The sequence below is a fragment of the Symphodus melops genome (genome assembly GCF_947650265.1).
Source record: "Symphodus melops genome assembly, chromosome: 13".
NCBI lineage: Eukaryota > Metazoa > Chordata > Actinopteri > Labriformes > Labridae > Symphodus > Symphodus melops.
Window position 1 is genome coordinate 18427921 of NC_136703.1, and position 127501 is coordinate 18555421.

Below are 127501 nucleotides of genomic sequence, written 5' to 3' on the forward strand. Positions count from 1 at the left end.
ATGTTTTGGTTCATTGTAAGTCGTAATTTGTTCATTTCTTATTTATGAGCCAGAACCTGTTTTTTGTGTAAATCCATAGAGTCTAAGGAATAGGTGATGACTTTGCAGAAATGTCAGAAAGAAAAACATGATACTATCATGTCAGAAAAAAACGCAGCAGCCTTATCAGAGGAGGCGAGAGAGGGAAACACAAACAGTGAGAAGGAGGGAGGTGGAATGTAGAAGAATGTTTTGTGATGTACAGATTCCTGAGATCACATGTAGCTGTAAGCAGCGGCTGCATGTGTGAAAGAGCTCTTTGTCTGCAGCCCAGGTTCTTGGGTTCAGCTAATCAAATGGATTAGAAACGGCTTTGAAAGTCCACCCTTCGGAATTGGCCATCCGCACAAAAAACAAACACACTGTGGTAGCTGGGGCAGTCAACTTTCACTTAAAGGAGCCTGTTTGTGTTTGTGCATGTGTGTGACTGCATACCAGTGCACTGGACTGGAAGGTTTTTTTTTACATTATTGCCTGTGTGTAAAAGCTTTAACTCTTTATCGGGCAAGTGACTATTTTTGGTAATTTCCGTGCACATTACATATGGCCACCCTTCTGCACCTCAGTAAGGTCGAGAAGCATGTGATCCTCACTCAGCCAATCAGAAGAGATCCCCCAACGTCACTGATCCTGCTATTGTGGCATTTGAACCAAATATGGTCACTTCGTCAATGCTTATATTTCTAAATGAAACAAAAAAACATTTAAAAAAATGTTTCAACAGAAATAATGTTCTGTTATGTCACCCAATAACACTCTGAGGTTGATTTTTTGAATTTCAAAGTATTTCAATGAGTGCCCTATAAAGGGTTAAACCGATTGTTTCTTATTCACTCATGAGATTGTTATCTAAATACTTATGAGAAACTATTTGCGTCACTTTTATTATGAAGACAACTTTGTAGCTTGATAATCAAATTGCACATTTCCCTTGCACTTCATCTGTACTACAGTCCAATGTGTTTTCTGTTTCTAACTATTGCCGTGTAATAAGACCCAGATCTAATCTGTTTGTCACGAAATGTCAAACCTAATCAGCGGCTATTTTGCACAGATTAATCATATGAATCGAAATGTTTCCTGATGTTCTACACAACTCCCCACCTTGATAAATCTATATTTTAGAGGAACACCACGAGTTTGTTCCAAATCTAACAACATAGCACATTCAAAGCCAATATAGGTTCAATCTCACAATTACTGTTTGAGACCAGTGGTTTTAGAAAAGACTGGGATTTCTGACACTGTTTGTGAACCAGGAGGTCCAAGCACTGGAGGAGAAAGGCTCTAGCTTATCTGTGGGGATGCAGACGTCTAACTCTGACTCTGATCCTGAGGCTTGATTACACAGCCTCCCACACTGGGACACACTTTCCACTTGATACTATACGTGCGTTCATGTGTGTTTGTGTTTTCTTTCCACTGTATTGAAGACTTTCCACTGGGTGTTTGCTTAAGAGAATAAAAGGTCAAATCGCCAGGACTCAACTTACCCTCTTGTTTCGGTCCTGGAACAGATGTCTTTGTGTCTCTTCTGCTTGCATTCAACTCTGCTGGGTTTTTACTTGCTGCACACCCACACAAAGTGCGTGTATACAAGCTTGCAAACACACAAACCGCTCAACACCACGGAGCTCCCAGGTGGCCAGCTTACTGTCTGGAAGTGATAAAGTTGGGAGGCCCCTGGAGAAACTGAGAAGAAGAAAAACAAGCTTTTTCATTGCAGAGATGGACTGATACAACACCAAATCATTATGGCCTCAAATGAGATCACTCACACACTAACAGATTGCCTCTATGGGAGGTTACAAGTATGGCTCTGTTTACAAACACAACTCTCAAGAGGAAAGAGTTGATAAGATAAAGACCAATGCATGGACCTGCGTATGTGTTTATGTGGTTGATGCAAAGATAAGACGAGTATATTCACAAGTTTGAGATACCACCAATAAAACCTGTGAAATTCTGTCTTTACGGTGTATCATTTTATTTGAAATTGTAATTGACTACTGTATCTGTGTCTCATCAACCACAGTGTTGATATTCAACTTAGTGCAGTGGAATGATTTATGTAAGATCACAAGCCAGTGTTTTTTGTTGCCTTGTTTATTTCCCGTACATGATGCAAGATTTTAATAATGAAACCCTGGAGGCACCACAGGCTAAAAGTTTCACATGTTTTTATTTTCACTTTCTGTCTGCCCTCCTATTATTGCATTAGGAAATGTAAACGTGTCACCCTGCCTTTCTCCCTGATATTTATGCTGTGTTTACTCGTATGTATTTCTGGTTCACAGATGTGAATGTTTGTTGGTAGGGATTCATTGCCACAGATTTCTGTCAGAGAGCAGAGGCAGGGCTAACCAGATTACTGGAATGATAAACTGTTGTCTTGATTTTGTATCCTTCTGTGACCACACTGACCTTTCCGCAGAATAACCCTCTGGATGAATGCTGCAATGAATTTTGGTTATGTAAAGTTTTGTTTCAAGGGGAGGAGAGAGGACTTCAACTATGATAATAGGCAGAGAGAGTAAATCAATCATCAAAGGTCCACTAATTTGGAAAATGCATCCCACTCCTTCCAGATGTCTCTGAAGAATAAAAATTTGACAACTCTTGTTTCGTGGATGAGCTAAGTCCTCTTCGCGACAGTGTGGCTGATGTTTTAAGCTCCTGTTCTCGGCCTAAATGGACAATTAGGCATCAAAAGAGCGCTGAAAATTATTGAGACACACATTTAGTAATGATTAAGGCGCATGTGACCATATTTTATTTGACGGAGATGAAAGAGAGCCATTTGAAACAACGAAACAGCAATCATTAAATCTGACAAACAGATTTTGGTACACATGGATACAAGTGCCGAGCACTAATGTAAAAAAACACAGCACCCGAACACAAGTGCACTCAATGACAGACAGTCAGCACTTGGCTTTGGGGGCCCTCAGAGGCGCCAGATGGGACAATCTGCTGTAATTGAGGTCATCTGTAAAGTCGCCCAGTGATACTGATGCATCAAACTGGGTTGGAATCCAAAGCAAAAGCAGTAAAATATCATAAAAGCTGTCACTATTTGGCCTATTGGGCCTGTTTTCTCCATAGATTCCATTTGACTTCATATCCTTTTCTAATTAATCTCATGCTGAATTGTCTAGCTTACTTCAATACATGGAAATGGTGCCAGCTTATTCAGTAATAACTGACTGTATCTTCAGTTCTCGCAATCAAAGAGGTCCCTAATCCCCTGGATTCTCCAAACTTTGCCTCTGCTGCTTCAAAATCTACCAGGAAATCTGTTCAAAGGCTCCCTGGCTTGCGTCCCTGTGGTCCCAGTGGCTCCAAAGGCCTCACTGTGTTCAGCTGGCATGGCTTTGTAAAAAGGGACAGCTGAGATAATGACGACCAGGATGACAGCAATCCAATCACCAACATCAACAGCCCATCTAGACAACAAGTTTTCTACTTCCAACCCTTTAGGATTGTCTCCAAATTTCCAGTCATTACACAAATTGTTGTTTATTTTTTGGACAAAAAACAGAACTTTTATCAAATCCTTGACTCTCCATAACTACTCGCTCCAGTAAGTGAGTGGTTTGAATGTATCAGTGATTTAAATGTTAAACCTGATGTCCTCCTTGATATCAAGTAATTGAATGTTTAGACTGGGAGCATGTTTCGAATCCTTAATGTGTATCCTTTGTGGATATGGTCCTCTCAAAGTGCACTGAGATCACAGCGTGGATTGGGATCTGAGAGTCATTCACAGGAAAGGATTTTAAAATGAAACAGCATTTTAAATATTGGAAGCAGGCAGCATAAACAACAAATTTTTCTACAATGATGCTATCCAAAACTTTGTGCTGGACTGTAGAACTTCCTAATTAACAAGCTTTGTATGAGTACGCTTGTTAAAAAAGTTAGTATAGCTGTTTCACAACATTGTTCACTTGATTCCTATGAGTAATTCGTTTTAGACCGAAACACATTTATTGTATCTGTTACAGATATATCAGTTGTTACACAATAAGCTGTGATATAATGACATTATTAAGCTCTACTCAAATCACTTCAGGCCCACATACACTATAAGACATGTAAACTTTTAAAACAGACAATGCTCTTTTACACCAAAAAACTTTTAAGCCTCATATTTTAGGATTCTGGAAAACCAAGATTATTTTGCATGATCACTGAAATAACACAACAAGATTCCTGTTGAGATGATTTCATTCACATCACGTGGTGTACCACAAGGTTCAGTTTTAGGTCCCATTTTATTTTCTGTCTATCTTCTTATTATAGGGTCACAACTTTTCTTTTCATTTCTATGCAGATGATCCATACCATTTATCAGACCAAGTTAACCTAAAAGCTTATGCTGTCATAAATCATATTGTATTGTACAGTATTGTCAACTTCTTGATGGGACAGACATTTCTCCAGCTTACTTACTTACTTCCTTTTTGCTTATGTGAAGCCAGATACCAGAAATGGGGGACAAGGCTTAAGGCAGTTGTACACGAAAACCCAAAGGTGACATACAAAATGTATTTTACAGTGTTTTTCTGTGATAGTGAGTAATTTGCATCATTGATTTATTCAGTTATCCATTTATTTATTTGTTTTTCATGAATTATTTTGGGCTTTTTGCCTTTATTGGAGAGACAGAGAGAAAGTGGATAGTGTCGGAAATCGGGGAGTGAATGGAGTAACTCTTTATATTACATTCAGTACATTCACGTTTCATGAGAATGAGAACAGTAGATGGATAATGTTCCCATCATGTATGCCATTGTTACTGCTGAAGTCTTTTTGTACATACGTTCCTGTTGGTGGTAGCACATGGGCAAAAGGGTATAGATGAGCTGACCCCGGGCCCCTGTTTGTATGAGCAAGGGCCTCCCTGTGCAGACAAGTAGACTCCTGCCTTTGATGTATGCTGGCCTGTGAGAAAGCCTGACATTGGGGGTCTGAATGTTGACCCTACACGCTAACAGCAAACAACAGCAGAATGCCAAACAAACAAAAGCAAATAACCTGTAATGTGCCACTTTCTTTCTATTTATTTTTTAATCCATCTCCTCATGTCTCCTGGAAAGACTGTGTAAAGTGTGCTAATTTAACATCCGAACATGGAGTGAGAGGCCAGCAATAGCAGCTAACAAAAGTTCACTCAAATGTCTAATAGAAATCTGACATAGATTTGTTTGCATTTTCATTCAGGATCTTTTGACTAAACACCATTACATTTTCTCTGCCATGTTTGGTTTTGTTCATTCTTTTCCCTGTGAGTGCTCTGGGAATGATACGAACTTGAATCAATGTCTAAATCTTTTTGCCTGTTCAACCCTCTCATTTGCAAAGCACACACTTACACATGGTGATGAATGTGTGGTTCCACAAGCTAGGGCGCAGCTGCTATGGTGTTTAACTATCCATGACTTTGCCTTTTACCCTTGCTCTCTTTTTCACTCTCTGTCACACACACCCACACACACACACCCCCACACACACACACACCCCCACACACACACACACACAATTATCCAATGCCAAGGTAACCAAGTCAAATCCGGCCTTTGAGGTAGTCTGTGGCAGGCTTCCATTTGTTTTGGCCCAAATGATGCCACTGTGTTCCAGCCTTGACCAAACAACATCGGATCACTGACCTTTGGATCAGTTAGCAGACTAATGCCTTCTGGATTTGCAGTGATTGACAAGAGTAACCATACTCTCTCTACATTCCAGTGTTCATCTGTAACTGACGCTAATCCTGTAAGCCTTAATAGATATTATCACTTTACTGTGAAAACCACAAGCTATTTAATTGGTCCCGGCTGCTCTGATCCTGCAGCCAAGTAATGGTTTGTTCAAGAATTTGGGTTTTTGGATTTCTTATTTAACATTGTGTAGTTAATTACCAGCACAGACACATTTACAGTTGGCAACTCTTAATTTTTAATAATAAACCCTTTGTTGCTCTTTTTTCTTGTTCTGTCTCACTTCTTGTTGTTGCCCATTCATAACTTTTAACTGGCTACTCCATGTCTTCCTCCCAATGTTTTTCTTCTGATGACTACGCCTGCTGTTTGAGTGCTCTGCTTTTCATTGGCTTTATGAGACCAACTGTAAATTCCTGAGTGTGTTGTGTCTCACAGTGGATGATACCCAGTTTTTCCTACACCCCACTAAATGCTGCCTCATTTTTACTTGATTGCCTTACAACTTTCCCTGGCACACCTTTTATATTTTTCCATTTGGCCCTTGAAAACCTGGACCTCTAATTATGAGGTGATAATTACTGAGCACAGCTGATGAAGGGTGTGCTGGTTGTGGTGAAGGAAGCAGTGTTCCCTTGCTCTCAATTTGTTCTTAAAAAGGGTGTACAGCCTAATGAGCTCAGAAATACTCCATATCTTTCACAGACAAAAAAAGCACAACACCCTTAATGAATTTTAGTTGATTACTGTATTATATTTGAGAAATATGTTTTTATATTGTCACAATGTTGAAATAAGGCATTGATGTTCCTCTAAAAGTTGTACTTAACGATAAATATAAAGAGTGCTTATATGAGGAGATTGTTGACAGATAACACGAGAGAAGGGATTTTGTATTTATATTTTGTGGAATGTCATTAATCTCAATACACAGTTTCTGCATATAATAGCAAAACATATAAAAGGGACAGGATTTTTAGCTGTTAAAATCAACGAGCACACAGAAAAATATTTTGACTAAATGACCCTAACCAACACTGGCTACACTGGAGCCCTAAATTATGAAGAGAAGAAAGAGACAACTGATGGGTTCCACCAATAGCTGTTGATCTTGGTTTTGTTAAAATGGGACAAGTCTTAAAATATGTGAGGATGTGTTGATAAGTTTTCCTCTGTTCTTTAAAAAAAAAAGCTGTTTGTGACCTAAGTGCATCAGCATGGCAGCAGCTGATATAAACATGAGGAAATGCAAAGGAAAATAACCAGAAATGAGGACTATATAGTTGGAATAATAATAAACAGTGAGAAAGAGCTAGAGTGTCTGTGATATGCTGGCCAAAGCAGGCTGTTTAGACATCTGTTAATAATTTTGCAGATGTGTTTTGGGGACAGAGAGGGGTGAGTTTCACTGTAACAACAGAAGCTGCATTGTGCTTTGTCTAAATTAGTTGCATTATACTCTTTTTTTTGTTACCCAGGAGCTCCAAGTGTTGGCTTGCAGTGCTTACTGAATGGTTACCATCACTCAGGGTAAAATGCAATGTGCTCATATCAGCATTCGAGGCAGTGTGCATGTGTGCACATTCAAGATTTTTTGCATGAGCACACATATTAACACAAACAAAACAAAAGCCCTTATATAGGGGTAATGCCAGTAATGCTTTAGGTATTTCCTGTAGCCCTTTGAACTTGCTTCCACAGCTTTTGTCTATCAGAAGGTGGTCAAGGGTTTGTGCTGAAGTCTCTTAGCAAGATGATTTGACATTTGAACTCAAAGATTTATTTTGAAGTCACTGTGGCTGCAGACAGTGTGTATACTGCGACTTGAAAAGAAGTTTGACCTTTGCTAAATCTGGGCAAAATTACAGCAAAGCTATGCATCTTAGACTGGGTTTAAGCATGAAAACGATGCCATACTTAACCTTGAAAATAGAGGAAGAGGCTTTGAATGGCATTCCACTATCAATGAACTAGAGTCAGCCCTTTCTCTCTCCTGCGTGATGAGGAGGAGGAAGGGAATGCATAAATGAAAGAGGTATAGAAATAGAGGCACAGAAAGAATGTCATAGACAGAGATGGTTGTGGGAGGGTACGAGAGGCGTCAGAGACTGAAAGAACTCAGCATTTGAAGGGTTGCCAGGTTTAGGTCTGATGGCTCGTTGTGCATCACTGATCTCGTCCACTCTGAGGCCATACACACTTGTCCCCCTTTTCCAACTCTGGCATTTAGACATACTTTCCCACTGAGAAGGTCAAAGACCCACTAAGAGAGCACTTTGCTGCTATTTTGTGATGTTGGGGGGGAGACTCACTGGAAGACCATGTAGTGTGTTGAAAGAAATACTTACCTTCTGCAGCCCCTCTCACTACAAATTCAGTTTGCACTTTGGCTTTCAATGCGCCTACTAATCAGGATTCTATATTTTTTTTGGACAGAGCCAGTTGGTGAGTCCATGTGGAAAGTGAGTTCTCTATTTTAGGGCCATTCTAAAACATGTAAATAACTATGCTAAAAGGCGCAGTGTTAAATATAAATAAACAATGTTAGAATCCCTAATTGGGGTTTTTAATTTTAGTATGAAAAATGTCTTTGTTGTTTTTTGTAGAACGTTATTCAGGATAGTATTGACTAAGCTGACTTTGGTGTGTGCAGGGGGGAAAACGTCCATATAGAGGGCAAAAAGCAGGCTTATAGCATTCACCAGCTCCCAAAAATGTCAACTAGCGAATAATCTGCTTGCTGTGCCATTCAGGATTTTACATGTAGGTCAACCAACTTCCTCAAAGGCATATGCAATTATCAACCACACAATTTTATTGAACAAATTAGCATTTTAAAAATTGATTGATTTTTCTATTAGGGACAACAATGATAAAGCTTACAGTTTTACTTGACCATCTTTCACGGAAGCATAAATTCATGCCAGATGATAGCCAAGAAAGGTGCTTCTAACTCTAGCCCTGAACTGCAGTGTCTTTTCAGAGACTCAAACCATCACCTTTATCGTCAATTATCAACAATCCAATACTTGATGTCTTCTTTTAATCATGTATCCATGTTATGTTTGAAAGAAAGTTAGCCATATGCTGAGCTCTAATGTCTTTGTTTGTCTTTAACAAGAAATCAGAGGTGGTGTTCCAAAACTTTCTGCCATCACAAGGCTTTGTTACTCATGTGGCACAAAGCAGCTTTAGCATGTCTGGCACAGGTATTGGGAATTCATTTAGTTTTTACAAATTTCGTTTTGCATCTTGATAGGGAAATTGACTGGAAGTGTTGTCAGAAGATAGACAGCTCACTCAGACTATAAATGGCTTTAAAGTAATGCGTCCCTTTCAATTGATTTGTTATGTATTAAAAAAATCTTAGCAAAAACATTGCAATTTTCAGTCTTTTAAAAAAGCTGCCAAAAATGCATCTGGGGCTGCAACAATCACAGAAAATGCTAGCTCAATCCAGCAGGCACTTGTAAATGTTCAAACATATAGGTATGTGCACTGATGTTATGCCTCGATGTTTATTGGCACAGGTGCTTGTGGAGTGTAGTCCAAGGCTTTGAAGGTGCCAGATCAGGAAGTCAGAAGACGTAGGAGGGGTTCTGATGAAAGGGAAGTGGAGGACCAGTGAAAGGTGTATGAGAATGTTTTACTTACACCAGATGGAACATACAAGTGCTTTTAAGTATCCACGGTTGAACCTCGATCGGACCTATTCTATCATTTAACATCAGCATACGACATCAGCAGACATTTTTTATGTATGGTTAACAGATCCTCTAACCTGATTCTGATTCTGTCTACAGTCATTAGTGTGAATAATAGTATTTTTGTTCGGATGGTAGCTCTGCTGTTTGAACCCCATGCTGTGAAACCTTCTAATTGCAGTTATATTGTGACGGAAAACAGATGCAGCAATTACACTCCCATTGGGTTTAGATGGAAGAAGTTCTGCAGAATATTTGGAGCCAGAGTGGGAATGTCTTTTCTGACTGCTTTAAAGTCCCCTAAGAAAGAGAAGAAAGTGAGCAGACGTGTAATCAAAATGTCATGTGTATTTGATCCAGTTTTACTTTTAGAATGCCAATATTTGTATTTTGCAAACTTTTGTTTTTATAATTCTAAAATGTGGCCTGAGTCCTCTGTTACAGCCGCTGGAAACAGCAATTGATGGGGCAGAACAGAGAGGAAGTTCTATATTAGTTGTGGTTTAGGCTTTCCAAACAAAACATCAGACATACACCCACACCCAAGGACCATGCTGCAGGAAATGCAACACAATGACATGAACATGCCATTCTTAAGAAATGTCAGCAGGATGTGTTGTATGAATTCTAACAATTCTAACAAGGCCTATAATTAAGTTTGTTAATCTGGCAGCAGTGATATTCATGCTTCTTCTGAATGTTTATGTTTATTAATTGTGTATTTCTGCCTGTAATAGCACCCAAACTGTTTGTATGAAAGTTTAGATCCAAGCTGATCATCTTTAGATTTTGAAAAATAAGGACTTTGATTGCATCAACACTTGTTCACTTGTTCGTTATGGTGGACATAATCAAGAATTTTGTTTTCTAAACCACACCACTCAATGAAAAACAGTGACATCATTCATTTCCTAAACCCAATAAGTTGGTTTTTCAGCCCTTTTACACTCTCGTTGGCTCTCTGCTTCAGTCTCTGGGTCATGGTTGCTCTGTGGTAAAACTTAACATAGCAATGACTGCTGGCACCAGCCAGTGCGGCCTCTGCAGGGTTTCCTGCTTTTCTTTTTTACCTAATTGCTCACCACATATGTGACAAATGACGCCAGATGCCACAATGGAGAGAAATCCAGCTCTCATAGATTTATGGGCTCAAGAGAAACAGTTGGCCTTATTTATAGAGGCCTTTTTACTAGACTTGGCCCCAGGGAGCGGAGAGAGACTGACCAAGTGCCAATTCAGACTGCGGCACGTGTGAGCCATTAAATAGTTGGATTATCCAGTCAGGTGTGTGCAGCAGCAGGTTGTGATTGTGTATATTACAAGTGTGGAAAATGGGAGAGGGGAACCAAATCCTTACATTTCCAAATCAAAACAGTTTAAATCAAAACGCTCTATGGCTTAAAAAAAAAAAAAAAAAGTATTTGTCACAGAGCCTATTTTCCCCTTTTCCTTGCTGACTGCTAAGCAAATTGTCCTCAAAAAGGGATAAGAAAAATAACCCTGTCCCATGACCCTGTATTTAATTTCCTGATTTTGCTTCATTTTTGGTTGATTCCAATTTTATTTGACACTTGATAATCCAATATAGGTGTGTATTGTATTTTGCTTGTAGTAATTTGCTGAATATTTCAATGGTGGGTGCAGGTGAGAGGATTATAAAGGCTTTTGAATACCACAAACTGGTTGGCCTGTTTTCTCCAATTTCCTAAAAAATCCTCATCATTCACCTTTTCATAAACACTCAAATACAACATTGTGGATTGTTTGTAGCAAAAATAAAGCTTAAATACAAGTTAAGGCATCAGTATGCAAACAAAAGTGTTTGTGTATTGCCGGAGCGCCTGTGCCTGCCCTACAGCTGGTCCCGACATGTAAAAGAAATGGCAGCTTCTTGGACTGAGGAGTTGCAAGTCGTTTTTTTGCCTAAATTTGAGGTAACAGTGTCTGAGTGTTAAACAGCTTTGCTAATCAATGCTGTTGTTAGTTTGCTTCTCCTGGTACACATATGACACATTATGACTAAAGACAAACACAAATACTCAACAATAAACCAACACATATACATGCTGGAACTCAATAGCCTTTGAACCCATGACATTGTCAGTTGTAGATGTTCTTGGAATTTTCCATCGTTAACTGAGTGCATTAGTTGCATTATTACAGCAAACTTCTTGATAGCTTAATACTCCATATATTTATTAGTCACTGTACAGATATACAACACGTACAAAAGATAAGACCAAAGCAGCTGTTTCTACATCAAAGGCTGGTAAGGCGTCTCTGTCTTGTGCATTGTTTCATCTGTCGGGCGGCTTGTTTGATGCTTCTCCCTTGTCTCCCCTATCCTGTCTCAGCTCCTCTTGGTATGCAGGCCAGGGGTTCTTGGCATCCATAGCTAGAGACTGCAGTCCAGATGAGCCCTTCTTTGCTCCATGTCTGCCTTGCTCCGCTAACAGGAAATTATGGGGCCAAAAAAACTGGGGCTTAACCTCAGAGACACGATTTGGACATTTTTAAGTTCACTTTCTATGATCTCAGTTAATGGCGTTGACGGTAACGTCTACAAATATTAAACTCATTCTACACTCCAAGATGAGTCCACTGTTATTATGACATGTGGAACTGAAAATAAACACGTGTGTAATTTTTGCTTTAACTGCTCAGAGAGTCATTTATGAAACTTGAAAATGTCACTGATGTATCTCTTTTTTCTATTTCCAAAATGCTCGCATATGTTTGAATGTGTGTGTTCTGTGAGTGCTATGTTGGCAGTGAAGGTCAAGAAAGAAAAACAGATCGCAAGCAGTGATAAAAGCCTTCATCGCGAGGCCAGATCACAGCACGGTAAATCGTCCCCTCTTGGCCTATAGCTCCTGCCAAATGCTCCTCTTTTCTTCTTCTCTCTTCACTGACAATGGTGTTTGTAAATCATATACTCACCACACAGGCAGAGAAGCAGGACTGCTGCACTCCATGTACACTTGCGTATGTATCCACTGGGACACATACTGAGAAAGTGGATGACACAATTGAATGACTGGTGGTCCTATTCATGGTATTGAGTCAAATTCCTCCATTTTTCTTTATTAGGCCTTCTTTTATGATTTTCCTTTTTTTCAGGATCTAAAGGGAGGGGAGGTGATTCATGTATTCATTGGTTTACAATGTGATTGGTGTTAACGCTGTAAGACTGTGGCTTTGATTTGAGGCTGTGCATAAACCTGGCATGAAGCGGCAATGGATTGGGAAGATTGCTCAAAAAACATTTTCAGTATTTCCTTCACAGCATTTGATGGTCTTTGTGGCTTTTGGGTGGTATTTCTTTCCACGTCTTTTTATTGTATATGCTTGATTTATATTTAGCAACTTAAATGGCATGGTTCCAGGGATGGTAATGTTGTTCTGTTTGTCAGAAACCATGACATATAGTTCAACAACCGTTGGTCTGATTCCAAGGGAAACTTGAAACCGATATTCTTGGTTCCAAGAGGATGTGACCACGTCACTTGAGATCCGATGGCTTATCTTAAACACGATCAGGGTTAGTCGGTTTCAGTGAAATGGACTGATCACCATGTTTGGCACATGTGTTCCCTTAATAGTTATAGAATCATGCAACATGCAAGAAATACAAAGTATGTGGCATAAAACCCTTAACCCATAAACACAACAAATACACATTAAGTTATTTTTCCAAACTGTCCAAACGGAGTGTTTTTATCCATAAAATATATGTTTTTTTCTATGTCTGACTTCCTGGCCTGAGCCTTCCTGGCTTGATCTGCTCTGTAGTAAATTGATGCATTGTGCTCTGGTATCCTGCAAAAATAGAAGCTTTGTGTATTTGCTGCAGAAGGCTCTGGACTGCTGGAGCCCGAACGGAGCTGAGACGCAGTGCAGCAGAGCCATTAAAAGCACACACATTGAATAAAGTGAAAACCTACCAGCTCCGCTGCTGTGACGGTGTGGAGATGGACCGAACGCACATCTAATGGAATTTAGCGTTGACAGGGATAGTATCTCGCTTCCAGATGCACATTTGAACAGCCAGGTTCAAGAGAATATCTGGACACACACATTGACAAAAGTAAATACCGCTGCCGTGAAAGAGCGATGATGGACCAAACACGCATCTGCAATTTACCCTTCAAACATAGACATCCCGGCTTCAACTTTGATGGAAAATGTAGATCGTTACTCTTTCACCAGCTTGTGTAAAATGTAGTTGAACCACTGATGTTGCTATTTGTAATGTTGTGACTGGTCCACACTTAATATAGCAATGGCGATATGTCTGGTATAGTAGCTGTTCACCAAGCATTACTGCCACCAGTTTTAGAACTTGTATCTCTTACTATTGCATTGAGAGACCACTAACAATTAAAGTGGGACTCCTTCAGTGTTTAGGAACTTAAAGTAAATAGCTGGGTGTCTGAGTTTTGTTGTTTTTGACATTTTGTTGTTTTTGACATTACAAAGAGCTTTTCGACTGAAGGCTTTTAATACTGAAGTGCATGGAGGAACCAGTTGGCACCAGTCGTTGCTGCGATGGAAAACGTAAAAGCTAATTGTAATTCCCGGAGCTTGGTCTCATTGTAAAGAGTTGTTTTGGACTATGTCTGAGTGTTTCAGAGGGTGGTGACACCGGCACCAATCACAGTTAACGCAGTACAGAATCAGCTTAAAGCAAAAGCCAAGCTTGCGGCTGGTTAACTCCGCTGTTTGGCCTTAAGAATTTAATTCCTCCATTATGATGGAGCGATGAAGGAGAAAGGGACGGGGGAGGGAATAAGGAGAGCGATTACTGTCAGTGTTGCACCGTGTGCATTTGTAAACAGAAGAAAAGAAGTGGCGAAAGAATGAGACCAAACAGGTTTTTCAGCCGATGAGTGATATTTAAGGATATTTGCAGGGAAAGGCAATGATGGCTTTAGTATTGTGAGTTTATGACCCTTTTAAGTGTTGACCTCACATGAACCATTAACAATCCCCTGGTGAGTGTGGGAAAAACACACACGCATTTCAACTTGCACAAAATGGGGCACACACAAACACAAACCTTTACACACACACACACACACACACATACCACACAACGTTGTAAGAGTGATTGGCTGATTCCTGTTGTTTTCCCCACAAGCCAGAGGAAACAGAACAAACACAAGAACACAAGGCTCCTATTGTACAATGCAGGCTCCACTAAAGATAACGTGAGCAGATATCACAGGAAAATAACTAAAACCTGCTTAACATTTATTTTCTTTTAGTCCAATAACCTAATCTAAAGTGATATGCGAGTTCATCGAAGAGAAGCAGTGCTCAGTTTTTCCTACTTCTCATTCCATCCCAAACTATAAAAATATAGAGAGAAAAAAAATGATGACCAAGAGTTCTTCCAGCCCATCACCCACTTAAACCATAGCACACTAAACCCATTGACCCTAAGGGGGCCAAACGCTGTGGAAGCCTGTTTCAAGTCTGTCCAAATAGAATTAATCCTTCCTTTTCATTTGTGTCTGTTTTGCTTTTGTAAATGTTTCAAAGACTGAAAAAAGGTTTAAGACCATGTCTCACATAGATGGAGAAAGTTATGCCCATCCACACACCCTGCAGTGCTATCATAAGTGATATCAGTCTGAGTAGTCAAAGCCTGTTCAGTACATACCAGTGCTGTGGATAACAGAGGACTGAGCACCAATAATATTTAACCACACACTCAAGAATCAAAAATGTGCTTTTCTTGTAACATTTATCTTTATTTAACATGTTCTTGTTTAGAGAGAGGGATTAGATATGAGGCCCAGCTCTCATAAATTAATGTTTTGCTAACATTAAAACCTGTGAATCATTTCATCAGGGATAATAAATAAACTTGTATAAAGTAAGCGGTAAGACCTCCCTTATCAAAAGCCCCTTTCTCACTATTCTACTCTCATATTAGGGACACATCATTGTGTCCTTTTAAGCCATGTTTTAAAAGAGGAAACACACGCAGTTTTCAAATTTCAGGACAGAATAAAATGAAAGAAAAATATGAACAGTGAAGCCTTTCCGGAAACATTGTAGAGGAAATGGGAAAGAAGTCTGTCTTGGTAAGCGTAATCCTTTACTGTTTTCTTTTTTATTTATATACTAAAGAGATTTAACAGGTAGAAGTTGGCTTCACTGTAAGAATGACTCCAGCTGGGCATGTTTGTATTTTGCTCCATAAATCAAATATTAACTCTGGGGTTTGTGCCAATGAACCTATGTTAAATAACCACTAATGACTGTGACTTTGTTGCTGTCAATCATGTTGATGTATTGTCATTGTAAAGGCGCTAAAGAAAAAAGCCTGATACAGTGCATGCCTTGTGCAGCAATAACATAGCATGTTTACCTTCTGCCAACACTGGCTAAGCCTAAATAAAGTGTGTATGTACGGGTCCACGTGTCTTTTTGCCCCCCCCCCTCTGTATGCATGTGCACATGTGCCTGTGATTCTGTTCACCGGCGTGTATGCATGCCCATCACTCAGCCATCAGCGAGGCAAACTTGGAGGATTGCGTCACAGGCAGAGAAAAAGAGCAGCCCTGGCCAGTAAACTAGTCTTTAATTGCTTTGCAACTGAGAACACATTGCTGAGGAAACAAGGGGCTCATTGTGAGTGCGTGTTCATCTTAACGCACCTCATATTTTTCTGCAGACCGCTGACCCCCACCAGCTCCAGCACCAGCATTTACAATAAAACACAAAGCAGACAATTAAAGTACTAAGTGTTTGCATGCATGTTCCCATGTAGATACTGCTAACATGTGTGTCTACACTTCTAGTATATGCTGATGTCACCTAACAGCAGGTCAGGATGCTGTCTGTTTAAGCACTGAGGATTAATGTGAAGTCAGTTTGGTTGCTGGAGGATGAAGTACATTGTGCTGCTGTGTTTCACTCATGATGAGGTATTAAAAATGAGTGAGATTGAAATGTGTGCACATATATGTGTGTATCTCATGATAGATATGGTTTGGGTGGTGGTGGTGGTGGTCTGGTTATAATGTAAACCAGATGTGGAATGGATGCAAAGTTTCGTACCCACTGCAGGGAGAATATGGCCTGTGCGTGCAAGTGTGTATATTGGTGCATGCAGAGCGCCAGCATTGATTACAGATCCAATGTAAGTTTGCGTCGCACCAACCACATTTGGCAGAGCTTGGATACTGTGCTGGCCTGGAATGAGCTCATGCTTCATAGGATTGAAACATAAATCATATAGACTGCTCTCAGAGCTCAGCAATTGGAAAATACTGATATTACTACAGTCATTTAAACGCTGTGTTAAATCAGCTTTGGAATACATGGGGGTTCTGTTTAACCTCTAACCTCCAGGCCCTCATGCTGCTTGTTTCAATTGATGTAGAGGTTTTGATGAAGAAGTAAGCTTGAGATTTATTTCAAAACCACTTTCCCAGAAAGGAAAAAAACATCTGAAATACTCAACTTATGTAATGAATGACCTGAAATTGTTTGCAGAACTTCTGAATTAGTAAAATCTAATCAATCCATCGCTAAGGGCAGGGTACACTGAGTTCATCTCGGTAGCACAGTCACCAGTGGATACCATGATGTAAACACAAGAAGATCTGCTTGCAACCTTTGAAAAAGATGCATACTCTTTTATCTATAAAAGAAAATACTGTTGGAGGACAAAAAAATTGACTCATCTGAGTCAGATACCTCTAACTCCTGAGGACAAAAATAGCATGAATGGATCTGATAAGAAGATGACTTCAGTAAGACAACTCTATTTATATCAAAAATGCAGTCTCTATTAAATGTGGAGTCTGTTCTCTGACCTCATTACCTCCACAAAGCCAGTTCTGTGTGGCCTGAGCATAAGTTGCTGTGTGGCCAATCTTATAGCATCTCCTAAGGAAATGAAATGTATACAGAATTAAAAAGGATTTATTTAAACACAGCAACACGTAAAGCCATGTAGAAACACATTTCAGAGCATTATATTATTAACTCACATTCTCTTCTTATTAAGTCTTAGGTTGGATTGATAACAAATATCTAAATGGATATGTGTCCAAGGGTTGAGTCAGTCGAACCCGCTATGAGAGGTAATACTTTCTGTTTCCACCTAGCGGTTCAGTTTGGTTGGTCTTGGTACGTCACCCAAATTACCAACCTGTACCATCCTACTTTTTGGGACCCTTCTTTTGGGGTGCCAAGTATGTCGATCCAACCCTAAAAGGTGGAGTTACAGTCCGTTGACTGGTCCTGTACATTAGCGGCATAAAAAGACAAACACAACTCTGTCGTGTTTAAATACAGTCAATGGTTTTTTCGCCTGTATTTCTCCTCGTGGCACACAGTCTTCTCTGAAACAAAGCTTGATTACATTTTGTAACAAATAGCTACATGCCAATGCACAGTTCCTCACTCAGAGGTGTGTTAATTGTCCTGATATCAAGCGTCCGTACTGCAAAATACTATGAAGTTATTGATTCTCTCCTTTCGTTTCATTGTTCCGCTCTCATAAAATTAAAAATAAAAAGTCAGTAGCAGTGGTCACAATGCATAGCTAATCAGGAGTGTATTTTTCTCAGGTAGGAAGCTCCTGTCTAGAAAAATGAAGTCAATGTGCAGAGCAAAATCCTGCAGTTCAGTACAGTACAGCCTGGTACAAAAAAATAGGTCTGATTAGTTATTTTCCTCATGGGCACACACTGTACAGGGGGTGAATTTCTCGAAACTGCTGTTTTCACTTTATGAATGATAATTACCACTCATGCAAATCCTTTCACTGCAAATGTCATTGAAAGTGCATGTATGTCAGACAAAGCAAAAGCAAAATGGACACGTTCGAAAAATGGATTCACTCGCGGACACTTTATGACAAACAAATGGTTCTTATCATCAAATTAAGTAGAAAGAAGCAGAGGGTAGGGCGGATGCTCATTTTCTTTCTACCAAAGAATCTGCAGCAGCACATGAAGCAACAATGTTTTTCATTACACGTTGCAGAAGCAGCAGTGGCAGGGCAACCAGTACAAACAATCCGCTTAAGCAACTGGCTCTAATACCAAAGGCTCAGTTTTAACTGAAAGGCATTCTTGTATGCAAGTTATGCAATAATTTAACTATTTGCTTTACTTTAACCACAATTAATTTCTCACATTCCAGGAGAGTATTGCTAAAAAGCTGTAAACAACATGCTGAATCAGTAAAACACATAAAATTATTTTGTCCAGAATGCTGCTGTGACAACTCATGAAGAATGAAATAGAGAATTAGAAAAAAAAACAAACAAGCAAAAGTAAATAAAAGAACGTACCTGTGTCCAGTTTATGTGCTGAAAGCAGAATATCCTTTAAAGAGGAACAAAGATAATGAATGGAAATTTGGATTAATTCAGGATGACCTGAAGAAGCCTTTTGGAGGAGAGGAGACACGTCTTTAGGATCTTTAACCAAGTCCAGTTACTTTTGGATCAAGCTTCAGGTTTACCATGACCTGGATGACGAAGAACCTCCACAGACCAGTTTGGATAAAGTTTGTTTTGCTCCTCATCACACACAGCATTTCTTTTTTTGACAATACAATGTTTTGATGCCATTTATTTTATTGTCAGGACTGCTTTTTTTTAAGTTCTCTTCTCATAGCTGAACCCCAATCAAGAGATAAAGTCACTAAAACACTGCTATTGACCTTACAGTATTGAATTATGCCTTTCACAAAATTATGTGCAAGAATTATAAATGATCAAGTAGCACAATTAGTTCCAGAGTTGGAATCGTGAATCAAGCAATTCAAACAAAGAACCACAGATACAGACAACAACCAGCTTTCTCTTCCTTCCAGGATGAAGCAGGAAGTGTGCAAGTCAAATCTTACACTGAGCCTCTGTTTCAACCGCATTACATCACATTCTCACAGTCAAGATGCTGCTGCAGAAAGTGACTCAAATGGCTCTTCCTCACTCTGTGTACATACTGAAAGGTCTTTCCATTCTGTGGTTGGTGGTGTTACTTTCTAATGAAACGACATGTGCGTCGTCCTTCTAGCTGGGAGATGTAAACATATGAAAATGACAAATGCACAAATGTTTATGTGGACGAACGAGGAGGTGGAGTTGATACTCCAAATAACCCACAGCTTGAACAAAAAAAGAGTCAATTTCAAGAAAATGTCATTTGGCATGATTCCAAGTCGACACAAATAAAAACGAGAAATCCACCATTGTTGTTAGTCCACTTACTCCCGCATGGCTTTTGACTGTAACATTAATGTGCATGTGTCTATGGTCTTTGTTTTCAGTGAAACAACATTTTCCAGTTTACACTGTGACAGAAATGGTGCAGTTTTCAAAAGATACTTTGCATGTAAAATGACCAGAATTGGCCAACAATAATTACGAGTTTGTGTAGTAGTCCATCATGTAACATTGACACAATTAGAAAACACATCTTTCATTGCTTGTACAAAACTATATTCCTCAAGTATGTTCTTGAAAGCCTCTTTCATTTACAGACCACATTTTCTGTGCTCTCCATATGAAATCTAATCATCCCCGAGAACATACAGAATATTCCCTTCTCCCTTTGGTCAGAAACCACCTGTGGGTCTTTAATGCCCGCAGAGTGGAGAGGGAGTGTAATTTATCGCCATCCGTGATGAATTGTTGTGGATGGAGGTCTGATTTTACTGCTGGTGTCACATGTTAACGAGCAGAGTTTATGACATAAGTGATGGAGGGTCACACCACTTGAGAGATTAACATGCCAAGTGGCCTAAATGGAAATTCATTTACTTTCATATGGGTTTGTTTCGGGGTGGTTTGAAATTCAACTTGCAAGATGCGTAAGGAAAATGTTGGTCATAGGAACATCTTATTGTTTTTCTTAGCTTTTCATAGATAGTTGTAATTATTTAGTTTACAAAACAAAAGGGACAAAACTTTCTCTGTCTCACCCTGGGAAATTGGAAATAAATGTCAGCTATTCTCCCTGGCTTTATATCTTCATGTCTTCTGAAGTTTGGGTCACTTCGCAGGTCACTACTGTAAAAAAGCATTGAGTTTCTTTCTCACTGCTAAATAGCTGATTTCACTAAACTGGAATCCATCCAGTTTTTCACTCCTTCTCCCCACTCTGTATGTGTCCTGCTGTTGAAATCTGATAGAAGTGTGTCCTGTGAAATCCCAGGAGGACTCTGATATATACGACAGGTTTAGTTCACACAGAGGTTAGTCCAACTAAACTTATGGACCGGTGTCTTGTTTTGCCAAAGTGTTTTCATTAACTTCTGCAGAACTTGCTGCAGCGACTTGACAGATTGATAGTTCCTATCAGGAGGGAAAAAATGGACAAAGATAGTTTCTCAATTGGAAAAGTGTATAATTTTATAGTTTAAAACCATATTAAGTTAAGGAGATTGCACATTATGTGCTTTATTTTTATGTCTCTCTCACTGTCTTGTATTCAGTATGAAGTTCAAGCACTTAACAGACTCCAGACTTTCAAAGCTGACTTTCAAATCAGATATTGAAAGATCAGAATATGGAATCAGTCAGGAGCAGATAGAGATATATCTGAAACTACTATCAGATGTTAACAGACAGAGTTTTATATTGGCAAGTTTGGCCATTTATACATAAAACACAACGAAACGGAAATAGAACCATTACATATGCACGAGCCAACAAAAACTATTATGGTTAACTAATTGCAAAAATAATTCAAACAAATTGCAATTTTTGGCTTACTTCAAATATTCCATTATAACTGAAAGTTGATTTTTTTTTTCTATTTAATGTTTTGGTTGGATTTTTCCCATCTCCACAAGGCCAGTGTTATTCTGTCTAATGCTCTAAATTATCATAAACTAGCAGAAAGAGATTCCGAGATATCTTTCATTTCTCCATAAACATCTGGACAGTGTGTCTGGGTGGACTTCTTTGAAAGCTCTGCCAGTCATTTCTGTGAAAAATGGTATAGAAGTTCAGCGCTGACTTCCAGAAAAGACAAAGACTTGGAAATGGTTTTCGTTTCACTGTCTCTCTGCTTTTTTGTTTTGTTAATGGAGCAACGGGGTTGGTCTTCAGCAGGAGGTTGAACACTTCAGCAGCTTCACTCATAGATCACAGTAGATTTTGTTAAGATGCAGACCATAGACTCAGACAAAAGTATCTTAAGAACCCTAATCCAGTAATGTTTTGCAGGTTCTTCCAGAGGTTATGCCCTCAAAAAAAGGTATGATTGATTTCCCTGACAGTATCTCTGGGGCTGAGCTAAACATATTTCAATTAAGAGAGACTTAAGAGTTCACAATTCTTTATTTGTACATTTTAGAAAAGATAAATATGCAATGTCTTCAGCGGTTAGACTCATTCATGGTGATTTCCCTCACTCAGAGGGGTAGTGAGGCAGACAGTAGGATACCCTCCTGATGGAGGCTAGACTGGTGGTGAAAGAACAATGCAGGATGGCGATGAGGAGTGGGTTTCTAAGGCTGTATCTGAACTCTGCTGATCTGGAATGGAGGTGACTGGGGCAAAGGAGGAGGGTCACAGCGATCACTTTGACAGCGGCAGGGTAATTGGTTGAGAGAGGTTGTGGCAGAATCCGGTTGGATTATAGACTGGAATAGTAATTATGTATTTTTGTAGGCAAACTCGGAAGTAGTTTAGCCATAGGTTTGAACAAGAATTCGCCTATGGGATTTTTGCATTTGATTTTGGATCATTGCAGGAAGCTACTTTAACTTTAAAATTCACAAGTGGGGGTCTTAGCTAACATAGCTTATCTCGTCTAACATAACGTCAACATCTCTTAAACTTACACACCTTATTTCAGACGTCTAGCCAAAATTCATTCAAAATCCCAATTGACTTTTGGAATTTAGAACCCATGGCGCTAAAATGCTAACTCATTTCCGGGTTTTAAGACTCATTCCTGTGCCAGTCTATTACAGCCTGTGCCTGTAAACACCCGGACGTGTGTCTCTTTGTTTACCTTGAAGTTGTTTTTCTTTCACGCTCACCTGTAAATGAAGGGTAAATACACCAGGGTAAATGGTACGTAATACACACACAGGTGAGAAGGACACAGTAAACCAACTGACCAAACAAAGAGGCCAATTCAGATAGTGGACTCTTCTTTTAAGCCTTTCTCGTAAGATTTTAAAATATCAACCACGATCACAGATGTGTCTTTGTCCAATTGCTGATAACATGAGGACAAGAACTGGAAACATATTGATCCAGCCTGTAACTACTTGGCTAGTGGCTTAATCTGTCAAGAAATTAAACCAGCAAAAAATAGATAAACGAACACAGAGATCATTGCTTGTTGTTGCAGAGGAAGGAATGCTTGTCGTTTTCACCCAAGGACCTGTTTTGGTTTCCATCGCTACAAACAAACTAGCCATAACAGATGTTGGTTTTGCCCAACAGTAAAATAGTAGCAACAACATCAACTGGCTCCCAGAAATAACTACTTCTGGCAAAAAAAAGGATGATGCAATGAAGAAAAAAAATTAATACAACTTCAACACCTGACAAACAATCTCTTCTCTCTAGAGAGGGTTTATTCAGGGTTCAATAAACATGAATTTACACACTGTTCAAAGACTGGGGCTCTCTGGTTATTTAAAGAAACAATTCTGCCTACTTCCCAGTTGAAACTGTCTAAAAACAGAAGAAAGAAACTATGCATGAATTCAACAACTACATGGAAGTGCAGCAGAGATAAGCAGGGGGTCTGGGTGTGGATCGCCACTGAAGCTGTGGCTGGGATTTTTAATGAGTGACCGCGTTGTGGCAAGGAGGAGGTCCATTGTGTCCCAAGCTGCAGCGTCTTAGCTGGCAGCGACCGCAGCCACACACTGGTGTGGCTGCACTTTGATGTACAGCTGCTGCATGAGCAGATGGAGGAAGGAAAAGAGAGAATAGAGAAATAAAAGTGTTGAGGGATTAGAGGGAGAAAAAACTTAGATGGTTGGAGATTTAAGAGAAGGGGAACAACAAGGAGACAACAAACTGAGGCAAAGCAGAAACTACTATTTTATACTTTTTAGTTCTTCAATTATGATTTAAAAACGTTGGTTCTTTTGTTTTATGTCATATTGTTGAGTGTTTTAGAAATAGAGTCAAAAGGAAAAGACCAAACCATGTTAACCTTCACTCCCCCCACTTGTGCAGAGTTGGGGTGGGATATGCAAATCCAGGCCGTCTGTCTGCCTGCCCCTTCAGAGGCAGTAGAGCAGCACGCTGCTGCTTGTACACACCCTCTCAAGCAGAGTGCAGAGGACTCAGATGGTTGAGCGTATACAGTCTGCAGGTCTCACACACACTCTTGCGTGTGTACGTGTGTGTGTGTGTATGGATCTCAAACTTTCCTAGAGACACACTCTTCCCTCCTTCTTTGTCCCCTTCCTCCTTTCCCCTCCTCCTGCACACCTTTGTGTTGTTTTGCTTGCCCCCCTCTTCTTCCTCTCCCCTCCCTCTTCAGACTCACTAGTTCTCCCTCTGCTCTGTCCTGTGTGCTCAGACTGTGGTGAGTGTGTGAACCGGAGGCGTGCAGGGCGAGATGCTGCTGATGCTACAGCTGTTTGGGTTCTATGTCTCCTTCAGGGCCCACTGAGGAAGTCAAGACTGCACGTGAGCAGGGAAGTTTGACGCAACACTCTGAGAAACCTGCAACGACCGCTTTCGAGACTTTTTTCCCCCAAAAAAGTGCAATTTTTAAGACTTTGGATTTAACTGAGCTTTTGAAAAAATAGAGAAAAAAGAAAACATGAGGACCAAGCTGTGGCAACTCTTTGCGTTAGCCTTTCTCTTGGGAATGTTGCTCTCTGTGGTGGACAGTAAAGGAACTTTCTATGGAGGGCCTGTCAACCCTTTCTATGGAAACAGATACAACCTGTATAAGGCTGGACTCAACCCTCACCACTCACCAAACAAGCCCATGACCCGTCACAAGTAAGTGCTTTGATTTTTGGACTTGTCACAGGCACTAATGCACGTTTTATTTCCCCTTCCCATCCTGCAGGGGATTGATCCAAAAAGCATTCCAAGGAGGGCCCACCTCATACTGTATTTCCCCCGAGAAACACATGTCACTTGCAAGTTGCAGAGAAATATGGTTTCAGTTAGGGGCATAGGGTCGGAAACTGATCCCTGAATTGACTTTCTGTTTCTGTCTTACTCACCATCCACTCTTTTCTGCGGTTCACACCTAAAACCATCTGTAGCTGGAGATAAACACTATAGGGCAACAATGACATGCTGCTTTATGAAAACAAAGCTTTCATTATGGTCTTTGTGGTGCTGTAAGGGGAGGTGCTGAGTTGATGACAACAGTATTGATCCCTCACAGGCGCTGGAAGTAAGTGTGTGTGTTTGCATATGTGTGTTTGGGAGGAGTGCTCAATTAGTGGCAGGGCTGACAGCACAGCTGGGGACCTGCTGCCAGAAGGGAGTGGTACAACTAATCTCTGATCAATGTAACACAAATAACAAAGAGGTCTCAAGTGGTTTTGCTTATTGAGAGCTTTTATTTTACAACCAAACTCTCCATGTATCAAAATTCTTGTCAAATGTTGCTGATATTGTTCGGGGAGTCAAACCATAATTGCACAGAGAAATAATGGTCATAAGCTTATATGCATTCTCATTCAAATCCATGAAGCTGTGACATGAAACAGAGACTTGCAGATTTTGCCTGGAAAGAGGTGGCTCAGTGTTTTGCCTGCAGGACTGTTTCCTTTTTTCCCCTCCCTTTCCCCCCATCTTTTTTTGCTCGGCTTCCCCTGAGAGCTGTTATGTCTTTGGACAGCTCCCCAGCTACCTGCTGCTTCGCTCAAACTGCCACAGTGCACCGCTGATCGCCCAGCCCTGCTCAGTCTGCCATGCACCCTCATCTCCAGGGAACAGTCTCTTCAGCACCGCTCGCAGTCAGTCTCCCGCTTTGACCATCCTCCATCCTTTCCCTTTAACGTTATGATCACATGCGTACGCTTCCCAAAAAGTCTTCTAGGATCAAGTCAAAACACGTTTCTTGAAACACGTTCAAATTTGGGGAAATTATCGTACAACGTCTTAACTCATCAACTTCTAAAAAAGTGTTTCATTACTCTTTATTAAACATTTGTCACACACCCCTGCTCCATAAATGTATTCTTAAATAGATAAGCCATCACAACTCACATTTTTTTCATACTTGATATTGACTGACCAACAGCTGCGTAACTTTACCACTCCAAAAGTCATTTTTTAAGGGTTAACAAGCCCTTTAGCATGCCAACTAAACTGAATGTGGCCCATGAGATTACATGTAGGCTTATCAAGCTAAATATACCCACAACAAGCAAACTATGAACAACTTTGGAGTTACTAAGATTTCACTTTAAAACTCTTGCAGTAAACGTGCATCGTTCTTATGTATAATCCCTTCATCCCACATTGCACTACTTTGTTGCCTTTTGTTATGTGCTCTATAATAAACACTTTGCTTTGCCTTGTGATAGAAAGGTGCTGTAAAAATAGACACAACTTTGAAGCATCCTTCCATCTGATTCTTTGCGGTTCTCGTCTCCATGTGGTAGTGGCACATGATAGTAGCATCATCTTACTGCCTATCAGTGATGCCAAAGAGGTTTATTTCTATCCATCCAGGCCATTTAATGCCACACACATCAAGCCTGTATCCAGAGATTAATAGATTAAGCAGATTCTATTCTATTCCAATCTAAGTGATTAGCAGTGACAGATGCTCTTGGTGGTTGCTGCTTGTTTCCCCCCAACAATGTGTCAATGTCCAACTATAGTGTTTATACAAGCACTGCTGACCCGCCTTGGACCCAGTGGGCCCCCAGGCTGTGTCAGTGTCAGAACACCACCACAGATATATGACCGCAGTTGTTGTGGCCTCAGTGCGCAGTGGAAATAGGGACTTAAAAATAAAACACGTGCCATGACGTGTGCATGCATGGGTCTTCATCTATGTTTGTGTGTGTGTTTGTGTATTGTCGTAAAGGATAGCCCATGTGCTTTCACAGTTTGTAAATACCAACTATTTTTCATTGGCCACACATTCTCATGGACAAAGCAGAAGACGTTATGTTTTTTTTTTGTTTTTTTTTGGCGAGATATTTAAAAAAATGCTCAGCTGTCGGTGCACCACAGACTGTTTTTCTTTATGTCGAATTATTAACTGTGTTTTGGCAGCAGCGCCAATGATTTGATTTCACAGTCATTCCTTTCACTCAGTGTGACCACATGCTGCAGAGAGAAAATATATTGGCCTTTAGCCTACAAGTCACTGACTGTGACATCTTAGACAGTTATAATACTGTACCTGTCGCAATTTCATAGAAGGTTTTACTGGACCATGGCTTTAAATCTTTGCAAGAGTAGTTTGGCCAAGAATTTCTAATCACTGTGTTAAGGTCAAAGGCTTTGGCAAGAAGACAATATAATTTTCCAAGGATGTATGATCAAATACAATAATGTTAAGATTTATGACATTACATCTTCATCTTTGATGGCTAAAGAAGATGGCATTCCTATGCATAGGATTTAGCACTGTGACAAACTGCAAAACAACAGGTGTACGATAATCCCGCAGTCTTATAGTCAAACCCTTGCTGAATAAATCAATTAGGGTCCCTGATGATCCCTCATGTCTTCACTGATCAGATTAGAGACATATCCAAGGGTTTTTCCGTGATGTATTGGACAGAGATCAAAGGGGAGAGGTCAGTGAGTTGATAGGTCAGGGGTTGAGGGTTGGTGTTGTAAGTTTGTGTTGGGTGTCCAGTGGAGGACAAGAATGGAGCCAGTCTCCTGCCAAGGGTCACAAAGGCTGGGCAGTAAATTCCCAAGCTTCTTTCTTAGGACAAATAACGTTTTGCTTTCCCCTGGCATAATGTTTCTAACTGGTTATGAACGACTTTGTTTATCCTGATGCCATTTCATGACAAAGACATAAAAGCTTTATCATTGAAGACGTCTCTTAGCTCTTAACAAATTCATTTTGAAGGTCTAAAGTATATGGGAAATGGTGTTGATGGAGGGGTATTGAAAAATAATTATTGCGTAATCAGCTAAGCTGATCAGCAAAAATGACTGTCTTGGTCTAAACTACCGGAGTGAACAACATGAGTAAATGTTCTTGTTTGAGGCTAAATATCTTCCTATTTATGGAACAGGTGCCTGGTCTACATTTAGCTCTCTTGATATTAAACAAGGAATTTTGTTAATTGAAAATAGGTCTTACATTATATACAGTAGTATTTTGTAAAGTGTGTTGCTTTGGGTTTTTTAGAATCCACCTGCAGTGCAACACATAGCTACAGCTGCTCAATTTCCATACATGCATTCAACAAATCAGGCCTAACAAATATAAAAAAAAATTCCAATCTCTTTTTATTTTGAAGTAGAAAAAAAACTGTGCGCTGTTCTCACTCAAAGCAGATTATGTGCTGTACAAATGCCTAAAGACAAGTTGTTGATGTGTGTTTTTCACTACTGGTGGTTTGGTTGCTGACTGTATGAGAAAAAATACAACTACAACTCCATTTTAAGAACATGTGACTGATGTTGATACCACATTTCATCTCCAAAAATGAAATTGAATGAAAATGAAATAATAAAAACAGTTTCCATGAGTGCTTGCTTTTTTGTGTGATGAGGTTTGGAAGTTATGGCCAACATGTTAGCATGCCAAAGCAATATTCTGCCTTTGAGTTAAAATAACCAGCATTGGAAATGAATGTGATCCCTTTCTCCCAGAGCGAGGAGAAAAGGGATCGTCTTTCTTTTAACCCTAATCAGAAACCACGAGAGCAAAATCCATCAACCCTGCACGAGGGCTCATTCAAGACCTGTCAGTTGGCCAGAAAATATGTTTCATTAAAGCATATATATGGAAAGAGATGATCCTTGAGGAGAGTAACTAGCCAGTAGACACGGTTGTTAAAAGTCCTAATAAAGATTGCATGGCTTTCTATCTGACCTGCTGTGGTCATAAATCTGTGAGAGGCACCAGCAGTGGCCCGAGTTCAAACAGTCAAGAACCCTGCAGGTGAGAAAGCGGTTAGTAATGAGGGAGGTGAGCCCTTTAATGCCACAGTGTCATAACAATGGAGGCAAAAGTGACAAGTTAGACGGCCTGGAAAGTCAGGGTCATTGTGAGGCAACACGGAAGGGCTTCATTTGAAAAGCAGAGAGTGGAAAGAAAACAAATAATAGGCTATAGATGCAAGTGCAGCAGCGCTATGCTTAGATAAGTAAACAGAGATTACGTGCACTTTGCAGATTTTGGAGGGGAAAAAAATTAAAGAGGCAGGTTATGAGAAAATGGGAGATTGAAAGGTGAGTTCTTGAGGGTGGAGGTCCTGCAGCAATAATATTTACTGAAAAAAAGCTCCACATGAGAATCTGAAATGGGAATTCCGCTTTCCCCCAGGGAGGCTTTGAAGCGATTTTGGAGCTGTAATGCTATACTGGAAATATTTACAGTGGGTCCAGACCGGCAGTCAAAAAATGACACACTGCAATGACAGAAAGAAGACAATGTTTTGGTGTTAAACTAGGATGTTTGTTAGGAGAGCGTATGATTTCTCTGTCTTAATGAAAGGATACAATGATTGTTACAATATTGATGGATTAATGGTGCAGGGACCGAGTGCTTCGTTTTTGTGCCCCATATACAGTACAGACTCTATAGATTCAAAGCAGGTGGCCTGGGTTTGAGTCCAAGCTTTGGCTCTTTTGTCGCATTTCATTCCCTACTTTCTCTCTCTCTGATTTCTGAATCCACGCTCCTATCTCTCTAATAAAGGCGTAAGGCACACAATTAAGTAATAATCAGCATTTGTCTCTACATCTTTAGATAATTCTGACAAAATTCAGCCTATTTCTGCCAACTTTTTGTAAGTAACACATCTTTCTGTTGTGTTGAGGTCATCACTGAAAACAGCACGAAACACCCAAGATAATTAAAAAACATGTCTCTAGATGATCCACACCCTCAGTAAACCACCCGACCCAACTGACATAACGCATATTTAAATCCATCAGTGTATTTAACTCACTCACCTCCCACCATCACCTGACTATACTGTCTCACTCATCAATATATATTCAGTCTGTACATATACAGTATATATACACAGAATTATCTCAATAATCACTTGTACAGACAAATGCAAAGGTAACATAGATTTCTAAATCGTTTAAACTTTAAAACTAGAGGAGGTCCTGATTATACTTCTTTTAATTTAATATCTATTAAAAAAAATCAACATTAATCCATCTGTGAGCAAGTACTTGTACCTCAAGCAGGACTTGACTCTGCTAAACTTCCCATCAGTCCAAAAGCTATCATGTTTGCCTACTCTGCCTTTTGTTTTTTGTTTTTTTACATCAGACAACGTTGGGAGGAAAGGACAAGGTGTGATTTTCCTCTTAGAAGGGCCAACTCTGATGCTAGGGGAATGTATCTCTTAGGGTAACCTACATTCAGTAAGGCCCAATTTGTGATGAGTGAACATAGGGCCTAATATTAATGGGAGGAAAATTTCAAAAGAAAATGAAAGCCTAGTGCTGAGGGAACACAGGGGTGACCCCTATTTGGCCTTTCTCAAAGCAGAGCAGAGCCAAAATTTTGCTCCACAAAGATGCTAGCATTGCTTCAAACTCGATTTATTATGTAGCCTATACAATGACTTCCACTGACCTCCTTTAGTTTCTTTGGCCAGATGCTTTTTCCTGTCCCAAAGGATAAGTTTGCTCCAGAAGCTGAGAAAGGGTTCACCTGCCCTCAGTCGGCTCGTTTAGAAAAACTTTTTTTTTTATCAATTTATTAGTCCGAGAATAAGGATGCCTCTCATTGGGCATTGGGTGTCTTTTTTATGTGACACCATAATTTCATTTTGCTGTTTTGTGGGGTTTTTTTTGTTGTACATTGTGTGAGTCATAAATATAGTTGACCTGACCTAAGGGACTTCTGGCACTGACTTGGATCCTGTAAGGCCAACCGCCCCCATCTTTCAGCTATGAGTGCTAAAACAAACAGAAGTATTAGTACTGTCTAAAAGCAGTCTCCTCATGCCACATCAAGGACGTGTGAAAATAGCTCTGAGGAGTCTCCTACTCGTGTTCTTTCTTTAGACCACTTTTTCTTTTGATTATTAGGTCATACAGGTTCAGGACTTCACATCTTTTTTTTAATCCCAAAGTGTCAGAATTAGTGATGTCACATTCAGGGTAAATACACCTAAAAGTCAAACAAAAAGACAAAATAAAGTCTCTAACATGCAGCAGCTGGATTAGACATTTACAAGTTATAAAAGACAGCACCTTGTCCTCTCACGTACAATAATTTACACATCATGAGCTCATATTTCTGGCAATGGAGCTGTGTGGTCTCTGCAGATGCCACATAAAAGGGCCATAAGCTACTGTACATCACATGTGTATTAAATGTGCAGCTTGCACACTTTATCACTATCTTAAAAGTAAAAAAAGCCACATTCAGTTGACCTGCATTTACCCTGACTGACACTGCGGCACAGGGGGACAGGATTTATCTCAGCGCTCCACTTTGATTTTCTCAAAGCCAGAACCTCTTCTAATTGTACAACACTGAGGATAAAATATCACTCACAGACCCAAATGACATTGACAGATCTATGCAACCAGACAAAGACCCAGCAAACACTGACAGTTGGGGCCCATTTGGGCCTCACTTGGGCTGGTTGGGCTTTGGGTGGGCATTGGCTTAGAGTGGGCTTCGTTGTTGGGCCCCACATGGGCAGTAGGTGGGCAGTAGATCCTGTCAACACACCCATGCGTAACCCATGTGGGTCAGATATGGGCTGGTGAATGGACCTCATCTGGGCGGCCCAGCTGGGTCCCGGTTAATTTTGTGGGCTCAAGGTGGGCATTACATAGGCCCTAGTTTAGACCCACATGGGCAACCCAGGTTTCTCCCATCTGGGGCCCAAACTAGCTGGGCCCCATGTGGGCTTATTATGGGTCCCTGATGGTACCCATAAGGGTAGTAACCATTATTATTATGGGCAAACACCCTGTCAACACACCCATGCGGGGCCCATGTGGGTCAGATATGTGCTGGTGAATGGGCCCCATCTGGGCGGCCCAGCTGCCCTGGATGGTTGGGCTTTGGGTGGGCATGGGCTTAGAGTGGGTTTCGTTGTTTCGGTCCCCACATTGGCAGTAGGTGGGCAGTACACCCTGTCAACACACCCATGCGGGGCCCATGTGGGTCAGATTGGGCCCCAGATGGGAGAAACCTGGGTTGCCCATGTGGGTCTAAGCTAGGGCCCATGTAATGGCCACCTTTAGCCCATCTGGGCTTGCCCACATGGGGCCACCATGGAACCCCCAGACAGAATTAACCAGGGCCCAGCTGGGCCGCCCAGATGGGGCCAATTCACCAGCCCATATCTGACCCACATGGGCCCCGCATGGGTGTGTTGATAAGGGAGGGGAGCAGGAGGGGAGCGGGAGGGAAACGCCGAAACAGAAACCTAGAGAGTGTTTTTTTTTCTGGCTGTGTACATCTGGATTCCTGCACTTCTCAGACATTGTGTGTGACTCTGAAGGTCAGTGCCCCTCTCCCCCCGCCCCCCTGCAATGTAAACCTGACAAACAAATAGGCGAACATGGTCAGTCTTCACCCTGTTGATAGGAATGTAATGTGAGATAAGTCTCACTCTTACTGTACTGTATACACAGACATACTCATGCACTGAGTCTGCTCTCCATCAGCTGTCAAATTTTTGAGTGCCTGTGGAGGCTTTTCTGATTCTCACATACACAAAAATTAACTCATAAAGATCCTTTGTGCAGACAATACATTTATGAGCTATAGCCAATAAACACTTTTGAGCAGTGATTCCAGAAGTGAGGGCTGGTGTGTTAAAATACTACCTGTGAGAAGATATTTGAAAATCCCAGTATAATTTTTTGATACAAAATTGTTTGTTCCCTAAGAAGCATAACATTCATTATATCAAAGTTGAATAATAAAAGGTTTTTGTAGGTCACAGAATGTTGTTAAATTTGAAATCGGCTTTGGTGTTCTTTAATGGATTGGTTGCTTCAGAGGTTTTTAAGATGATGAATATAATCCAATCACTAGGGCGCTGAAATTCTCTAGTTTACAGGATTATCAGTTTACTCCAACATTTTCTATTCCTATCACCATGTGAATGTTATCTTGAAAAATATTGATCTGTACTGCTAAAACAAAAGAAAGGGTGTAATTCATTGTGTTGCCAAAGACTTTGTGTGTTCTGTACGCAGCAGATGAGAGCTGAGGGAGTGACAAGTGTTACCAGAAGAGCCTGCAGCTACTAAATTGCCAGGGTTTTAAAATGTTAAAAAAAGCTCTCATCTTACCACATCACTACAAGATATAACCACCATTTCCTTAACAACGCCTGACCTGGCAGCAGGTTGTCAGGCTGGTATGAAAGGAGCTCTGTCATTCCGACTCCTGGCCTTTTCCTTCCACCGCTATTTAACATATGTCAACACTGGGAGAGTGGTGACACACACACATACAGACACACATAAAAGCTGTCAATGATTTAAAGGGAGCAACAGTAGAGCAGCGGTTTCTCACAGACTCTGACAGGCCGTCCTGCCTGTTAGTTCTCTGAACCTGTTAACTTGGCACGTTGACTCTGCTTGGCCCTTGTGTCCCTCCCTGCTCCTTCAGACACTTGTATTTGTCCCGAAACAGCTGTGGTGCAACATTAAGTACCACATGTGTTGCTAAATGCTCCCTTCTGAAAGAAAGAAATGCTTCACATGTGAGCCTAAAGCGCGCAGATCCTCGTTTCCTGTGTTGCACGGGGGCCTGGGGAACATTTAGCAGTTGCTGTAGCTGCACTGGCCATGAAGTGAGAGATGGTCTAGCTCCAACATGATGCAACAAATGCTCAAAGTAGTTATTAAAGTTGAGTTATTATGTGTGGGGTTCTGGACATCAGAGTAGGTCTGACATTGAAACCTGTCTCAGTTATATAACTTGTGTCTTTAACGATTTTAAGTTCATGTTTTATTTGTGAATATATGAATGTGTTAAGTGTGAAGGAAGACAGAACGCAATCCCCAGAAACATCCTCTGACGTCAAACTGGCAGAGGAATTCATTAGATTGTTGGTAAATGTCATTAAACAGGGAAATAGCAAACAGACCAAAATATTACATTTGAATACATACACGTCAGATAGAGGAAAAAATGATCAATCAAGTAAAGATTTAAGGAAGGCTTTGTATTAGATCTTATTTAAAGGACATATTTGGCAGATACAAATGATGTCATCACCCAGCTGAAGGTGGAGTCGCAGCAGTGCTTCAAACAGAAATATCAGGGGGAGGATTAAATGTTTTATTTATGACATGTGTGCTTAAAGTGATAGATTATTGTTTTTGAGAGAAGATATTGACCATCCTCCTTTAAAAAGTAAATAAGAGTGTTTCATCCACCGTACAGGGCACGATAATATCAGTACTTCATGGTTGACCAAGCTTGACTAAGAAGTTACTTTGTTACGAAGTGACAACTATTTGTACTTTTGATTCTATAGGACACCTTTAGAAATGTCACTTGAGGTCATGGTTGTGTTTATCAAAAGCTTTATGTAGTACACTACACCATGAGTTCCCAACCTGGGGTTGTCAAAATTAGATTATCTTAAATTGAGTTAAGTTATGTTAAAACAACTGGGTCATGTATAAAGGTCTTTTGGTGTAAACAGATGTGTATGCATATTATGATAGCATTTCAATCAATGAAAACTACTAACATTAATAATGATTTTTAAAGCAAAGTATAACTTTTTTGTGGGTCATGGGAGGGCTCAGTGTTTCTTGGATACAAGTACAGTAGGGGGAGTTCTGAGGGGGAAAAAATTGGGAACCCCTGCTCTACGCTATAACATGTTTATCTGGACAGTCTGAATGAAGGGCTTTGTCATCTTTAATGGGATTGGTCTTGTTGATTAATCATTGGTGTAACCTGTTAAACTGTCATGTCATCCTTCTGTTTCCACAGAAACCACTGTGCCTATGTAGTGCAGAAGAACATCACGTGCACGATGCAGGACGGAGTGTCTACTTTTGTGAAGGCTGAGTACACTACTAAGTGCATCTGGGGTCAGAAATGTCCTGTTGTTTTGTAAGTTATTCAAACACATAACACTATAAAATTCATAATCCAGACTACATTTTACAAACATTTGACAGATTAATCTAAATACAAAGAAGCATGAATTGTATCTCAGTGGACGCAAGCTATGGAACAGGGAGACTATATCAATACTGCCCTCAAGTGTTCATATAAGGTACTGTCCATATTATGATGTGGCGCTCCACAGCTGCATGCACAGCTGTGTTTATGGTCAAGGCTCCTCTAAGGACCAACCACACTGGAGGGAAAAAAGTGTTAATTCAGCTCTAATAAAAAAGCATCACATAGTTTTAAATCACCTTGGCTACTGTAAAAACCATTTTCTCTCTCTGGCTGTACAGAAAGCAAAAAATAAAAAATATTCTGTTCTTGCCTCCTGTCTGCCTTGGAGAAAAGGTTAAAGTGACAAAACAGAAAGGTAACAGAAAAAGGTATTACAGACAATCTGAAGTAGTTTTTGTAGTGCTTAACCTTGTTTTAATTCATGTGAAAGGGTATGGATTTGCTTCAGAAAGCTCCTACAAAGGCAACATTAAAGAAGGGGATTTTCTTTTCAAATAAATTAGTTTTTGTGTGTTTGTCAGAGAAAGAGAAAAATAGAAAGTGAGATTTACAATCAAAAGAAAACTCAGCTTTAACAAGATCAAACTGATTTTGGGGGCTGACTGATTCAATCTTCTCATGCCACATTTATACGTTACATTTATCTTAATCTCCTAATCTCCCTCTAATCCATGTGTAATCCCATCAAAAACAACTTCATCCCTTTATCTCTGCTCAGTGCCTCCCATCCTCCTAGCCTCTACCCTGTCTCTGTGCTCTTAATTTGTAAATACAAATGCAGCACTACTGATGGTACTTTTTGAACTGCACTTGCTGACACACTTTTAACACATTACACAACCTCAGATGGTAACCATCGCTTTTATGTTTTATCCAGGTACAGGACGTTCTATAAACCAAAGTACAAGGTAGGGTATAAAACAGTGACTGAGCTGGAGTGGCGGTGTTGTCCAGGCTACTCCGGAGAAAACTGCCATGATGGACCCACGTCTCTGCCTGATGTCATGGTGCCACCTTTCAAGGGCCAGGGTTTGCCCCATCGCCCAGGAATAAAGGGCTTCCCCCATGGGCCCAAACCCCCTTTGGACCATAAACCGGGGGGAGGCCAGCTGGAGCCTGGTAGACCATTCCCCAGTGTGCCCGACCAAAGACCAATACCCACAGGACAACTGCCTGCTGGGAATGGAAAACCAAACTATGGTAAGAACAAACCAATTGATTTAAAGCTTTGGAGATTAGGACTTTCTCTGCATGTTTTTGTACACTTTAGTGTTTCCTTTCTTTTTGGTCCTCAAAAATACAGGGAACAAGTTTGGGATTTCAGGAGTTACCGGAGAACGTTTGGACCGCATGGAGGACGATCTACGCCGCCTCACCCTGGGGCTAGACACTCTCAATGGCGTGGTTGCTGGCCTCGAGGAGCGACTACGCACATCTCTCCGAGAAGACACCAACAAAATCCTGGTGTCCTTGATACCCAATGGTCCTCGAGTGCCTGACTCAGTAGGAGTTGGTGTGATTCCAGCTGACACTCCAGATGTACTTGAAGGAGGAGAAAGGCTAATTGGTTTAGGAGACTTAGCAGGAAGAGTTACAGAAGTGAGTGACGAGCTGCGAGCCAAAACTCACATTTTAGAGGAGATTCAGGTACTTGACCACAATGCATGTACAAAGATATGTTCATATTGTGTCTGTACCGCTCAGTCTAGCCTTGTCCTTAATATAAATGTTAAATTTTTTCTTCCTCTTCTGTGTACGTTACTTCAGGGGATGGTGCTGGGACATGATGGTCAGCTGAAAAAGCTGTTTGACGGAGCAAGAGGCAGACCTATCCCTGGACCTGGCTCCACCTTTCCTGCAAGTGAATTTGTGGATGCTAAGATTGCTGGCATACAGGCGGAAATCCTGGATGGCTTTGAGCGTCGCTTGACTGGACTGAAGAATCATTGTGACTCTAAGATCGGGGAAGTGCAAAGACAATGCCACAGGGAGCACATGGACGGCCAGGAACATATGCAACAGTCTTTGGATGGAAAAGAGACTGGGCTGAGAGAGGAGTTGGGCTCTTTACAGGCCCAGATCCAGGGCCTAACTCTCACTGAGAGTTGTTGTGAAGAGGTAGGGTATACATGGGATTGTTCCATGATCTGCACTTAATCCCTAACGTATCAAACTTCCTTTAACGAATGTAGCCTACTAGGTTACAGTGTGACGCAAAATCATTAAGAACTTTATGACGAAAGGAGATAGTTTGACATGTCGGGCAGTGGTGAGTTTAATTACAAGAATATTGTTCTGATTCTTCTAAGAATCAAACACATTCAGTACACCTTTACTTCTGGACAGAGCTATATGCAAGCTGTTTACCACTGTTTCCAGTCTATTAGCTAAACACAGCAATGCCTACAAAAAAAACAGCTTCGACTTAATGTTTATGGAACTGACATGAAAGTGGTATCAACTTTCTTATCGACGATTGAGTCCACGATTGAGTGTGTTTCCTAAACAATTCTGGAAAATCCATTAAACTAATATTCTCATTGTTAATTGCAGGTGAAGAGTCTTTCCCTTCGAGTTCTGCTGCTGGAGGAGTCAGTGAAAGGTCTGACAGAATCTCAGAGACAGCTCCAGGCGGCCCTCACCGACCAGAGCATACATGTGGAGACTCGCCTGGTGGACATAGAGAGCCGCTTTAATGTCACAGAGGGGGGAGCTGATGGAGTGGCTGGGCTCCCTGGTGGTCTGGATGGCTTCAAGACCATGCTGGAGGACAAGCTGAAGACCCTGGAGGAGAGAGTGTTTGTGGCAGTGGAGGAGCTGAGTAATGCCACTGCTCCAGCTCTCTTGGAGGGTCAGGTGGTCCCTGCGCTGGAGACGGAGATCGAGTCTGTGAGGAGGAGAGTGGAAGGAGACCTCGGTGGCATTCAGAAACAATTAATAGATCTGGAGCTCCTCTGCACCTCTTCCTGTTCACCCTCCACCCCGTCAGCAGGGGGCATCAGTGTCCCTGAAGATGATGAGGACTGTGAGAAAATGGAGAAGAAGGTGACTGACAGATTGGACTCTCATTCTAAACAGCTGACTAGCTTAAACAAAACCTTAAACAACCTGCTGTTCCATATCGCCCGAGAGGACGCAGAGGGCTCCGTCCAGGGAGAGATCACCCTGCTAAAGGTCAACATCAACTCTGTGAACCGCACCCTGAAGGGCCTCAAGGACTCCATAAGCTTCATTGCGAGTGAAGTGGGCAATGCTAACTCTACCTGGGAGCAGAGAGAAAACGAGCTTGTCAACCAGGTGCATGGAATTACCAAACTGGTTGGACACCAAACCTCCCTCCTGGGCGCTGGAGAGAGGCGGCTGGCCCAGCTAAAAGTTGAGCTAGTGGCTCTAAAGAGAAGACTATCTGGGGAGCTGCATGGCTGTAAGAGTACAGCCATAGAAGTCCAGAAGGAGGTGAAGGACGTTGACAGCAGGGTGAGCCAGGTGGAGGGCCAGTGTAGTAGCCTGGGGGAGCTGGCAGAGCACCTGGAGAGGATCAGGGCGGAGCTTGAAAGACACTCAGACTCCTACCTTGCTGAGGTGAATGGCACCCTCGCTGCCCATACAGAACAGCTAGCCGAGCTGAAAGGAGAGGTCAAAGACTGCGCAGGAAAGGGAGCAGCCAACCAAAAATGAGACCAGTAGCGTCTGAGCTACAGATTTTTTTTAACAAAGAGACAAACAAGTGCTTCTCATTAGACTCATGTGACTTCCTTTGTTTCTCTCCTGTCTCTTTCAAATCCCATCAGCACAGATGCAAACTAACCGAACCGGTGAAATTCATTTCCCATAAGCTTCCTACCCCAGTGCCTCCAGATGTCCTGGGTATTTAGTTCATACGAGAGAGAAAGAGAGAGAGAGAGAGAGAGAGAGAGAGAGAGAGAGAGAGAGAGAGATAAAAGCAGAATACAAAGACATACCTATGTTTGTATAGCTGGGCAATATTTTCCCATAAGGTTTTTTTTTCCTGGAGGGCATTTTTTTTCTCTGATCATGAGTGTTATGTTCTGACATTTTACCCTGTTTTAACTTATATGAAGTGACTGCATTGCTAGTATGTTAGATTGTTTGTATTAGAGCAATGATAACAAAACGAAGTGGATGATATGGGACTATTGCGCTGCTACGGGTTTCTACTGACAAGCACACTTGACATCCCTTTGTGTGGACACTTGTCTGATTTTTTTTTTTTTTTTAAATATACTGTACTCATCTCGGTGCTATTTACATTTTGTAAACTTCAGTGTTAAACATGTTTAAATATGATATGTATTTTTCCTTTGATAGCTGTGTTTTTTTCCTGCTGCATTGCTCCAGGTTGCAGAGTAATTCCCAAAGTTGCCATCAGGGGACAGTAACAGCACATTATATGGAACATTGAATGAAAAGAAATCATAACCAGAACATTTCAAGGTGGAGGTGTCTTTTAGGCACTCATTTGGACATCTAGGCCATCTTTCAAAATGCTGGTCAGGAGTTTAATCTGGAAAGGAACCTTCATAGGATTTGATTAAATACATGTTACCTCTTTTGGGGGATTTTTTTTTACTGCAGCTTAGGTGCTTTGTTATTGAGGAGTTAATTACAATGTTATTAGGGTCCTTGTTTATTGTTGGATGGTAAGCAATCACATGTAATTTGCTTTTTTCCCTCTTTTTTAAATGAATGAATGATAAAAGCTCTCTGGCCTTAATCCATTGAAAGTGTGACCACAAATACACACAAAAAACAAGACACTGCTCTGTATGAAGCTTAAAAAAAATCTAATAATTTATCAAGTTTTACAATCATGCCAAATTGACTATAAATGTATAAACATATGAATCACCAAAACAAACACATTTTGCTTGCAATAAAGAGAGAAAAGTATTACCAGCCTTATCGCATAGGACTACTGTAAGAGCAGAAACAAGGGTGTGTCTACTATTGCATCAACCATTGCCTTTTTTCATTGAGTCATTCTTTTTGTATCATACATTGAGTGCACCAAATATGTTTTGTGTGACCCTTCTGTACATAAATAATTTTGAGACACTATGGTTTTAACATTTTAGAGCAGCCTTCCTTAAAAATGGTAAAGACAAATGGTGCTGTTTGCATTCACACATGCAGCTCACCCTGAAAAATGTGTGATGGGATTGCAGCAGAAGACTTTTTGGTTAACTAAATTAACTGACTCTTTTAAGGCAGGAGGAGCATATTCACTTCAGGCTGGAGGTAAAACTCACTGGCCATGAATTTTGGCAGTTTGGTAAAATATGTCCACAAAAAATGCTTACTCAAGTTTACTCCAGTAATCTCTTAACAGACAATATTATTATCATTGTTTTGGCTGTTTCTGGCCATGAAGTGAGCTACTTTTGAGGAATGAAAAATATCTGCCCTTGTAAGTACAGTAACACACATTCATAGCAATTTGGGGCTGAGTGTCTTGCCCAAGGAGACGTTGGACATGTTGGTAAAGGAGCTGAGGATTGAGGGACGACGGCTCTACCAACTGAGCCACAGCCACCCCGGTTAGAAAACACATGTTTAAGTCAAAATGAGAAGTGAAGGCAAAGTTGAAAGAAAGGAACTTCTGAAAGGAATTATCTTCCTTCTCAACACTGCACCACATTTACTTGTCTTCATATCTTCTACTATAGATTGAGGAACCTAAACAGATTTTGAATTATGACTTGGCCTGGTCAGGTTGCACTGCCTGCAGGTTTTTTGTAGAATATCAGTGCATAATTTAAGACAGCAACATCTCTTACTGATTAACTGACTGTCAGCATGTAATGGGGACCAGAAGTGTATTATTAATATTATGCTGCACAGCATATTGGCTGCAGGAATCTGAGGTGTGACTGTAGAGAGTAAGCAGTTCTGTGTGGGAAATTCATTTTAGTTGAAAACCCCTGACTTCACCAAGTTGTTAAATGAAGAACATTTTGCTTATTTGATAGAAATGAACTTAAACCAGCATGAGTACATGTCTCTAAAGCTCCAAAACGCACCCGCTCACAAGACTGTGGTCACATGAGGCAGTCAGATGATAAGGTTGAGGTCATTAGGTGAAAGTGTGGAGGATATAACAATGTTTGTGGAGTCAGGGGTTGGCGAGACACAATATAATGAATGAAGCTGAGTGAAATGAGCTGTAAAAACTAGTTGACTTTGCACGAGTGAAGCACTGTCAGCAGGTCTTCTGTACAGCATCAGCACATAGTTTTTAAACACAACATCTCTTGGTAACCAGAACAGGATGAAGCAATCATAACATAATGAAAACCAGAAGCTAGACATGAAATAAATATGCTGGAGCGGATGGAGTGGGTGGACGTCACAGGCAAAGGAAAAGGCAAATATGGAATTGTTGTACATAGAAATAAAACTGTACACTCAAGAGCATGGGAAAAGAGAAGCATTAAATGGATTTGACAAAAAAATGTTTAAAAGAACACAGTGTAGGGAAGTGGCTGAGCTGAGAGGCTGAAAATAAATACTCAGGATAACAGTCAGGGAAGTGACAGGGGCAGTGCAGGCAGGAGAACAAAGGTTGGACATCATGACGGAGAGCACACTCATGTCAAGGAGGATGAAGAGTGTCAGAATCGGAAACTGATGGGTTTACAACCTTCCCGGTCCCCCTGTGACTTCTTTCCTTGCATCCTGACAGGAAAGCAGGCAGGAGTCACAACAGGAGAAAATATGTGCCTGCTCAGATGCTCAAGCATACACCAAAACACAAACAGCAGAAGTGTTACATTAAACCCCAGGGCCTGACAGCAGCTGGATGCTTTGCTGTCCCTCGGGTGGTAGCAACACACAAAGAATTGTCCTAGCTGTGATCTGCAGAAGACGAGCGGAAGATAAAATGGAAGCAAAAAGGAGAAGAAGCTATAGTTGTCGTAATGCTGTGTAATGCACAAACCTGAGACCATGACAAATGGTGATGTAACACTAAGCGACATTACAAATTCATGTGACATCCACACACACACAACGGGAACAGTGGCTCCTCCTCGCCTCTGCTTCCTCCTTTTGCACATGTATGAGACAGCACACACTCACACACACACAGTTTCCCATAAGGCACTGTTCTGCTCTATTAGTCAAACCTCTGATTTAAACCGATATGAGAGGATGGGCCATTCAATGCATGATGTCAGCAAACACATCATATAGAAGCTACACTGAAAGCTTAAAATTGTAGCAAGCTAAAGGGTGCATCTCTCTGGTTTGGTCTCTGAGCGGGTGCAGTATGACACACACGCACACAATTATACACATGCAAAAATGTGAGCAAGAGCACATGAAGAGTGTGATGCCATTCTGCACCACTGAAAGCCACAAATTTAGTTATTCAGCTACTTCTCGATGGAGATTCCAGTTTAAGACACTGCAGGGAGAAGTGCATCAACACAGGCACACAAGCAGCATACAAAGGCACCAAAGCCTTTGAGAGACACAAAACTCAAGTGGGAACGTGTGGATGAATTAAAAACGGAAGAGTATGTGTGCCGGCGTGTGTTGCACACACATGCCAAGACGGCTCTTGAGATCTTAAGAGCTGCCCTCTGTGTGTGTCTGACAGCTAAGTGACACTAGTGTTAGCATTCCAAAGCCTTGTGTTTCACAGACTCCATTAAGATGTGGCTACTCAGGCCGGGCTCTGTGCCTCTGCCAAGTTTCTCACACACAAGTACTGTTATACATCAGGGGACAAGCAGAGGCACTTTAAGAGAAGATAAATGGGGATTTTTTTCCCTTTTTTTAGCACAATTGCACATTATTTCTTAGCCTTATTTTACATTTTGGGAAAACCAGTATGAAACGTGATGCACAAATTCTGGGCAATGCATTTAAATTCCTATGTAGATATACACATCCCTGCCACTTAGCACTTTCTTTCTGGATGGCATAATTCAATTATCAGCTGTCACTTCGGTTAACTAGAGGAGATGCACAGTTAATGTGCTAACTGCCACGGGGCTGGAGCTGCTTTGATTCAATGAATCTTAAGTGACCTCTCGTCAAAGCATCTCATTCTGATCTCTGTTTTTCCTCTATGGGTGACAGGCTGGAACAAGAAGCATCTTTGTCTCAGACTCTGATGAAGAACACACACACACACACACACACTTTACTATTTGTTGGCATAGAAACTCTTACTATCTTCAAAAAGAGGAATTTAAATGTGGCTTTAAGTTTACACCATTGGCAGAAATACTCTTGGACACAACTACTTAACATCTCTGAATTTTACTCTTATTTCTTATTTTGGGCCATGCATGGAACAAAAAAGTGACAGCCGTGGTTTAAAACCAAAGAGTAACCCCCCCCTCCTCAGTTGAGCCCTCTCATTGGCAGGTCATTCTCTGACTGTTGCCAAATCATGCTCTGCATATTGTACGAGTAATGAAGTTTGAACTAAATGTCTTTTCACAGGAAGCATGTCTGTGTATGTCTGTTAAGACTGTGCAGAAGTCATAGTAGGCAGGCAGCACAACCACATTATTACACATCTGAACATCCTAAAAAAAGACAATTTGACTGCACATGGAGAAAATGTTTTGGCTCAGGCCAAGAAAACAGAAAATCACATGCACAGACAAAAAAACCAAGGTAGACCAAGGACGTCTGTATCTTTACAAGTTTCATTTTATTGGTGTACTTGGACAATAACAATGATGGTATAAAAGAAAAATCTCCATCATACAAATTTTAATAATCAAAAGATAATATGCCGATACACAAACGGATTCACATAAGGCTGACATCAAGTTTCGACAAGTGGCTTCAAATGGCTTAAATTCAAGGAGAATGTATCTCCTTACAATCAGAGGAGATATATTTTTAATTTAGCAATTAGTTTTATTTTATTTTTTATTAGTAGTTAGCTTTTCATACAAAAAAATGCATCAGTGTAGATTTTAGAGTGGATTGAGTGGCTGGTTTGGGTGCCTGTGTTTCACTGCGTTTTAAGCATATGGTGTTTTTGGCTGACACTCACTATCCTGCAGAGCTTCCCTCTAACCTGCGCTTACCCCACACTGCTGAAACTATCAAAGAGACATCCCAGTCTGAAACAAGGACACTGAACGAACATCTGAAGAGTGATGCCTATGTCTGCTGTAATACGTCTCTTCAATGGCTACACTATATAAGGTGCAGGGAGGCTTCTGGAGAGCAGAACTCCTCAGAGTTTGTGAGAGGAATTTAAAAATTCATGGAATAAGGATATCTTGAGTTTAAAAAAAGGCTGTGCAGGGAAGCAGTGATGTAAAACCATTGATGTTGCTGTGTAAGCTCCACTAGCACTTAAATGGCACCCGATAAAACCTCCAACCAAATCCCTCCAAAAGCTTTGTTCTATATGCTAGCATTTGTAGTGATTTAAGACCTTATAGAACTTCTAAAACACTACACACAACAATATTTACAATGATCATTTTCTTGATATGCACTTTTTTCAATTTAAATATTTTTGCTTATAAAAAAAAAAAAAAAAAAAAAAAAACTTGAGTGAAATAAAAAACGAAAAACACTGCAATAAACTAAGAAGCTTTAAGGCTGCCAGTTGTGTCAGGTGGCCAAAGATTGGTCCCTTCATTTAAACTGGCACAGAATGGATCAGAGTGGGTGAGATAATTGGAAGATGACGCCTCTTGGGTGAGCAGCAGACGTGGTCTTGGTCTGGATTGAGACCGTGTACAATAACTACAACAGGAACAAGATTGTCAACATGCTCTGAACAGAAAACAATCCATTTCATGTTCCAACAAAAAAGCAAGAGCGTGCCGAGTGATTCACCCCCATTTTCATCTTTTAATGGACAGAGCTGTCCTGTAATCACTGAAAACTAATCTCGTTTAATATGGTGTTGGCTTATGGAGCTACTTGTTCTTCATTGTGAGAAAATGACTGAAACTGGGCTCTAAGGATATCTACATCATTCTTGTTGTGTTGAAAAGTTGCTGAAACCCTGATTTGGCTTTTCCTTTATGTCCATCTAGCTTTTAATTTAAAGCAATGCAAGAAAAAAAATGTATACTACAGAGTATTATGTATGTTTCAAGTCCTAGAAACGGACCTGTGAGTTGTTCACAAACAGGTTGCTATAAATCTTTTCAGTGCTGTAAAAAAAAAAAAAAAATCTACATGGAAGACAGTCAGACCTTTGAAGCCATTTCACTCAAACACACATGGAAAAGAAAACTGAATACATACACTGCTACTGTCCATGACTTCCACTGGGCACCTCCTGAGTAGCCTGGCTGAGAGGTAAACACACACTCCTGTTGGTGACGTAGAACCAGGAAACTAAATACACAAATTAGCTTCACCATGCAGGACGGAAAGGGGCCAGGATAACCTTCCATGGAAGTAAAACCAAGTTGCTTATATGAAGGTTGGAATGACATGAAAGAGCCATGAAAGTGTCAGAACTGTTTTGCCTATCAATACTAGCCTTTATGTTCCAAGTGTTAGTGAGAGAGAGAGAGAGAGAGAGAGAGAGAGAGAGAGAGAGAGAGAGAGAGAGAGAGAGAGAGAGAGAGAGAGAGAGAGAGAGAGAGAGAGAGAGAGAGAGAGAGAGAGAGAGAGAGAGAGAGAGAGAGAGAGAGAGAGAGAGAGAGAGAGAGAGAGAGAGAGAGAGAGAGAGAGAGAGAGAAAAAAGAGAGAGAGAGAGCGAGCTCTGGAAGGTCAGCACCATTGATTATCAATTAGTATAAAAGGAGGTGTTCAGTGAAAGACAGGGACTGCGAGCATTTTCTGATTAGGCGTCTTGCTCTTCCTGTGGTTGTCACACAAAATGGCCTCCTCTGACGTCTCTGTTCAGCAGGTTAACACACACCAGGTTACTGGGCCTGTTCCACTTCATCAAAACCACACATTCTGTGTCCAAATGAAACAGAACTGCACCCCATTTACACAGACCTGAACCCCACAATCCTACATAAATACACATAACTAAGTTTCAGTGCGTCTAACACAGTCTGTCACATGTCTCCTACGAAATCGTCACATCAACCGCAAGAAAAATAAAAACTTGACATTTACAGAAAATAATCCAAAAAAGATCAAATAAATAAAACGAGGTCCAGCCTCTATACTCCTTATTTCAGAGTGGGAACACAACAGTTAGTCAACTACTCATGTTATCCTCCCCAAACATACATGTTAAAAAATGCATACAAGGCGATCTGTGAGAAATGAAGTAGCTGCATGACCAAAGGACAGACAGAGAGGAGAAAGTGTCTGTGTATTCTTTTTTTTTTTTTTCTCGTCGAAAAGGAAATGTTTATGTTTTGGATATTTTTTACTCAAAACTCAATCAGAAGAGGGACATTTTGAGTGTAGTGAAAGTCTTTGTGAATACACAGTGTTTTGCTGAATTCCATCCATCAAAACATCTGCTTAGGCCTTACTGCTCTAAAGCTGTATTGACGCGAGGAAAATTTCTGGCAAATAACATAACATAGCAAATCAGTGGTCAATGATGTGTTGGTTAGATTTGCATTCAGATCAGCTTTTTCCCTATCGAGGTCTAGCTATAAAAGAAAAGTCATTTAAAAAAATAAAGGCAGCCACAGATTGGTTGTTTTAGATATACAGTTTTCCCAGCGCCCACAGTGGAGCATGACTGGCTAGCTATATTGCAAATACTACACAATCTGAAAAATAACAAAGCAAAAGCTTCTGTAAACACCAGTGACAGTGAGGGCAATCAAGTATTCTCTTCCTCCGCTTCCTCCTCCATAAAAATGAAGGTGAGTAAATAATGTGGGATCTAAAAATAAAACAGCAATGCTTTTCTTTCCCTGGCCCTACTCACACACACAGAGAGTGAGGTCTCAAGTCAGTCTGTCACAGTTTCAAAGGGAAATGTCTCCTGGAGACCTTTGCACTGACAAAAGGATACATACAGGCCATTTGCATAGCTCTCCGTCACTTGTATACACAGATGCTCACACAGACACACACACAGGTTCCAAAACGAGTGGCATGTTTGCTTAGGCAAAGGTGTGTTGAGTGTGAAGTTTGCATATGCAGTCACTCCTTCTCAAAAGTCCGAAGAGGGTATGCTAGCACCCGTGCTATTACATCTGTGGAGTGAGGCAGTCAGGTCTAAGTTCTGCTGTCAGATATTACAGCTTATTGCTTACAGGATGAGCATTGCTCTCCAACGTACAGCCACTTGAAGGCAGTCAGAACTTCAAATGTGACTATGCAAACACAAACATCACAGTCTTTGAATGGTATGTTCACAGGACAAAACAGAGTTGATAAGATAAGAGATGATAAGGTATTAATATTCTCTAAAGGATTTCACATACAGTACACACAATTGAAAACGTGCACTCCTTTTTTATAGCATTTTCTCTCGCTCTCTTCACTTGTAGATTTGGCATACCTATTGCAGAACCAGCTGCAAGAGTCCATTCTATTATAGTTGCTGTGTGGTAGTGTGCACATGCGAAATGTTTTCACAGGTTTACTGCATTTGCTAAAAGTAGAAGTCCAAGAGCAAAGGAAAAAAAAAAAAAATCAAAAAAAAAAATCAAAGCCTCAGGGACCATGTCAGCACATGCAAGTCCAGCCTTATGTGTGCATGCGTGCTAATGTGCATGTATATCATGGCTTATTTAAATAAACAAGCACACTAGTATTGAGCTGCGCCAATCGTTGACTGGATAAGAACATGAATGAATGAATGGATGCTGAAGGCCAAAATGGTGCAAAAGGCAGGTGGAGACTGCAGACCAGAGAAGCCCAGATGAGAGGATGATGGACTGTGGCACAAGCAAGTGCAGCATTTATCCTTAATTTGTTTTATCCAACAAACTTTTTTGAGTCTCCTTTTCTTTTTTTTTTTTGCATACAAACAAAAGAAAGAAAGCAAATAATCAATCAACTTAAAAGTCCTAAGCAGTGCTGCAACTGGTGAGATATGGCTGATGTCCCAGAGGACTTTGATTCCCAGGTGTTTTTGCAGTCCAGCTGTGCCTGCATCAGTAGTCAGCTACGGGTGCAAGCTTTCTGCTCAAGCTGACTGTGATGTTGGTGTAAAGAGGCCTCCTGGACACTAGGGGGGAGTAGTTCAGGTTGTTAAGACCATCCACTTTCTGTCTCTCCTTCGAGTGGCGTAATAGACTATACCTGCAAGGGCAAAAACACACCAGTAAGCAGAAGAAGAAAGGAAGTATAATATTCAGGTTAGACAAGTTACATGGAGTGACACCGGAGCATTAATAAAGAAAGAGACAAGTAGTTGAACAGGTTTTAACTTCCTACACATTGATGCTAGACAGGAAAGTTGGCTGACATTTAGAGTGTCTGAAAGAAAGGGGCAGTTGCAAATTTATTTCCATGGAAATGACTATTTAGCAGATCACTGCAGTGTTGTAAGCCTTAATAGACTACATGAATCATAACACAGTTAGAAATCTATTTGGGGCGAGAGGGGGTGGTACTTCTGTCTGCCGAGTATCTCCTTTAGAAAATCAAAGAACCATTGATTCTTTGGGTCTTTCTAAGTAACCAGGAGGGGGAATGATTGGAATTTAGCCTTGAAGCATACGAGCCTATCACATGCAAAGTCTTTAAGAGAGTTCAAATTCTCTCAAAGTCACTGTTCTGGCTTTTCATGTGACCCGCTTACACCACATGAGCCTCAGCCTTATTTCAATTATTAGCCTCCAACTTCTGAACATAGCGTGTGTGTGTGTTTGTGCTTAATGCATAGATACACTAACCTTCCGAGGAACTGGACCTCCCCGCGGTGGTGATGTGGGATTGACATATAGCGTCCCTGATCTCCGTGCGGTCGGCTTACTGTGTAGTTGGCGAACTGCACCCTAAACAAACATTTAATAGACGTTAATCTATAAAGTACACAGACATGGCAGAGCAAGCACTGTGTCGTCTTTTATTGTCATATTTTCAAAAGAAGTATAATAGTCATCGCTCTGGAAGTCGTGTAATTATGTTTACTTTGTGTGCTGCAAGATACATATGTACAAGAGGGGAAGGTTTCACAGTTAAATGCAAACAAAAGAGATTACAAACATTAATAAAAAAAACACACAACCAATCAGTCAAAATTGTCTGTGTGCACAGCTGCCTGAGAGCTGTGTAGGCTGCAGGAGGGACAACATCACTGTGTGACAAGGGCAAAAGAATGCAAAAAAAACAAAAAGCCTGAGAGCTATTATAAAAGCCTGCTGTGCTCAAAACTAGCCTAGCCCATCTCTTGAGCACACCTCATGTCAACATTACCCTCCACCTCGTGCTGTTTTCATGTGTGCTTGGTGTGTGCTCGTGTGTTCACCTCACCTGTTCCAGAGGTCATCGTCCTCTCCTCCCCAGCCCCAGAAAGCATTAGGAAATCCATTAATCTTTTTGAACTGCTTCACCATGAGGCCACTGACTCCGCCAAAGAACTCGTTATATGGAAGCCTTCAGCGGGAGACGATTACATTTATTAAATTCATATTCACTAAGGATTACGTTTACTGCATGACACCCATGAGGACGAAACCAGGACTCACATGTAGGAGTATTTGTCGAGTTTGACGGCAAAGTGTCGAGGCATGCCTGTGCAGCGTAGTAGTTTCTGTCGTTCTCCATAAGATGGTCCCACGTCGTGGAAGATCAGACAGTCCCCAGTCCAGATCCTCATGGCCTCCTTGTATCCCACGTTGAACAACATGGCTCTATTAAATGGTTCAGTGCCACTCTAAGAAATATAAAGAGATACGTTTAACCTATTTTTGTAGGTTATATGTTTCAGCCAAGAAAAACAATCTGACAGTGACTATTTGTGTTCATACCTGCTCTATGACATAAAAGGCAAACTGGAGTCTCTGCTTCTGCAGCACTGGTACCAGATGTCTTAGTAGAATAGGTAAATGTTCATGTCGGTTCCTGAAGGGGACTAAGATTGCCACCTAAGGGACACAAAATAAAATGGAGAACAGTATATAAAAGGGAAAGCTTGTCAATGCATGGGGACACAGAGCAACTTGATAACTTAAAATAAACTGGACAATTTGTACAAAAGTAATGTTTCGAAGAGGTGCTACTTCTCAGCAGCAGGTAAATGGGTTAGTCTGGGGGAAGGCAGCAAATTTTTTTTTTTTTTTTTAAATCTCACCTTGTACAAAAACCATGACAAACAAGTGTCAGGTCCTAAAAAAAATGAAATTTCCACAATGAGATGTGGCACGCATCAATCAAAGAGGCACTGAGGCTCTAAACGTCTGTGAGAGGTGTTCATTTCCACCCCATAGGTCTTTTGGTTGCTATGACAGTTTCTTTTGAAGCTGGGCAAAAAGCAAACTGTCACAGGAAAGAACAAAAAGCAATAGTAAGAGGAAACAATAAGTGGTTAAGAGAGTGAGAGACACGATCAAAGCAGATAAGAGATTGACTGCTGTAAATAAGAGCGATAGAACTATGATTGTCAGGAGATACACAGTCCCTCAGGGCACGTATGTGATGAGACAGATAGGCAGGCAGATGGCAGGGAAGATTGCTCAGTTAACCAGGAACAAAAAAATAAATAAAACAAGGGACTATAAAGTCAAGAGAGAGGGGTAGATCGAGACTGAAATGTTCTGCTAAATGAACAGAAATGGATATTTAGGGATGACTGACTGAATGTGTACAATGTGTGCGTTATATGTGGGACACATGCAGCAGCAATCTCATTGTCCTGATTTGCATTGTGAGTGACTAAGTAAGCAGGAAGTAGTGGGAAAGCATGCACATTGTAAGAACAGTATGTGTGAGGTACAAACATGAACGCTGCAAAATGTTTAAACCTGATCCAGATATTTGTGCCTTATTGTAACTTTTAAAAGGGATTGTCTCACCACAAAACACTTCACATCATATGTGAGTATTCATTTTAGCATTTTCTGATGTTTAGAGACATCAGCTGTGGAGCTTAAATCCTTAAATAATCATCTGAAATCACTGTCAATATTTTCCTGCTCCAACAAATCACATTACTTTACATTATACAATAATTGAGCTTTGGGAATCTTTAGTCAGGAACCGTCAAATAAAAAATTATCAAATGTTAAACATAGAAAAAAAACTTCAATCATAATCTAAGTTATGTCTTTGGGCCTTTTTGCCTTTACTTCATATAACAAAGAGAGACAGGAAATGTGATTTCTCAGCAGGAAATGATATGCAGCAAAGGGTTGTGGCGAGATTTGACGTACATTGGGCGAGCAACATTACCGCAAGGCTATAAGCGCTCCCCTATAAAATCAAAATTTTACGTATATTGACATTTCCACTTAATTCCATTTATTTTAGTTATATTTACAGAACGCGTCGACTGAGGTAGGAGGATGTTTTAAGGGAACATGTTTTAAGATAGTGTCTGCTATTAAAATAAAGTTAGTCATTAATGTTGCCGTTAATATCACAGCCCGTATAAAACAAGGGCAAAGTCCCAGTGATATCACTCATGAGTAATGGCGGTCAGTATACTGGAAATGCTTTCTCAAACTAACTTCCAGTCATCCTCACAGGTGGCAAAGAGGTGGAGTTGAGGTGGGATTTTAGTCTTGTGGCAAACGGTTGGTGAGTCCGATCTTATCTAAGTTTTTCTTTTACAACTCAATGTGTTGCTCGTCACATACTGTATCTTTTAATGTTCTCATCTTTTTGTGTAACATAAAGAGTTGAATACTTTGGTTGAAGCTATTTCTCCACGTTCTCTTCAATCATTTTTTTCTACTCAAACATCCGGAGACCTCTGAATGGAAGGATCGGTTTGCTTCTCAGTGAACTGTCTTCCCCACACTGTCACATCCACACCTACCTTCCAGCGAGGTAAACAGTCTTTTGGCTTCCAGTAGCCCCCTGAGGCCATGCTAGGCTCTCCCTCCAACAAGGATCTCTCTACCTCCTCCAAAGACACCTCGCTCATATTCACCTCCAATCTGCCCTCTGTGTGTGGAAAAGACAGACTTAGCCATAAAAAAGGACAACCAAATTTGCAGAAGAACAAACTGCTGTAAAAAAAAAAAAAAAAGTATTATGCAAAAAAAGAGGAAGGAAAGGAAAGAAGAACAATGCCTGTCTGGTAACTGTCAAGTAATCCGCATAATACATTGTTTAATAACGATGTGCTGTGTCAAAACACCTCATGCGTCATCGATCAAACAACTTCCGAAGCCAATATTAAATCAAACATTAAACATAAGTACAGTTTTCAGTTTTTAACGGTCAAACTAGGTCACTTTCTGTAATGTATCAAAATCACTGACTCGGTTCAAGTCACAAACAAACTTGAACACAAATTAGGGTACTCACTCATGGAGGGCATCCTCTCAGGGCAAACCTGAGAAGGGAGGTAGGTGAAGTCCATAGGGAGGTATATGGTGGGAGGAGCATCGCTCTCGCTTACGTTCAAGTCATACGAATAATCTGAATCAAACACACACAAAGTATCAGCATGAGCCTGGCTTTGTGATCTATTGTTTTAATGCGTTTAATCTTCTCACCCCTTCCCTGCTGTCGAAACTTAGCACTGAATACAGATCTGAGTCAGACTGGAACACACTGAACTACATCAGCTCTTTCTTTTGCACTTTCTTTGCTTAACCCTGGCCCACGCTGTTTGCTCGGAAAACACCTTTGTGTTCGTGTTTTTACCTGTGTCATTGATGTTGTAAGCCCCTCTCACCACCTGCTCCAGAACTTGAGCCCCAATGTTCTTCACGTTCTCTCTGATCTGGATCCCTCTGGCTTGGACCATGAACACATACTCATTCACTGTGGACAAAAAAAAAAAGAAAAGAAAAAGGAGGGGGGGGGGGGGGGGGGGGAGGGGGGCAAAGAGTTAAGCGTTTTAATCTTTGGACAAACTGTGAAAGTCAGAAGTGTTTTCATCCAGCAGATTGATGGGAACATACAGAGAGTGAGACTGAACAAAAAGCAGCTTAATACCCCCATGACAGAAACAAGTATGAATCAAAAAAGGGAGACTGTTATCTACACATGCTCGGGAACGATAAACTTGAAGCATAGGCATGTTAATGCCTGCTCTGGTGTGCGCACACTCTTCCACCTGATCTGGCCCAAACTGATTATCTGCCTTGGTGACTTAATGAAAGGGATTTTCCTACCACACATCAAGGGGCTTTCATTCCATAGGAGCCAACTGCAAGAATGTTAATCCATTACAATAGGAGTAGAAGTAAAACTCAAACTTATTCGCGAACCGAGATGATAAATTTGAAATGATTGGATGCTTCTTGCTTTCTGTGCATGATAATTGCAATGTTCTCCATAATTATGCTGCACCATTTTAAGCCGCCGCTCAGCTGCCAGTCATGATTTTTACAGCAGAAGACTAAAGGGCATCAGACAGCAAAGACGTCTGACACAATGAGGAAGCAGTAATCAATTCTTCCTGTATTTCACAATATATCTGCAAAACAACCATTCACACTCATAGGGTAAGTCTCATACAATAAACAATCAAGCCCAAACCTTCAAACATTAACCAGACTTGACAACTTCCTCATCCCAAGTGGAAAATCTCTTAGTACAAGTGTTTGGTGGAATTTGCGTGACAGTGAGAAAACTTCAGCAGAGAAGCTTTGCGCCAGTAACACTCAGTGTAGGTTGACCTTAATAAATGGAACATTTAAGGTCTGAGGTTAGTGGTAGAAAAAGAGTGGCTGTGGTTTAATTGCGAGTTTTTGCACACCTTACCCACAATGAGTGCATTGGCTTGATTTTTGCACTTGCATGAGAATGTTTCTGTGAAGTAAAGGTCCGCGTTTTCCCAGTTGACTCGAGACCTTTACGTGCACAGTGTTATCACGAAGCAGAGGAGAAGACCTAACTCCTCGAAAAACTTCCAGGATCACTTATCACTCAAGGTCCTTTATTTGGAACAGCGTGACTGGACACTGCCGCCAATTGGATGAATCTCCTCAGTGAACCTGGATCCAGCTGCACCTTCCATTAATCCAATCATTTTGTTTTAAAGCAATCCCGGCATGACATGCACTCGTCTGTGAAAGCTCAGAGACGCGTGTCTGCGTACATGCCGGTGTGGAGTGCGGGATACTGCTGAGCTTGAAATCTACAGGATGTGATTTGTCATTAGTAATTGTATTACAATTTCCATCACATTCATCTTGTTTTATACAAACTGCATGGCTTGCAGGGACTAGTGGCTAAGCGGTAACTGAAATCAATGTTCTCATTTCACCTCTGCAACACACAGATATTAGAGTGCAGCCAAAGCAAATCTGCAACGGGTAATAACAGTAATAATGCAAAAGGAAGAACATAGCCTGGTTCCTGTGCGATGTCACTGCCACACATTCAGAAGTGGATCAACTCACACACACACACACACACACACACACACATGCGCATACACTGATGGCCTTCTAGGGCGCCGTACGATGGAAAAATGCTAAGAGGCTTCTGGAGTGTGAACCAGTCCTGCAGGCACCAACATATTTTGACATGTTGGCGTCTCCTTCTCCCTGCCTGCCAAATGTATAGATTTATTATCTATGCATGTCCCTTCCAGAAAGTGCAGCAGTGTGCATATGTACTGTGCATACTGTGTTTCTCCCCTGGAGCCTTTTTTAGTTCGCTTTACAAAAAAAGGTCAAAGTTGAGTTCTTTCAAGGGTCAGCAAATGCTTTCAAGTAAAAAAAAAAAAAAAAAAAGATGGGAGAATGTGAACACTTCATGCACACAAAGCAGCAAGCATACAATATCTCTCTCATCAAACGTGCACTGTAGAGACTGGAGTAACGCTTAGTGCTGAGGTATTCAAGGCTACAAACTGTGACAAATGCAATTAGACATGAGAGATGTGGAGTTCAGAGGAAGCTGCAGCATAAGGCCATTAGCACTGGACGTATAAACATGGGATGGACGCACACACACACACACACACACACACGCATGTTTCTAATGTGTCACAATCACAAGACTTCTCAAGCATACAAAACTTCATGATGGCCCCAACATATAGACCCCGCCCCCCACTGCTTCTTATCCTATCAGAGAACCCCCTACTGTAACCCATCAAGCATGACAGCAGACCTTGAACGACCTTGTCCTCTAGAGTGCTCACAGAGAAGGCCGTCTGCATGCCAAGTCCAGCCCACCTCTCTCTCTCTCTCTCTCTCTCTCTCTCTCTCTCCATCCCACATCCCTCCTTCCATTTATCCGTCCATCCCTCACTATCATCCCTCTTCATCTCTAGTGCTGTCTCTGTGTAATGTGGTTTGTATCAGCTCCTGTCAAGTCCGTTTGTTCCTTTCGTTTAAGTAAATCATCTGGAAAGTGATGGATTGCAGGCTTACAGGCCAGCATGCGACCCAGGCATCATGTCATATTGTAACTGTGACAAAATGAAAAAAAGACACAAAAAAAAAAGAAAACGCCGACAAACATAAAGAAGAACATGTACACACAACTCTCTCTCTCTCTCTCTCTCTCTCTCTCTCCTCCAGCCCACCACCATGCTTTGCCACTGAAAGGCAATTAACTCTACATTGATAGCCCTGCAGTAGGAGGTGACCGGTCCCATTCTGGAAGCCTCTGATAAGAGCTAAAAGGCTGTTTTTATTTTTTTTTTGTTTCGTTTTTTTTTCTCCCTGAAGAGATGGTTTCTGCATGCACACATACACACTCACACAGTGACACATCATACATACACTCATAGCTTTCAGCCTTTCAAGCTGTCACTCGCAGAAAGGGTCATTTTTCCTGCCACTGCGTATCAGTGACACCCACAGACCCGCGCGTGCATAAAGACGTCCAGGAAGTAGGCCGCAATGGGCGCATATAAATCATTTCTCACTGAATGCTGAATTTGTATTCTGTCAGTGTGAAAGCTGAATTAATGGCACTTTCACCAATGTAACACTCTAAATTGACTATACATGATTTAGCGACCCTCTCCGATACCTTATTGGAAAGTAAACAGCCAATTACGGAGAGCATTAGCTCTAAATCCCTCACAATTAGCTGAAACAACCACTGTAATTTCACATTATTGATCTATTGAGGATGTGTACGGCTAACACGGGATAGTGATGAAGATTATAGATTGCTAGTGGAGGGTTTTAAACACACATGTGTTCCTTTTGAGCCATTATTGGATCTGATTTGAAGGTGCAAGCATGTTTTTTTTTTTTTTTTAACCTCCTGTGACCCTCTGTAAGTGATGCCAAGAAGACCCGAGGCTATGGCTGATCAATCCTCACACGCAGATACTCAGCAGCCTCCTGGCCAATACCACTCACTCACTGTCAGGTCATGTGTTAGCATACAGGAAAAATACTACAATTCTTTCTCTGCATTTCCTTATATTTATCCATATCAATCACTGTTGCAACTGAATGGGGGAAAAAAAAAAGTGTTTTTTTCCGGCAACATGTTTCCTTGGGGTAAAGGGTAATAATGCTAGTACGTTTGTCACTCGGAACCAAACAGAGATAACAAAGTGTACATCCTGTTTTCCACCATTACAACACTAATGCCTTATGCACACGCACACACACAGGAATGTTCAAAAAGCACGCTCGTCCTTTCGCCTTGGTTATGCGTGACCTCTGAGATAATCTTCCTATTCTGTAGTGATACTTACTTCAAATTTTTTTTTTTTTTTTTTTTTTTTATTGGACCAAATGTACTTACCGTATGTGGTTCTGTTCATCCACTTCATTGTTAGGACAGTTAACCATAAACCTGGAGCTCATGCGGAGGCATGCACGGCTCTGGTTTGTATAAATATTTGACTAGCAGATAAGATTTCATTTGAAGTTCAGTTTTTGACACCGGTATGTAAACGACTCTTTTCATATTTTTAGTTAAGAGGAAGAAAAGGAGCTAGATCTAACAAAGCACTATAAATAATGGTCATGGGAAAAACAAGCAGGTCCACTGCTCTCTCTCTTTAAGGTGGAATTCTTCACTTCCTGTCTTCGTCATCAATGTTCAGTCTTACTCACTGTCACTTATCTCCGTCTTTATTTGTCTTTCCTTTTCAACCTTCCTCATATCTTGTGACCCCCCCAACCCCCACCTCCATCCACTGCTGTTGTCATGGGTAACTGAAGGTTACGTAAGCAGCCATGTGTAATGCTTTCCCCAGGGGCCAGTCTGCGCACACCTCCAGAGACACATCTACACAGAGGACTAAAGTGGCTGCATCCTCTTTGGGGAAGACCAAATATAAGCTGATTGTTGGGCCAAAACTTCGCTCTACATTACAGTTTGGATCTAACAAAGCTTATACATTGCCTAAATGGCCTCACTTTGTTAATGGATAGTTCAGTATCAGTTATTTATAAGCGGATGAAGAATCCCTCAGATGTGATGTGATGTTATGACAGAGCCAGTGGAGTGGAAAAGTTGAGAACAAAAAGAGTAAATGTCCATTCTCAGTGTCTGAATATGATGAAAACATATTACTATTTACATACATTTATTAAGAATCTCACTTTCTTGTGCTTTTTATTCTCCCCATAAACAAAACAAAGGCAAACCAAAATCCACAACTTTTAAAATACGCCATTCAAATCATACTCTTTCTTGATAAATAATTCAAAAACGTGTTTAAATAGTGAAACACGACTGGTCCTCAGTTCACCAGATGAAGAAGAAGAAGATGTCAGAAGCAAACCACAGATGGGGGGGGGGGGGGGGGGTGGCACATTAGTGGAGGTTGGCGCCGCACATGACAGAACACTCTGAAGAGTGTGGTCCAAATATGGTTCTTCTGTGCGAGGCTGTTTCCTGGTCGTTAACTTACAGAAATGTGCATGAGCATCAGCAGTTGCAGCTGAAAGTGAGGAGTGAGGACAATAGTAGTAAGGCGCTAGATCTGGTCACATGGCAATCGGTCATAAGTGAATCATGAGGCTTCCTCCACACACGCACGGACAAACAAACACACACACACACACCCCACACCACACCCAAACTGTGTGTGTAGAACTACAATGACAGTTAACCCCTTGACTGCATTAACCAAAGTGCTTGCTATGTGCAAACCAGGAACAAGAATAATATTCAAGGAGCTCAGTTCCTTGATTGGACTGAAGGACAACAATATGAAACAGATTGGCTGGCGTACAGACAACAGATAAAGAACATAAGAAAAATCCCCAGCAGGCAAATAAATAAAAAAAAAAGCTACAAAGAAAAAGATTCTCAGAACAGATGTCTCTTTGACAGGCTGAGGACTCTTCATTTGCTGCAACAAGAAATGACATCAGCGCTTATCACAGTCTCTGGCTTCCTGTCTATTTCCTAAGAGCATCCGAATCACTCGCATTCCCATTCCTCTCTTCTCCCCCTTTCCCACTTCCTCTTGGCTGGTTAGTTTCATTCATTCATTCATTCATTCATTGTGAACCATCTCCCAGTTTCCATTCTTTGGCTATTCCTTGCTCTTGTTGTGGTTTTAAGAAAACCACCTTTGAAGAAAATGATGATTTTCCAAAATCAACTCTAAGGGAAACATCTTGGAGTGCTTATAACTAATTTCTTTGTGTTTATTTTAACAGACAAGAAAGTCCTTTGTTATGATACAACGGGAAAAAAAAAAGTTCATTCTTGCACTTGCAAACGTTCTGTAATCATTTCCTGTGTGTGTTTGAAGGGGATCAAACCCAGGATCAACAAATAGATAGTCTGAGCAATCCTGAAGAAATGTTTGGGACTTCCCATATCCACATATGACTCCCTCTCTCTACATGCTTTAAGCTATTTCTCATCACAAGGCTCTCCAACTGCTCCACCTACACACACACACACACACACACACACACACACAGGAACCATTACAGTTGTGCACACACACCCACACAAACCACATTTCCATTATGTTCATTGCTTTTTCACATCAACAATATGGGGTGTGATTTCAGATACAGAGAGATTACATAATCTAAGGTAGGGCCGCATTCTTCAACTTTTCCATTATCATTGATCAGTACTGATAGTGAACTGAACTGACAAATAACAGTTAGAGCTCATTCTCTACAAAGTGACAACAAGCCAAGACTTTGAATAAGAAAGAACTGTTTCCTTTGTCTTCTTTGAACTGTTACAAATATATGCACTTCAAAAAGGTTAAAATATATACTTTATTTTCTTCAAGCCGCCTTTACTGAGTGGGAACAAAAAATAGGGAAATAATAAATGATTAAATAACAGGAAGTTTTAACATTTAAAAAGGAAACGGAGCTTTGTAGATGCCGCGATGTGTTGTGGTGTGCCAACAGACTTTGAAAGACACGTTTCCTGGGTCAGATGGAGGCCTTTGTCTGGATAACAAAAAACCAGTATTCCACCTGCGCCATTGAAACTGGCGACTTGGTGGGTTCAATGTGAGAAAGATGAAACATTTCAGAACGTCACGCTTCACCTTTTGCTTTAAGTTACGATGAAAAAGACAGCTAGTGTGAGACAGGAGGCTATATGCAGAGTGTGAGCAAATCACAGTGATGAGCCTAACTGAGAGCCATCTCTTGAGCTGTGTGTGTGTCACATGGGCAGGAGGAGCATAAAGACTCAACAGGGAAATTCATTGGATGAGTCATTAACATATAACATTCTCCAGAAAGTCTCAAACGTAGAGAGAGAGAGAGAGAGAGAGAGAGAGAGAGAGAGAGAGAGAGAGAGAGAGAGAGAGAGAGAGAGAGAGAGAGAGAGAGAGAGAGAGAGAGAGAGAGAGAGAGAGAGAGAGAGAGGGAGAGAGAGCGAGAGGGAGAGAGAGAGACCACTAACCATTAACCACTAGGCTAAAACAGTGCAGTGTAAAAGACAGTATATGAGCGCCCTCCCCTTCCCCAAAGTCACTTCCTGACAGTGTTTGAATTTGACTGCTAATTCATTTTTAACTACTGCAACTTCTGTTTCCAGAAAAAAGAGAGGAACTAATTATGCTGATTTCTCAACACTTATATATACAGTACAGTGTATACAGTACACTGTTGGCGTCAACCTCCATAAAGAGTCATTCTTCTGTCCAGGTTGATCAATAACACTAATCAATTGATTAACCTCCAGTCGGGGGTAAAACAGTACTGCTGTCTTATCTGACAAACACAGCGGAGCGCCAGTGTCCAGGGATGTTGATCTTTTCACTCCGATACTCTTGGCTGCAGAAAGGAAGCTGAGCTGATATCGTTGAAGAGACATGTATGGGACATGCTTTTGTGTAACGGAAAATGTATAGTGGAAGCACTTCTCCTAAAATAACGTATCACACCCTGACACAGTGCACACATGCCAGGAGGAACAACACAAGGTCTAGATTGAGCTCATTTTTTGGTCTTGCACTAGTCACTATGCCCATCCATCTGCTCCTCTGTCCCAAGTGTGTGCATGTGTGTGTGTTTGTGCGTTGGCGCACATATGTGTGCATGTGGTTGACCCTCCCCTGAGTCAGTGTGTCTGTCGAGCCAATCCATGGCCAAAAAAGAAAAAAAGAAAAAACACTGGGACCAGACGCGGGGATGAGAATTACATAAATGCCACAGTGGTGCCAGCACCCCATGTTTTCACTCTGCTGCACGCAAATACTGGAAAACAGATCTAAAAGGAGGGAAAGTGAGAGCTGGAGAGTGGGAGACTGACAGATTGTGTGTATGTGCCTCGAGTTATTGCGAGAAAATCCCTTCTTTTTTTTTCCTTTTTTTTGATAAACACTCTTTTTTTTTGTATTTGTTTCTGTTCTGCTGCTCCTGCTGCCTGTGTCATTTTCTGGGCGGATAAGAGAATATCTGAAGGTGGAAATAGTGGGTTATTCCTCTCAATGTTGAGTCCTTTACAAAATCACAAATACCAGTTTATCACGGTTCATAACTTTTGATCTGAACACTAAGCTGAATGGACGGAAAAATAGAATAAAGTGGTAAAGTTTCTGAGGAAGGGAATCTGAATAACTGTAATGATAAACAATGAATGGTTTCTACTAGCGCTATGGTACTTTCATGTGGTTCATGTAGTTCTGAGGTGCTGTTTCGGCTAATTTCCAACCACATCAGTCACTTCATAACAGTAAGTATAGTGGTAAAAGTGAACCGTACACTGCCTGCGCTGCACAACCAAGCAGACAGACACCGATAACAACAGCTCTTTCGAACCAAAACTTTCAGGGGCTAACTTTTAGTGAGGCGCAATAACCATCAGTTCTAGATTCTTTTAGAGCCTTTTTTTTTTTTACATGATACCTCCATGTTTCTTTTATCTTTTTATCCTTTATCACCCCACACTTTTCCCCAAATTCTCCAACTTGTCCACTGTTGTGCTCCATGCCTGTGTGACTGCATTTTTTTTATGTGTGCGCACAAAAGACAAAAACTGCAGCTTTCATCACCCTTTAAGTCAGCTCCTGCCAAAATGCAACCACACTGCAGTTCAATAAATCAACCCAGGACTCACTCCACTGTCTCTTCATTCATGTGTCCTCTGCATCTTCTCTCACCACAAGGTTTCTCTTGCCCAAGCCCTATTGAATCCTCACACCACTTTTGAGTACACACAGTGTCATCTGTCGATTACTTAATGACTTGTGCATGTGTAAACCAAACAACGCCCCATAGCATGTCTCAATGTCAGGAGTAACAGTAGGTGAGACTGTCGCTGTGCTGATAGGACCAGACTGGTGAGCAGTAATTCATTCCTGCACTACCCCCGCCGCTCCCCTCTGCCAGCCCATTTCCTCCTGCTTTTATATTTGGCAGCTGTCCAGAACATTCTTGTGTTATTGCAGTGGGACATTGTGCTTGGTGAACAGAGGACACACACACATAGACAGGTACACACATGCACACAAACACATGTAATGATCTTCCTACTCATACACAATCACGCACAACATACCGCCTATTTTTTCCTGCTTGCTCTATTTTCCTACACCACCCCCCCCCCCCCCCCCTTCCCTGCAGAAAGATGAGGTCTCTTCACAGCTGGAGGTTACTCCTGTTGACTGAACAAATGGGCCAGAGCAGGCAGCTTGTGCACCATGCTGTCACAGTAGCTTCGTACAGTTGAGCAAGATGCAGAAAAACCGCACATGCCCTTTCCACATCTAATTCTCTGCAAGGAACTTAATGCTTCTGTATCAAACTTTCTTACAGAAGTTGCGCAGTCAACTGGGGTTTGAGTACACACCTCAAACAATTGCAAGACAAAAGGTAATCGGGCTTGCCACACCAGGGCTGAATTACAATCCTGCATTGCTTTGCTCAAACAGAATCAGTCATGTGACACACCTTGCAAGGAAGCTGATGACAGTAATTAATGAATGCATCGTTTTAAACTGCATGTAATGTCTACAACTTAAAACGTGAAGAAAATGAAACATTTGGTGGCTCCGGTTTATGAATACTTCATGACAAAATCTGAATGTGTTCCTCAAGGAAATTAAGGTAAAAAAAACAGTACAGTGCATTTAAACAATTAGGCACGAGACTTTAACATTGACAGGAAGGTACAACATCATACAGGAACACATTATATTGGCCAGTTGAAAAAGAGCAAGCTCACATTGAAAATTTACAATCGTCCTTTAATTTAGTGTCTGGGAAGCCCTTAACCTTCATCCTGGACTTAATGGTCTGTATGACATCATACCACCCATATTTGTTTCTTTTTACACTGTAAAAACACAGAGATAAGAGACTATACTAAATTTCAACCCATCTTCTGGGGCTTACTTAAACAAGTTGTTAGTATACGTTTATGTTTTCACATAACCTTTCCTTGAAATAAGCTCCAGCTCGTCCAGAATGCTGCAGCCAGAATACTGACAAAAACCAAAACGTTTGAACACATTGCTGTTTTAAGCTCCCTTCACTGGCTCCCTATAAAAACAAAGACTTGCTTTTAAAATACTTTTAACTGTCAAATCCTTGAATGGCTCAGCCCCTCCTTACATTACCGACATGCTCACTCGATACACACCGGACAGATCCCTGAGATCTTCAAATAAAGGACTCCTCACTGTACCAAGTACTTACTCTAAATCAGCCTGTGGTGCCTTCAGTCACTGCGGCCCTATTCTCTGGAATTCCATACCACATGATCCTAGCTCTGCTACAACAGTTTGTTCTTTTAAAAGCAAGCTAAAAACTTTTTTTTTTTTTGCACAAGCTTTTAGTTAGGTTTTAATTATTTTGGAATGTAGACTTTGTATATCTTATGTTCTTGCCTTAAGCCTTTGTTTTATATGTAATACCTTCTTATCTCATAGGGTCTTACATTATGTCACTGTTGTACACCATCTTTGTTATTCTTCTGTTTTCAAGCACGTGAGTCTGCGCCTGTCGTATGAAATTTGCTTTGTAAATAAACTTGACTTGACTTAACTTCAACAGACAAACTGTTTGCCTTTGTAGAGTGGAACTTCGTTTCAGCCACTGTATAACATTCAATAAAGCATAGTAACTTCAAACTGGTGTCAAAAGTCACTGCGGCAAGGTGTTTAATTAACAAGGATTAGCAGGATAATCTATTATATTCCCATTGGTAATATAATATCCAGCTGTGTGCATGAAGGTGATCCCTGAATCATTACTACCTTGAAAGATAGGCACGCATAGGTCCTTCTGTTGCTCTTCAAATCCAATTATTCCTACATTTAAACATCTACAGCAGAAAGCGCTTTCAGGGGTACATTCAATACATGCAAATGGTGTAGAAAACAAAATGGGTGTCAGTCCAAGAGTTACTTTCAGACAGAGTACTGACTTTCTTTAAATGCAGGGTGCAGTCAACCTTTATCCTTACAATCAGCAGTTTTCACCACCAGCGACATTGTTATCAACATTTGTGTTGGGATTATGTACCTCACTGACATCATCCCTGCTGTACACCAGCTCAACACAAGTAACACTCTGACCGCCCTCAAACACATGACTGATTTAACCATGGCAACAGTCTCAATAACAAAGGGAGGCCCAGACCAGGTCAACAAAGAAGAGGATTCTCCTCAGTATGGTTAGGTTACATAAATGATTAGTGCCTCAACACAGGACCTTCAGTCTGTCTCTAAAATGAGTCACAACTCTCCATCCATCCTCTAGTACACCTCCAGCCCCCCCCCCCCGCCCCCGCCACTGCACTCACCATCTGTCTGTGGTCAAATATCCACACTATAGGTGGGGTTGGGCACGTGTCACCTTACAGGCAACAGTGTAAGACATTAGACAACAGTTACTATGTGTGTAGGGATCGCTTCTTCGAATCCAGACTTATTGAATTTAAAGTCTATATTGTCATTGGGAGGATACAACAACAGCGCCAATCCAGGTTGATGGATCGAAGTTCAAAGTGACTTTCAAACATTCATGAAACACATTCATGTTTCCATTAAGGGGGTTGAGTTCTAAGTACAACAAAACATGTGGAAAATGTAGTATGGCAGGTTGTATAATGTGTGTTTGATTCCACTCCGACATTGAGTCTGAAGATTTAACAGAGGGAAAAGTATATTACTCACCTGCAGTCCAAGGCTCAAGGTACAAGGAAGAAGTAACAACTTAAGCTGGACTAATATATTGGTCATTTTTAGTAGTCCCCCCCCCCCCCAATGGAGCTACTGTTGCTCAATCTCCATAGCTAACACTATCAGCATGTCTGCACATGTACCAGAGCAGGTGGTATGTCTGCACTACAATTTGCTATATAGCAGTGATACTTTTTTTTAAGCTTCATTTATTTGTTGAATAAAGCTGCTTTGGGAGAAAATTTGCATTGTCTTATGGGCAAGAAATCTACATAGATAAAGTCTGTTTGCAATTTCTCGGAAATTCACTACATCGGGTGTCAAACTGGTAATCAGGGAATTCTTCACCTTTGAAACAGTTCTCACAATCAGTCTGCATACATTGGACAGGCAGGGCAACCACAGCAAACAAAAGCTTTGTTGCAAAATACAGAACCAATTGGCAATCATTTTATGTCCAAAACAATGAATTTAATTTTAGAAAGGGAGAGGATTAGCAGTACAGAACTGTGTGATCGATTTAGTAGTGTTGACAATATGGGGTAATATGACTGAAAATTGTGTTTTTTTAACAGAACATTAAACAAAATAACAAAAAAAACAAGTATGACTGAGCAGGTAAAAAAGAAGTTGATACAGCTTCATCAGTGAAGTCCTTCACTGACTCTATGCAACCTACTGTCGATCAAACAGCCTACGTTAATAGAGGGAAAGGCTGAATCAATTAATAAATAGTATATTTCAAAAAAGCAAAGATAGGTGTAACTCCCCAAGAGACCATTGATCTTTTGTAAAGGGAGGCGTTCCCTCGTGGGGCTAAATGAACTGTAGAATTACAAAGTTGTACAGCAAACAAACTAGGACTTGTAAAATGTATGCTGGTTTATATCCGATTTAAAGCAAATGACATCATTAACAACATAACGGAATAGATCTGTGGACAGCTTATTTTGACATAAGGTGAGACAAATCGTGTATGTCCTCGTACAGTTACAGTATGTTGGTCTTAACATAGACCTAGTTATCTTAGAAATGTTTCATGATTTCAAATGTAAACTATACTTAAACGCTAAGGCTCAGTGTCTATTATCTTTCACACTCACAAAGAACAGAATGTTTGAAAGTTTGAACAGTGTCACAATCTAAACAGTTATGTAGTCCGCTTCCTTTTCAGGAAGTCTGCAAAACTAAACTATATTTGGAGCACACAGCAGACGCTGAGTTTCAGATTGGGGATAGCTGGTATGGTGTCACACGGTCACTGGAAGGCCTTAAGAGGATTGCTGATGCCTCTGACTGACTCACAAGGTGCAATGAACTCCCACTTAATGTTTAACTAAATTCCTTTGTTAATGGAGTATTTAGAGTCACATGTCCTTTGACTGTGCTGGGATGTAACAGAGCACCATAGCAGGCAGGTTTACTCAAGTTTAAAAGGTCTAAACAGGAAGAGAACTAACAGTTTTGAAGATTTTATTAAAATAATGTTGCGAGTGTTGTGGCAGTAAGAAAGCGGGAGAACAATCTAAATATATCTTAAGGCATTTCTTCTACTTGTAATGACTTTACCGTAAGAGTCCCCTATTCAGTGTACAGATGTTCCAGACAAAGAGACTGTCCATGGCTCGTTCCCAAATGATTGTAATAAATGTATCCTTAGGGGTTTGTTGTCACTCCAGTCATCATGGGAACAAGGCTGGCATGTTTCTGTGGTAGCCGTGACAATAAAAAAGAAGTCAGTCCCAGATTGGAACAAGCCCTTAGGGAACCATGGCAACTGCACTGGAAATGTCAAATGTTAAACCTTAAGTGCTTCAAAAAGAAGAATTCTAGTGATTGAACCTCTGTCTATCCAGCGTTACTATGTCTTCCCATCATTTACATTTTGCATGGTGTTCTATAAATTATTACTAAAGTGGTGATGTTCAAGTTTTAAAAAGCTGTCAGAACTATATCTAGACATTGTGGAGGTGCTGCATAATTTACCACTATGTAGCTTGCCTGGTTATTCACAATGCAGTCTATGGGAGGCAGCTCGGAACCAAGTTACTATTTCACCCCAGCTATCCCTAGTCCCTTAAAATTAGCGTTAAGAGGCTGGCCGGATCGAGGTAAATGGATGGATCAATTAGGTAGAGGTGGGGTGGGGGTAGCTGTACAGTGTGCTTTGAGAACCGGAGATAGATGGCTTTAAGAGTGCCAGAGAAGCTGAAGTGCATTCAAAGAGAGGCATCAGCACACGAGCAGCATGTCCACTAAAACTGTCAAAGCTATTGTGGTTGTCCCAACATCTGAAAACACATTAAAATTACAAGACTAAAGGAAAAAAGAAAGATGTCCAAGCATGTGGTTAAGGGTCTGGTTCTTGCTAATTCAGGCGTTATGGTTACCAACAACAATGCAATCAATTTACAGTAAGTGCCTATTAAAGAAAACCAATTTTACAAGACTTAGAAGAGGCAGTGGAACTAAATCTATGATTTGGCCAGTGGTGTAAAATATAGATACAATTATTATTCACTTATCAAATATAAACAGTGAACTATGAAATAGTTCCATCGCAGGAGGTGAAAATCAATGTTTCTTCCACCTCACCACAGTTAGAGTCATCCCAAACGGTTGTGCCACAAACTCAAAACGCAAGGCTAAAAGCTCATCATGTTTTCTTCTGATGCAGCACCCTGAAAAGCTCCAAGGTAACTTCTTGATCTTTACAAGTACCAGTGACCTAAAGGCAAGGCAAGTTCAAATTCAAATGTTTCTGGCAAAAGGCAGACACTCAATGTTAACGTTAACGTTTGTATAAAGTGGCAGTGGAAATGAATCGACCGGGAGTTCTATCACAGTTCAGCGGTCGTGAACAGATAAAACGTAACATTTCTGCAAACACTGCACAATGTACAGTGACTGTTAGACTGAGACCTGGGCAGTGGGCATAGAGAGGAAAAAGATAAATGATAACTGCTGATACTGGCAGTGTATGACTGTTGCTCTAAGACTTTTATCAATGGTGTCCCGCCAAGACCCCTTTCAAGAAAAGTGATAGATTACAGTCGAAATTGAAAATAAATTTTTATTGTTTCAATTGATAAAATCCCAACAGTATAGGCCTACACTCACACAAACACACACACTTGTTCTTACTACAAAACCTTGAGTAGTATGCAGTGGGTGAGTAATCAGGGTTGATTTGAGGTCAAATCAAATGTTGACAACCTCAGAGCAAACAAAGCCTTGTGCGGAATTTTGTGGCATTTCTAAAGTACACTGCAATATTCAAGCAGCTGAGAAACCGAACACCGAACCTTCCAATGTCAAAAACATCATTGTATCAACAATCAACAGAATATACTGCCTTGTGAAAAAAACAGAAGGTTACAATGAAGGAGTGTACCTGAATAATAACACACAACATCGTGAACAAGACATTTAAATGTCAACAAGCAGTAAACTGCAAAATCTACAAGAGAGCTAAATGGTTGCAAGTTGAGATATAGTTTGTAAACATTGACCTCATTATCAAGATACACTCACTGTGACATCTTTTTTACAACCACTAATTAAGTGCCCTTGATTATAGTGTCTCCTTCTTAAGCATTTTTCAAGCTTATTTTGAAGTTTTTATTGGGAAATGTAGTTGTCACATTAAGTTACTTACGAAAACAGATAAGAGACACTTTAGTCACAGTTTAGTTTAAATGTCAAAAGACAAAGTTAGGTGGTTCAGGCAGGTTGCAAATTAGTCTGCTTAGTTAAGTCCTATTATTTGAAATTGAGGCAAACATTTCATTTGTTAGCAGATCTTTCAGTTTTGTGGTTGTCATTTTAAAACTTTACACATCACTAGAATATGATATCAGGCATTCGTCAAAGACCAAAGTGCACTGTGCAGCAGTGATATGTTTAGGAGTACTTATTCACAATATACTTGTTGATGAAGTAGACTAACTTGCTGGGGACAGGACACCTGCACATCTACCATTATTTCCTACATTTCCAAGGAGCACAAGGCGTGTTTACAACGTCGACTATCATTTGCTTCTCAGAGAGATACTTCCTGGAAGTCTGCGCCCTCACCTTAGTTCTAAGGAGGAGGCAACCAACACTGTAAAGATGTAAATAAGCAGTGCCAGTATAGAGGTAATAACTTCAATTATATTATATTATAAATACTTTGTTAAGTCAACTCTTTATAGCTGTCCGAAGCTCACATTTATTATGCTCGATAACATACGAGATACCCCAAAGCTACTTTAAAACCCTAAAGGATTTCTAGGTTCTTACCTAACTATGTCCCTGCTTTGCTTCACGCTGTGAAGCAACCTGAGAGATGCTGTCATGACTGTCTGCAGGCCACACCTACATGTAAATCTGGTAGACTCAAATGCATAACTACATCACACCGACAAATAAACACACGCCTTACACAAACTCACACATGCACACTTAGCCACTCAGATGGGAGGTTGAGCCTGGCATCCAAAGGCAAAGGGAAGCACCTGTCTTCTTTGCTCACCCCGGATGTGGAGGTGTGTGAGTGTGTGTGCATGCATCTGCTTTCAAACCTATAAATAGAGCCTGTGTCTTCTCTAGTACTTGCTCCAGAGGGATCTTCTCATGTTTTAATTAAATAAACTGCTGCAATCAGGCCCAGCTGTGCACTGCATTCCCAGCCCGCATTAATGCTCGGGGGCAACAAAGGAGGCATGGGTGTCAGGGCATATGAGTACATGGAGACAGAGAAGCAGAGGGAGAACAGAAGCTGACACGAAGAGAAAGAGAGAGACATAGAAATGGACTAAGCTGTGAAATTGGGCCATTCTGCACAAAGGCCACCTGGGTATCATAGGAAGCCCTGCTCAGGTGGTCTGGATGGGTTCCCCAATGTGCAAACCAGCAGAAGGAAAGGAGCACAGCTCATCTCTTTCATCCTTTCCCCTACATTCCCACCTGCTCCTCCCTCTCCTATTCTTTTCTGTTTTTCTAATAGCTTTTTTTTTTTTTACACTAAATTATTCTGCTTACTCTTCAGTGTCTCCTCATTCATGATCCCTCTCAGCACGATCTGTTCACTTTCAAAGCATCACTTCAACCATGCAATGATATTTAATAAAGAGGTCAGAGCTCGACATCTGATGAGGTGCGTCGTAGCCCAGTGGCATAGAAATGGCTGGATTTTGTCATGGATTTGAAAAACTCTTGGGTGAAAGATAAGAAATGAAAAAGGAAAAAACTATCCGATCATTAACACACACAATTGCTGGAATAATGTTAAAATGATGTAGAGTATGGAAACGGATGTAAAGGATTCACTGGCATATCTGAAGCTGGAGCTGACATTTCTTCTGCTTTCATCTGCTTTTAAATGAATAAGGTATTAGAATCAGTAACAGTAGAAATATTGAAGCATTTTTAGACAATGCTGCAGTTTATCAGATGAAAAAAATCACAGTTGCTGACACCGTTTTAAATAGCACATTGAAACATCCATGATAGCATTGCATGTCTGATGCTAAAATTACCTTCAAAAGTCAAAGCCAAAGTGAATAATGTTGATCTACTTAATAAAGTCTGGTACACTAAGGCTTTGTTCAGACAGATCAGAATCATCGATGGTTGTTCATTGATATGCTAATGCTGTGTTGTGGTTTGATTTTGTTAACTGGTTGCATTTGCTGGCCTTTTTTTCTAATGAGGTCTCCTAAGCTGCTGTGTATTGACACGTACTTGACCACATGAATGGAGAAAAAAAAAACTTGCATGCATCAGCGTACCAGTAATCAAAATCATACAACCTTTTTTTTTTTTTTTTTTTTTTAAGTCCTTTTTCTTTAAGCAACATTCTTAAATCCCCATCTAATTTTCTTTTCACCATCAGGCGCCCCCAATGTAAAGGACTAAACTGTAGCTTTTAGTAACAGCAGCAGCCTGGCTTCTGGTCAGATCTATAATTAATGGGCCGATGCTGCTGGTCCTCGTTCTGTTGCTGAAGTAACTCTCAGTAAAACTGCGTGGCCATTACAGACCTACACAAGAGTCAACACCCAGGAGGATGTATATGGCCGAGTTCTGCTCTCAGTCAGAAAGCAGGCTGGTGCCATCAATACCAGAGCTGGGAAAGAGTGACCATATGAAAGACGGATTATTTTTATCCTTCTTGAGCAACGATTTATACGTTTATTTGTTTTCCATTTAGAGGAATTATTGCTCGCCGTTACTGCAGCTTACACAGGCTATTTCTGTCAGTAATGTGTCCTCCATATGAGAATTGATTCCATTATTGATTAACTTGTCCACTCCAGGTAAAAAGCGTGAAAAGATCAATACCTATTTTGATGACTTTGGAAAGGACCAGCTAGGGCTTTGATGTTTAAGAAGGCCTACACAAGTGTTACACAAACACTGCTTTACTGTTACAGCATGGGAAGCTCTGAAGTGGACAGAGGGAAAAAACCCAGTATGAATCAGAATCATTTGGACTTTCTGTAAACTACAACATCACCCTGTCATTGTGTTTGGGCTGTGATAGTCTGTTCCCATCTCTTGGTGTAGATCGTTTTAATTTCCGCCAGATCGAGGAAGCCAAGCGTTGCCAAGGATGGCTGTTCAGCGACCACAACAGGATATTCAATCAACAGGGCCTTAAGCTTTAACCAAGAAAAAAGTCTAAGTAGCCAACTGCACCTTGGGTTGCCTAAACTATTGCCTTTTGAATTTCCTTCTCCCGTTGCCAAAAATAGAGTAATAAAATTACAATGCTGCCCATTTGCACATGCATCAAAGTCTTAAATGTGTTAAATGGAGACTTACAACACATCTGCTTGGCACAGAGTCAAGGACAGAGTCAGGTGAAAGTCCCAATTTTACAATAAGTAAAATACTTACGGATAAACTCTGTCTAATGAGCTACAAAGTGGATGATGTTTGGACATCACATGGGTGATAATGACTGAAATAGCATCCATGATTAGCCCTACCTATATCTGGGCTGATAGGAAAAGTGGATCATGGCTTAAGCAAGAGGCCCTCCAAGACAGGAGAGGTGAGGCCAAAGACACCCAAGAACACTGACATGACACCCAAGTGCACTCACATATTCAACGAGAGAGACAAAGAGAAGCAGAAAAAAGAAGAGGGAGGGGTTGAAGTGACAAATAGGCTCAATTAATTAATGAAAAGAAGGATTCATGGGAGATTAAACAAATGTTTAGGGATAGTTTAAGGCTTCACAAATAGGCTATATGATTTCATTGATGCATGACATTTAGTCCCACCAGAAGTGAATAAAAGACAGAATGATAATTGATAAATAGTACTCTACACACAGGCCAATTGGACTTTTACGCCATATGATCCTAAACTAAAGGCCATATTTTGTATGACAACCTAGTCGTTACTAGTAGCCTAATCATAGTTTAGGCCTCCCAACACCAGCATGATTACAGTAGCCATAATGCTCATCAGCAGCATTGTTATTATCAGGGCCAGGTACATGGATATTAAAAGATTTAGCTCCAGGATCCAGCCGTGTCTCATTATCTATTGGAAGGGATCGAGGCTCACAGATCGGCGCATGGCCCCTCTGGTTACACTCCCTACTCTTTCAAGCCGAGCTGTCACACATGACCTAACAACCCATGATACAAACAACCTCACTCCATCCTCACGTCTGTGTAGTTTTAATTGAAATAATCCGTGTAATTTTACTTACCGATACCAGGGGCGGAGTAGATGAAGTACAATGCGGAGGTGGACAGTGAAAAAAGGAATAAAAGCCCAAGGAATGACCTTCTCCGGAACCGCAAATGTGTCGGCATTATACAGGCAGCGAAAGCACACACAGGCTCGTTTTGGCGTATTACGACGATCGACCAGTTCCAATGTTTCCAGATGCTGGAGCCGATGGTCTACGGACCGGACTGGGAGAATAAATGAGCCGAGTGCGGTGGCCGGTCTGCGGCAACGGTGAGGGACCAAAGGCGACGAGGAAGTAAATTTCCGCGACAGGTCTAGCTGAGAGAGAGAAGAGAGGAGACCTCCAGTACTCAATCAAGACATTCAAATCCCATTTCGAGGAGGAAGGTTTCGGTCTCTGGAAAAAAAAGGGGGGAGTCCGTGGTCCAAACGTCTGACAATGATAACGCAGTTTTCACCCGGCCTGTTATTTTAAGTGAGAGACCATCATTTGGCTCACACACTGTACGCCGCTGACGGTGTTCGCTCGGCCGCTCCTGCGTCTTGCCTGCCTTCCAGCCTACAAACCCTGTGAATGGGGCAGCCCCTCCGCAAAATGAGCATCAGGCTACTTAGAGTGGGCGTTAACAGCAGGCTATCCAGCAAACAAATATGCGCTAACACAACGTCCAGCGACGTAACCAGGCGACCGAGAAATGCGTTAGTACTTCGACATCCATCGCTATGTCAAGCAGCATTATGACATTATGTGCTTTTTATTGAAACAGGCTTGCTCAAGGTAGGCTATGATGAGTGATTGAAGGATTTATCTATTGGCCCTAATTATTCCGCAATTTTACTCTGAAACAAGTCAGTGGACGTATTTGATAGAATCGAATAAAATGTTAACTAAGAGACAACTAAAGGCTGCAAAAAAAAAAAAAAAAGTCATGTCGAGTGCGTTCATGTGTAGTTTTGGGAACCTCAAATGTAGGCCTACAGAAGGCTGAATTTTCTCAAGAGTTTACTCATAAAACTGTCTGTCTGTCTGTCTGTCTGTCTGTCTGTCTGTCTGTCTGTCTGTCCGTCTGTCCGTCCGTCAGTCTGTCTATGAGGTTGACTGAAAGAGTTTGACCACAATTACAAGTACAATTATCATAAGTCTATGTCACGGACTCTTTTCTAAATAATAATTCTATTTTTTTTAAAAAAGGATACTTATACTAATAATAGCCTTCTAGGTAGGCCCTACTTGTTTTTTTTAATTATATGCAAATAATGTAAATGCCTAACATTGTTTTTTCCATCCATTTAATATCAAAGATAGTATATTTCAGGTAACCTATGTAGCCTATATGTGCGTATCTTAATTTCCATCCATTCATTATGAATTATTTTACTTTGACAGGTGTAATTTTTGTTTCCTCTAACGTCTTGGCAGCAGGTACAAAACTACATTGTCCACAAATCATCGGGCGGACGGCTGACGCGACACCACAATGGCTCATGGGAAATTGAGTACTAAATAATTACTGGAAACCTGCGACAGCGACACTGTATACTCGTTGAAATGTAAAGTTATTCGTGAAATACCTTATGTATGTTTTTAGTGGAATCCAGCTGTATCCGTTTCTCTGTGCAACATATCTTCTCATACATGCTACGTAAAGACTACAAATCCCGTCGAAGCTTGTTCCAGGAAATGGAGTCGTGATGACAACAGATATTTGGTGCTGTCGACATGGGACCTCCAGACATTTGTATCATTAAATGCTGTTTTCGGATTTAAATTCAGCAGTTTGAGAATGAGAGGCGCTGGTCACAGCATTGTGTTGCTGTCCTTTTTGCTGTTGTTTGTAAAGCTGTGCGTGCTTCAGAGGGACGACTCGTTATTGGACCGACGTGGGAGAGATGACGACGGACAGGATGTAAACCCACACGACAATGCTTTACTTAAACACCAGCAAACATCGATACAACATGATAATACGGATGGACTCGGTTCAAAAGACCCTCAGCAGGATGGACCGTCTGTCAGGTGGTTTCACATAGTTTTAGTATCTCGTTGTAGTAACTGTGTTAGTGTGGGTGGTTCTGGCTAGCTTGTTGAAGTTTCCTACCAACTGACCACAACTGTTTGTTTTTTAAAGGGTAAAATTAAATTGTGAAGAAAGCCTTTGTTTAAATGGATAAACATGTAAATTTTAACATTATTTTCTGATAAATTATATGAATCATACGTAAGACTAATGTAGCATTTTTTATCAAATACTGTATTAAAAGGCCCGTTGTTTTTGGTCACCACAAAATACAATTTTATACAACAATTATTCACTTAAAAGTAGAGGTAAATTATTCAGTTGTCTAAAAACTGTTTCCCCCTTACATTTATATAACAGGGTGTAATTGAATGGATTGGGGCTTTAATTGAGAGATCTGTTATCTCCTGTATAGTTCTCACTCATCTTTATCTTCCTTTCCTTTTTTTGTAAGAAGATTTTATAGTTTACACTAACACGTGTTTCTCCCAACTATCCACCTACAGCAAGTCCAATGACACGGATAACAGCAATGAGACCCTCCGGTCCACAACACCTGCCACCAAGCCAACTACTTCAGTACCCCCTACTCCCAAGCCTATATTGCCTGTTCAGACGGGTGTTAAGGCCCAAGAAGAGGAGCAGTCCAGCGGGTTGACCATATTCTTTAGCCTGCTGGTTATTGGTGAGTAGTCTGTCATTGTTGCGATATTTGCAGAAAATCTATATATCTTTTTTTTTTTTTGTAGTCTTTTACTGTCAGCTTATATTATTCTTGCACAAAGCAAATAGATGACCTGCAATGTATGTCCAGGAAGAGGATACAGAAAGGGATGGGGTGTAAGGTTTTCTTTCGTCCATAATGTCCTTTGGCTCACTTCAGGTTAAGTCTGAGGCTTACCACTGTGTGTGGTTATGACTCAAGAAATTAAATAAAGCCTGCATAAGGTTGACAATTACACATTCATTTAATAAACACAGAACAAGAAAAATCGATTAACCAAATATTAAAAAGTAATTTTTGAAAGAAGCATAATGTGAGGTCAAACAATCATATTAGTCACTTGAATAGGATTTGATCGGTGAGTAAATGAGAGAAAACCTCTAACTACATTGCCATTTCCTGGAAACCATATCAACATTATTGTCCATTTCCCTACGGCTTTAATTAAGCCCTAATTTAATCTCCCCTATGAGAAAACAGTCCAACTTTAACAAACAGACCTCCGCTGGCATACACTGTGTGTTATATTTATCTCATTTTCTGCACTGTAATTCTACTGTTTGTATAAACTGCTGTTTACTTTACTGCATTGGGGCCTTGGGGTTCCTCGTCGTAATTGGCTAATGCACTGAATTACCACATTGACATAAATAGTGAATGTGTTGTGGTACTGTAACAAGCTAATTTTAATTTTTAAATGTTTTTAATTGGGGGCAATTATCTTTTATTGTAGTCTCAACTGTACTCTTGCTTTAAATGTCAAGGAAATGCTGTGATATATTTATGTCAAGTGAAATTGAACTCTTGTATATAAAATGTTGTATTCCTTATTAAGACCAAAATGTCAATGTGAATGGAGGTGTATATTTTGAGTGTCAAAAGAAATCTAATTGAAGGGAGAGTATACCCTTTTAAATGCCTCCCTGGCAGGTGCACGCACAGGTTTTATGCAGGGAAGCAGCCAAAGAAAAGATGTTAACTCTATATGATGGGGGAGGGATATTTTTGGGCCTGTCTGAGTTGGTGTGACATGATGGTTGGGACATGGATGGATTTGTACTGAATGCCTCTGCTCTCTCAACCCCAGGTATCTGCATCATATTGGTGCACCTGCTTATCAAGTTCAAGCTACATTTTCTTCCAGAGAGTGTGGCTGTTGTTTCCCTCGGTGAGTACTTTTTATGTAACTCGTAGCTCTGCACCAGCAGGGTCAACTAAAATACCTGTACAGTGTTTCCATATTGAAAATCTCTCTTGGAAGGTTTTTTTCCTCCTGTTTTTTTTGGAGCATGCATAAATAATGGATTTGATGCTTTTTGACTTTAGAATTGACATCTTTTAGTCTGTCCTGGCTTTCTTGCACTTTCTCTCTTAAACATATTGTGTGAGTGTATAGTCCTTACAACATAGCTCGTAATTCTGTGTACAGTTAGGGCTGTCAAAAAAATAAATCACCACCACATTAACAAGCCAACCATGGAGCATGGGGGCAACTGTCAGAAACTGCTTGTCAGGTCACCTCATGTTCAGATGCAAACAAAGGCAGCTGCACTGGCACCTAAACCAAACCAAACTACGCGTTTCGACTTTCAGCCAATAAAAAAGAAGAAACTGCTCGATGCAGTTCGTAAAAAGTTCAAAGGAAACAAGGAAAGATACCCAATCCGAGGTGTCACTCTCACCTAGCAAATCGCATCCGACAGGCGAGATTATTTTGATTTTGCAACACCATGGCAATTGGTGACATACCCAAACTTTCTCGCATCAGAACAATAAGCTGCCCTGCAGACAGGAAGCAGGGCCTGAAATATAGCACCATTATGGCAGCAACAGTAATCACCAAGACAGTGTGTTTTTAATAACATGTACAGTAGGATTTGAATTCAGAATACATAACCACAGGCTAAGTATTAATGTGAAAACTGGCAACCTCTCTCTCTCTCTTTTGCTTATGTGATTCTAGTCTCTTGGTTTTGCGGAATCTTGATAACAAGCCTTTCCCCCAAGGCTCACCAGATGTGATAACAGAGCCATGAAGGAAAAGCGATAGATTGATTTTGTTGCACGAAATAGAACAATAAAAAGCCGTTTGCAAATCGGTACCCAGGGCTTTGCATCGGTATTAAGTGCACACATTGAGTTACGAACGACGTTGATGCCTGCGCCCTGTGTCAGCCGTCTCTCTTTGCATTTTTAATTAAGCTAAAACGGCTGAAGATGAGGGGATTCTGGTGATGAAAACTGTTGCTGCGGGTGCTTTTCTTCAGCAATAGGTGCTGTCTGCTCCCTAGGGAGAATGTTTGAGTCTGTCACTGATTATCATGGCGTGGTTTAGAAAAAATGAAAATGAAAAAAAAAAAGTATTTATCTAAATAATCTTGTTGGCCCTGATGTTATTGTCAGCAGGCCAGTTGCAGACAAATATTTGCAAAATAAAAAAAATCACTTGATCACTCTGGTTTGAATCCCTTTCCCGCGACATCCTTATAAGGAAGAGATTTGTTTTTTCAAAGATTAATTGTGTTTCTCTTGAGAGTCCGTCTGCCTCTTCATAAGATTACTTCTGGTGTAGTTCCTTTAAAGACTCTCATTGTCTCCATCTCCACATGTTTGTGCAGTTACACTAACAAGACTCAGTGACACATACCTGCTCTTGACCCAGGAAATCTTTTTCCTCTTAAATGCCTCACAATGTTTCAAGTGTGATGGAGCTCCTCTCCGAGTTGTCGGGAGCTGGGGACTCTGCTCAAGAGAGATAACACCCTGCTTACAAATCAGGAAGGACTGCTTTTCCTTCCTCATCACTTCCTCTTAACTCCCTACTACTTTTTCTGTGTCTCGCTCTGCGCTATCCTTTTCCATCAGCCCATGTGTCTGGGTCTGACACAGTGCTTTTGATGCTTACACTTAATTTATTTCCCACATTGAATCCCTCTCTTTCTCTGCCCTTTACACGTCTTTTGCGTTGCCCTCGCCTTTTAATTAATGTTGTACGGGGCTGTGTAACAAGAGAGCTGCAGGCCTTAAGGGGACTTTCTCAAAGACGAAACTAAAACAATAGCCCTTGTACACTTTCATGTCTAATTCATCCCTGGTGGGGCCAGGCTTCTGTTTGTTTGAACCTAACTAAAATAGCTCTTTGCCTCAGGTTTGCACTCCTCATCTGTATTGTGGTGGTTCTACAGTTTTCATATGAAGTCGTGAAACATTATTAAAAAAAGAAATGGTGTTTCGTTTGTCTTTCCTCTCTCCAGGTATTCTAATGGGAGGTGTTATTAAGATCATTGAGTTCCAGGAACTTGCCAACTGGAAGGTATGGTTTTAAAGTCTTGTTCACATTCTGCTTCTACTTGTGTGCTCAATTCTCCCTCGCAATAAGCACACACTTAACACCCACAAAAAAAAAGTAAAAACACCTTTTGTCTCGTGTAGCTAAATGGTTACTTCAATTTACAAGAACGCCGTAAGATAAGAGACAGGGTGGCTTCAATGTTTGCATAAAGGAGCTTCACCCCATGCATTCTGGATATCTGTTCAGAGAGCGTGATTATGTACATTTTGGTTTATTGAAAGCATTCTTAATCTAACTGAGGGTTAAAAACAAATGTCCTTGTTCTCGTATGAAGCTCTAAAAAAATACAAAAACAAAAACCCACACATTACACATCGCCCTGTGCTTTCGTTTGTTCGCACGTCTTCTTTTACATCCATTCATTTCCCGGTGACCTTTTTTTTTTTTTTTTTTTTTTTGTGTCTGAAACCTAATCTGTTACATCTCCACACAGTTACCTAGCTATGTTGACACAAACCATTCTTGGCCTGTTATCTGTTCCCCTCTCTGTCCCCACGTGCCCCTCCTTCTTTCTCCTGCTTCTCAAAGCCTTTAATTAACGTTCCTTGTTCTCTGCCAGCGCACAAGAGAACCAGTGAACAAGCGCAGGAGGAGGAGGGGGGGGGGGGGCAGGGAAGGGAGGAAGAGGGGACAGGTTGTGTCAATGTTTCTTGCACACTGGGGCCCTTTGTTTTTTTGGCCCGGGGTCCCCAGGGTGTTGCTGAATCATCAGCACTAGTAACCGGAGCCCTAGGAGCCCCTTTCCACGCTTTACCCAATTCCTCTGAATCTCTGGTCTGCCATCTTTGTTTTTGTACTTTGCTCCGAGCATGCAAACCTGTTCAGCTGCCCTTATATAGCAGGCAGTGACTTTGTGGCCTATTAACAGTGTACAGCATGAGTAGAGTCTATGCAGTTGCTCTATTACCGCTTTTTGCAAGAAATTCAATGCAAGCGTGGAAATGCCACAATGTTTACAGGCCATCAAAGACTTCTAAAAATCCAGGCCATAATGGATATCCTCTTTCTCTGACCTATTTGTTTTTGAGCATGCCCATATAAAGAGGTACGCAACTCGTAACCTGTTCAGGGAGAAAAACCAGAGTCTCATTTTACACAGAAGTTCATAATATTGTGTAATATTTTTCCCATCAATGCGCCTCTTCTTTTCTTTTCAGTCTGTAGCTTCATTTTTACAGGTTGAAACTGGCTTCACCTTCATGCTGATCATGCTGACCCCAAGGGCTCAAACAAGCATGTTTCGAAAGCTGGGCCTCTTTGCTCATATAGCCAGCCTGCAGATAAACCCCACAATCCTCAGAGAGGGTGCAAAAACCCCGCAGGCTGCAGCATCCTGTCATCTACTTTGTCTACGCTAGCAACCTCTCTATCTCCAGTCAGCTTTCCAACACTGACGCATATGAAGAGAAGCTTTTCCATTGTAGCCCTTTCTGATACTCTTCACATTTCTGTCAACCGCCCATCTCTCCCCCGTGCTCTGACACAGATTTGAAGAAGAAATAGTATGCTGGTAAAAAGCAACACAACCGGCAGCCATTTGTCTCTCAGCTGAAGCACCGAGACACTCACCGGCCACTTTATTTGGTACAGTTATTCAAATGCTCGTTTATGCAAAATCTTGTCACATGACAGCATCCCAATGCACGTAGACATGGTGAAGACAATCTGCTGGAGTTCAAACCAAGCATCAGAATGGAGGAAGAAAGGCTGCTTGTGCCAGACGGGCTCGTCTTGAGTATTTCAGTAACCGCTAATCTAATCGGATTTTTACGCACAACCACCTCAAGGATTTACAGAAGATGGTGAGCGGCCCTTTCTCTGGGCAAAAATGCCTGGTTGACGCCAAAAGTCAATGGGGAGAACGGAGTGATTAGTAACAACTGTAACTGAAAGAACCAGTCGTTATGAGCGTCTCTGACTTCACAACACGTCCATTATTGTTGTCCATTATGTCTATTCCTGACTGACCACGGTGCGCCCATCTTCTGAGGGCCTACTTCCAGCAGGATAACTCGCCATGTCAGAAAGCTTATATCACCTCAGACACCTTTCTTCAACGTGACAATGACTTCACTGTGCTCAAATGGTCTCCACAGTCACCAGGTCTCAATTAAGGGATTTGTCCTGTGGCTATGCAGCCGACAACTCTGCAGCAACTGTGTGATGCTATTGTGTTAAAATGGACCAAAATCTCTTAAGGAGTGTTTCCAGCGCCTTGTTGAGTCTATGTCATGAAGAATTAAGGAAGTTCTAAAGGCAAAAGGGGACCCAACCTAATAAAGTGGCCGATGAGTGTAGGTGAATATATTTGCATTTCGAGTCTACTCCAGGTAGGAACGTAGTTTTCTCTCTGATTTAGTATTCAAGCTTACAACTGGTCCTCGTCCTTGTTGTGTGTTTTCAGCCCCAAAGGGCAGCAAAATACTTTAAATAGATTATAATCCATGCCGTAAAGAGAGAGACACGTCCAGGGAGAGCAGTTTTAATTGTGGTTTGAGGGGCCCTTTTCCCCTAAGTGGTGATGTCACCATGTGTCAAACTTCAGCCTCTGGGGAGCCTGTGCTCTGAACAACGGTCCCTCCATCAACCCTGCTCATTTATTTTTCTATTATCTCTCAATACTCTTTTTTTTTTTTTTTTTTTTTTAAACTGTGCTCCCTTCATCTTTGCTATTCTTTTTATTTTTTTTTCTCATTTAGTTCATGCTCTGTCTCAGTGTGCCCATCCTTTGGTCTCTGGTTGAATCCATCTCACCATTCATTCTGCTCCAACATGTTGTCTCTGGTGTCTGTCAATATTAGTGTTTGTGAAGTCTCATTAACCTTTCCCAGGACACCTCTTGTCTCCTGTTTTCATGGCACCCAGGACATTCCACCTAAACCTAATCAATCAATTTAATTGATTAAATTACCAACAATTTGTTTAGCTGATGAATCTTTTGTGCCACTTGTTTTGCAAAGAATGCCACAAATGTGCTGTTTCATCATCTCAGATGTGAGAAACTGTGTTTTGTTCTGTCTTATAAGGACTGTGTCTCCAATGTCAAGACACATATACCTTTTCTTGTATTTTAGTAAGTAAATATTTAATCACTTATTCAAAAACAAGTTAAATGTAATTGAAAATGAACTAATGCAATCCTTGATTGCGGTTCCACTAGTTTTTTTTTTAATCTTTGAATTGTAAATGTTGAATGAAAATGTGAGTTTTAAACTCATTTCTTCACGACACTTTGTCCACTTGACACTGTCAGTGTTCTATGCATGAATATGGAGGTTAAGACAACATGCGTAATGCACAAATACATTCTGCAGTCATATTCAGAGTCGTGCATTCCTTGTACATCTACATTAACCCTAATTAAAAAAATAAAAAAAACCAACAGAGGACAAATAACGCAAAGGGCTAGCTTGCTGATATCATTATTTAAATCTGTGTTGATACTGCATGTGTATGCAAAGTTTGTGTTCGGCAGTCAGCTCTGGAAGACTTCCTCATATATGTGGCAGTTAAACATGTGCATACATGAATGCATGCAGAATTACAGCCGTAGATGTCAGACTGCACTGCATACCTTCCTCTGACTCAGGTGTTAATATTCATTCCTGACCTTTCACCTCCCTGGGAGGGAGGAGTTCAGTTGAGATAAATGTCAACAAGAAGTGGAAACCTTGTTGGCCTACTTCTCTGTATATTTGTATGCATAATTAGACAAAGTCTGAGCAAAGCCTTTTTATCCTTACACATGTCCTGCGTGGACTGCTCTTTATGTCTGACCTACTTTGAATAGCTTCTACCTACAATGAAGTGCGCTTGGTGACAGATTTATCATTGGAGCCACAGATCCCATCTTGACAGCCCGTGTGTATTATCTCCCTTCATGACCTCATGCTCCTTTTGGTCATAGACCTGCATGATCAGTGAGGTGAAAAAGTGGAGAGAAAGAGATTACATCAGGGAAGATTATACATCTTTTCACTATTCACATTTCAGTAAAACTGAACTTTTTGTCTTGTGCAGCCATCAGGATTAGAGTGATATCCTGGGTTCATCGCCAAGCAGGTTTACATACAGCACATACAGTGTAAGGGTGTTTTTGGGGCATTATAGTAGACAGAATGAAATCTAATAAAGTGAAGTGGAGCCAGTGATGCTCATAAACTCTGTGACAAAACTCCGAAATATCAAACCAAATAATATATTAAAACATTTTAAACTTTAGTGCACCAATATAGAGAGGCAGCCATTCTGAGTGCCAACCTGACTTTTCACATTCATTTGTTACGTATCGACGACACTGTCGTTTCTGTCTTTACCCCCAGGTTCAGGTTCAGGTGACTTTATTTGTACCTGTAGGTAGATTTGTTTGCAGTCAGCAAGATCATCATCCGAGCCATCATGACCCACAGATTTAAAAACAAAAATAAACCACACACAGGAGAAGGGGAAATAGTAAACCGACCGAAGAAAACAGAATGACGAGATAAATCTTTTGCTCAATCTCACCAGTCATACCCTGTGTTCACATCTTTACATTTAAAGTCAAATAAGAGGAGTCAGTTTACATTCATCTAGTGTTCGTATCCTGCTCATCTGTCAGGAGTTATAATTCTGTATTTTTTCATGACAAAAATAAAAAGGCATCTGAAGGAAGTCGGGCCAAAAACATGGAAAATTGACTGGATGTACATCTGCTTGTGGGGTTGTTGAGTTGGACTGCACCAGCTGTCAAAAGTGGCCTCCACAGGACAATGACGCATATTGTTGAGCTGGATGAAATAAATGTTGGCCCGCCCTCTTTCATCTTTCTCGCCGATATGTTGACCACAGCCAAGAAATAGATCTTCCTTATGATAATTCATAAATGCATCCTGTGTATCGGCTTCTATAATGCAAAACTAGATTATGCACAGAATACACACACACACACATACACACATACACAGGCTTACACAACAACACATGGTGCATCATGCACGGACACATTGGCAGCCAGAGCGTAATGCACGGGCACATGATGCCTACGCCTGATCTGGGAGGCTGGCCCATTTAGCCGAGAAGCAACAATGATTTCATTATATTGCTGAAATAATCAGAGAGCTCAGGTCACCGTGATCGCGTGTGCATGTGAGCGTGTTTGTGTGAGCGTCTGCATGTGAGTGCTCGACTGTTAGATAAAAAAAAAAAAAATCCCCCCCAAAAAATGATTCACGTGCCCCTTTTTCCAGAATGTGTGAAAGCTTGTCAGTTGTGGCGAGCGGCAGGAATTGGCCTCAAGGCAGGCATTCCTCCTGACGACCACCTGATCTGTGTGTCTGTGGTGTAAGTGTGGCATCCAAAAGTCAAGATCCAAATTAGTTTAGTCAGATGAAGGCTTGTTGCTGTCAGCTCAGACCTGGTCTCCCTTTTTCCCCCTCCTCCATGACCAAGTATTAAGTCAACTGATGATGGCTGCAGTGACTGCCACATGAATGGTGCAGAATATCTGTTGAGGATTGTGTAATCTAATCACAAGTCCATGAAGAACCACAATGACTAGAATTGGGGTCATGTGTTGAACTTAAGACTATTATGGGGTCGTTACGGTTGACAAAAAGTAAGAGTATTTCAACACTACAAAAAAACAAAACCCTTTGGAAAGAAGTGTTCTGTTAGGTTAACAATGTTTACAGTTTAGATTGTGATACTTGTAGTCTTACAGGTTTCAGAGTGCTGACACAACTCCCTGCTCCCAGTTGGGCTTGGCCTTTTCTGTCACTGCTGTAATGTAACACTGTTAGCCAACAGCAACTCAAAGCCAAGGTTAAAATTCCTTGTCTGTAAACAGATCACGTCCCTTTTTTTTTTTTTTTTCTTTTCTTTTTCTCTTTGTGCAGATTACATTAAACTGTCTCTCTGTCTTTATCTTTCAGGAGGAGGAAATGTTCCGACCCAACATGTTCTTCCTTTTACTGCTGCCACCCATCATCTTTGAGTCTGGATACTCTTTACATAAGGTACAACACATTGAGGTTACGTTCCCACAACTCAAGTTGAATAACTCAACACAGCTCAGAATAACCAGTGCAAAGTTGCATAAGCGATTGTTTAAGAATGATCATGTGCAAATATTCTACTCTATGCTGCAATTCCAATTATAACATTTCAGTGTTGTTGTTTTTTTGTTTGTTTTTTTTAATCATCAACACAATACAAGTCATTTAAAACCAATATAAATGCAAACAGGCGCCGCTTTCTGCTGCGAACGATTTGAAAACAACAAAAGAAAGACGCTGGCGCTGAGAAAAACAATGGCGAGGTGGACGTGGGGCCTTACTGTGTAACTCTAAATACTGGTGTGTCTGTCTCTGCTCAGGGTAACTTCTTCCAGAACATTGGCTCCATCACTCTCTTCGCTGTGATTGGCACAGCCTTCTCTGCCTTCATAGTCGGAGGAGGGATCTACTTCCTTGGCCAGGTGAGGATTGCACTGTAGTAATATCTGTCATCAACTCTGGCATTGCCAGGGCCTGTTCAGAAAATGACTGAACTGTTGTGTGAGTCTTAATGAAAGGCTCCTCTTTCATTTGACTCAGTGAGCGTGTTGATGCAGAGAATGAATGGAGTATGTGCAATAGTTATGGTTATTTCTTCTTCACACTCTCTTCAGTGGAAGCTCTCTTTGTTTGCTTGTAACAAAGCGTGTTTTTGTCCTGTGTTTTGTTTTTTTTTTTGTTCCTCCCCAGGCGGATGTGATCTATAAGATGTCCATGACTGACAGGTGAGTTTAAGTGCTTGCATTCAAGGACGTAGGATACAAGGAATTTGATATAAGCATCCCACACGGAAATGTTAAGTCAACGTTAGTTCATGGAGAGGGCTGCTACACACCGCTGTGAAGGGAGCATACGAGAGCGGTGCCTTGCTTAAGGTCACCTCGGCAGTACTCTGGAAGTGCCCTGGCACCTCTCCAGCTACCAAACCAACTGGCGACCCTCTAGTTCCCAACCCAAGTCCCTACAGACTGAGCGACTGCCGCCCATCTGGTCTGTTCTTTTAACAGGTTGTGATATTTAAATGTGCATAAATAACCTGGATACATAAAAAAACAACAACCTCATAACCAGGTGGTGAGTAGTGTGCATGTAAATGAAATCACAGTTGGCAGAGTGTGTTCTGGGGAAATCATAAAAAAAGGTCCAAGAAAGAAACCGTTACAGTTTGTTGGGGAAAGTCCCAAAATGTTGTTTTTTGTTTTCTTAATGGATATTTTATCCTCTAACAGTTGACCCGATCTTTCCCGCAATGATTCGACCAACAGCATTTTAATCCCCCTGAGGAAGTTGTTCACCTTCTTCGTTTATTTTCACTTTTAATAAGGCACGACTAACGCAATACCATGGGATTCTGCTTTGCAGAATTATTGACCCTATTGTTGTGGGTGAGTCCTCTTTGACACAAACTGTATTTAGGGACTTTAGAGGACTCATCACCTTGAACACAACAGTCATTTATAGGATTGTGTTGCATTAGCGAATGCATGTGCTTTTTTGTTTTTTTGACGCACATCATTCTGCCTCCGTCTGACCTGAAGTTACATCTTCTTCTGTTTATTGTCGTTTCCTCCTTTTGTTTGATTTTGAATTTTAAAGTCTATAATGTCCTTGGAGAATCTCATAATAACCGTATTACTGTTTGTCTTCTGCTCATTGTCTCTCGTTGCAGCTTTGCCTTCGGCTCTCTGATCTCAGCCGTGGACCCTGTAGCTACCATCGCCATCTTTAACGCCCTCAACGTAGACCCGGTCCTCAACATGCTGGTGTTTGGTGAGAGCATCCTCAACGATGCTGTCTCCATTGTACTCACCAAGTAAGAGTTGTTTTTTTTTTGTGTGTGTTTTTTTTTTATCCACTCAATCCTGGCTTATTTAATGTGCAGGAAAAAGTCTATAATGTAAAGATCCCATCAATCCGTACCAAGCCGAAGCACCTCAAGTCCAGTTTGTTTGACTGGTGTGAGTACTCCCATCTGTGCTCAAGCCCAACTACAACTTTGTGTAGTGTGAGTGCTACTTAAGTTTCCTAAGTCAAAGGTATGCAAAACAGCATGAACCTCTGAATGTGATTTATATCGATTGATCAAAAAATAAGTTGAAGGGCTTGGCTTTAGTATTTTCAAAATATATTTTTATCGTTCAATAAACACCTGATGCTTGAACTTGCACTTACTAACAACGCCATGTTTTAAAAATGAACCAGAGGAAGGTTTGTCCAGTTTTGCTTCAATCTGATTAGCGTGCAGTCTCAAAGTCTTCGTGACTTCAAATGTCTGATCTGATGAATGCGGACGGCCTTTAGGACATTCCTTGGCGAGGTTTCGGCGATGGAAAGATTTTGTTCTCACCCAAATTTCCTGTAACATGCAAAGTTGCATCATATTTCAGTTGAAGTATCACAATGGTCACACGGGAACAGTCTCATCAGGGTATCACTCGCTCAGGACTGTGTTTAAAGGCTGCACTATGTGGACCAGCTGTCAGACACACAAGCCAGCAGCACACCAACACAATCTTGACAGACAAGTTAGACGGAAACAGACAGTTGGCAGGATTCGCTTGTTTGTACGTTCTGCTGTCAGCCTATCTGCCGTCTCTGTACTCACTCTCTTTATCTGCGCCTTATCTCTCCTACTCATGACCAGCTAAATGTGCAAAGTGATCTCAAGTGTCAATGAGTGCATGAATAATGGACGGGCCCAACGGTTAGCTTATTGTTAACAGAATGATGCAGTGGGGTTTTCTAACAGCTCGGCTGATGGTGTCTTTGATATGTTTCTCCGTTTCGATGTCACATTTGGAAAGACAGTGTGAAGAGTTTAGATTTAAAATGACCCCTGACTGTCAGTGGTCTTCCTGCTGCCTTGTTGTCTTTAGTTAGAGTGGGGGCGGAGCCACTTTAATTTGATATCATACACCTTGGCAGGCTGGGCATTGAGTATTTAAGATGGCTCTGGCTCTCTGGTCAGCACTTTACACATTCAACATTACAACCACAACTGGATTACAGACTCCACATTCTTTGACTTGGATGGTTAGCCTTAGTGTTCAATAAAATGAGAAGCTTAAGTTACTTTAGGAAAACTCTACACAGCTGATGAGAAGATTGACTTCACACACGAAGCCTGACTATTACATCCTCCAGCTCACGTGGTTACGCTGGACATCCGTACCATGCCCAAGCACGCTTCAACTCTAAAGTCCCGTTTGCGTAAACTATGACCCCATTCCGTTCTGTGCTCAGGCACGGTACACTTCCTTGGCTTTGGCACACTGAGCAGAGACAGAGAGACAGTTACACAACGCTGACAGCCTTCATCATGGAGAGATCCAGAGTTTAACGGCTGTATCTGACTAACGTGATTCAAAACAAGTCACTAAGTAGTTTTCATGTTCTCCGTGAGGTTCTCCGATGTGCGGACATGGACTCCATCGTGCATCTCTTTTATTTATTTTTTAATTTACGGCTGCATCTGATTTTTAAAGTGACTCAAAATAAGTCTCAAAGTCAGTAAAGTAGCTGTCATGTTCTCTGTGTTGTTGTCCGATGTGCAGAAGCGGACTAATCGTGCTTGAGTACAGCACGGTACGGATGGCGAGAGTGACCGAGCCCTCACCCTACCCTCGGGCAAACCATGATGAAACCATGCGGACGGTTTCACCATGCTCGATGATTATCAATCCTGTTTTTTCTGTTTTTTTTATTAGGGCCGGGATTCTTGGGGTAACGATTCGATTTGAGAATCTTTTCGATTCTAAACGTTTCTATTCATTGACCCATGATTCAAAGTACATTTTTGAATGAGTACATACATCAGGACCTCCTCCAGTCATCTGTGAGACTGGCAGAATTCCTTGCTGCTCCATTCGCCATTCTACTGAGTGAAAGAGCTAGCCTTAGCACCTAGGACTTGATTTTTGGAAGTGAAGAATCTATTTCTAAACTCAGAAGGTAGCTCATGTGTTTACTAATAATGAGGTTGTTTGAGACCGGAGATGAAGTACAAATTAACATTGAAGTCAAATAACTTTTGACAGCAGCCAATCATATCCTTTGAACTGTAGAACAGCATGACATGTGACATGATGTACCTAAACAACCTCTGTTACACAAACAGGAGTTTGATGGATGGATTACGTGCACTCTTTTCTTGCAGTCAAACATACAGAAACTTGTTTTAGATTCCATTTTATTTAACTTTGTACTTGATAGATAGATAGATAGATAGATAGATAGATAGATAGATAGATAGATAGATACTTTATTGATCCCAAGGGAAATTCAAGCATATTATTGCATATTTAGATTTTAATATATTTATCTTTTTTACCTCATTTATTTAATATTTTACCTACATTGCACTGTGGGGAGGGGGGAAACTTAATTTCAATTTCACTGTATGTCTGACATATTTTGGAATTGACAATAAAGTAAACCTTTGAACCTTGAAAAAAAATAAGGCGGTAAGATTCAGTGGTGGAGTGTTTCTGCCCTCTATGGTCAGATTAAGGTATTACAACAAAGAATGTGTGATGTTAAAAAAAAAAAAACAGTTTCTGTTTGTGTCTCTCAGCACAGCCGAGGGGTTCTTTTCCCACTCGGACAACTCCACGGTCACAGGCTGGGAGACTTTCATGCAGGCGTTGGGTTATTTCCTTCGAATGTTTTTCGGTTCTGCCGCCCTGGGAACCCTCACTGGACTCATCTCGGCTCTCGTATCCTGACTCATCATCATGTGTGTGTGTGTGAGAGAAACTTTGAAGGTCGTTCTATTCTGGCTTAAATTCCCTAACTCCCTGATCAGTTTCTAAAACACTTTGATCTGAGGAAGACTCCTTCACTAGAGTTTGGTATGATGATCATCTTTGCTTACCTTCCCTATGGCTTGGCAGAAGGAATCAAACTGTCAGGTAAGTGCTCAACCCACATGCGCAGACTCCTTCATAATATTCCAAGTCATGCGGTGATGTGATGTGATAATTATTTATTTTTGTATTTTTTTAATCTTTCTTTCTAATGCCACTCTGCTGATTCCCTTTTCAGGAATAATGTCCATCCTGTTTGCTGGGATTGTGATGTCCCACTACACCCATCATAACTTGTCTCCTGTTACTCAGATCCTCATGCAGCAGACACTGCGCTCTGTGGCCTTTATGTGTGGTTCGTGAAATTCCCCCCTCAATGTTCTCACATTCTCTTTATAACTTCTAGAACTTTCCTCACTTATAGTCATATAACTTCTGTTTTTTTAATTGCTTCTCTCCAGAGACGTGCGTGTTCGCCTTCCTCGGTCTCTCCATCTTCAGCTTCCCTCATAACTTTGAAATATCCTTCGTCATCTGGTGCATAGTGAGTAGTGCTCTCGTGTTAGAAAAAAGCTAATAATCCAAATGTGTCTCTGTTCTTCGTCATGATTGTTAAGAGTGATGGGCTGTTCTTTTCTTAGATTTTGGTTCTTCTCGGCCGAGCGGTGAACATCTTCCCTCTGTCGTTCCTGCTGAACTTTTTTAGAGACCACAAGATCACCCCCAAAATGATGTTCATCATGTGGTTCAGTGGTGAGACGATGCAAAGGAACCTGTCTCTGTTACAGTGTTGTAAGAATGCCAGGCTGTTCTCGTGTAGCCGTCTCAGTGTCTGTTTCTGTGTCTGAAAAGGTTTACGAGGTGCTATCCCTTACGCCTTAAGCCTTCATCTGGGCCTGGAGCCCATCGAGAAGCGACAGCTAATCGGCACAACCACCATCATCATTGTACTCTTTACCATCCTCCTCCTCGGGGGCGGGACCATGCCCCTTATCCGCCTCATGGACATCGAAGAAAGCCAGTCACGACGAAAGAATAAGAAAGACATCAATCTTAGCAAGACGGAGAAAATGGTAATGGTGGTGGCAATGAGATATCACTTAAATCTGTAGACACACACAGGCGGTTTGTGCGCTGCTTTGATACTTGCTTTGCCATCCTGTCATCTGACATCACACCCTTAATGTTCCCCTGTGAGGAAAAAAACCTCAGAGGGTTGATTGTGTCTTGTGTGAAGGACACTGAATCAGCAGGGAGCAAACCTCTTTCATCACAAATAGGCCTGAACAGCTGGCAGCAACACAGTCTTCAAACCAGCAGATTACAGACTCTGCTTTTCTGGTTCTTTATAGATTTTGTCAGCTAACATGCCTTAAGTACATTCTCCCATAAAGGTCACTGTGTGACAGTGTGTTTCAATCACTCCTTTGTACACTATTTGTGTTTTTGATGTCTTCCAAAGCTCAGTATCGCGCCTCAGCAGCTACATCTATCAGCCTTCCTATTTTTCCCTTTTTAAGCTCTTTTTCCCTGCCAGCTTTGATGTAATCTTTCTGCTCCCTCTACTCTCTCTTCCTCATCTCGAGTCCTCTTTAAAGTGATCTTGACTATACCACTCGTACCTCAGCATCCTCTCCTCCATTTCTCTCCCCAGGGCAACACCATCGAGTCCGAGCACCTATCAGAACTGACAGAGGAGGAGTACGAGGCTCATATCTACCAGAGACAAGATCTGAAGGGCTTTATGTGGCTTGATGCTAAATACCTTAACCCCTTTTTTACTCGCAGGCTCACCCAAGAGGTAAGAGAGAGTTAGAGAATGAGAGGAGAAAAAACCCTCAGTCAAGTGGGGGATTTACAATCCTTTATATATATTTCATATTTTAGAATTCTTTCTGTTTTTTATTGTCTTAGGCTTTGCGTTTGATGCTCTGTAAACAAATGCTTTACATTGCAACAACTTCACAGTAAATACTGATCTGATGAGGCTTCAAGCTGAACACAGAGACTTTAAAATTCCTCTTTGATGATCATCCTCAATCTCTTCTTAAATGTTCTGTGTTTCAAAAAAGCTTTTGAGAAATGTTGTTGAGATGGTTCATAAGGCATAAAGTTAAATGGTGTTGGTTGGCAAGGCATGACCTTTCCAACCCTGTCGCTGACATGCTAATTGTTCCGTCTCTTCCAGGACCTGTTACATGGTCGGATCCAGATGAAGACCCTCACAAACAAGTGGTACGAAGAGGTTCGCCAGGGACCCTCAGGCTCTGAGGATGACGAAGACGAAGCAGAACTCTTGTGAAGAGGTCAAACATTCTCAAAGAGCGGACAGGTCGTGTCCTTAGCTGTGGGAGTGTGCTCATTTAAGCTTCATGTTGTGTGTTTTTTTTGTCACACGCACTTTTGTTTACTTACCTCTGTCTTCATGAGACAGAAGAGTTTCTGTCAATTTCAAGCGGCAACCTCCGGTGTTGGAAGATGAAGCCAATGTGGAAGTGCAAAATTAGTACTGCAGTTCTGCGAGGATCCACTTGAGCCCTAAAGGTTTATATACAAAGAGCATTCGCAAAGCCTGTTCATAGAGCAAAAATGACCATGTTTGCAGCCTGGTACAAAACATTAAATTGTTTTGATTAGTCCTTGTCCTCACAGGCACACTGTACAGGGAGTGATTTTTTTTTTTTTTCTCAGCTGACTTATGTGGCTGATTGACTGGTGGCTGTGATGTAACGGTTTGTCAGGAGGCTGAAAACCCACCTCAGCAGAGGGTCTTAGCCAATCGATAAGTTGACTGAATGAGCCTCTGGAGCCCCCTGCTGTAACAGATGGGTGACATCACTCAGGCTTAATCCATTTATATTTAGAGTCACAAAATATATTGTTTAATACACACAATGACTGGAATGTCTCAGATCACTGTGAAGTTGCAGTAAAACTGGATGAGAAATGGCTACAATGGATGAAGCAAAGAAAAAAAGGTTTTCCCTAAACCAAGGCCATAATGTGCATTTTGTTTGCTACATTTGTCTTTAAGAATTAAATCTGAGGAGAACACAGAGGGAACCTGAAAGGGATCATTCCTGTCAAAGCATTACTAGAGCACCTTTCCATGTTTTCTCTTCCCCTTTGTAGTTTTTCGTTGCTATGTAATGTTCGTGTAAGTTTTTCTTTGTGTCCGGGGATGATGAGATAGATAATGGCGCTAGCAGTCCGGGTAAAACTAACTAACTATTAGATACCTAGCTTAAGGCAGGATACTGATGCAGCAGGTAATTTGAAATTGCTTTCATTTCCTAGTACGGATCCAGAATGGATTCCCTAAATGACATTCTGTGTTCTGTCTCCCATTTGTGGGTCTTGCCACTTCATTGTTTCAAAGCAAAACTTGACATGTTAATTTTGTGATGTTCACATAAGATTTCCTATGAAGATAAGCACGAGTGAATGTGAGGGTAAGAGGAAGAATGTGTTGGGAATGTTTCTGGGTTTGTTTTCTATTTATTGATCAGATGTTTATGTGCTGTTTGTGGGGAAAGGCTTTTTATACAAGCTCTGAGCACTGCTGAGCTTTAGAAGATATCTATAATAAAAACAAATACAAACATATTTGATGTATTCTATCTACTAATTGGCAAAGGCCAATGATGAAAGTTTAAAACTTGTTTTTAACTTCAATTCTTGAAGGGTACTTAATTCTGTTTTAATAATAATTTACTTTGTCATCTCTTTCACTGGCAATGAATGTCTCAGCAAACGCTGATGGAAATGTCACACTGAACTCAGACTCATAGTGAACTCTTATGGGGAGCTTTTCCTATATTCTTAACCTTATAATAATTTATTTTTCATGTATTCAGTTACTGAAAGCAGACCTTCCTAACTGTGGATTACTAAGAATTGGGTATATTAACTGTGATAACTCAGCAATCTAAGGAACAACATCCACACACCTGTTTATTTGGCTTTCTTTGTGTTCAATAGTAAATGAGTAGACAATTGTCCCTCACTCTATTCCTTTAGGTACTTTTTGTTATCATTACAATGGTCTACTATGGCGATCACATGCTCTCCAGAGAAACATTAAGATGTTTCTTGAGTTATAATTCACTTTGTAAATGTGGTGGGACCTTGGTCTTCTTCTATTGTTATATTTACAGTATGTGTATATATGTTATATGTTAATCTAAAATGATATCTCCTTATCCTGGATGTAGTTGACTGGTGGGCAAAGGCACACAACTTCTTAACATGGTTAATGGGTAATTTTACACAAGGCATCAGAATAGTCAGTATAATGTCACAATGCCACAAAAATTCCTTCTTCCCATTCATTAAGCCTATTAATGATAATTTTCCCTTCTTTTTGTAAAGTGTGAGGTGATTATGGCAAAAGGTGGAACAAGCAGTCAGACGTCCTCGGGGTAATTAGTATCCATGAAAAGGTTAAGTTGTCACTATGATGGGGATAACATCCTTTTACCTACAAGCAGGGCTCACCTGTCCAACCCTGAGGAAAACCAGCCTGATGTTGGAGTAAAGTTCCTGTGGGAGCTTATTAAGCATATTGATAAGGAGGGGACATTGTTAACTAGAGGTTGAAGTCATATCAGTTTCCATGTGAGTGGTTACTCACATTACTAATAATGTGCAGAGTGTAAGACGTGAACTTGTGGAGTCTGAGCATCAATACCTTTGTGACACTATTGGCAGAAATGAAAGGAAGTGTCACAATCCCACCTCGCATCAGGTGAGTATGTTTTCTTTTTTTAATACTTTAACATAAAAAAACAGCTTATATTCTATCTATCCATCCATCCATCCATCCATCCATCCAATAAAGGAGTGGTTCTGCAGGCGGTGACCCCAGACCACCTCTCAGTTGTGATGCTTTCTGGCTGATATTTTGGTCACGTTTAAATGCTAGCGGGGCTTTCAGTCTCGTGGTAGCATGAGATAGTCTACCATCAACACAAGTTGTTTAGGTAGTGCAGCTCATCCAGGATGGCACATCAATGCGAGCTGTGGCAGGAAGGTTTGCTGTGCCTGTCGGCGTAGTCTCCAGAGCATGGAGGCGCTACCAGGAGACAGGCCAGTACATGGAAGAGACGTGGAGGAGGCCGTAGGAGGGCAACAACCCAGCAGCTGGACCGCTACCTCCGTCTTTGTGCAAAGAGGAGCACTGCCAGAGCCCTGCAAAATGACCTCCAGCAAGCCACAAATGTGCACGTGTCTGCTCAAACAGTCAGAAACAGACTCCATGAGGGTGGTATGAAGGCCCAACGTCCACAGGTGGGGGTCATGCTTACAACCAAACACCGTGCAAGATGTTTGGCAATGGCCAGAGAACACCAAGATTGGCAAATTCGCCACTTGAGCCCTGTGCTCTTCACAGATGAAAGCAGGTTCACACTGAGCACATGTGACAGAGTCTGGAGACGCCAGGGAGAACGTTCTGCTGCTTGCAACATCGTCCAGAATGACCGGTTTGGCGATGGGTCAGTAATGGTGTGGGGGGCCGCACAGCCCTCCATGTGCTTGCCAGAGGTAGCCTGACTGCCATTAGGTACCACAATAAGATCCTTAGACCCCTTGTGAGACCATATGCTGGTCCAGTTGGCCCTGGGTTCCTCTTAATGCAAGACAATGCTAGACCTCATGTGGCTGGAGTGTGTCAGCAGTTCCTGCAAGATGAAGGCGCTGATGCTATGGACTGACCGTTCCTCAGACGTGAATCCAATTGAGCACATCTGGGACATCATGTCTCACTCCATCCAACAACGCCACAATGCACCACAGACTGTCCAGGAGTTGGCGGATGCTTTAGTTCAGGTCTGGGAGGAGATTTCTCAGGAGACCATCAGGAGCATGCCCAGGTGTTGTAGGGAGGTCATGGAGGCCACACACACTACTGAGCCTCATTTTGACTTGTTTTAAGGACATTACATCAAAGTTGGATCTGCCTGTAGTGTGTTTTTACACTTCAATTTTGAGTGTTACTCCAAATCTAGACTTCCATTGGTTAATAAATTTGATATCCATTGATTATTTTTCTGATTTTGTTGTCAGCACATTCAATTATGTAAAGAAAAAAGTATTTAATAAGAATACTTCACTTGTTTAGTTCTAGGATGTATTATTTTAGTGTGCCCTTTATTTTTGTTGAGCAGTTTCAGTTATTCAACCCAGCAAGATTTCATAATTTGATTCATAATTGTAATACAAATGTTTAACCTGTTGGGGGAGGTCTCGTTCCACAGCATTGAAATATGAAAAATGTATGACCCCACTGTAACATTTATCTTATATTAACCAATAGCTCTTCTGCTGTATTATTAACTCACACAGAAATTATTAATACAAAAAAGTAATATTCTGCATGATTACATCATGAACAAAATGCTAATTACACTAAACCTTGTGTGTTCAAAGTAAAATGTCAACTTAGTGCAGTATCTTTAGTCATATGTGAATAAATATTGTTCATTATTAGTGAGTGTCTTCCTTTCACTGTCATTTGTATTATTACAAATGTGAACACGCTTTGTCCTCCTCGTACTTTAGTTATGTATTGTTTTTCTCTTTAAATAGAAGCAACGTCATTTTTACAGGATATTAGCAGCTTTTGTGTATCATGCATGGCATAGAATCGCAAAGCTATTTATCCACTATATTCTTGACTATCCACTATAACGTTTATACTATAGAATATTAGGCAGCAGAGGAAATATACTGGCTGAAAAACTGTGAAAAAGTAATTACCATTCTGCTTTGCTCAGGTGGAAAATGAATATCTGTTGTGGTCGACAAACTGATAATGTCCACATACTTGTATATGCACGGAAACGTGTATGTGAGATTGGATTTTATAGGTAATGTATTTATATACATTGTAATAAATGATTCTGTTGTCATGTAAATGTAAGTTAATATATCTGATAAAATGTATTCAATATAAATGTGTCCTTGATTTTGTGGCAATTATTTAAGTACCTTTAAAACAAAAATGTTTAAGATAGTACCTGCTTATTTTGGTTGCGTTAAATATTTTTATGTTTATGTAATTCTAAATTAAGAAAATTTTTAATGAATACAACTCAATAGAATTTACCTATTGTCTGGTCACAAGACAAAGAGTGCGGATAATTTAACTCAATTTTAATTTGGTTGACAAAGGCAAGGAGAGCTATTTTATACTGTAATGTTAATGACAACCTGTGGGTGTATGCTGCGTATAATATTTACAGTCTATGATGCTACATTACAAAACAAAATTAACAAGCAAAGTAATACAGAGAGACAGACACAGTTGAGGTAAATTATGCATGTTATGGTAATGTAGGCTATAGTGTGATGGTATTGCGAGTATTTGCACTAAGAAAATAATACGCTTTATTTTGAAAGTTACAATGTAAGCAATTGCTGTTAATCTATTAATTTTCAACACTAACATACTGTTTTGATCGAAAACAGTTAAGAACTGTAGTTAGCAATGCATCGTGAGATGATCACCTTAAATCACAGGACACTACAGAGGAGAGGGTGTTGCCTTGAGAACTTGGTGCGTTATCAGTAGTGTGGCACATTAGGTTGTTTGTGTTTTGTTTCAAAAAATATGCTCCTGCTTCTGGGCTTTAACAATATTCTTAAACAGGTACTGTACCTGTTTAAGAATAATGTAGACTCAAATAAATAAAGACTGCCTAAGCTTGGAGCGATGAATTATTACGAATTAATATAACTGATGTGCTTAAGTGAAGCCTATTGTAACAGTCCTCCCTGTGTGCTTCATATACATAGTTTGACAGTCAGCCAAAATCCATTCAATAGTGAGTGATTCAGATAGTTAGTTCTTTGATTTAGTCACCAGATTGAATAAGGAGTACTGCAAGACAAAAGAAAATGCACAGAGAACTGTCATACCAAAGGTTGATATGAAAAAATTAGGGGTGGGACTTGATTAAAAAAGTTTAATTAACTCAGGGCTTTCAAATTAATTCATCGAAATGAATCACATTTTAAGAGCATCACAATATGTGCCATAAAAAGCAACACTTTTTCGGTCTAAATGGATTTTAGTGGATGAATGAATGCAATGCATGCAGTTTTACTTGCTTCTCGGTTTCATAAAGCTGTTGGATCTCATTTGAGCACTGTAGTTGGGAAGTTGCATCACATGTTGCTATCTTTAGCTCTTTTTCCAACGCCTTATCTTCTACCACTAATAGTGGTCTATATTCCAGAGCAACCAATTTAGCGAGTAAATGAGGCAAACTGTGATTAAATTATTTTCTTGTAATTAATTAATCGTAATCAACGCGTTAAAGTCCCGGCCCTAAAAGAAATACAAATGATTAACTAAATGGTAGATGCTGACGTACTGCAAATATATGAAAAATAATATTTAGTTGTCGCTAATGCTATGCTGCATCCTAATGCTATGCTACATGCTATACTACCTCAGTTGCATTACATAAAACATAGAAACAAGGCTAAAGCTAAGCAACATGCTGTGGTACATAACAAGCTCAGAAGAAATGTATGACACAAAACAGCCAGGCTAATGCGAACGCCACACATAGTCACTTAAGTACCTACTGATACGTCCAAGAAATGCTGCCGCTACATGCTAACAGAATGGCAAAAGGCTAACTACATTGCAAACGCACATTACATTACACAATTATTTGAGGGAAATTGTGAGTGATTGAATTAAAAAAAAATAAAAACAAAACATTTTTATGTGTACACAGACATTTTTTTTGCGCGACCTCTCCTGCCCTCTCTTCCTCTCTACCGGTTTAGAGGAAAATTTAGTAAAAAAAAAAAATCTATACATAAATTTAGTCATTTTATTTTAGCTTGTGCTTGTGAACACACACTTTTCCAATTGGGCATAATATCTAAACTGTTAAACTGAGACAGGTAACTTACCTTTTGAATGGTTGTGAAATTGCAACAGTTGACAAAATACAGAATATACACGAGATGTTGTTTTTAACGATTCAAAATTTTCTTTTAAAATATGTATAAATATTTATAAACATTTAATTTTTTGGTTTTAAAAGCAAAAATTGCTTTCAATATTTACACAAATATTAAGATTTAAAGACATTTAGCCTGTTGGTTTTTAACGATACAAAACATGCTTTAAAATGTATAAATATATAGCTTAAAATATATTTGAAGAGTTTTTTAACAGAGCAAAAAAAATGCTTTTAAAATATGTATAAACATTGACAAAGATTTTCCTTTTTAGTTTTCAATCAAAAGCATGAGTACATGTGATGGTTCGAAAGAAAAGGGGAAAGCGTTACCTAAGTCGCAGTACTGTATATAGATTGCCTTTCAGGGGGAGCATGAAGTTATGTACAAAAATATGTGACAATCCATTAAAAGAAGATTTAGAGATATTTCGAAGACTGAGAGTAAACTTTGATCTTCTAGTGGAGCCAAAGGCTATGGGTTCAAGAGGTCATTAGGATTTCCATGGTGCCTCTATTAAAGGATACCAGAAATCCAGGTATACAGGAGGAGACCTGCCTCTGGGCACCATGGATTTTAATACTATGGAGTACTAATATCCATGGATATGGATCATTTGCAAGGGGATAAAAACCTAAGTAGAAGTGAAATATTTCAGTCTGGATCAAAGAGTGTGTGTGTGTGTGTGTTTTTTTTTTTTTTTGGTGGGGGGGAGTGATTGACAGTCTGACAGCTCAGCCATCTTTTAAAAAGTATGTTCAGACTTTCTAATTTGAGATGGTGTGAGATTTGAATGAGTAATGATACAATGCAGATTGGATAGAAATCATTGAATCCACTTTAGAAGTTAAGTTAGAAGTTAAATGCCTTTTATCTCAAGCCGGTATCATGTTGGCAGATAAAAATATCAGCAGCCAAAATGTCTGGAAATAGGATATGCAATAAGGGCGTATTATAGCCTATTTTGTGTTTACCAAAAATGGATAAAATGTACAGACCATATAGCATTTCTTCATTTCATTGCATAACTTTGAAAAATCACGATCAAAACACTAATCAAACGGACACTTTTCTCTACGTGCCCCACTCTCTCCTGTGTGGTGGGTTTGACACCTGCTCCACAGCTCAGAGGTAGAGAAATATCTGCTTATACGTCCCGCGGTTGAGCTGTACGATCTCATGACAAAGATGAAAACTTATTGTGCTGTTTCTTTGATATTTATTTCCATGTTTCTGTCTCTTAGTTTTTAATTAAAAACAACTGAAAAAAGACGCTGGCTTCAAGAAAAAAAAAAAGTCAGGTGACGTGAGGCCTAAAGCAAAATATTAATTTGGATGTATCATGAAATCAGATGAGAGAGAGAGGCCACTGAATTAGGCAGAGGAATATCTAACTTTCAAAAGTAGCCTAAATAGTTCTGCTCAGGTTAAAATATAGGTATCACTCAATCACTAATTTTACTTCCTGCAGCAATTTCATTGCAAAAAAAAAAAAAGAAAAAGCTAAAAACATCACAACATGCATTGCAATTTTTTTGAAAAGCCGCTGCCTGGAGGGACTGAGAGTTGTTTCTTATTTAAAGGTGGGAACATAACACAGCACTCAACCCATTCTTCATAATTGTAAATTGTGATGTTGCATGTTGTGATTAATTTCTGTTACTTAAGGTGAATGCTGCTGCCCATTGTGCACTGAGCTGAATTCAAGCTTGATTAGCGAGAATGAAGCCCATGTTGTTCACAGTGATGTTTTACACAGTACAAAAGGGAATTTTCAATACAATTCTTGCATGATAATGAATTACTGGTAGTGTTGCTGTTAAATTTAGGTTAATAGGCATTATGTATGTCTATTCAAAGCACATGTCCGGTTGCTGTTCTATATGGTGGCAATTTTGGGACGTTAACGGCCAAATTAGCCGCCAAAAAAAGGTTGAGCATAAACTCTGCTAACACTGCTCTTGATTTAACCACCCCATCACAGCAGAAATAATGACAGATTATTTTGTGTCTCTGATGATGTCCAGAGAGAGGTCTGCTTAATTAATTTACCATCAGAAATGCACCAAATAAATTCTGGACCAATGTGGTTGCTTAAACCAGAAAGAACTTTCTTTAAATCTGTCTTTGAACATGTGGAAGAAAATTGTGAGGCAAAATAAAATGGAAATCTGCACTGATTTTATTGGTTACATTCTTTCAATAGTGCAAGACACAAACAAAGCTGAGTTGTTGATAATGCAATGTTTCTCATTGTGGAGCCAGTTGTGTTTTTTTGCATGTTAAAAGGTTTTTCTCAAAAGAAGTTCATAGTTTGTCCATTGAAGGTTGCTCATGGTCTTATTTATTTTTTAACCAAATTGTATTTGTTGTCAAATGTTCCTTTTTTTTTATCAGACATTTTGAGCCTTTTCCAGGTAGTCTTATTTGTCCAAAATCAAAGCTTAATCAACCTTCCCTTGACATTTGTCTTGTATACTTTATGTACTAATTAGGAGATCCAATATCCTGGAAGAGTCAGAAAATCCCTTTCAACTTACTCAGCAGTGATTGGACTGATCCATGGATTCTAATTGACACTGCACGTGTCAGCTGTTACACAATTGTGAGTAGTTCCTTTGATTGGTTGGATACATTTTTAACTCTCTCATTGATTCCCGCCATGCAGCTCATTAGGATATGGCACGACTTGCTTTGCAGTTGGTTACCATGGCAAGTCTTAATTGAGAAACAGTCAAATCGTTGAGTCACATTTTTTTCTCTTGTAATGTCATGTACATCAAAGTACAATGTAATTTAAAAATGAGAATAAATAAAACAAAATGTCTTATGTAAGCTACAGTGAAAAGATGTCACATCAGAGTATTTATAAGCTATAGGACATTTATTCTGCATGGAAAAAACTTACAAACCAATGATTGTGGAAGTTTTAAAGGATGCACAAATACACAACAAGACAATGTCAGCAAACGGACAACAAATCTAAGTTGAAACAGAAAAATAATTGTTTTTGGAAAATTACATATTCCTCCTAATAGAAGAGCAGACTCCCATTACTTTGTGAACAACCTCTAAAAAACAAGTTTCAGGAAAGACCACAACTAACAAATACATATCTTAGATGATTATTCCCCTTCTGACTAATTTCTTGAATGGCTCTGTGTTTACATGAGTTCAGAGCTTATATTTAAAGTTTCTCTTTATTTGTTATTTCATTTTCACTGTTATTCATTCAGCTACGGACATGTTATTTGTTTTAAACCTTTCCTATATTCAAAAGTAGGTTCGGCAAAGGCAGAACCCTGTGTTGCTGTTCATGCACCTGCACTTTAGATCTCATATTGTTTGTTACATAAAACTTCTCAATAGACCAAATAATTTAGTATCTGTTTTCTGGCCATTTAAACTTACATTTGCACTTTCTTTTCTCTTCACAACTATTGTCCGTGAATTGAAGGGTTAAATGATCATAGTAAAATAAAACGGGAGTACTTGTAGTAGAAATGTACATGTTTTTACTGTAACTAAACAGAGCTGATGTAGAATAAGTGTCCTCACATTAGGTGATGTTGTAATTGAATATTCACGAGTAAAGGTCAGTAACACCTGTGCATGCAAATACTGGGTGAGTCTGATCTCTAATCGATAGTTTGCATTATTTATGTGCACAGGTGACTATACGGGAAGTAAGGCAGGATTTGAGGAGTGATTGTCTGCATCTCAGCAAATGTATACATTAATAACACAAAATACAACATCCAAACATTGAGGGAGAGTTCCCCACCCATGAATGTGGGGTCTGTCATGTTGGCGATAGCAGTATGTTTGTTGAAATACTGTTTCATCCTTCTGATGTGTCAGTTAGAATTACAGCATGTACTTGTGAAAGTATGATGTAAGAAAGTAGACAAATAACCATTACGTTTCACACATCTCAAGTCTCCCAGAACTTTTCCCACAATGCTTAGCAACAGAGCCTCGTCTGTCAGTATGTGTTCCAAATGTATACACAGTCTTACACGCTTTGTCACATATAGTAGACCTTCTTGGCAGTCGTTTGATTCATGTTTCTGTTTTATTTTGGGCATTGGTGGGAACACTGGAAGCACTGCTGTGGGCCAAAAGCAAAGCCACTGAGCCTTATTCTTTGAAAGATTCTCAAGGGGAAATAGTCCGTACAGTTTATGCCTTTTATTGCCTTGCCTTGTACCAGTCTCTTGTCTTTTACGATCCATATGAAACTCTTATATAAAACGTCCCAAAGACATGAAAACCGAGAAGAAAAAAAAAAGGAAAAAAAAAACCTGAATTATTTCCGAAACAGCCACAACTTTCCCTTATTTATGTATGCAGATTGTCAAAGCCTTAAATCTTTTGATGCTATAAAGCATGGAGCACTGTGGTACATTGTCCAGACATTAATTTGACACTTCTTGCTTTTTATTATTGCTGTTTCATGTTAAATTTTGTTACTTACTCCTGTCTTTGTCTTCTCCCAGCCTAATTGACTTCACCCGCCACTCATTATTTTGTGATTGTCTGTGTATTTAAGCCCTGTGTGTTGCCATTTTGTTGTGTATTCCCCTCATGCTAGCTCATCCAGGTGGTTATTTCCCAGTGAGTTCTTGTGCATGACTTTTGCCTGCTCTTTGCTATCAGACCAACTTCCATATTTTGGTCCACATCAGGATTTAAACCAGCAACCCAAGTCCCTATGGAATTTACATAACATGTTTCTTTGCCCATAGGTTAGTGTTTACAATGCAAGAGAATGTATAGCGGCCTTAACCTTCAAAAGAATGACACGGTGTGTGTGTGTGTAAATGTGTCACATTACTGGAATGTAAATAAGTTAGGAGACACTTGCATGCCAGCTGAATATATAAAACGTCCTCGGACAAACAAAAGGTGAAGCAACCTTGGTGCCTGCATCATCAACAAATTGCTCTTGCCTACAACAAGAAGTATCTAAAAAGTAAGAGATATCTGTGTCCACGTGCTTGTGCATGAAGTGCACCGGCCCTGAGCATGGAGCGGAGCGGTCACACTGGCCAAACGGTACAGATGCTCAGAATGATTGCATACATAAGGCTGAACTAAAGAGAGGCCCTGGCCTGTCGTCTTTGATCATCCATTTAAGTGTTATACAGTTGACATGTTAGACAGACATAAAAGCCTACACGTGCTGGGGAAAAAGAAAGTTTTACATGAACAATAAAGTAAAGAGCCATCTGTTTTGCCACACACGAGGCTATTAATGTCAATTTATATTTTCTTGCTTGCTCCAGGCATCCCTGGGCTGCTAATAAATGTACTTCCTTGTCTCCCACCCTCTCTCCCATTCAATAATACACTGTTCCACCCCCACGGGCTAGGGGCACTTCCGTTCAGACTGGTTTTGCAATGGAAGTTATTTCATATATTTTATGTGATTTTTTTTTTCTTTAGTTTTTGCGTTCTGTATGCATTGCTGAACATTTGCTGGTAATGCAGTTCCTTTAGCTGTTCTTAAGTTTCCATTTACAAGTTGCATTTTTTTTTCATTTGCTGTCTTACTTTACTGTTGACACTTCACAGACTATAAAAATGAGTATGTTAAACTTTGTTGAGCAGTGTGTTGAATTAAAAGTAATAGAGCTCAAAACTGTGAGCTCTATTACTCCAAAAGTAAACATTTTTTGGGATTTGACTATAAAACCATAATGTTGTGCTGTTTTTGCACCAATACACCAAGACAAATTCCTTGCACTGGCAATACAAAATGATTCTGATTCTGACAACCATCCAAGGTACAATTAACACAAGCCACCCAAGTCGAAAACAATGGTATGCTCCTGTTGGAGACACAAGGTTGTATTATACCATATCGGGGCAAAGAACGACACTACCCAAGATCATGGTGTCAAAGGGGCACCGCTAATTGGTATAGCTTGCTGTTACCATGGCAATGTTTCCTACCCCTCTACTAATAACCTTGTCATACCACTGTGAATGTAGTTAATATTTTCCACAACACGAAGTTCAAGATAGTGCAACGCTTGCATTAACAGTATAAACACTATAACTTTTAAAAAGAAAGGTAGTTCCTTGACTCCGGATGAAAATTATATACATAGTCTTGTACCTGGACCTACCTTTTTTTTTCCATTTTTAATGCCTTTTTGGTGCCAAATAAAATGTACTATAGTCAAGAGCATGGGGGTTTCTGGCTCGCTTTGTTCCGGTTGTCAATCTTTTGATGTAAGGATTTTGCGAAAAATCAAGGGAGGATTTGAACTGAGAAATTTACGTCCAAAACCAGAGCCATTGAAAAAATGAGTGATTACTGTTGAGCTCTATGGTACAATATAAATCAAAGTGAATAGGGTCACTAACAGGTCTGTTTAGGTCCAGTATATTTCAGACAATTAATGTACCCTATGTTATTGGCTGTCTGTGCACGCTGACTAATTCACCTCTCCTTGTACCTTTGGTGCGCCGATACAGCATGAAACTTGAGCTGGCTGCTGTGTTGACATTTCTACACCACGCCGAGGGGCTTCCTTGGCTGTTGTCCATGGTGCTGATCTAAAATTGAATCCAAGGCCACATCGAAACACCTCTTCCATCACTGATTACCTCACAGCTGAACAACCAACATACATGCTTATTTACCTGCTCTTCAGTGAATTATAGACTGCACCTGTTTCCGTTGTACAGTGTGTAATGAGCCTGCTGGTTGCTGAGTCACTTATATAATGTTTGCATGCCTCACCTTATGCCTCAGGGAATTGTCAAAAAGAGGCCCTTAATTTCTTCTTGTCCAAGTCATGCATGAAGCTCTCAGTAATTTATAAGCAAATTACGGACACATGGTGTAAAAATGATGACAGCTGTGATCGCTTGTTTTATTTTTAACTCATTTAATTTTTTTTCTTTCATTCTCTTAATGGGAAGAATTTCCCTGCTCCAAATATCACAAGATGTCTTCTCCTGAAACTGTAAGTTGTAAACAGAAGTTTATGTCCCATACTGATCTTAATATGTGCAGTTTACAGCAGGAGTAAATACATACAAGACATGACATCAATGCCCTTGGGGGAGAGCTTAAGATCTATGGCTGTCTCTTACCCTGTGACTTTAATTACAAAGATTCATTCCAGCTTTGTTCAACGTCTATAGAACCTCAACTCACAGGCTCAATTGCTTTGTCTCTCTTCAGAGAACATTGTAAAAGGACAAAATATTATGCTTTCACTCACAATTGTGTCAAAAATATTGCAACATCTGTTCTGTACATCACCATCCGATTGTACTCTAAGAGCCATAATAAATCTCAAATAAATAATCTCATTGCAATTACTAGGGATGTAAAGATTATTCGTGAAGCAGTTAAAAATCTATTCAAAATTTCCACGGTTCACATCGATACTTAAAAAAGTTAATTGCAGTAACAGCGTCCAAAATCAACACCAGGAAAGTGCCAAATGCGGGTAGATTTTCTGTTTGGTGAGTTAATTTCAGGGAGCTATCTGACCCAGAGCGGGTAACTGTTTTACCATAAATTCATAAAAACTATGCTATAAGCGCGTTTTAATGTAGCTGCAGCTATCTGCTCCTCTCTGCTGCACGCTGAGTCTGACACACCAACAGACACTTCAGCGCTAACACACCTACACACATACAGCACACAGCTGATCTGTGATCCATATGACCGAGTCAGGAGCGTGTGATCTGGTCAAATGGTCGGCTTTTCTCCTTTCACTCTCACTCTGCAGCTAACATAACGATAACAACGTCCTCTCACAGTCTCTGTAGTCTCCGTCTGTGAGGGGGGGGGTCAGAGAGCAGGGGGCTCTGGGAACTACCTGTTTAATAAATAAAGGCAAGCAAATATATAGGTGACACAAAAACACTTTGTTATTTCAGCCATTAAAACACGTTTGGCCTGTATTTTTCATCTACCTGCCACCTTGATAAGTAAATCAAAAAGTTAGTTTGGGACCCTGTCAGTAATATGGTGAGCATCAGCAGCTGTAGAGTAGAGGTGGTCGGTAACAAGCAGGTTTGTAGCCCACTCACCCAAATGAGTTTAAGAGCCAAAGAGATTACGAGGTGCACAGGTGTTTTCATTAAAAATTAAAGGCATCTTTTTTTCACGAAAAAAGTCGTGAAAGAATCATATCGTGAGTTCCCATTTTCTAAAAGAAACAGTTCACAGAAGCCATAATGGTCGTAACTACTCCTACAGTCCCGTTCCAATTAAAATGAAATGGACTTTTACTAATTTTAAAACTCTGCTTTTGCTGAGAATGTGACACTAAATGTTTTACTTTTTAAGGTTGTGGAGTCGTAAAGTCTGCTCAGTGTAAACACTGAAAAGAAAAATAATTATTCTCATCAAAGTCTGAGAAACATTTATGGATCATGTGGAACTCAGACAGAACACTTGAGTACAGCACGGTATGGATGGCCAGTGTGACCGCACCCTAAGTGCAATTTGCTTTCGGCGGTAGGATGATGGCTTTAGAATAGTTTTGAATAGCTTTATTCGTCTATTACAGAATCACAAAGCCATGAGTTGTGCAGCTGGAGAATAGACACAAACATCAAAAACATCCATATTTAAACCCTTTCATTGAGCCATGGAGAAAAACTTCTTTTCTTTATCCCAGTGGTTGGCATGATTTTTATTGGTGGTCAAAGACGTCATTCTATTAACCCTCCTAGGCACTTTTTTCCCATAGTGACTGTCCATGTTCATTTTGAACTCAATCCAGTCCATCATCGGATTCCCTTGTTTTTGTTCAACACGGTCTTATCAGTCTCACTTTTTTTAGTCTGCACCGTCCTACTCAGGGTGCTTTCGACCTAGCGGACATCTGCATCATTAGTGCAGAACTGAAACTGCACAGGGAGAGCTACTGATGTTATCTGTGTCTGTGCAGACCTAGATGTCATTATCTTGGCTTCTGACTTGAAGTCTCAGTGCAGTTTACCTTTCTTTAGCTTTAGCTTTAGTGGATTATGTTAACTGTTTATTATGTGCTGTGCAAACTGATTTCACCCTGTACTTTAATGTGAAGTTTTTTAAGACATAGAGTTTACTGAGCAACATATCATTTCTTGTGAACACACAATACAAGTATTGATTATAATGTAGATATGCACGTCTACAGGACACATGTCTAAAGGAAAAGACACAATATTTATTCTTAAAGTAATAATCCATCAACGTCATTTCCCTCTCCTTTCTGTATAGCTGATTATGGTTGTTTACTCTTTCAAGTAGAACAACCAATTAATCTGCTGCTGTTGAATTTTAAATGTTATCATCTCGGCTATGATCAGATTTAATTTCAACATGGATAATTGTCAACACCTCCACCCCAGTCACCTTCAATCCATCTTCTCAGAGTACAGGTCTAGCTACTCAGAAGTCCATTCCTCTTCACATCCTGCTTCCTTCTTTCTTCACCAACATCACCACTATTGTCTAGACCCCATCGAGGGGCATCCTATCCTGCTCTTGGCCTCAGTACTACTTCAAATACACAAACTCATCACAGAAATTGCACAATTCTCATAACTTTTCAAGATCTAATCAATTTCTCCTGATTGAATTAGAAGTCAGGGGTAAGATGGTGTCTTAAAGAAAGAGAAGAAGTGAAGAAGACTAAAAGGTTTAAAGAACATGATGCAAGAAAATGAAGGTTTGGTCAGATTATCCTCCACAGGATTTATTATATTTAGGAGATATCACCTCACACAGAGAAATCAGTAAAAATGTTTACTGCATCTACTCTGGATCAATGAAGTGATGAGGTGGGGTGGGGTTGGGGTTAGGGGATAGGTGTCATTTACTCTATAGGGACTTGCCCTTGGACATAATACCATATTGCATTCCTACCCAACAGCCCAGCAGAAGAATCATAATTGACCATGAGTGTAGGGTGCAGGCTAGCTTAAGTGCTATGAGGCATGATGTGATTTACAATGAGATCCAAGTCAGGTAGAAAGAGTGTCAGGTGGTTGCTATTCACTCAACAGGGATTAAAGGGATCTGTCGCCAAAACAGATTTCTATCAATTTCACAAATGTAATGATATTTTATCAGTGTCAATCAGACAGAAATGTTTTAATTTTTCATTAATTAATTTTAACATGAACATTGTCATAAAATACTACACAATGTATGTTAAAACTTTGGAAAATGACAATATTATTATTATTATCTTATTTCAGTTTTTGATGCTTTAATGTATCCTTCACCTTATTGTTGCAGGTGGAGCTAATATTAATTAAGCAATATAATTTCTATGTGTTTATTTTCATATTGCTTCATGCCCCTGCGAATTCCCACAGCATGAAATAAAGATATTTTGACAAATCATATAAAGATTATACTTAGTGCATGTGACAACAAATGGATGAGAGAAATCAATTTTCTATTCAAAAGTCATGTGGCCAGCCCCTCCACCTGGACTCCCAAAGGAAAGTCTTCTCTGGATAGATTGGTGGGTGGGACACAGCACCCTGGAAGCAGAATAAAGATATATGCAGGCAGCTTTGGGCAACTAAGAGCTTCCAATAAAAAACCGCAAAGCAGACAAAAGAGGTCAAAGACACATAAATTGCTAGACAGTGTGTGAAAACTGCAGTAGAAGTTTGTGGTAATCCATCAGTGGAAAATAAGTGCTTTGAAGTGATCTTAACTGCCTTCCATTTTAATGTTCTTGTTCAGGCTATGACTATTAAGTACATCATATAAATGACTCAGAAAATGCTTCATTGTGTCCTAGAACACATGTGACTATATATTGGTATAAAAAATTTTTTTCACGATATGGTGAGTTATGTTTGGAACAAATTCCAAATGATTTCCAGAACTAATAAATAAATACCATTTAAAAGAGTTCCAGAGATGGTGGTGAGCATGTGATGAAGCAAATTGTAAAGTTATTATAAAAACATATATATATATATATATATATATATATATATATATATATTGATGATAAATAGGAAATTAAAAAACACCAAACTGGAGGGAGCAAGAAAAAGCATTAAAAATGAGATATGACCATTTTAATAATAATAATAATAATAATAATAATAATAATAATAGTGCATTTTATTTGTAGAGAACTTTCCATTTGGGAATGTCAAAGTGCTAACAGAGTTTAGCTGTCTGCAGTAGTACATCCCTCAGTAATAATTAGCATCAGTAATTAGCAGGTTTCCCTGCCCTGAAGCATCTGGCCTGTCTAGTTCTCACCCGCCTGCCTGTCTGTGCAAAGGCCTGGACAGGGCGAGATGGCGCGTGGGACACCATGTTGCATCTGCTCCCTCCAGCTGTTTTAGTCGCTACAACATACATAGACCCAGCTTGAAAGTCTGGCAGTGTTGTATTTGGGAACGCAGCTGTGTGCAGTTGTGCAGAATACAGTTAAGCACAGATAAATGGTATAGGACTTGAGCTTATTATTGTGCTTTTCTAGTCTTCTGACATGAGTCTCAGGCCACTTTTACCCTGCTATGTTAAATGGCCACCCGTATTAACGTATCCATTCGTATTTATTCATCAAATGCTAACAAAGCTGCAGGAGCCACTTGCGGTTAATTGTATTGCACAATGACACATCAGACATTGAGCAGGCGATTGAACCTCTAACCTTCCAGTTGAAAGATGACCAACTCTACCTCTGATCCACAGCTGCCCCAGAGTACGTTTTAAAGAAAACAGATTATATTGAGAAATGATTTTGCCTTTTCTTATAACATTGCCTGACAGTGGTCAAAGAAAAAATCCAGAGGGAAGAATCAAAGTTCTGTTTTAAAATAAATCACTTTACAAGTTTCTAATTCAGAATAAAATCTGAATGCAACAAGTAATCCTGAAAAAAAAATGTCCATAACTTTGATCCAGGATGGTTATCTCTGTATCTCTCACTGTAAGGTTTCCTTTTGCTGTAAGGTTTCCAATTGAAAATCAGTGTTGGAAAGAACATTTCCCCAAGCACTTTTAAAGGGCAATGATTTACTTAATAGGAGCTTAAGGGAACAAGTGGTTCCACCTTAACCAGCTCATATACAAACCAAAGTTGATATATAAAGCCGTTCAAAGTGATTTGCACAGTAAAAGCAGAACGAACAGCCAGAGCAGTAAAATAAATATGACTTAAAAAAATACATTCAAATACAAAAGCCAACGTACTGGTGTTTTTTTTGTAATGACTAATAACTGTGTGACTATCAGTTTTATAAGGCTCTGAAGTCACTGACTAGTGTAAAGTGCTCCTTGTTATTTTTATCTTTTATTATAATTGAATCTTTATTTTACTAGGGGAAATGTCACTGAGATCTGAAAGATAGATAGATAGATAGATAGATAGATAGATAGATAGATAGATAGATAGATAGATAGATAGATAGATAGATAGATAGATAGATAGATAGATAGATAGATAGATAGATAGATAGATAGATAGATAGATACTTTATTGATCCCGAGGGAAATTCAAGTAAAATCTCTTTCCGTGAACAGCAGGCAGCAGAGCAGTAAACAAACCCTCTAACAAACAACAAGCGGCCATTCATGCAAACATAATAAAAGATACATGATACATTAATAGATGTGAAATCCTCACATCCTCTGACTGTCAGTCTGTTAGTGATGCACTGCTCCTTAATTTGAGAGAAATTTTGAGTAAATGTGGAAAAAAATAACAAAGTGGATCTGATGTTTGACTTTGTTCTGACAGCTAAGGTTAAAAACACAAATTGTTTAGCTGCACTGTGCCAACTCCTTTATCTCAAATGTGTTCATTATTAGCAAAGAGAAATGTTTCAATCAATCAGGCAGCTACTCTTTTCAATTTACACAGGCTGAAAGTTTTCTTTAGGTTTTAATGCTGACAACTATATTTCATCAACAAATGATCTATTCACTTTGTTCATTCAGGTCCTGGCAGCGCCAATGAAATGGTTTGTCAAATGGTTTGTATTCAGAGAAGATTTAAAGCACCATTAGCTTGAGTTGAGACCGTCCAAAAATATGAAATAAAAGCATTCTAAAAATTAAAAGTTTGACATTTTGACATAACCTGCCTGCCTTCCTGTCTACCTACCAACCTTCCTTGAGAAACATCAATCATTAATCTTTTAATTAATTTAAGAAGAGCACATTATTTATGTGGAACTTGAATTTATCTTGTAACAGTTAAAATAAAGAAAATACAGAATTTATACATCAAATGTTATTCTGAGTCAATAATCTTCTATATTACATGTATTAATTTTTTTAATATTATTTTTAAATGTATTGTTTTAATCATAAAGAAGTGGGTTTTAAACCTAATTCTACTATTAAATAGAGGAATTTGAAACCTTCAACAGCTTGTCCTCACAGCGCGTGTTGTCATAGGATGAAATCTCTGCTGCTGTAACATTGCTTTACCTTGAACAGAAGCAGGGTCACTTCGGATATCTTTTATTCACTTTACAAAGTCTGGCATGGGGAATGTTAGCTTATGACTCACATTGGCAGCATTACTCACAAATTCAAGTGAAATAACTTCTAACCACTTCTCTCAGATTAACACTTTCAAATTCAACTTCCTGAGAAGTCTGAATGGGATTAACACATACCTGCCATTCAATCAATCCATACCCATTATCAGAGCCATTCTAGCATTACAATAACAGCAACCTTGTTTGCTTATCCCCTTATCTCAACATCTAACATGCCCACCTGGCAGACTGCTTAACACTGAGCAGGCATTTATCTGTATTTCATAGTGAGCCATTTATAGTCCCAACAGTGCCATGTACTGTAAGTGTCATGCTTACAAAGCACATGACTGCCACACGTGAGAACAGCCCCCCCATACATGTTACTGAAGGGCTTTCCGCATGATGTGCACAACAGAAATAGCCTGCTTTTAAATGAACCATGAACAGTTTCTGGCAGAGACCTCCTAATGATTCGCAGCACATATGCAAGTCCACACAGATGATATAGGGCTCACATCAAAGTCTTTATCTCTCTTAATTGTCTGTAATTGAAAAGGTGCCATAAGCTTAACAGCATTGGATTAGTCCTAAAAGGGAAAGACGTCAAATAAATCTCCCAGAACGTTAGTGTCATTGCACACCTACACAGAGAACACTCTCCTTAAACTGGGACCTGAGTGGGAAAAGTATCTGTATCTGTGTGAATGTGTGCAAGTGTTTCAAAGGCTGATAAGAGTAGCTTAGACATGTCCTCTGGATGTCACAATACCCTGGGGGAGAAGGTGTCAAAGAGGATATCAGGCAGAACAAGTACTGCTTTACTCTGTGACCCCCAACCCCCTCTGTGGTTCACCTCCCAACATCTCTGTTTTCTTCCACTGCCCCAGTACTCACACAATACATTCACTCATTCACAGTATAGCATCCCAGGTTTTCAGGTTGAAATGTTTACATCTTGAGTTGGACTGCCAACAATTCTGTACAGACATAGTTCTCTTGAGAATGTAACTTGCCGACTTTGCTGACCATTTGTGTATTCCTCACTGTGAGGTACAGTTTTGCTTGACACATTATTCAGTTCAATCGTTAGGAGCAATCATCTTTTTAAAAAGAACTTGTCAACCTATAAGATGTTTTGCTATGTTTGCTATACTAGTCAATGTTAACAACATGCTAAACTGAGTGGTGATCATGGTAAACATTGTTCACAGTAAGAATCACCATGTTAGCATGCTGGCATTAGCCTTGCGCTTAAAGCACATTTGTTTGCTTGCTATAAGCTAGCACGGGTAACACCCAGTAGACAGTAGACCTGTTTAAATTCCTTTTAATCATTTATAAATTAGGTCCTAATGTCAAAGACGTTGAGAACCATTCAAGGAAATAGGAGTAGTATGTTGCTTTAAAAATGCAGTAATTACAGAACAGCAACTGCGTTGTTTATGAGCTGTTACTGTGGGCTCTTAGCAGAACAGAGCCCACAGTAACAGAAACTCTTAAGCTGACATTATATGCAACAGACACATCAAGGTTATAAGAAAAAGAACACTATATAATACAAAGTCCTGCTCATTTAATTATTGGCACAGAAATACTGTAAAACCAAACTCACACAGTTCCACATACTGGCATTTAGCCTTCGACTCATCGGAATGTCCTATATCCTTACTCCTCTCTCTAGCCTCGAAGCACAGTGAGATGCTGTTGGCTCTCTATGGGTAACAACATTTAAAGTAACTGTGTCACAGGTCCAAGCCAGAAGGCGAATGAGCTTCATCTCCATAATGATTTCTGTTATGTTTTTTCCATTTTATTTGTCTCTGTCGGAGTTTTGATTACGTAACTCTGCTCACAGAAACACGGACATAGACGTGACTTACAGTGACATCATGAATGTTCACATATACGAAGGCATACACGAACAAGTACGTACTAAGGCTGTAAATGTTTAGTGGACCTGTGATGGTATGAAACCGAATGTCTTCCAAGCAAACAGTGTATTTTTGTTTCAGCCACAGTGGGGCAGAGTGGAGGGAGTGGGAGCCACAGAGACCATCATCCTTTGCACTCCTCTTCCTGCCTCAATTCGGCAAAATTGGCGAAAGGGCAGGTAGAGTGAAGAGGGGATGCTCCGGCATCTCTGAGGTCAACACAAACATATTCAACATGTAATTGTTGTCTTAATATCAGCTCTAAATAATAATAACAATCATAATAATAATAATTTAAAAAGAATTAAGGTGTGACTTAAAGGAACAGTGTTTTTGAACATATATCCGGGTAACCTGAGTGTCTACCGACCCAAGTGTGAAATGTACCAATCCAGTCCTTTGTTTGTAGTCTGCATACGTTTTACAAAACAGAGACAAATTCTCAGTTTTAAATTTGCTCTCCTTGTGACATCACAGTGGAATACTGGTTAAAAAAAATAAATCCCTCCCCTCCCCAGTTATCTCCACTCATGAACTCTCCCCCTAGCCTAGAGCAAAACACTTGTGCAGGTCCACAATTGTTATTCACAGGAGTACTGTCTACCAGGAAAACTCAGGGGGGCTCATTGCATTTAAAAGGACATACATCAAATTGGAGCGTTCTGAGAGAGCTGGTTTGTACAGGTTCACAAACCTCCTCTGTTGCTTGATTCATGTTATATATTGACCAAAACACAGCAAAGATTTACAGCACATGGGAATGTTTGAAAAGGTGGACAAGGTGTATAATATGTCCTCTTTAAGCAGAAAAGAAACAGGTAGGGTTGGAAAGTTGACAGTGAGGCAAGGAGAGATTGAAGACTGAATAAGGATAAATTGAAAGGTACATGCTCTGATAGGCAGGCCTTGGATACAAACCCACGTAAAGTCGTGAGTTATTTTCCAAGCAGGTCACCACCCCAAGCAGCACACACTCCTCTTCATGACCAGACTAAAGCCAATTTTTAACACAACACTGACATCAATGTTTTCACCACATTTAAAGTTCAACTACCGGTAATGTTTTCAGAATTTAGCCAATACAGGTATTAGGAAGAGAGAAAATCAGATATGATCAGCCGCTATTTTCCTCAGATATTTGTTCAATCTTGATAGATAAATTGATATCGATACCTACGTATGTACTGGATGTTGCTCAAATGCAGTTATCAAACACTTTAATATATATAAAATAATTGTTCAACTAAGACCAGATGGACTCAACTGGAAAGTTACTGTCCATTACCGCTCAACACACTGAAGGGGGATATTGCTTGGTGTAATCCATCAAGCACATTCTGCTGGAGAAAGAGAACGAATAGTGAAATATAATAACACTCCAATGAAATGCTTTTTAACTGGGATAAATCTTGTAATATTGGTGCATTGCTGCAAAAAAAATGACACAATACCCATTTTAATTTTGTATGCTAATATCAGCAGATTTTATCGGCTTCTCGATTAATCATTCTAGCTTTAGTCTACAGGATACATTGAAAGAGTTCACAGATGAAAACAGAAATAAGCATAAACATGTTCAAATCAATAAATTACTCTGGGCTCTCTGCATGATTTTTTATTTAGTTTCCTGTTTATGGTTGAAGTTGTTGTTTGTTTGCGTTTCTTAGCAACTGTTTCATACGGTGTGAACAATTATCTATTTATTGTGCAGAAGTCATCCAAGGAACATTATGAGGATCCGGACGTAAGGTCCATGGGTGTCTGATCTCCCAATGACTGTTCTTATTTCACAGCTTGTTCATGCATGTTTTTTACAGCCATTCATTTGCTGTAACTTGTCAATGCTTGCTATTGATGATGCTGATAAGAACAGTGTACTGAGCTTTTTATGATTTTTTTGTTTAAGATTTTTCACATGTTCTCAGGGTAAAAGAGTCATAATGTCTCTTCTCTTGATCTTTCACACTAATAAGGCCCAAGCTTGGACCCCCTGGAGGGTCAGTGCACACTTCCTGCTGTTGAGATTCCCATACTTTAACATGCAGCAATGGAATAAACATGACACATGATCCCAACAAAGAAATACACTGTTTTCAACTACAGGGAACATACTGGTACCACCGGAAGACTTTTTGTCTTAGTCTAACTGATAATACAGATTATTTTCAAATTTATTAACTAAGTATAACAATAAAATAGAAAACCTTGATAAAGGCGAACCCCAGTTCCCCAAAACGCTTAATTTCTCCCTCTCAAAATTGCTTGTTTTGTATGAACAAGACAAAGCAGCTAAACCAAATATGTCATTGTGCCTAAATGAAACCAGATTATTATTTTTTTTACTGGTAAACAGTTTAGCTTCAATAGAAATATTTCAACCACTCAAATTGCATTGTGACTTTTAATCTGATGCAATAATGACAATAGTTTTGGAATATACTTGTAAACTCAAAGGTATATGAAAGTCAGTGTGTAGATCTTCACTGTGAGGACATAATGAAGCTTAAAGGTCATTTTGTTGAATTATTGTGTTGTTGATCACACAGATAATCAAGCTGCCATTTCTGTGCCTTGTCCTCAAGGCGATGTAGATCATTACATTGTTATCACCTGCTGAGTTAGAAAATGGAAATAATTTACTTTGGTAACCGTGCTGACATACTTCTAGAACTGGATATCCTAATTAAAGTGCCACATTGTGCACAATGTGCATTATATTGAGTTTATTAAGGGAACAGTGAAAGACTGGAGGTAATTAGATCTGAACATGAAGCAGGGAAAGAACATGACTAAGCTGTTTGTATGCATGTTCCTATAAATGTTAAACTAAACATATTCATCAAACCATCTAGTTTGGAATGGGAAATAAATGGTTGAAGAAATGAAAAATCCTCTGTGTACAGGAGCACAAGAGCTTGCTCGGACTGACTGATGGGACAGTCTGTATCGATTTGAGTTATCAGTCATGGGCGAGTCAAATATGCTGCCACCAGGATTTATTTTAGCAACAGGGGGGATGTCTGGATGCCAAAACATGTATTTACCCTTCCAGAATCTAAAACCAAGAGAGGAAAAAATGTTTTTGAATTATATAAAACTTTGCAGAAGTTTTCAAGCTCAGGTACAGTCAGACAATGTCATAGGGCGTTACAGAAAAGCACACCAGCAAAACCACTTCACAACAAAATAATTCAACATAGAGCAGTTATAATTAAGAAGTAAGAAGGAAAGAAAAGCCAGCAGCAAACCCACAATGAGAGTGACTCTGAAGCTGAGGTTATTAAGCTGCATGCACATCACTGCCTTTTTTTTTTTTTGAAGCAGTCTCCCTTTGTTTCTCAGTTTTTGAAAAGAGGTCGTTAGCTGCATCTAATTGGCCATCTGGCTGTACTTTCTTTCTTAAATCCTGAGACAGAGAATCATGTAGAAATTAGTGTTTTGCCAAAGTGATTTGAAAGCACTCCACCAATATGGAGCATCAACTGCTTTCTTACGTTTGGGTATGCTTTGCTAGTACTCACTGTTTTAGCTTTAATATTTTAGCAGGGATTTCAAGCAGGCATCACAGCTCTGGTAAAATACATTCTGTTTCATTACTCATCCCAACAAATTTTTATTTCTCAAGCTTCTGACACACGTTTTAGTTCATGTCACAGGAAAAATCATTGAACGAAATTTGGCCAATTTGGAAGGATTCTCCCGGGGCTGAATCAAGTCTTCATGCATGGAACTTTTTTTGTATTTCCCTCTCGAGCCAGTCATGATCAAGATGTAATTATGTGAAGATGCATACATCTGTTTACTGAATCTTAATATTTGGTTTTTGCTACAAATTAGGTTTAAAATATCTGCATTTAAGTCCCTGAGGGCATTATGTAAATCATCAAACATTTGAGTTACATTGTCTTCTTATGAAATCATATTTCCAAGCAATACAGTTCACTCAAAAGAAAACAAAACGAGATTTCTTAACAGAAAACGCTCAGAAAGCATCTACAGGACAAGATCTGGGAAGAGATTTGACACACAGCTTTGTCCAAAGGGGTCACCAAGAAATAAATAATTATTTTCAATAGACTTGTAATAAAACTTGAAAAGAACAAAAAAAAAATCCCCAAAAGACGCTAAAATATAAGGAAAAGTTGGTTGTCAATCCAAACGTAATATTCCAGTAACGTATTTTTACTGTAATTGTATGTGAATACGAATTGAAATAACTTTACTTTTAACTGTAACTTTAATGAATTGCTTGTTGTTAATGCCTAGTTATGGCTGCACAGGCATCTGCATTCATAACAGCCACATAACGTTTTTTATTGTAAGGGATAGATTTCAATCTCCATTGTAATGCTGCATTAAAGCTCTGAATGCATTCGTGTGGTTCCTCGTGTGAGTTCCCCAGCTGTTTATATATTGTGTAGTGAAAGCTTTACTGACTGCCCACTAATGATTGAATTTAATGCCTGCAACTAAAGCACTTTTTTTATCTTGCACACTCACAGACTCACACACATTTCCACACGAGGTGAAAGAAAATGCAGTACTCTGTCAGCAATAGCAAAACCAATTTACAAGCTGACAAAGGTTATTTGAATATGTCACTCTACTACAATCATCAAACCTATTTACATTATATTTATCGAGTTGAGGGCGCAATACCACTGAAATCCATTTCCAAGTGATCCAGAAAACACACTTGCATGCAGCAACATAAACACACACACACAAGCACGACCGCTCGACCCGTATCCCTAAAGCTATTTGAATATTTGGCAGCACAACTCCAGCTTGGTTGAGCAGGAGGTAAGTGATTGAGGCAGTTGAGATAGGGCTTATTGCACCTTATACTCCAAATCAATTTAAACCTCTTATATGTTGATTAAAGCCTCTCAATCCATCTCTGGGTTATCGCGTGGCTGCTGTATTGCATTAAAGGTCATCACTTCGTCGAAGTGGGCTGGTTACTGAGTCCTCACTGTGTCACTTCAATCAGCCATAATTGTATTTAAGACCCAATATACAGACGTGTGTGGGTATAATCTTACAGCTTCCATACAGAGTTGCAGTGATCACATATTCCTTTCCTGTCATTTATCTGGTTGGGTTATAACAGAAAATGTGCCATCATTAAATCTAGCCCTCTCTGAAATGGAGCTGCACGCTAGAATGATATGTGGCTCAGATCAAGCATCCTTTTCTGCAAATTTAGCTTTCAGCAACTGGTGCTTCACAGCCCTTAGCCACCAAGCATTCTGTCTGCCTGACAGAATGTATATGAAGATGCCTGCGATAAACATGCATTGTGTATTTGTATGCACGTTTTAAGTGTGAAGAAATGATATGGATGGAGAAAGGAAAAGCCCATTAAATTTGTCCATATCGCACGCATGCATTCCCTAGCGGAAAACGTATGTCTGCATGATGAATTTGATTTATCCCCTCATGAAGGAGCTTGGAATGGTTGCCTAAAGTGCATCACACCTTTGAGCTCAACATGACTAAAGATGTTGCTTTACTTTCACAACTTGAATTGAATCACTTTATTATGAGAAACGTCGTGTGGATGTAAAAAGTCAAGTGAAAAGTAGTACTATCGTATATTCTCCAGTCAAATTACTATTTAATTAAAACTGTAAAGAGTTAAGACCTGCGGCTATATTAAACACACTTTTAATTGCTACCTTAAGCTCCTTTGTGCTCCACAGCTCATTCACCTAAGAATAAGTTAATTCCTTCTCTACTCTGCTACCTCACTTTGATTCCTTAACAAACTAAAGAAATGTTCATCACAGTTTTGGATATTTTTCTCTTTCATTAAATACTTTAGTTCGAGCCACATAATGGTCCCAGCTGAGGCTCAGTAAGGGATATAGAAAATATCCAGAGGATTTGGATGCTGCAGATTTCGTCATCTGAAACATTTGTTTAACTATTTAAAGATATAAAGATAATAACCAAAACAGAGAGTTAGCGTGCATACTTGCACTCATATTTAATTTGGATTACATTTTGTGAAGAACATGTAAAAGTACAATTTAAAAAACAGCATCAAAGTCCAATTCCATATAGCTCACATGTATCTTCTTATTGATTCCTCTTTTGTCCTTATATGGTCCTTCCCCCCTCTTTTCTTACTGGTTTCTCCTGGGTTGTAATGGTTCCAAATGTTTTTTGAGTCAAGACAAAACTAGCTGTTCCAACCTCAAAATTCATCACCTAATATTCCTGATGGGCTCTAACATTGTTAGTTAGTTTGGTTGAAAACACGAAACACACTATGTAGCTCTACTATCCATGATGCTGCCAGGGCAATGCATCAGGGCCCATGGCCAGGGACGTCTTAATGCACTGGCTTTAAGGCTCCGCATGCCAGGGAAAATGACTTCACAAGGCAGGCATGGCAAACAGGAGAATCCCTCCATTAAAAAATAGCGATGCCTTTTCTGTGTGGAGTTAGTGGTTTGAGTTAGGTCAGAAATAAAAAAAAAATATATATACTTGCACCAGGACCTATATCACAAGTATGTTATGCTGCTGACATGAAAATACTGATTTAGAGACTTTGAAAATATGCTCCTCTATCGACATAGAGAAAAGGGAAACCTAGCTTGTTTCCCTCTGGGCATTGTTATGTGCCAATTAATCAGACATTGTTAAACCATATTTTACCTTTAATTTTAAGTTTGTGAGCACTGAAGAATGGGCTGGCAGGGTTTTCAATACTGAAACCCTGCAAGATACAGCTTAATTTAAAGCTTTAAAAAGACCTTTTCTGGTTATTTGATATGAAAGAACCAAGCAGGTCTGCCCTTTTGCTGTTCTAAATCTTTGTCAAAACGTGTTATTTGCATCATCACAGGGAGAAAGTGAATGAGAATAAGGTCTTATACGCACATTCTGGATCCTTGTGCGTCAGACTTAACCCCCAGAGATTTGCAAAAATAACTTCTCTGTGAGTGCAAAGAATTTTTCAATCCGCACTATTGGCATTGTATCAATAATTAAAACAAAATATAAACGTTTTATGAAATTAATAAACAAAAATTGACTTTTTGGAATGAAACAGTAACACACTGCAATTGCTATATGGTCAACGGTTTAGCAAACTTTTGTCAACAAAAAGACTTTCAAACTAATAAGTCTCTATCTATCCAGTTTTGAGATGTGATTCATTCTTGAAGAGTCCTCTTTTATTAATCCAATCCATCACCTCATTCATATCAAAAGCTTTCCTCTCGCCAGTCAATATGGTGTAATAATGAAACATCACCCTAGAGTGATTAACTGTCCTACAGTTAAAGCAAGACAGTATGGATCACGGCATTATTCACATTAACTGTGCAATTAAGAAACCTTAAATGTTAGAACTACACATTCATTTATTGGCAAGTGGTAATATTATATGCTATTCATGTTATAGATAGTAGTAACAATGAATACCTACAGGCAATCTACAGTTCAGAACCTGTAGTGTCAGATCTAATACTTTCAGCTACCATCTGACACTGCCACACGAATCAACCCAACTAATGATGGCAATTAATACAAGATGACAAGAGATGAGGCAGGACTCTGAGGGATTGCAAAGTCCTCTCCAGTGTCTGCTTGAATGACAAATAACACAATCAAAGTGACGGAAAAAGGGAGTTAATAATGTCTGTTAATTCTTCCTCCCATTAACAGCTGTTAAAATGCTACTCATTCATGCACAGATGAGTAAAGACCAGGGTTGTAGAATTTTAAGGGTAGGGTAATGCATGGGAGAATATATCCAATTTTGGCGACTGTTTAAATGACTCCATTATTTAACACAAAAAAAGCAAATGTAGAGCTGCATTTGACGATTTCCAACCACTGGTAGAAAAACATACTATTCGGTGTAGATATGTGGCTTTTTACCAAGTGCTAAGGTGAAATAAACTATCTTCAAACCATGTACAGAGGGAATGTTTGGCTTCCAATATTTGTCAAATCAACATTCAATTTCCATTACCTGCCTAAATCCAGATAGCATGTGCACTAATTCTGTGAGGATCATTTTAGTTAAGGTCAAATATTTAGTGCTAAAGGTGACATTGGTTAAAAGTTGGAATTCAGTAAAATCCATTAAGGGTTTCTATGTCACTGCAAAAGCTTTAGCTGGAGTATCATTAACAATTAATAGTGTGGGCTGTTCCAGGTATACTTTTATAAACTAATAATTTACTCAAAAAAAGTAAATGTAATTTAAATGATTTGTGATTACTTGTGAAAATGTGAATAATGTATGAAATGTATGAAAGACATTGGATTAAAATGAATGCTTTGTTATTCACAAGTTACCTCAGATAAACAGTATTTTTCAAACTAGGCTTCGGGCCTTCAAGTTCAGTTAATGGTGTGATCTCACCTTTTGAACACCATTTATTTTCCAAATATGTTCGTGAAATAGGTGTTTCTTTGAAATAATACATTGTCCATGGTTTTATGATTTACCTCACAATATCAAATCAAGTTACAGGAAAAGAAGAAACTATAAAACACGTATTACATGTTCATGTTGAAGTGTCTTTGTTGGCACCTCTTGGCAATGACTTTAAATGCTCACCTCATATTATTTAGCCAAACAAAGTGAGCTTTGCATTTGTTCTAATTATTTATTGATGAAAACCTCGTACATTGTTGAGCAAAATCCTCTTGACTACAGTTGCTGTGGAGAGCTGAGAATGAGCTGATAGAAAGCGCAGTAGTGAAGTCATTTAATAATGTGTTTTGTTTCAGGAACAGAATGGATGATGAAAGCATCGCATACAGGAACTGAGTGCTGTGTGTGCTTCTTCAAGTTCAGTTTTTGTCTTGAACACAATTATTCTGCATTCATCCTTTTCCCTCAGCTAATTACAGATAGATTTCAGAGAGTACCAATGCTCTTGCTTGTGTTTAAAAAAAAAAAAAAAAAAAAGTAAGCAGACAATGCTAACCTTAAAGTTGCTGCCCACATGATCATTGGAAAATTGTACTTAAATTGTGCCATAAGGCTGGGTATTGTATACTATTGACTTCAAACAATAGCTGATGGTCAGGTTTTGGCCCTGACCTTTTCATTGGCTGATAAGGCAAGAGAGTTTGAGGAATTCATTATTTAAACATTTCATCCTGACCTTTTGTCATACAAACATGAGTATGTTAACACCTAACTTAAACACACATGCTAGCATTACATGACCACAACTATCACACCAAGAATTGGTCTCCAGTTAAAAAAATATCCCACTAGTTAGCCTGTCAGAGATGAGGCGGGAGGGATACCAAGACCAATGAGTGAAAGGAGAGAGAGAGGCTGATAATCATGAACTATTGGTGATATACAAAGATATCCAATGTTTTCATGTTCAACGTCTTTCCTCTTACTGGCTCTCTGGCCTTGTAAAGACCAACATTATTAACACATCAAAGCACAGCCTCTATATGAATCTCAGTGACATCATTGTGTTGGCCCTGCCGAGAGACCTTTTACTGCAGCCTCTTGCCAAAAATGATGCAGGTTCAGCCAACACTTTCGCAAACATTCAAACAAGACACAATTATTTAAACCCAGTGCATGGTTTAATTATACAGTGATGAACTACATTAGATTTATAAAGAGTTTTTTACTGAATACTCCACAAGGCTTAAGAAATCTCAAAAACAAAACAAAGAGAACAATGCAAAGATTAAATCATCTATGAGAGGGCAAACAAAGCAGATAAGGAGGCATGGGTGTTTGCATCCGCAGACCTAAACTTGTGTGTGGGAGCTTGCCGGTCGAGGAGCCCAGGGAGGAAGTGGGGAGCCAGGTTGTGGAAAGCTTTGTTGCTGATATGAAGTATTTTGAAATGGAGAAAACCTGCAAATTAACCTGGAATTACGATGTCTAAGAACATAATTATCGTTTCTGGTACAACTCAAGAGGTGTTTTGTCTTTTGATGAGCTTTCAGACAAATCAGCTGTGTTCTGGCTGCTCAAAATAACACCACAGGATACGGATCAACTGACACCTGGCCCATGGCCAAGACTGGAGAGGTAATGTCAGACAACTTCTCCTTCAGAGAGAGAGAGGTTTAAGCCTGTCTGCCATTGCCAGACATCACTTCTTTTTTGTGTAGGCAAGAATTTAACTATTCATCTTAATAAACACTGAAATTCTTGGATTTGTTTCTTGGAGAGGCTCGTTGTTTTTGATCAATCTATTCCAGCTCCAGAGAGAGAGAGAGAAATAGCCTCTCGCACATTGCTTCTCTCTGATCCAGAGAGAATTCTTCCAAAGCAAGGTGCATCGTTGAAAAAAAGGAAAGTTATTTTTATTAAAATTAGCAGCATCAAACTCATCTAGTTTCATTGATTTTGTTTACTATCCATCTTTTGGTGCTGTCCCAGGCAGAAGCCTAGCTTGGGCCCAGTGGGTGACCTTAATCCAGACATTGATTGTTTACTTGTATGAAAGGGTTTTTTTTTTTTTTAAGTTATTGTTTGGACCGTTTTGCATTTATTAGATAGGACAGTTTTTTTTTCTTGTTGTGGTTGCAAGAACAACTTATCAATAGTAAGTACTGTATATTAGCCACAGGAAGTGGGAGTCAGCATAACCCCTATGCTGGCTCATAAACCCGGCTATACATTGCTGCAAATAGGCCCATTTTGACCACGCATTTGAGCTAATTTAAAGAAAATCCATCCTAGATATCAATGTACACTATATTTAAAATACAAAAAATAATAATTATTATTATAATAATAATGCACTTAATTGACAAGTATCTCAATCCTACCTATAAAAACATTGAAACCATACATTCACCATACATCAGGAACACAAGATGACAGCATGTGAAGACGACAGGTTGTCCCAGCAGCTGTGGACAGCCCTAAGAATGTGTGTAACTTCAAGCCAGTGGCAAAATAGACCGGTTGATGCCTCAGTCCGTAGGGATTAGAGAGTGTGAAATTATTGTTAGTCACAGAGGCAAGTCAGAACATTGTGAGAATAATATGACAGAAAGGTTGCTATGTCCTCATAGCACAGTTCTCTTTTCAGGAGATCTGTGAAGAAGAAAAATGTTTGGTCAGTCTCACTGCATGGGCACAGTAATAATGACAGGTGGAAAAATAAGGTCAAAACGCTCAATCTTGTCATCTGAAGAACAGACAATGTATTATCACTGTTTATTTGTAGTTTTTCCCTATCATAGAAGCTCTCAGCAGCTGCTTTGTGTACCTAATGTAAAAAAAAAAGTCATCACAAAGCATCACAGTATGAGCATTTTGTTAAATCCTGACAAAGTACATCTTAAAAACAAAACATGGTATAAAAAAGGGTGCAGGAAGTTTGCAGAAAGAACACGGATTATTTGAAAAACCATGCCAAACACTGCAATTGAAAGTGTAGTCAATGATTTCACAATTTGCAAGAGAGAAAGCTGGTTTGTCTGGACGCATTTTATACCATGTGTGCCTATTTCTACACAAGTCTGCATCCTGATCAGAGGAACGTGGAAGCAACACTTCTTAAGCATTTTGGATTTGAAGTCCTATTTGATCATTTTCTCTTTGCACTTAGAAGGACTGTATGTTTCAGCTGTCATGTACTGGCAGAGCACCACTGCAGAAGTTAATTCTCTATATATCTGATATAATTATCCCACATAATCTAATTTCGCACATTAATCACAGGATTAAATGGCTAAATGGTTTGGGGCTCAAGAAATAGAGACAACCTTTTGTGTAGGGCAGAAGGACAATAACACTGCAGCAATACTTCTATATACTACATGAATAGATTGAAAAGGGAAGATATATGGAGCCAGAACGAAAGATCAGTTCATTCTGTATTCTAAGCATAGATTGCCTCTAAAAAATTAATTGTCCTTTCTCACCTGGAACCGAGAAGGGTAAAAAAACAACAACAAAAAAACATGTTTATTTGTTTTTAATTTAGGTACTGATTTTCTATAGGCTTTATTCATGTTAGGAGTGAAAAGGTAATATTGCACAGAAATACTTACTTCAATCCTTTTCCCTCTTCTTGCATAATCACAGCATACAGCTTACATAAGAGTCTGTCTTAAAACATCTTATTAGCATTCACTGTGCTCTGAGACATCTTGTGCAGTGTACTTAGTTGTAGCCTCTCATGGCTGTTATAGAAAAAATAGGTCATCTGGTCAGCCTCTTTTGAATCATACTTTGATACTTCTAAAGCTGTGCTACTATCAGAGTAAGACAGGGAGTGCTTAAGTGTCGCTAAAGGGAGACATTTATAAAATGTAGAAGAATCAGAGTAATTGTGCTTTTTTAGTGACTAGATGACAATATTAATGCACTTCTGCCAAAGCATGTCAGATACAGCTAGCAACAGAAGGATTGTTTTGTGGAGCTTGTCACAATGTATGTATTTGAAATACAAAAGTAAGCTCTAATAGTGTCACAACATCAAACAAGTAAGAAATATAGATGTTTTAATCACAGAGAGTAAAAATAATGCTTAGTCCCTGTGTTTTCTTTTACTGTACATATGAATCATGAGTACTGCAACTGGTCACCTCCATGGTGGTTTTCTGGAGCTAAACATTACCAAACCAGGAGAGTTTTTAGTCATTGCAGCTGGACAGCTAACCCCAGATGCTAATATATGGGCTGGTAAATCTTTGTGATTTCCAAATGTTGTACTTGAGTACAGATCTTTTATTACAAGACAAGACGTCAAGGGCCTGATTTACTAAACGTTTGTGTGTCTTAAAACGTGTGCAAACCTTATACCACCAGCAAAAAATGTCTGATCTGATCTACTAACAGCGTGCAGTGAGGATTGGGCCTTTCATATGAGCAAAACAACACCTATTGTGTATGCACTACATTTGCCTTATTGAATATGCAATATTGGGCATTTCTGCCCCAGTGTGCAAAATACTTAGAGGAGAAAATGCTAGGAAGTTAAGTTAACACAAGCAATTTGATTTGCCAAGACAGGCAAAAACTCGAGTTTGATGCTTGGTTTTATCACAGGTAAATCTACTGTACGTTGCAAGCAACTCAACATGTATTTCTAAAATATTTTAAAAATTTACAGTGTATCATAGACAACATTCATTTTGCCAGAGAACAATGGCTTAGGAATTGAACACAGGAAGACTCTACTGTATAATGAAGATGACACATTGTCCTCTGGCATTATGCGAGCTTCATTTTTCCTAAAGTCAACTAACAAAAGACACTGTGCCATAGCTTTCATTAAATAGCCTGTTAGCAAAGTCAAATGAGCAATCTCTGCTGCATGGGGTAAATGATTTGATAACTGTCCCTTTGACATACACAGCCTGCTGTATATTTGTAAATGTAGTTGACTTAATCTGTGGGCAGATGGTTGGTTCTGCATTCCTGGATATTTGCTGAACTGTTGATTGAGAGAGACATCGAGAATAATAATTCACATTGTGTACCTTCATGTGGCTGTGCCTTTTATTGTTTTCATTTCAGCATTCTATTATCTGTGCAAACACAAACCTTGGGGCAACAGAAGACACTAATGAGCAGTACGAGCAAACATGCAGGCAGAGGATGACAATACTCATGTGGTCAATGCTTTAATGTAATGTAATGTGTAACTAATAAAAAAGTGTACAAGAAATATGTACAGAGTAATAATTAATTTGAGTCATGCATACATGAACGCAAAAGCAAGCAAAATAATGTACTTTAGGCCACAATGTGGTGTACAGCAGCGGTCCCCAACCTTTTTTGCGCCACGGACCGGTTCAATGTCGGACAATATTTTCACGGACCGGCCTCTAAGGTGTGGCGGAAAAATACAACACAATAAAATGATACGATCAACACAAAAAATGTGCTATTTTGTAAAATATAATAATAAACGTGAATCCACTGTGTAATCCTATGGAACTTTATTAACAGTGTTTCATGAGATGAGCCAACAACATAACATCAGTGACATCCTCTCTGTCGCCACGCTCTCGGGTCACTATGGTAACGCTTAAACATGCCTTCACAATAAGATACTCCACAAACAAATCAAAAATAAAATAAAGTCCATGAAAATATATAAGTCACCATAACCCTGAATCAACGAGAGCCCTGAGCTTGTTTCTCTGCAACAAGACGGTCCCATCTCGGGCTAATGGGAGACTGTCGC

At 40.0% G+C, this 127501-nt stretch overlaps 3 protein-coding genes across 3 annotated transcripts; 2 read left to right on the top strand and 1 right to left on the bottom strand.

The window, feature by feature from the left end:
• The first annotated feature begins 23801 nt into the window (after positions 1 to 23801).
• emilin3b (elastin microfibril interfacer 3b) lies at positions 23802 to 39654 on the top strand. The gene is made up of 6 exons (XM_079358896.1): positions 23802 to 24431; positions 34546 to 34668; positions 35621 to 35943; positions 36047 to 36390; positions 36511 to 36861; positions 37297 to 39654. Exons 1-6 carry the CDS (start codon positions 24247 to 24249, stop codon positions 38419 to 38421), a joined length of 2451 nt encoding a protein of 816 aa, XP_079215022.1. The 5' UTR covers positions 23802 to 24246; the 3' UTR covers positions 38422 to 39654.
• Positions 39655 to 46036: 6382 nt separating this feature from the next.
• On the bottom strand, positions 46037 to 72662 carry b4galt5 (UDP-Gal:betaGlcNAc beta 1,4- galactosyltransferase, polypeptide 5). Its single transcript, XM_079358995.1, is given in 11 exon segments — positions 46037 to 47931; positions 48528 to 48629; positions 49108 to 49230; positions 49323 to 49377; positions 49380 to 49410; positions 49412 to 49510; positions 49605 to 49721; positions 51614 to 51741; positions 52108 to 52221; positions 52450 to 52569; positions 72012 to 72662. Coding segments are annotated over 11 exon segments (1143 nt in total). The 5' UTR covers positions 72118 to 72662; the 3' UTR covers positions 46037 to 47783.
• Positions 72663 to 73584: 922 nt separating this feature from the next.
• On the top strand, positions 73585 to 92645 carry slc9a8 (solute carrier family 9 member 8). The gene is made up of 16 exons (XM_079358990.1): positions 73585 to 74012; positions 74520 to 74698; positions 75825 to 75905; positions 77992 to 78050; positions 84002 to 84085; positions 84445 to 84546; positions 84815 to 84849; positions 85794 to 85937; positions 88698 to 88839; positions 88929 to 89034; positions 89168 to 89284; positions 89391 to 89473; positions 89571 to 89682; positions 89782 to 90002; positions 90584 to 90730; positions 91118 to 92645. Exons 1-16 carry the CDS (start codon positions 73780 to 73782, stop codon positions 91229 to 91231), a joined length of 1959 nt encoding a protein of 652 aa, XP_079215116.1. The 5' UTR covers positions 73585 to 73779; the 3' UTR covers positions 91232 to 92645.
• The last annotated feature ends 34856 nt before the right edge of the window (positions 92646 to 127501 follow it).

Excerpts from the sequence above, each read along its gene's own strand:
- emilin3b (XM_079358896.1), top strand. The coding sequence starts at position 24,247 with ATGAGGACCAAGCTGTGGCAACTCTTTGCGTTAGCCTTTCTCTTGGGA. Across the intron at positions 36,391-36,510 it reads ACATTTTAGAGGAGATTCAG|GGGATGGTGCTGGGACATGA; the intron begins GTACTTGACCAC and ends ACGTTACTTCAG. Across the intron at positions 36,862-37,296 it reads CTGAGAGTTGTTGTGAAGAG|GTGAAGAGTCTTTCCCTTCG; the intron begins GTAGGGTATACA and ends TGTTAATTGCAG.
- slc9a8 (XM_079358990.1), top strand. The coding sequence starts at position 73,780 with ATGAGAGGCGCTGGTCACAGCATTGTGTTGCTGTCCTTTTTGCTGTTG. Across the intron at positions 89,285-89,390 it reads CTCTGTGGCCTTTATGTGTG|AGACGTGCGTGTTCGCCTTC; the intron begins GTTCGTGAAATT and ends GCTTCTCTCCAG. Across the intron at positions 90,003-90,583 it reads TTAGCAAGACGGAGAAAATG|GGCAACACCATCGAGTCCGA; the intron begins GTAATGGTGGTG and ends TTCTCTCCCCAG.